We start from the raw sequence: 144,179 nt of genomic DNA on the forward strand, positions 1-144,179 counted from the left end.
GAAATGATCAAAAACATGGGAGAATATCGAGATCACCAGGTCTCTCCAGGGGTTCAACCAGGGGCCAGGAAGAATACAGGTAAGCAGCAGCAACAATCCTATCTCCTGCCTACAATCCATCCAGGATTCATCATTTTTATATAAATGGCCCAATATCTTTGCCATTTAATTTAACAAAAAGATTACAAACTAGCTGAACAAGGATCTGCCTTTTAACCAGCCAGTATCCAGAGAACTGCCATAGAAGCAACCAAATTGCCCAGTCCTAACTCAACCATGAAGCCTCAAAAAGTTCTAGTCTGTTAAGTCCTACCTTGCCCATGGATGGTGACAGATTGCCTCAGTGGCTATCACAGCCCACATCCTGCCTCCGTAGGGAGCCTTCTCTGTCACAGTGCAGCTCCCACATCAAGGCTGGGGAGTTTTGGAGAAGCGTGACTCTCCAGCCACAGCTGACCAGTGTAATTTCTACTTTGCTAGAACCCATCTCACCCAAACTGATCCTTTTCACACCCCAAAAAATCCCTTGTTGACCGGCCAAGCCCTAAAAAACCCCTAGCAAAGCGGGGCATGCTATTGAATGAGAAAATCACTGGAGCCAACCAACGGAGCCCTGGGGAGCTGACTGGATGACCACAGGGCAGCCCAATAAAAATCACCGGCCATTGCCTGGAATCGCTCTCTGCGGGACAGCCTGACACACCACAGCACATTTCCTGTCATACCCAGCCCATCTTCCAGCAACAGCCCATCAATGCCAAGAAGTAAAAATATCCATCTGCCATGGAGTGGTTCTCCTCTCCAGAAGGGCAACACACACGGGAATGCTGGTCACAATATCCCAGTGTTCAGATGTGGAAACTGAAGCAGCAAAGAGAAGTGTGGGGTGCTAGTCAGCTACACCTGGTGTGGACTGTGGGGTCGGGGCTCGCCAGGCCTCTCCTCTTTCAGCTGTGAATTCAGTAATCCCCCAAACCCTTTAATTTGAATTGTGACAGCTTCTCAATCCACTCTTGATTTTTTAATAGTATCGCTGCTGGTTTGGAAACGCTAAGCAGTATAGGCACTTCCCCACGTAGAGTAATGATTAAAATCAGCAGTGCTTTAGGCTCTCTTGATACTTGCTGCAGATTTATTCCTTAAACAAGAGACTGATTTATTTCAACAATTATCTTCAGACGGACTAAATTATGTGCTTTCAGGGCTCTTATTCACCACAAAATTAAGAACACTGGGTGCCAGCCATGGAAGCCCCATGATCCTTTGAGACTCGGCACTGACAGAGACTCATCCTGACCCAGGAGAAAGAACTGTCTCTTTCCCATGGCCACAAAATGCCATCCCTGACCTTCTGCTTGGCTCCACCATTTGCACAAATCCTTTGGCTTCCCCCTGCTTGACCTCCGGCAAGTTGCAGTGGACATATAAGGCACATGGCTCCCCAGGACATCACTGGGCATGCTCTGGGCCGATGTCAGGACGGAAGAGTTAGGCTCTGAAAGAACTGACTGATTGCAAGCCAGATGCCCCACAGCAATCACATTTCCTAAGAGGATCTGTATTAAAATGTTCTATAAGACCAAAGATTTTTCAAGAAAAAATCTCTCTTTCAGTGAGAGCAGGAAGACTTGATCAGGAACACTGAAAGTTTTTTTTTTATTTTATTTTAAGTATAAAATCTAAAAAAGTGATTCCCGCATCTTAGGAGGGAGGACCTTAGCTTCAGCTGGCAATCCAGGAGCACATTTACTATCATGTAAGGCTACTTTTAGGCTTTGATGAATCAGGCTTTAAGTACAGAGGTTGGCAAGCTGTCGGTGAATTCTTGCTGATAAAAAATCTCTTCACCTCCAGGAGCCTCAAATCCAAACTAAAATAAAGAGGCTGTTGCATCAAGCAAAGTTTTGGAAGAGTGACTCATGCCTTTCCCCCATCACCAAAAACCAGATCTCTGTTTCATACAGAAGAACCCTCAAATGTTGATTCTCCTTTTCCCTTCCCACTCCATTATTTCTATTTCCCTTGATTTCAGCTTTTGCTGCCTTTATGGTTTTACAGCTTTGACGCAGTAAACAAAAGCCGGTTGTTCTGTGTGTACTGGACTTGTTCCTGTTCTTTTCACCACAGACCAAGATCACTTGAAATGAACCATTCACACTGCCTAATGCTCAGTGTCAGCAGCAAGATACTCTGAAATCTGGAGTGTGCAAGCCTTCCTAAAACACACACTCCAGAATTAAAGATACCCCGATGTACAAGAAGCATTCAAATTGTAATGTGATCATCCTGTAGAAGACCACAGGCCCTGAACCAACAGATTTTCGGTACCGCCGTGCTATGAGTCACTATCAATATACCTCCAGCAGCAATAGGAATGCTTATGCGCAGGCTGAAAAGTCAAGTTCAGTGCTGCAGCTCTCCTGTAATTTAAATACCTTTATTTTCACTCAGCTCTAATTATTAAGTAGTAGCAGTATCGTATGCCAACTGGTTCTGCCAAGCCATGCCTTTCTTAGCAAGAGAATTCATTGTACTTCTACATTGATAGTACAAAATCTAAAAAATGAGAGCCTTGGGATGAGATAAGTGTTGTAAAATCTCATCCAGACATTTGTTTATAATATATGGGCATTTAGTACAATTTTTATTACTGTCCTATTACAATAGTGTCACTATATGGAGCAGAAACAAGAGGGGTCCAGGGATGGCTAAGTGAAATGCTTAGAAGCTTAAAGAAGTATCTGGAAAAAATAGGTTGAAAACACCAGGATTATCTATGGTAAATGTAAATGAGTTGAGAGTTACATAACAGATCAAACATACAGAAAGTGAGTCATGTCCTTTTCAGCCTCTCTCATAACAAAAGACAAAAGTCCTGCCAATGAAGTAGACAGATAACAGTTGAAACTGATTTACGAAAAGCCTCAATATGAACAACTGATCTGTGGAACTCTCTGCCAGAAGAATAACAGGGAAACAAAAACTGCTGCATTTAAAAATGAAGCAGTGTTTTTGACTGAGAATATTGTAAGTTATTTTTGACAAGATGTAACTAAATGGCCCCGTGACTTTGATCCAAACTACTAAACAAAGGCTCAGGATATTTTGTTTCCTTTAGGCAAACAATAATTGCTTTCTAAGTTCTTTGCTCCTTGTAGTGACCAGTACTGACAAATGGTATCACACTGGCTATCTTATCGAGTCTGACAGTGTTTGTGCTTCTCTATTGCTTTCCTTCTTATGTAACTGACTTCTCTATAATACAGTGATATTAATAGCATTTTCCTTTTTTAAAAACAGCCCCTTTCCAGCTCAGAGTTGTTAGAAATCTCTTACATGCAAGACCTTCATTGTGAAAGAGCTACTTATATGAATATTATTCTGATTATAGCTTTTGGTTGACAAAAAGCCAATGACTATTTTGAGTGAGAATACGATTCCTTTGCTAACATACGTAACAGCTATTGTGAAGAAACTACACTGTACTAGAAGGAATTGATGTATTAATAGTTATGCAAAAGCAGCTGTTTCTAATGTTTAAGAACCTTTTTTGCAGGCTTTTGATCTTCTGGAAGTTTGGGGGCATTTTTTTTATTTATTTAAAAAAAAAATTACAGACTAATCAGTTTTAACAGTGGTCAAAGTTATCAAGTATTTAATCATGTTTTAGAAAGCTGTGCCTTAATGAAAAATGTGTAAAATAAAAATCCCACAGGTCCTTTTAGGTCCGTTTTCAAACTATGTTTATCGACACTGGTGGAGTCATCAGAATGAAAGACTGGCCTTGTAGTCAGTCCATGGGGGACATGGCAAGGTATTTCAGCAAAAGAACCACAAACAATTGATGTCTTCAGTTTCATGTTAAAGGATATATTTCATTTCCTGACTGGGTTGTTTTTTTGAAAGATTTGAGCTAAGTGCTTCTTCCTAAGCTGGCTTTCTTATGCATTTTAAGTCACTGTATTCATCTATGCCCTTGTTCCATCCCAACTACTTAAACTCAGTAATATGGACTAGAGATTATCTCTTGGTTAATATAGTTAATCTCTGATACCAATTACCAACCCCATAATCATCTAGCACAACCCCCACACTGGAAATTGTCTGACAGGAGTTAGTTTTTCACTCTTCATCTCTGCACAAGGCCTTCACCAAGCAATTTGTTGTCCTTAAAAAAAAATCCACCTGTGTGACTTGCCATATATCTCAGGTTAGCAAAATATGTGGGACAGTATAAGAACTGCTGGACTCAATGAGGGATGTTCTAGTGGCTTTGAAATGCTCTGTATCAAATTGCTCAGACAACCAGTTTGATTTAGGGCTGGTCTACTCTGTGTCTTCCATCAAGGTCTCTTCAGCCTGGAGTGGCTGAAGTAACCTATCCATGTGGTGAAGTTACAGAAGAGTCACCTCCCCTTCCAAAGTGCAGGAGTCCAATATAAACAGAAAGAGATGCATTTTCCACACAAATTTTGAGACAGACACAGCCCTTCCTTCCCCAGGGTAAGCTGTGTGCAGCATATCACTTCACTGGAGTATTGCCCCCTGTCAGGTTCAGCTGCCCCAAAAGCTCATGCAAGGTTTTCAGCTGAGCCAGGTAGTCAAAAATTGCCTTCTTTCTGTCCAGGACCTGCCTCCACTAAGTGACAATGTCTCTTATTTCTGTGTCCCTCCTAGTATTGTTCCCCTAAGCCCTGGCGGTATCTTTCTTGGCCCTAGCCAACTGCTCTTTCTGCACACTCACCTTATTATTATTTCGCTTACTGCTCTGCAATGTGAAGGCTCAGGCGTGCCTTGTCTCTAGGAAGCTTTCATTTCCTGCGGCCCTAATCCACTCTGCATCTTCCCACATCATCCTTCCACGATTCCCATCTCTCCTGATTGCCCTAATACGTAACATGAGTCCAAGTACAGTGCTCTTGGAAGCTCTACCCCACACTAGGCTGCTCTTAACTCTCCCTTTCAGTACAATGCAATAAAAATACACACTAATAATATTACACACTAATATGGATAGCGGGGTTTCTTTGCAAACTAGGGCAATCACTACTAGCAAATAGCAATTTGTATGGGGTATTTTTGAGCACTTTCACACTAACAGTCTCTTCCCATTCTGTTTCTTCCATCAATAAATTTTTCATCTTCCCTTCTGGTGACTAGGATCACGCTAGTGAATCTGAGTTAGCCACTGGCTGCAGAGTGGTGACTGAAAATCTAATGGTGCCTCACAGAAATTAATATGAAAGAGTATTTTGAGAAGACTGGGATATTCAGTCCCATTTTAAAGAATTATGTTGCCCAGTGCTAAAGTAGGAGTCATTTTGAAAAGATTCTTTCTCCTTAGAGCTGAAGATATTCTGCTGCTCACGTATCTACCAAGAAGAAAGGAGATCACAAATGTAATTTTCTTCTTTACTTCCAGTACTTCTGTACTACCTAGTTTGAGTCCCACCGCTTTGCATTTTGTCAGCACAAGTCATTGCTCCCCTTGTAGATAGGCTGAAAAAAAAGTAAAGCTAAGCCATGCACAAACTTCCGTACAGCACCAAATCTTCCCAATCGCTTGCCAGCAGTGACTGCAGTGCACTCACCCTGCCTCCACAACCCCATAAGCACTCTTTCTAAAGAGGCAACATCATGCTTAGAATCACAGTATAGTGAACTGTCAAGTCTTATTTCCCTTCTTAATGGGTTAGCAAACGGGCTGACATTTTTTTACAAGCATCTAACTTGTTAATTGATAGTGTTTACTCTTGGCTATTATTTTTAAGAGAGCCTGCTCTGGCCACAGTACAAACATCCCTTTTGCTGCAGGCTGCCCCTTTGTCTAATGATCTGATACACAGAGCCTATTGACTGGTCCACTGCTCATAAAGAGATGAGCTTCCCCGGACACAGGGCTCAAACTTTCACTAGTCTCCAGTCAGGCTAAAAATGGTCATGTTAAAAATGTTTAAAGAACTGACAAACAATTCCAGTGTCCCGCAGCAATCAAACATTGCAGGAGGAAATCTTCTGGCACAAAAAAGCCTGTATTGGTACAGTGGGAAAACATTTCTTTCAGCCTACCCCTTAGCTTTCCCAGTGAGAGTCTTCAGAAGAGTAGCATTGACTTAAATTAACTAAGAACATGGTTGCAAGTTTCCCTCTTCCCTTTAAAACTTTAACAAAATTGTACAGCGATGCCATCAATGCCATTCGTCTTCTTTTTTTTTTTTTTTTTTTTTTTTTTTCAGTGGGCTAGTTAGCTTCCTATTAACACTCTGGATGCAAAAAAAAAAAAAAAAAAAAAAAAGAGTTTTTCTACATAAGGGAAATCTGAAAAGGTTTTGCTCGCTGCTCGGAGGTGCCAGCCAAAGAAGTACTGTTGGCCCTCAGTTTCTGCCTGCTGTTAACAGCATATAGCTTCCTGCAGGAAAAGAAACGAAAGAGCAGTTTGTGGAACTGAGCACTTCGTTCCTCTGCAAATGAAGCCAAATCCCCAAGTGGTATAAAGGGATAAGGCACCGTTGAAATAAATGTGTTGAACAGGTCACACTTCCTTGATGACAGTGAACCATGCTGCTTTCTACTAACCCAAGGGTCAGGTAACATTACTGTTCAATTGTATGGCATTTCTACAGTAAACTGCCCTTTGCTCAATGAGCAGGCATCTCTTTGTGCACAGCCAAGGGGAAGATGGGAAGGTGCTCAAGTGAGCCCAATGTATATATCCTATGACCTGTACAGGATGGGTGCAGTGGGGCCTGCCCTTCCTGATGGGAGGCTGCTGTGGAAAGCAGAGAGAGAAGGGGCTGCTCTGCAGTTCGGAAAAAAAAAAAAAAAAAAAAAAAAAAAAACTTTCCAACTCCTTTCCAAGTATGCAAGATAGAGTCAATCTCATTTGTGTCCTGTCCTCACCTACACAGTGCCTCAGGGAACCTGCTGCTCTCCCCCATCATTAGGCAATGTGAACCTGGGTGTTTTCAAGAGGTGTGTGGCTGCAGAAGTGAGAGAAAGGGGTGAGAGGTAAGAGGCATGTTCAATTTTCTATAAAGAAATGTAGTTCATACAGAAGGGTTCCCTTCTCACTTTTTGGCTTAGCTGAAATAAATCACCTACTGCACAAGAGTAGTTTCTTACCAAATGTGAGGTGGGTGGCACACATACAGCTTCTTCAGCTGAAGAGGCACGTGCAATGAGCCAGCAGGACATAAGAGACGGGGATAGGTCTGCAGGACCCACAGAAAAGAACATGGCTATCCCAGGAATCCCAACTTTGTCATGGCTGTTGGACAAAGGACCCTTCCCCTTTTGCAAGGTACTTCCTTTTGTATCAAGAATTCTGTGAATCAAAACCCTGAGAAGTTCAGGATTTATACGTCCATCGCTTCATAAAGCTGCATCCAAGAAAAGGACAAGTCATCAAGCTAAAGAGCAACTTCACTGCAACAATTACCAAGTCTCTATCAGTTCAGTTTTTACAAGCATAAATTATTGCAGCAATGTGTTTATTTAAACATAAGTGAAATGAGTTTAAAGTATTTAGCAATAATTTTATGTTTTCTATTTAAAAGAGTTCTCTGGTAGATTTTTACTCCCATATATAACACATTAAACAAATACATTCCAATTTAACCAGCTAATACTTATGTAAATTGGGTATCATTTGTTTAAGTATGAAAGTTAAACTACCTAAATATTGAAAGTTTAGTTATGGAAGATGACTTGATGATGTGTTTTAACAGCATCAAGGACAAGCAGTAACACAAACAGATGTTTTGCCACAGACTTATGGAGGTGCGGGCTCAGGGAAGGTAGCAGAAGAAAGAAAGTAAGAGATAAGATAGAGTGGCGAAAGGCAAACGCTGGTATCAGTGAGATCTCAGTGCTGAGAATGCCCCTTATATGTCACTTTGCAAATACAATAGGCATGCAAAAACAGGCTGAAAAAAATCCTCTGAGGAAAAAACCTATAGCCTTATATGCTCCTCTCAAGTATCTTCTTTAGCAATCTTGGATTTGGTTTCAGTGTAATATGAATAGACCTATCTGCTTACAAAAGCTCCCCTCTTCCCACCAGCCTTGTTTGTTATTTTATGTGTTTCTGCATCATTTGCAGGGTTTGCTTTGATCTACATTCCTCCTGGATGTGCGGTTTCCTTTTCGGCTACCGAAAGGAAAACTGTTTGGTTTGAGAATTTGCTTATTTTGAAGCTCCGCTGGCCCAAAATACCTATTTTTAATGCAAACGAGCACAGCTCAGTGCTTTCAGCTCTTCAGCACTGGTTGCCTTCCTTTCAGGAAAAACCTCTTTGAAACAATAAGTGACCTCTTCATACTCTAATAAAGTGCCAAATTGTAACCCTAGCTGGCATAAATGTGAGCGTGCTGTTTGCTACAGCTAAGTTTGAGTGTTTACACTCAGGCATAACTCGATCCATAATTTGCTTTTATTTTAGCACCATCCTGAAACAGTCACTATTTTGTTCCACACCTGACACCCAACAGCATACACCATACTGCTCCAAAACGGCCATGGAACAGGTCACCATGAATTCTCTCAGTATTTCTCTATTGCAGACCTAATCTGTTTTCTGCTGGCGGCACAACTCCTGCTGCCTCTATGGGTTGGCTGGGCTTTGGTGCATTTTTAGGGTGACTGTAAATCCTCCTGCACATAATATGTGAAGTTGAATGTAAAGCCTGAGCCATTTTAATCCTTCCTCCTTCCCTAATAAGCATCACAATGCCTACACACTAGGAGTAGTCCATAGACAAAACACAGTTCATAAATAACAGGTAAACAATCTTCAAATGAGAAGAGAAGACAGGACACAGCCTTGGAATGACTCTTTGACTGGGAAACAGGATATATTCTTCAAGGACCTTGCAGGAATACAGTCCCAGAGGACAATCAAAGATTAGATCTTCTCTTCTATGGGGTTAGGCCACAGGAGTCAACTTGGGAAGTGATTCAGATAAACAAAGTGCTAGCAAGAGGAAGGACACTGGTAGATTTTGCCTCTGTACTTAGGCCTTCATGTTGAGCTCCACATTGAGGCTAAGTTTCAAAGGGTAACAGAGCATTAAGTGGCATCACCAGTACTGGAGAGTGGGAACAACCCCTGTGATTCTGGAGACTAATTAACTATTGTGAGAGTATTCTTCATGAAGTGTCCTGGAATTAGAGTGTCCTGATCCGTTAGGTGTCAGTAGTCACAAACGTGATAGGGTCCCTCAGCAAGCACACGACTCCTCCTAGCAGACCAAGTGCAGAAGCTGGCAGATCTGTTTTCATCACCTGCAGCCCAGGGTATCACATGCAGGCAAAGGCAGAAATGCATTCCATGAATAATTTTTGTTGTAAGAAAAAAAAAGACAATAAAGGAAATTTGTATTCAAGGGCATGCAAGCACACAGATACTGCCACATGTATTGCTTCCTAAGTAGTGGCAGAAACAGGGTTCTCGCTTTGCAAGGAAATCTGTCCTCACAAAAACACAGCTACGTCCACCTCACAAGAGTAACTGCAAAGAGAAGAATTATCAAGGAGAAGCAACTGGAATGTCTAAGAATAGCTCCCCTTTTTTCATACAGATATATCTGAGGGGGAGAAAAAAGAAAGAAAAAGTATGGAGCAATGTATAAGCCTACCCTGGTAAGGTTACATGTATTATGAAAAAGCTTTGCTGGAACGGGAGGCAAATAATGTAGAAGACCTGCTCAGTACCTGATATCTAAAATTAAAGCAATGCTTCTTGCTAAAGGTACGTGGACAAGGCTACTGCCGATTCTAATGTCAAACTGCTTTTCTGGGCTCATTCTTTTGAAGCACATTTCTCTGTATCTTAAAACACAAGACTTTAATACTGAGGACACATTAGAGAACATAGTGATGACAGTCTATCGTTCTGTGAAGCCGTATTCGTCATCTCACAAAGTAAGAATCTTAAATCTTAAACTATAACAGAGGAGAATTGGTACGTGAGGCACCCAAATAATGATGCCAGTGGGTGATCAAAAGAAACACCTGGTTCCTTTTTGCCAGATTTAACTTTTCTAGAACCACACCTAAATTGTAAATCTCTAACAAATAAGCTAAAAGGGGGCAATACCACACATCCCAGCTGGCAATGCATTACAAAAGCAGCACAATGGCCACCCCAAAGCAGACCCCCAAGAGCAGTATCTGCCCCGCTGCCTGCGCACAGAGCCTCAGCTGCAGCGCCTGCCATCTTCTGCATTGTCAGTCCCAAAGCTTGCATCATTAAGACCTGAAACTGATCCACTTCAGCGATTAGGCTGATCCAAGGACACGGACAGAAGAGCAGGGATTTAATGGGCAGGCGGGCAGGAAAAGTCTTTTAACACTTTAGAAAACGTTGACTTGGTGGAAGGAATTGGCTAGCTCAAGGGATTAGTAATGAGATACTGAGCCCCTTAGCTCTAGGTCACCACACTGAATCTGGTCCAGGTCAGTAGAAATCAAAAGCTGTTACTGTTCGGTGGCCTTCAGGAAGTCAGTTGGTGGTCCTGCCCCAGCTACGACTGGCAAAATATCTGCTATCATTACAGATGACAGTTGGCAGCAGTTACAGGAGAGGTTTAGGACTGGCACAATACAGTAAAAGAGTAAGCAGAGAAAAGATGTCCCAGCGAACACACTGGCTGGATTTTGGAAAACTGAGAAAACCACCTCCCCGAGCATCCACAGCTTCACAGTTTGACTTGGGGCACAAAATTAAGGATCTTGTTCAAGAAAAGTTTGTTTCCTTGCTGCTATGCTTTTCACAAGGCGTTTGTGGCCTAAATATCTCTGAAGGGCATTACAACCACTGAATTTCAGATCCAATCTTTTAAATGGGAATAACGAGCTCACTGGGTTGCTGTGGGACATCCACACAAAAGGGGTGATCAGACACAAGAGCTAACCAAGAAACCAAGCTGGGTGAACAAGCAGTTCTAAGCTAAAATCAGCTCCTCTAGCTCAAGGGCAAGGCACTTGCTGAGCACACATATGGCTGCCATTCACAAAAGTCTATATTTTATGTTCTTAAAATGTACAAATTCCCCTAATAGAAAAAGGTATCCCTCCAAATAAAACCCACACATTTCCACTGTTGCCCAGCAGAGCAGCATCAAAGGAGCCAGCAGCCCCCAGCTTTTATCCCACCTAGGATGAAATTGTAATGTCTGTGTTGCACAGGAGGTCAAATAGATTATCATAATAGTCCTTCTGGCCTTAAAAGCTATGAAATTGGAGTGAATCGCAAGATATCGGTCACTATTGAAGGCAGGAGAGAGGCGGCAGAGCTCAGTGATGGGGTGTGATATGGCAGAGTAAATCCGATGTTCTTAGGCCGTGTGAAGCTGGGAAACTGACATTCTGCCTTCTTTGTTGCCCCTTTGGGACATGGAGAGAGATGCAGGTTATTATAATAATAAGCCCAGTCCCCTCACTCTCAATGCGGCCTGAGAATATTGCCCCTTCCAGGAGCAAGTGCATGAAGGATTGAGGAACACTAGTTATTTTCAAACTGGATTAAGTCTTTCAAAAGCTAATAGGTTTCCAATGAGCTGTGGTGCTGCTGCTGCAGCTGCTCTAATTTGAGAATAAAAGAATGCAGGCTTTGTGCCTAGGGACCTGTTATTGATCTGAGCAAGGAGGATGGGAAGGGAGGGGGCAGAGGAGGGTTATCCTCCTTTCAGCTAGGGTGGGGGCATTCTTTTCAAAGTCACATTATCTGCTAGTAACAACAAAGCCTAACCCCATGACATGCTGCTCTATACAGGATTGCACTTGTTGAGAACTAAAAGCATTAGAGAAAAAAAAAAAACCTCCTTTGGCTACCTTGCGCAGCTAACTTCATTGAGAGCCCACGAGACTCAACAGATGGGTCTCGGGACACCCTCATTAGGAATCACGCCCGTCCCTTTGCATCTGGTGCCCTGCTCTGCTCTCATTAGCATCGCAGGCTCACAGATTCCTTAGCACGTGCTTCCAATAAATATCGGAAAGAAAGGAGGTGAGGGAAGCCACCGCTTCGAGCAGCAAGGAGAGGGGTTGCCCGCCAGGCTGGGAAATCCTTCTACGTGCACACACGGGCACACTCGCACCCCCCTGCAGCCCCCAGGAGGGGGGACAATAAAAGGCAGCCAACCACAAATGTGCACTTAGAGGGACAGGTGGGGAGTTGCTTCTATACAAATTGTGGCAGAGCCCCATTCGTTCCCCTCTGCCACAGTAAATAAAAATCATCATTATATATATTTAAAACTAAATAAAATCAGGCCAACACACAGATTGTGGATCTGCAAGAGTCCAAGGCCCTTTTGAGACATGAAGTGGATGCACACCGTGTTATGCCATTACCTTCCAAGAAATTAATTGGCTTTAAGGGTCCTATTCAACAGCCAGGCTCTTTTCCTTTCAGGCCTTCGCCAAGCCCATCTTCCTGTCACAGTGCTGCAAACCAGCAATGTCCTTCATCCTGCTTGGAGTGGTCCTTGATTTGGGGACAAGATGAAGGTGAAGGGAAGTCATCTCCCATGTGTGGTGTGTGTTATGCAAGTCCTGTGTAAAGGATGGAGACAAGGAAAGTTTGCCCTTCGTGGCCTCTTTGCCCAGGGCCTCGTCTTTGTACACCCAAGCATGCTATCCACCCTCTGGGGCCTGTGCTGTGTGTAAAAATATTTAGCTGATTGAAAAAGGTTCCTTCTGCCAGGCGGCAGGCAGAGTCAAGGGACTAGCTAAATGCATGCCACAGTGCCACCCTAGCTCTATGTACCCCTAACTCCCTGCAGGGATGTTTCCCCTATAGATTAGCAGGGTCACTCCTGCCCACCTGACTTCGAGATTTAACTCACTGACCATTCCAGCACACCCATAACTTCAGGTTTGCTGTTCCTTGACAGAGGCACATTTAGAATTTGGGCTGAATCCAGATTTTAGCAATCCTGACTCCCTTAAAAGCTTCTTCATGCCAAATGAAGCAACTCCATTTACGTCCCCCATGCGGGACTAAGTAAACCCGAGGCCCAGAATATCAGATCAGCCATGGAATAATGGAGGGCTAGTGCAGGAAATCCTATCCTGTTCACCCAATTTAAATTTGCTAATTGTGTCCCCTTCTTCTCAGTTGTTTCCTGAGCTGAAATGACACCCCTGCCTTCTTCAGTCTCGCACCCTTTAGGATCATTTGTGATTGAGAACATGTTGAAGACATGCTATGCATTTAACATAGGAAACAATGTATACAAAAAGGAAACTTCCGATATCTTGATGCTTTCATAACAAGAAAATGAAACTCGATCTGAGTGCTTACGCAATGCAATTGGCTAAAAGAGCACCCTTGCAGAAAGCTGTGAGGAAAACCCTACCAGAAACTTGGAGCTCTCTTCAAAGCATCGGCTGTTTCTTGGAGACGGGGCTCGGCCTCAGTTTCAGCACAGTCATTTCTACGACTGACGGGAATAGCTGAGGTTCCAGCTTATCAAATGGAAGTGTCATCTCGTCTGTGACAGACACGCCAGCACTGCTCAGTGTCACAGTCTTTGCACCTACTGTAAGCTACTCTAGGTTGATAAGCTGTACCCCTACCCAGACCTAAAACTGTAGCCACAGCTCTCCCCCGTTTTTAGAAAGTGGGGCTTCCAGACTGAATGACTGGTGTGGAGGAATCCCACCGCTGGGGAGGATAAGAGAATGACAAAGAAATTGGGATCACAGGCTAACATGGAGGCATCTGATCCTAAAGGGTTAACAAGTAAACAAGGAGAAAGCAGGTTTTATATGTGTATAAATAAAGGAAACTGAAGGAGGAACGGTACTCTTCTCTGGAACAGAGTAAGATCTCAATTTTATGCTGTGACAGAAAGCAATAATGTTATGGATTCACTTAATTACAGCTGGATAAAACTTTAAAGCTCTACAAGAGACGTATTTTTTGGCTCTGCCACTTTTAACTCTTTTAACGACTTTACTGGTTCTCGCTACAGTCATTTCTGAGCTCCTCACAGTCTTTATTTTTTCTTATTCTCTGAGTGTCCTCCAAATTGGATTCAGAGCCTCGTTTTAGTTTCAGGAAGCTAAGGTACTGAAGAACTAAGGAGGAAATTTCGACGTCCCAAAAGTCTCATGCACAATGTACAAAACGGGGCTTTGGAAATGCAATTCTCTTAAGCCAACATACCCCGGGGAACCAAGAAAGTGAGCGCCTGCAGCAGCAAGCTGGATTTGGGTCTCTGGTCACTAGAGCCTCTTCTTCTCCAAGATCTTTGGTCTCATTTGAAAAGCTTGCCTAGAGATGTGGCTTCAAGAATTTGCCTGACCCTGAAGATGTGAAGCTTTGCGGTAGTAGGCATGTGCTGCTCAGTGTTGGCAAACTGTAGCTGTTCTCCCAACCTCTGCCACTTGCTCAACTTTCCCAACACAGGTAGTTTTCTCTCCCGATCCATTTGTGAAACAGTCTTAACACGGGGTGTGGCCTCCCCACTAAACGCTTTCTAATTAGTTTCTAAACATTAAATGATTATGGAAGTGCAATTCCCATTCCACTCAGGTGATGAAAACCTTTACAGGAGTTCAGTCTCACTTTGTAATTAGAGAAATTAGCTTTCTAAGTTTAGATCACTCAACTGTGCAAATGGGTTCATCTGGTGGAATGTGTTGCTCTGAAATGTGTGTCAGCCAAGCAGCAGAGCACAGCCCCTATCTCTGCCTCCACGACACTCGCCCAAGTGAGGAGGTCAGTTCCCGTACAGCAAGAGGAAAATCAAGTGTTATGGGTGTATTATAGGAAAGGCCTTATCTAAAAGCTCACTCATCCGTGATTAACTCCAGAGATATGGCTTTCTCCTTGCAAAAGGGATGCTTAACTCCTAGATAAAGGATTAGCCAAGAGTATGGCATTGTCCCTCTTGCACTCGGTCTTCCCAGAATTATATCTCAAACTGTGAGGAACGATTTTTGACAGAGGCTAATATAGAGAAGCAAAAAGTAGTTTAAGAAAGTACTGTGCATAAAAAACTCTGAGGAGAAACAGAGGGCTCCTCCAGCCTCCTCATCTACTGTGAAATGAGGTCGTCAAGCTTTATGAATTCTTTATGACTACAGATTCCACGTTTCAATGGATCCTTTTGTGGTAACCATTTCTCCTGGCTTATTGGTGCAGGAGCAGACCCTCACAATTATGCAACCGTCTTGATCTGCATTACGATAGTAAACAGTTTAGTTGCTGAATTGAAAATGAGATGGATTCAGGTCCCTGAACGGAGCATTTCCAGGGGCGTCATTCCAAGCTTACCTTCGGGTATCACAAATCTAAGGAAATCCTGTGGGATTGTTCACAGCCATGATTCAATGACTCACAGAGCTTTAAAAGGAAATTACAACTTTCCTAACACAAAGCACTGACTTCGGGACACCTGACCCTCGTAGGCCAGGCACTCCCTCTAAAGGCTGTGATCCTCATCCCGTTGAAGTCCAGGGCATTCTCCCAGTGGCTTCAGTGAAGCAGGATCTAACCCTGCGTTAGGAAACTGATCCAGGCCTGAGGCAAAGCACTGTCTGTAACGCTGGACCTTGGCACACGGGATGTTTATAACAGCTTCTAATGTGGATGTAATGTAATTATGTCAGAATCGGAAGATTAGCAGGAAGTAACTTTACGCAATGCAAAACGCTGAGTGCCAGACGTTGAAAAGTTCTTCACCGGCCTCAAAGGAAGGCATGTCGGCTCCGCACCCCGTGCGACATGGGCACGTGTAAGCAGAGTTACAAAAGGAATTTTAAATGCATCACTCTCGGGCTACTCCAAGCACCCACAATTCAGGGCCCTCCTGCACTCACAGCAATTTGTCAATCACTGTGCACACAGTGAGATGGGCATCTTAAAAAAGATCCTCATGTAGCATAGCGCTGCATGCTTGATTGGTTATCAGTGCAGTTTTTCAGTCGCTGAAGATCTGGCTGGGAGAGCTCAGTGGGAAAAAAAAAAAATAATAAAAAATAAAAAGCAGGAGATAGGACTTCAAGGGTGAAATTCTGCCCTTAATAAGTTAAGGGGATTTTGCTGCTGACTTCCACGAGGTCACAGTTGCTTCTGGGGCTGCAAGGGAGAGCATTTGCAATACACTTCTACCCATGACTCACTCTCTGCCTCGGTTTACCTATCAGTAATACTTTGCATCTCAAGACACTGGGAGGCTTAATTCATTAGTGCTTGCAAAGCATTTTAGGTTGTCGGACAAGTAATTCTGTTTAAGGACAGCTACAGTGCTGAGTCACAGGCACTGTGGGAACCAGCACTTTAGATTTCCTAAGCGCGGGAGTCAAACAGGTGGAGTAACCTTTTGCAGAAAGGCCAACTCCAGACCTGCCCTAGAGGTACGCAGCCTCCTGGCAGGCAGCAGGGTATTTAAGGGCCCAGAGGAGCACATGTGTGGCACTCGTGAATGAGCAACATTTAAATCGGCTGTGGAAGGCAACCAGCACCAGAGGAGAGATGCTGGTTCTCATCTCGCCCAAGTGCAGCCACTTTGTGGGGAAAAAAACAACGAAGGCTTACCAAGCCTGAGAAAAGGGAGTGACGCTGAGGAGGGAGCGGATGACACCCTTAGAGCTTCTGGGCTGAGGGGCGTTCAGCCGCGTGTCTCCCAGGCGTGACAGAGCCGCTGGCACCTCAGCTCGAAGTCGTGGATGGGCAGGGACCTGCAGGAGCGTGGCCGAGGCACCAGCGTGGTCCTGCTCTCGGGGTGCCGGCGGCCCGCAGGGACAGAGCTCACCTCCGCCAGGAGCGGGCATGCCCTGCGCCTTATGCCATAGGAAACGAAAACAAAGGAGATAAAATTCGGTCAGAAACCTCGTTTTCCTCTATGCCACCGACTCCGGCGTATTAAAAAAAACAGCCGCTCACACATCCACCGCCTTAGCTCGGGGTGGGATCAGAGCCGGGGAGGTGAGAATAGCCGCCGGGGCCAGCCCAGGCGTCCCGCGGCCAGGTTCCCCCCTCAGGGGGCCCCCAACGGTCCCCCAACGGTCCCCTAACGGTCCCCTAACGACCCCCAACGGCCGCGCCGCCTCAGGTAGCGCAGCGGGCTGGGGCGAGCACCGCTCCTCCGAGGGCATTTTTTTTTTTTAATTTAATTCGCATTTATTTAATTTATTATTATTATTATTTATTATTATTATTACTTTATTATTTATTAACCCCTACCTGCGGGGGAATATTTTATTATTTATTATCCCCCCCATCCCATCCCATCCCATCCCATCCCATCCCCACACACACACCCCCCTCCCGTCCCCTCACATCCCCGTCCAGCTTCTCCGCCTCCCGGTACCTGCCTCTGCCTCTGCCTCCCCCCTCTCCCTCCTCCTCCTCCTCCTCCTCATGCATATGGATGGGAGCATGCGCGGCCGGGCGGGCTCCCCGCCTGCCGCCGTGGGCTAGATGAAGGCGAGCGGCGGCGGGGCTGCCAGACGGGCGGCCGGCTCGGGCGGTGCGTGTGTGCTGCGAGTGAGGGGGGGGCTGAGAGGAGCGGAGCGGAGCTGAGCTGAGAAAAGGGGGGGGGGGGAAGCGAGCGTGGCCGCGGGGCCAGGAGGGGGGGGCGGCGGGGGGCTCGCTGCCACCACCACCGCCACCACCACCACCTGAAGGCGAGGAGAGGGGCGACAATAAAAAGAGGGACAGCAGAAGGAAAAAAAAAAAAAAGAGGGAGAGGCGAGGGAATAAGGAGAATAAAAGGAGGCCGGGCTGCCCCGCATTGAAGAGCGGGGCGCTATTGAAAGCGCGTGAAAAGCGGCGTTGTTCGGCGCGGGTGCGCGCCGCGGCCGGCGCGGTATATTAGAGCGGGGCGGCGGCGGCGGCGGGCAGCAGCGGCGGCGCCTCCTCCTCCTCCTCCTCTTCTACCACCACCACCACCTCCTGCTGCTTCTTCTTCTTCACCACCACCACCACCTCCTCCTCCTTCCTCCCGGAGCGAGAGCGGCGGCCTGCAGGCGGGCAGCGCGGCGGCGGCATGCGGGCGGCGGGCTGCCTCGGCTCCCTGGGCGTGCTGCTGGCCCTGCTGGCGCTGCGGGCACAGGTAGGTGCTGCGGCGGGGGGCTCGCCGCTTGCCTCGGGTTTTTGTGGGTTTTTTTAGGGGGAAAGCCTCCCAGCCCCGAGCCTCCGGGAGCGGAGGTGCTTGCTGCGAAGTTTGCTGCGGGGGCTGCCAGGCTCGGGTCCCCGGGAGGGGAAGCTGCACTTGGTGCATCGCTTCGGCTGCGAGTTCTCCTCCTGCCTTTGCTTTTTCTGCAATTTTTTTATTTTTTTTTTTTGTCTTTTCAAATCAGTGCTAATGGCAATGCTGTGGGTGACTAATGGGCAAGGGCTGAATTTCAGCTGGGCAGCCCTGGGGGTGGAAATTAGCTTTTTTTTTTTTTTTTTTTTTAACTTGTCCCAGCTGCACCCCACAGAAAGCAGGGGGTTGCGTTTGCAGGGTGCCTTCACTGCCTCGCCTTGTGCCCTCCTCTGCATGCACTGGTTTGCTGTAGTTTTATTTCCAAAGGATTTAAAGGCTTTCCATAGCACATTTTTTTTCTAGAGTTGTTACTTCATTTTTTTTTTTTTTTTCCAGTTTTAACAGTGTTATTTAGTTAGAATGATTTATGAGCCTTTCCCATGGATGTCTGCTAGGGAGAAGCTTGAGGCAATTGCATTTTTTTCCTTTTTTCTGATGTTATGTGTGTGCTGCTCAAAAGTAAGCTGATTTTAGAATGACTTTTTCCTGTCTGCAGAGTTGTTGTAGTTTGCGTTTGGGGTGAAAGTGAGGTAACCATGTTCTTGTTTCTCGTTTTTTCTTTTTGTTTGTTTGTTTTGTTTTTTTTTTGTTTTCTCCTCCGCTTCTTTCTTGGGATTAACAGGTGACTTCAGCATCGGGACAGTTTGAGTTGGAGATCTTATCCATGCAAAATGTGAACGGTGAACTGCAGAATGGAAACTGCTGCGATGGCACCCGAAACCCAGGAGACAGAAAATGCACCAGAGACGAGTGTGACACCTATTTTAAAGTTTGCCTGAAGGAGTATCAATCGCGGGTCACGGCTGGCGGCCCTTGCAGCTTCGGATCCAAATCCACTCCTGTCATCGGAGGAAATACCTTCAATTTAAAGTACAGCCGGAATAATGAGAAGAACCGGATTGTTATCCCTTTCAGCTTCGCCTGGCCGGTGAGTATGTGGCCTGCCCGGGCTCTGCCTCTGTTGGATGGTGCTGTTGGAGATGGTCATAGCAAGCTGAGCCCTGATTTCGCATACAGAGGAGAGGGACCAGCATCGGGGAGGGAGCAGGCATCTTGGCAAGGGAGTCGGGAATCCACAGCACAGAAATGAGTAAAATGTGGTGGTGTTTTTGTTTTTGTTCCCTGGGGCTCACAATGCACAGCCTGTTAAATTTGAAAGTCAGATGTGCAGCGAGGGGGATCTAAATGGGTCAGGGAAGCAAACCCAGTATCCCTGCACTTTACAGCATGAATAAATCTCTTGAGAATTAGAAGGTCAGAAGTTCATTTTTTTTTCAAACCAGTGAAGTCTTGGGCTTAAGCCAAAAGAGCAGTGGGTTAGGGGCTGTGGAGGGATCCCGTGTGAAAAGTGTGTGTCATAGCTGGCCTCCTTCCCTGGAGCGTGTTTGGGAAGGCTTCCTGCTTCCCCCAGGGGGAAATCTCACTGCACTGCTTGGTGTTGATGGGAGCTGCTGTTGCTGCTCTTGGTGAGCTGGTTGCCAGCTTCCCTGGGAAGCTTGCTGTGTTTTAAGGTACGTACAGATGCTAGCAGCTAAAGACAGAAAACCCTAGCCTTTGCTTTTGGTCCGTTTCATCCTCTCTGACCCACAGCACACCTTTTCTGGCTACTTGGCTCTGTGGCCTGTGGATTCTGGCTTCCCTCCTAGCTGTTTGCAAAACTTGGTGGCTCGAGGAGGTGGGACCTCTTGCCAGGCACTTTCCCCAGTGGTGTTAGTTTCAGCAAATGCTGGTCAGCCTTGTGGGGAGATAGAGGACAGGTGACCCCTTCATTAGCTGAAGCTGCCTCGTTGTTGGTCACATAAGGAGCACTGGCTTGGACTTCAGTGCATGTTGTTTCTTCTGGAGAGCTCAAAGGGGGTGTGTGAAACTTTGATGTGGTCAGCCTGGCAGAGGAGTCCTGTGCTTGCTGCACAGATCCCAAGGATCGTTTTTCCAAAACAGCTGTTGTTTGGGATGGTGATCCACTCATGCAGGCTTCAGGGCCGTAGGGTCTGGGGGCTTGTGAGGCTGCCCCAGCCTTGGATGCCAGGAGGTGTGTTGCCTTGTGCCCAGCAGCGCGGCCTCCAGGCAAGCAAAAAGGGAGGATGACTGACATGGGGGGCTCTTACGCAGCCGTGACAGTCTGTGTTTTGGGCTGGCTCTCTGGGATGCTATGGTGTAAGAGCTAGCTCTCTGGGATGCTGTGGTATAAAAACCTTCCAGATTTATGCTTTTGAAACTTTTATTTCAAGATCACCTAGGAAACAAAACTGTTTCCCACCACCTCCCCTTCTCCAGAGGTGCTGAGCACACACTTTCCCAGTGACTGCCTTGGGGTATGTTGATGCTCAGCAGTTTTGAAAATCCAGTCATCCTAACCTGGATGCCTAAGGTCATTTGTGCGAGGGGAGGAGGGCTCTTGCACGCATACAGGGGAGGGGTGAACCTCGTTTCCTATCCTCCCTCGCTGCTGGTGAGGTAGACTTTCGGCACCCTCTAAAACTTGGCCCTTCCTAGTCAGATAAGGACTGGTTGCTCTGAGGGCGTGGGCTCTTTTTTTTTCTTTTTTTGGGGGGGGGGGGGAAGCCCGCCCCAAAAGCATTCCTCCTCCAGTTGCAGCGTAGACACCCACTTTGTTAGTCCTACGGCCAAGTGCTGTAGGCAGCCATGTGTTCTTGAGGCGTCCTGTGCTGCCTCCTACCTGCCTCCTCTGTCAGTGGTGACTTCTGGAGTAGTGACGGCCGGAGAGGCAGAAGGGTGAAATGAAGTCTGCGTTTTTAAGGAGATAATATTACGCGGTACAATAGCGGAATTAACAGAAGTATTCTCTGTTGGAAGTACAAGTCCTTTCTTTCTTCTTTTTTTCTTCCCCTAAAATGAATGAGATAAAACTTGTTATCAAATATGCCAACAAAAGGATAAAGGGTTTTGTAAAAATCTGAGGTATTTGAAGCTCTGCCAATGGCTGTAATGCTTGTGCTGCAGGTTTTGACTTTTTTTTTTTTTTTCTGAAAAGTCAGGCTCATCAAGGACTTTTTTTTTTTTTTAAAGTAGCCCCCTCCCCTGCTCCCAATCATTCAAATGCCTGGAAACTGAAGCTATGTGTATATAAAAATTACGTAAAAACTGAACACACCCCTACAAACACCCCCTTTCAGGGGTAGGATCACAGGGAAGGGAAATCTCCTGGGTAGAAGGAGGGCCTGGGGGTGCAGGGACCTTGGCAGAAGTTTCTTAAGCTTGTCTGCATTTTAGTGAAAGAAATGCTTCTATTGTCCTGCTGAATCTAATTGAGCACTGGAATCCTAGAGCAGCAGCAGAACTCCAGTGCAGCCCCTGAAATGTGTAAAACTTGACAACTGCTGACACTCTGGTTCCTACAACTGGAGTTTTTTGGAATAAACTCTTGCATTCCCATGCAGAAGGGACTTTTTGAGACTGCGATAATTGTTTTCAATTATCAAGCCTGCCTCCCAGCTTTAACTTCGTAGGACACGGCTTTCGGCTGGCCATTGTGACTTTCAAAAAGCAGCGGAACAAAAGAATATCTAATGTGGCAAAGCTCTTATTTGTACTAAAACTGTGTCCACAAATCATTTTAGGAGTTTTGAAAGCTCTAAAGATAACCTAGTAAACTTAATTAGTTAAATCTGATACTGAAATTTCAGCACTTAAAACAATTTCTTTAGATGGGTTAATGCTGTTGACTTTAGTAAAAGCTCGAGACCAGCTTTGCATTTACAAATGTCTAATCATGAAGGTTTTCTTTGAATACACCCAAATGAAAATTAATAGTAATAGGAGCTAGACCAAAATGTTAATCATATTGCACTTGAAAACGTGTACTCGTCTCTGAATGTGCATGATTTGTGTTCCTCCATCCGAGGGAGGCTTTTCTTGGATGTTCCAGCTTGAGTCAGCAACATTAAGGAGCCTTGTTGCTTTAAAAATCAAACAAAACCAAGGCAAAAACAACAACAACAAAACCACCCCCAAAATGTCACCTCTTCCCATGTCAAGCTGCCCCTCATGCTTTTCATCAGAAATAGTTATATCGCATTAGAGGTCTTTATTTGTCGCACAAGAAAGGAATAAAAGAAAATGGTGTGGTTTAAACGGGTTGTTAGGTTTGGCTTGTAATGCTGACTTGAAGCAGCAAAGCCTTATTAATAACTCATGCAGTTTGCTGTTGTCAGTTTTGATATGTGCCCCTGTGAGTAATGGGTGTGGAGATGGTGGGCCGTAAATTCATTTAAGTGATTGGAGGCTTGACGAAGTTGCTAGGAAACAGGGCAGCAGACCAGCATAAAAGAACTAAAGTGCATCCAGGAAGCTACCCCTGCACTAGCTGGCAAGTCTAGAGTAAATTGCAATAATAATAAGATTTTGAAAAAGTACACCTAATGCATTCATACTTTCATTTTGAGACTTTAGTGACTTTCGTGACAGGCAAGCTTGGCTTATGAAGCCATACAGAAAAGTATGGAACAAAAGAATTTCCATGTTCCACTTGTCAAAGTCAGTCTCAACAAGTTTTGTTTCATGGTAGACACATGCTACTCCCTGACATAAATCAAATCTCTTGGCTTTCTAAAAGAATCAAACGACATTCAAAGTGTGGTGTGCCCTGTACCTTGAGGGAGCACTGCATAAATTAACTAAGCAAAGCTTAGCAATAAACTTCGCTTTTATGTAAAGAGAGATCTTTTGCAGATTTGATGAGGCTGTGAGTAAGAAGCAGGTCGAAGTTGGCAATTCCTTTGGTATGCATGGCTCCAGTTTCAAACGTCTTGTTTATCCTGAAATTATGATCCTTGTAATTATTTAATATTGGGGCCAATTGCACCAACCCACCAGCAAACTACTGAGGTGGAAAAAAAACCTCCAGCATCTAAATAGCTTCAGTGTAAAATATGATGAAAAAGTGTTTTGAACATCTTATTTCCATCTTTAAAACAGTAAAATATTCAGCCTTTCTCTCCTTTAATGATAAATCTTGCTGCTGGTTCCTGAAGGTGTAAAAGACGTCCTCTGAGTAGGCGTTGCTTTTTCTGGCTGGAATGGAAGAGTTTTAATGTTGTCTGTTTCAAGACTCGTGAACTTTTTCCCCCTGTCTTGACACAATAGACTTCCAAAATACTGATCTGTAGCTGATTAAACTAGCAGCATTTTGAATGTGATAGAAAAAATATCACTTAATTGAACTGTGTATTTTTTTTTTAAACCAGTAGGTCACAATCATAAAACTAAAGCTTTATTATTATTTGTTCCCCCCCCTCCAGTTAACTTCTGAAAATTTGTAGTAACACATGCTAGGTATTGTTCCAGTCCTTCTTAAAGAATGCCTGATAAAATCATCTTGGAGCATGGGCAGATGAGAACAAATTTTTATAATAAAATGCATATTAATCGAGTAATACCCACACCCTGTCATTTATTGTTGACTAATAATTTAAGAATAAATCTTCAGTGCTTAAAGTGCCATGTTTTGCCTAGGATTACTATCCAAAATGGAGCTGAGAGTATTAAATGACATCTGGAGCATAATTACTATCCATGAGGCTGTTTTTTCCCAGGACTGAAGAGAAGCGATGCATCCATTCAGAGGTTTTGGACTTCTTACATGTTCTTAAGAGTTATTTATGTTCCAGTCAGTTCAGAACTTCATCTTCCTGGTAAATCCATTTGACTATATTACCATAATATGTCTAAAAATAAATCCTCATCCTGCCTGCTTCCAGAATTTTTGTTCTTGTTATAATAAAGGCCTGCTCCAATTTAGCTTCAGTGGCAGCTGGATTGGGCCTCGTGTTGAAGCTTATTCCTAAACTTTCTCAGCCTACATACATCCAGCACTGTCAGCTTGTTTATGCAGCTGGAAGTCTGCATGTCTAAAACGAATTGCATAAAATTGATGCTTTATGCTTAAAATTCTAGTTAGGGAAACTTACTGCTTCGCTGTGGAATGAAGGCTGGAACAGAAGTAAGCTAGTTCTGAAGCTGGTCGAGTTGGGCCTTAGCTAACTGTGAGATGATGTGCAGCTTGTGAGGCTTGTGCTCTTGTACATGACACTTATTCCAGTTTCAGGTCCTAAGTCTGATGCTCTGCAATGCAAAAGCACACGCTACAGTTCTTAAAAGCATTAAAACTAAAGACAGGAGTGACTTTGAGAAATCAGGCTAAACTTAGCATTTCTGAAGATGGATAGAAATTTTATATGTTAATGGACACAGTGCTACTAATAATTTTAACTGGTAAACCATGTCTGTCCTATATAGGGAAAGATGTGAAAATTAGAAGTTGCTGCATTTGTTTCTTGTTTCTCTGGAGCTCTTGGTTCTGTGGTTGTTCTTCTACAGCATAAATTACACTCGTTATTGTTGTATTCAGAAGAAACTGTAAAATGTGGATAGAAGTGGTTAAAGTGGTTTGTAAATAGTCAAACATCCAGAGTCCTTTACCAGCTCAACCCAGTTCTTCTGCACTTAGGTAAATAAGTAGAAAGACTTCTTGTTCAGGCTTGCTCTATGTGAACCTGACTGTTTTGCTTGGCTGGCTACTAGGTATTCTCTCTATTAACCTTGCCACCCTTTTGTAACTGGTGCATTTAATTATCAGTGGGATGCTTTAAACAGGTAGGGGGACTGATAAGAGCAAGTAATCTGCTTGTTTGGGAAGGTTGAAAGCTACCATTGACATCTTGGCCTACCTGCTTGTCTTTGACAAGTGGGGCTCCGTGAGAAAATAACTCTGTAACTAGATAAGGTGCTGATAAAAGGCTGTTGTCCTGTGATGTGCCCCGGTAGCTGCGATCACTTAAAATCTTTTTTAAATTAATGATTTTTTTAAAGAAAGGGAGTGGGGGGACCCCAAGTCACCCCCCTCTCTCCGAGTACATTGTTTCATTAATGCATGCTAGTTTTATGATCGGAATACATTGTAGCCTGGCCACCCAGACAGGGGCATTGACTGCTAATATTAACCAAGAACAATAGTGTGGCCATACTGACTGCAGCGAGGATTACAGAACATAATGGGCCCTATCCAAAAATAATGCTAATACAGGACAAGCAACAGGAAGCAGCAGTAGACTCAGCATTGCTCGGCTCCCAGACAAACCATGGACTTACTTCACACAATGGCAACTTCAGCACATTATGTATTCACAGGACACTCATTATTCCAGCAGGTTGGCCAGATCAGAGATCAGGCTGGTTTATTGGATGCTTAAGCGTATGCATAGTTTGGATAGCGGTACTTTTGCGTCTGTTGTTCGGCAGGAGGGCGGCGGTTGTGTGTTGCAGAGAAGCTCTTGTCTTCACTTACTGAATGCCAGGGAAAGTCATTCCTGAAGGTGCTCCTGTGTTCCTTTCTGTGGCCGTGAAGCATTTACCAGCACTGACAGCGATGCGGGAGCTGCCCAAAGGGACGGCACAGTGTGCTGCGTGTTCATGTGGGCATGTCCCAGTGGGACTCCTGGCTGGGCTGCCTGTCGGAGGTTCGGTCTAGCTCTTGGCCAGGGACTCTGAGGCATGAATTGCTGCGACTCCAGCTTTGTTTATGTGCACAGGGCTAGGACAGTAACAGCTGTATGGGGTGTTGCCTTAGTCTTATGTAGGCTGGCCCACAGAAGAGCGTCCTGATTATGCTGTGTTCAAGAAAGGGTCAAGAGGGTTCGGTTGTTTCCCGTTTCCCAAACATGTCATCTCTGCATGAGGAGCCACTTGTGCTCAGCTCCTCCGAGGGACCATTATGTTGTCAGGGTTTGCTGGTTGACCACGGCACAGTGCCATGGCACATCTGCACAGGGGTGTTAGGACTTGCTGTGTGGAAGGAGGGGCGCCCAAGTGCCAGCCCTGCTGACTTGTTGGAAGTGGCTTTGTGACGAGTTGTACATCTGCTCAGAGATGCCTTCCTCCCTGGCCCTTGGGCACTTTGAGATACTCCTTAGTTTCTCCCTTCCCTTCTTGTCCTCTTATAGCTGAAGGGCGCAGGGCTTGCAGCAGCTCCTGGTGGTTTGCTGTGCCCCCTGTGACAGCCTCCTGGCCTTCTTCCCACAGGCGCAGGCAGCGTGTGAGGACTGCTCCGAGCTGGGTCTGCACGGCTGCGTGGCTGGCAGAGCGCGAGGAGAGCACTGCTGAGCTTAACCTGCTCGCCTTGTTTGGCGGAGGAGGAGCAGGCGCAGCATCCAGAATGCAGACTTCCCACCGTATTTGTCTAGTCATGGTTTCACATGCTCAGCAAAGCTCTTGCATGGTTTAACCACAAGGATAGGAGGGAAAGAAGTTTGACTAGTTGCAGCCTCTTTCAGAAAGGAGGCTGTCCTTTCGCTAATAAGCCTGATGTTTCATTCTTGCTCTGTCCCACTGAATCGCAGAGTGCCTTTAGAAGCCAAAGTACAAAAACATCTCTTTTGGGTGGATGTCTGGATGAAGGGAGGGAAGAAGGTAATAACGCAGGGAGCTTTAAACACCTGCTTACACGGAGCTGCTAATGTTCCATTTAAATAACCAGAAAAGAGATTGCGTTGCCCTTTCAGACCCTTAAAAGGGAATTTCTCTGATGGATTTTAGTCCTCAAAGCTTTCTTTGAGTTGTGTTATCAATGGACCAAGACTAAATCATGGTGGTTTGACACTGAGGAAAACAACTCTAGCACATGGGTGCCTTCTTTATTTTTTTATTTTTATCCTTTTGGATTGTGAATGCAAACGTTTACATCCTCTCGTAGCTCAACTCCTAGGAGTTTTGCTTACATTTGACCACGCTGTCTTCCAGTCCTCTGGACAGATCAGGCTGTGGATGTTCTGCAGACTGTGCCAGCTTGCCATTCCTTTCAAGCTGCCTTTCCTCTCAAGCCAGAATCCCTGCCTTCTGGTCAAGCTCAGGTTTACAGTGGCTAATTGGGTGTGACTCCGGAAAGTTCACTGCTGCCTTTTTGCCTAGGACATTGCTTTGATGGAGTAAGGTGCATGATGTGGAATTCTTGTGTCTGGATATATATTTATTCAAAGATGGGCAGAGGTCATCTGTGGGCATGGGAAAACTTAAACCTCCTCGCTGTAAGTAGTCATTCCTGAGATATCTTAATTGTTGATCTATAGAGTGGGGATGATATGCACTTTTTAAAAATCTCGACGATGCAGTCTTTGCACAGAAGTGCCTTTTATTTCACGGGGGGGGCAGGGATTGGCTAGAGGTATGTGGTGGCTGCACGGCTTGCTGCTCTCGTGGGGCCATGGGTTTCCGTGCCTTTTGTTTAGGAGTGTCCCACATTGAACACAAAGTCTTGTCCTTTCTCTGCCCCGTGCTGAGAGGGATAGAGCCAAGAGATTAAACTGCCATTCTTTGTATCTTCCCTTTTCAGGATGGGGATTCCTCATTTTAAATATTCAGATGAGGTGAGAGGGGGCACATAGAAACGAGAGAATTGCTCGGGTGGGTCTCTCCCCCTGGTGTTTTCTTTCCATCCAGCTAAGCAGAAGCATCTTCTCCCTTTACACAAACTGCTGTTGGAAAGTGGTCACACAAGTATCTAGCAACAGTAGCACTTAAAGCCAGGATTCAGCCTTTCCTTTCCTTAAGGGCTAGGTGTGTTGGTAAACAGTCCTGAGAACCAACCGGGAACTGTTGCTATGAGTTTAGACAAAATATCTTCCAAAACAATTATGCAAGGCCGAAAGGAAAACATCCTTAACTTTATTGGAAGTAGTGCAAGTTGCCATAATTCATTCTCTATATCATAATATTTTTTTCAAGCTTGCAGTAACATGTTGCGCTTCTCAGTGTTTGTAATTAAACCACTGAGGAAGCACCCAAGATAGGGTAATGGATGTCTTAATATGGCTCAGGAGTTAGAGTTGGGTTTTGTTTGTTTGCTTTTTGCCTCTGACTTGTGTAAGGACTACTTAAATCAGCTTTAAACAGCATTAAATGATCACATTGTGCTTTTTCTGTTTTAGGAGTCTCTTCTGAGTTGAGATACTTGTTATAGACGAGTCACAAGTAATGTCACTTTTATGAAATATTAACCAAAAACGGTGTGGCCATGGAGCCTTCCTGTAAAGGTTTGGGTGCATGTTGCAGCTTGCCCAGCTTTGCTTACTTTTTGAAGCATTTTCCCACAGTTATCAGTGAACGAAATGGAATCCTAGTCTGCTTTGAATATGAAACATATTTAGGCTATATTCCAAGCTGGTGTCCATCACAAACTAGGTTTTCATTCAGAGGCTGCATGCTGTGTCCAGTCGTGAGAAAGCAGTCTGCCTCAGCGCTTTTTTTTTTTCTTCCCTCCCCTTTCTCCCCCTCCCCAAGGAATTTGAGCTCTGCTTTACGCTTGCACCTTGTAGCAGCAGCTTACTCTCACAACTGTATTTTGGTTTCTGCTACAGAAAGGTGTTAAGCACTGCAGACTGCTACTGAGCACAGATACAATTAAGAAATAAACCTTACCGTGCACAGCTTCTATGGCAAAGGATCAAAGTCCTTCGTGGAGAGAGTTTATAGATGGTCTATTTTTGTTCTCACCAGAAAGATGTTACTTTTATTACCTCATTTGTAGTTCTTATTATATTTATCAAGTCATTGGGGGGGGGGGGTTTCTTATTTTTCTTTCATATTTTTCCTCAGTTTTTTTTTCTCTTGAGGGCTTTTTGGAGATTCTTTGTTTTGTGTCTTGAATCACTCTAAGTTTGGATATGGCTGGCTAAATAGCAATTTTTGGAAGATACAGCCTCGATACTATTATCTCGGGGCAGAGAGGGGGAGGGGGATATGTTTAATGGCTCTTGTTCTCAAGTTGGGATTGAAGATAAAGGTGGCTTAGATGTAATAGCTGGCATCCTTCCAACCCGTGGAGTCACTCTGGTTAGTTTATGCTGATGATTATTATTACTGGAGTGCTGGAGAGCTCATTGGCAGGTTAGGCTGTCTGTAAATGTGACACGGGGTGGATAGCCTGGCTTCCCTTTCCCTGCTCTTCCAAATAGTCTGATTTTAGCCTTTGTTTTACAATGCTGCTCTCTTCCCCCACCCCCTTTCCACATCCATCAGTTCTTCCCTCAGTTACCTGATACTTGTGGGAGCTGCGATGGCCCTCATGCAGACAAAGCTTTCAAAGGGGGTGCTGAAAAGCAAAGTCCCTAGAGATTGCGCTGTCAAGGCAGAGCACAGTAATCTTAGCAACACTTCTTGCTTTCAGGGTGGCTGGGGGCAGGGAAATCAAGACTACTTTTCTCTAACTAAAATTCTTTTGAAGCAGCTCTTGAGAGCAGGGTTTTTGTTTGGGGGTTTTGGATGCTGCTATGCCGGTTCAGTGTTTTCTCTCTTCCACGTGCAGTTCTTCAACACATGCTCAATTGTGGCTACAGCATGGTGTCAAAGGCTGGGCTTCCTGGCTAAGTACATAAGACGCATTAATGATGACAAAGATGAGCTATCCAAGGTGAAAGGTCTTCTAAGTCAGACTGGATAAGGTAGCTTATGGGGTTTCAAGAAGATCACGTTTGTCTCAAGTATAACCTATTACCTATTTATGTTTTCAAGTATTCTGTTTTAGGGCACAGTCCAGGATTTTTTTTGGAATTAAAGTTGGATTACTTTTTCTTTATGTTGTATGTGGCTTTGAAACTGACTCTTATTTTTCTTTTGCAGAGATCCTACACGTTGCTTGTTGAGGCTTGGGATTACAATGATAACTCAACTAGTAAGTACCTGTTCCTCTGCTTTACTTTGCTCAGAGCCCTTGGTTTCCTGACTATTGAAAGGCCTTTAGTAGGCTACCCAGCCTACTGTGAATAGGGCACAAGGGGAGTGAAAAGCTCTCCTGCAGTCTGAATTATTCAGAACAACTACTCAGGGTTCTGCAGTAGCCTGTCCCCTTCTCATTGCCTCTCGAGGTTGAGTAACTTGCTCACTTAAGCACCAACAGTTTGATGCCTGAAAATAGATGCTGTTAATTCTCCCTTCCTCCCGAGGGAGAATAAAAGCCCAGGAGTTTTTTTTTGTGGGGTTTTGTCGTTTTACTTTTTTAAGGAGTGATATTTAGAAGCATAAATGTTGTTGACTAGGGACCTCTTTATAAACTGTGTACTTGTCAAAACTGAATGTTCTATGTTTTAAAAAAAAAAATAATCTTTGTAGAACTTGATACAGATATTGATCTAATGAGTGTAGAAGAGGAAGGGAAACAGAAACGATAATCATTTCTTCCTTGGGGGTTGCATGTCTAGGGATTTATATTCAGGGACTGAAAAAATATTTACCAGACACCACCTGGTAGAGCTGGCTGGAAATCAAGGGTGGGAATCTTTTGCCTGGAATGTCTTTAGTTGGTTTCGGAAACTTTGTGCTGAGCTTTTACTGTTGGCTAAGGGAAGCTGTGTTGAGTCTCTTGGCATAATGAACTGTTCTGTATATTGCCTGCTGCTGCTGAAGTAGGTGGGCAAAGTAGCTCTGTTCTCAGTGTAAGGCTTTAATAGCGTGTGGTAAAAGCCACAGGAGAAAGTATGAATAAGAACTCGTAAACTTGTGACGTTACAAGCCTTTTCCTTCAAGAAGGAAGCAACAGCACTGTGGCCCATCTAACCCAAACAGCTTGTAGACCGCTTTGGATTGAAACAGACTTCACAGAAGAAGGCCCTTGTAGAAATGTGCATGGTGCTGTGGCTTTCTGTTTACATTTTAAGTGGCAGAGAGCAGACTGTTCAGGAATGGCTTCTCTTGTCCAGGAACCTTTCTGCAGATCTGCTTTGAAGATTTTAATAATATATGTGTGTGCATATATACATGGGATGTCCTATTTAGTCATTCGTTCAAGAAGAGAAGTCCTTTGCAGATGATTAATATGATCTGGCAGTGGCATCTGTGGTTTGCCTTACAACCTGCCATGTTCAACGCTTTTGCAGCACCTGTGCTTTCAAGCCCAACCCCAGCACAGTAATGGAGATGTCTGGGAAACTTCTTGGTCTTGATTAAATGCATTTTATGGAGGAGCAGAAAATAGATTGCTTCAGCAGCAGAATTGTATTAAAAATGGAAGATGCCTGAATTCAAAATGAAGATTTTGTTTACAGTAGGATCTGAGGATTTTTTTTCAGACTGGGTCTCTGCCACTACTTTTACTATTATTAGAGCTCATCTTTTTTCATGAAACAACAGCATTTCCAAAGCAACACAATGAACCCTTTCTTTGCTTTCATGTTCTGGAAGTACAATTGTCTTCAGACAAAATTGCCTCATTTCTCAGCAGTGCATTTGACCAAGTGCAGACATGTTCTTATGTACGTTCCTGATTTGCATTCCTGCACTAGCTTTGTTGTCGCACATCCATCTGTAGGTCAGGCACTTCAGTCACTGTAATGCACAAAGCCTTTTCTTTGTAGTGCATCACTCCTGCTATGGGAAAGCTGACTGTAAGTAAAGAATGTCTTGAAGAACTAGTTAAGGAAATAGAACTACACAATTGTCATCATATAAAGTGATGAGTATTTTTTTTGATGCCCAGGATTTTCTTTCAACCTAATTACTGTTGAATTGTAAGAATTCCATGTGGTAGCTCTTTAAAAAGCGAGTTTAGTAGGCTTTGTGTATTTTGCAATAGTTCTAGCATCCTCCAGATTGTTAGGAGATCCTAGAGTGGCTGCTTCCTTCCCCCCCTACATTCCACTCCTCCTACGTTCCCTTTACCACATACTCTCTTGTCTCACTTCCAAGAGTGGCTTGCAGTTAAATTCTGGCCCTGTTGAAGTTGATGAGAATCATGCTTTGTTGGAGCCAATACTCAACGTAAATGGTTTTCTTACTCTGGTTCTTGTCTAGATTCCATCTTGCTACTGTTGTTTCATACATAAAGCTAATGGGGCTGACACTGCATCTCAAACGATGTCAAAGAGCTATTGTAAATTACTGGTATCAGTTGCATGTGAATTCCAGTCGGGCATAAGAGACTTCAGCACAATGTAAACCAAGCCATAGCTGGAAGTTGTCTGAAACAAAGACTTTCAAAAATAACTGTAGTGTTCTTGGCCACCCAAACTGCTCTTCTGAGTCTGGATTTTTTTTTGTGGTGTTTTTTGTTCTGTTTTGGGTTGGCGTGTTTTGTTGCTGATTGGTGTCTTGTTTTTTTTTGCTTCCTGATGCTGAGTAGTTACAATTTCCAGAAACTAGACCGCTGAAAGGGAAAGGTGGGCAGTTGAAATAGCTGTTCATTGTATAAAAAGACAGATTAATAGCTTTGAAGTTTAGCCACAGTTAAGGCAAACAACCCTCTGACAGCGAAGTGCAGAGTGGAAGCTAAAGATGTACAGAAGGCCTCTCTCTTCCACTTCATCAATTTCTAATTGGTTAATGTTTCCGCTAACCTTTCTATCAAAGCCTGGGATTCTGAGTCGGGTGATGTCAAGGGAATTATGAAGATCACTTTCTCTCAAGCCTGGCTGAGTTCTTGTTTTATTTACTTAACCAGCCTGCTGCTTTGGGATTGCTCATATAAAACTTAAAACGCTGTTGGTGCAGGCTAAGAATGGAAGAGTTGTTGCAATGCCTTCCCTGAAGTCTGGGTCAGCACACTTGTGTAAGTGCGCACTGACAGGTGGGAATAAGGAAGGGTGGAGAAATTGTTATGCAAGAAGGAACATGCCAATACTTCATTGTGAAAACTGTGGGTGATGGCTAATGGAAAGGGATCTGAAGTCTGTCAGACCTTGACTTGAAATGTATGGTAGTAGCTTTATAGCATGTATCAAACGCAAGGCATTTTAGCTGTGATTCAAAGTGAAACTACAGCTGGCTTTCCTCTGGGCCCTCAGCAAAATGAAGTTCAGTGGACTAATAAGGATGTTTCCATTTGTGTTCAGCCAGTGATTAAGGGCTCAACAGAACTGGTGGCTGGAGTGAGATGTAATAGACATACAACAAGGACATGCTTCCTAATGAGCTGACAGATAGGGGAAGAATGATAGAGCAGAGGCAAGATCTCTTTTCCAAGGTGATTGTTTTTCTGGTGCCAAGGACTGAAATAGTTGTCAATGTTACGTTCCCCCCAGAGAACAGGAAAAGACTGGAAAAACAAGCATGTGTGTGGTGGGGGGGGGGGTGTTGCAAAACTAAGTGGAGTGTCATTCCCCTTCTGCCACTTAGAGGAGAAAATGAGAGAGCTGATTTACTCACAAGAAACAGGATGTCTTTATGCACAGACCTGGTATTTGGGGAAATGCATTCACTTTCCAACTATGCTGTAGATCGGGGTGTAATCTTGGCAAGTGCAGCAAAGCCATCTCCAGCACGCATGAGTGGAACTCTAATCGCTTGACTAGCCCCATTCAAGGCGGATAGATATGCATCTGCTTAAGTACCTCTTAGAATTAGTTAGTAATCTTGTTGATGAGATCTAAGAGCCTTACACCTGCACAGTGCAGGGCATGATATTGCTCTGGATATACCAGTATGGAAAAGTCCTTAGGCATCTACATTACCTGTGAATGGGATTTAAATTAATAAAAGCCTGCATGTGTTTGAAAGTCTTAGACGTAGATGTTGGGTTGGGGGCTTAGTGCCAATGAATAATAAAGACTGATTTAAATGGAAAATATTATAAAACCAGAAATACCTGAAAGTGCATAAGAAGTTGTTGCCCTTAATTTCACACTGTAAACACTTGATGAACGCTGCAGGCTTGAGCCAAGAATACTCATAAAAAATCAGTAAATGCTTACTGTGTGCATACACATATTGATGCTCTTCTGTGGTTGTGCAGCTAATGCTTTGACTTAACTACCCTCGAAACTGTAGGCAAGCAGGCAGGATTGATAATAGGTATCTGAGGCTTGCAAAGCGTGTTTGGATATTCTCTTTGAAAGCAACAAATCAAAGGTCCTTAGCAATACGTTTAGAAGTATTCTACATGAAACACTGCCTGTGTGTTGTGTTCAGCTTTATGTAGCAACTTCATTAGTCTTCAACTCTGCCTTCCATAAAATCTCCAATCTTTCTTTTGTAATTGTCAGAAGAACAGCTGAACGTCAGTATGCTTTAATTCTTCACACTTGAATGTGCTTGTACTTCATACGCTGCTTTGTAACACGTCGTTGGCAAAGTGCCCTTCTACCTAAATTTTTTCTGTCACTGGATTGTGCTCCTGTATACAGAACAGTGTAGCCTGGTACTTATTTTTGTTTTTGTACGATGTCTGCAAGGATATTTTGGCTGTTTTATGATAAACTTTCACTTGGCAGTCAAGTGCTTGCTAGCAGCAGGTCGTAAGGCAGTGTCAGATCATTTAAGTCACAAGACCTGGACTATGAAGTGAAATACCACAGATATATACAATGTTCCGAGCTAATGTGAAATATTATTATTTCAAGCCATAATTTAGACAGTTGTATGGCTCTGAAAGCCAAAAACCTTTTGCTGGAACTAAATGTCAAGTACAAAGTCTAAACTTTGAAATGCTCTATAGAAAGAAGGGGAATGTATAGCAAATATATGCACTAATTTGAGTTCCCTGCCTGGAGCTCTGGCGATCTTGGCTTTTTAGTGTCAGCTAACATCTGAAAGGAGAACTTCCAAGGTATTTCTCAGCTGAAGCCCAGTGAGATCGCTGATGTCAACAATGCCAAAGTTGCTCGTTTTCAAACTAGTGTTTACATCGGAGTCCCAGAAGGCTGCAAACTTTTTGTAGTGCTTGTGTTCAGCTTGTAGACATTGCTTTATTAGGCTATTGTAATATGATTTTCTTGTAAATATTCCAGTTAAGAACAAAAGCAGTACCAGCAATGGAGAAGTAGGGGAAAGCAAGTTATGTGCTACCCTACTGGAGCTAGAAGTAAAAGCAGCTGAATCTTCTCTAATCACTAACTGTAGGATTCTTAATGGGTTTCCTCACACTGAGAAGGGGTTAAGTGATTGGCAGGGACCTAACAGTCCCTTTGGACTTCAAGCTTTGTTTGCTTTGATAGGTATGTGCATTTCAGTTAATGGTCTGCAGCTCCAGGGCAGTCTTATTGCGCTTTCTAAAAGAGAAAATTAATAAAATCAACTGGCCACCTCAAAGAGTCTTGTATGTGAAGGTAGAGACAGACCTGTGATGTGGGAGGTGACAATACCTAAACGTAGGTGTAACTCTGCTGTCTCTTCCAACATCTAGATCCTGATCGCATAATCGAGAAGGCATCTCACTCTGGCATGATCAATCCAAGCCGCCAGTGGCAGACACTGAAGCATAACGCAGGAGTTGCCCACTTTGAGTATCAAATCCGTGTGACTTGCACAGAACATTACTATGGTTTTGGCTGCAACAAGTTTTGTCGACCAAGAGATGACTTCTTCACTCACCATACCTGTGACCAGAACGGCAACAAAACCTGCTTGGAAGGCTGGATGGGACCAGAATGCAACAAAGGTTTGTGATGGGTGCCCTAACCCTAGATTATCAGCAGTCGTGGATAGGACTTGAATGCTTCATATTCAGGCTGAGATTTGGTGATCAGTTTGCCCTGATAACAGGGCTGAGCACTGATGGGACAGTGAGTAACTTATTGCACACAGAACTAGGGGCAGGAGAAGACTAGTTTCTGCCTTGTTTTAAAATCTTGGAGAGATCTGAGTAGTACTGGGTACTTAACAGATGTGTTTCTCTGAGTATCCACATCTTTGCCCTTGGGAAGAAAACCCAGCCCATTAACTTCAATGGGAGTTCTGCTGCTGACTTCAATGGCAGGATTTCCCCTTTGGTGCAGAACTTCAAGACAAGCAGGAAGGAGAGACTTGTTTTAGAGCTGACCTGGCAAGTGCAAAGCTTTGGTGTTTGAAAAGTCCCAGGCTGTTTGTTCTACCTGAGCTGATGTTTAACATGTTTATTAGGGAATGGCAACTTCCGAAGTAATTTCAGAATGAGAAAGCATAACTCTGAATAGGAACAGACTATCAGCATGTCTTGCTGACTGAGTTTACCTGCAATTTGAATAGACGCTCGTCTTAATATCCTGTCTGTTCAGAGAGAGGTCTCAAAAGTAAACCCAGAGTTGTTAAAAGTTGCTCCGAATTAGATGGAAAGATGGGGAGAGTGCGCCAGTTGACCTGCAGAGAAAGGAAACTTGTAAGCTGAGAGTGATTTGCAGCTCTCTAAGGTGAAATGCTTTCTTTTACATAGCACTGCTCAGAGTTGTTTCTATGTATGGTTCCTCTGTAAAGCTAGCTGAGAGATTTTGTATCACAGGGAGTCACCTACCTTAGCTTTCTTTTCTAGTAGACTTGTTATGAGGGACTTGTTAAAACCTTGGATTTAGTAGGATTACAATGCTGGTTAGAGATTAAAACCTTCCCACGAGTGTGAAGATGCAAGAAGCAGGCAGCATGCTGATACTTTTTTTGTGTGTCTTTTTTAACAGCTATTTGTCGTCAGGGATGTAGCCCCAAGCATGGTTCTTGCACAATTCCAGGAGAGTGCAGGTAAATGCTCCCCTCTCCCTCCTTGTCCCCTCAAGTAATTAAATGAGCGATGCTAAACACAATAGGATTGTGGAGGGAGGGTATTTTTGGAGTCATGTTTTTTACCAAGGCAAATTATTTATGCTGACTAGCTCAGAATAAGGGGGGGGGGAGTAGGCTTTTAATGCACTGATAATTTTAAGAAGCTTTTGGTTTGTGAACTGGTGGCATTTTGGGGGGGAGTGGGGAGGGATAAATCATGTGAATGCTGCCTAATGAGCACTAACTAATTGCTTCTGCATAAATAGCACAAATGTTTTGTGGGTTGTTTTTTCTCTTTTTTTTCCCAATATCCCGACTAATAAGCTCTTTTCAACAACAAGCTTGAAGTACAGTGTGGCTTTTCTCTCTTCTTCTCCCTTTCACTCCTGTTTCCCCCCTTCCTCCCTCCCACCCCTGGTTTCTTCCATCAGTAGGCAAAAGTCAAGTATTCTTTAGAATAGGATTAGTTAAATCTCTCGGTTCCTTTACCATTGTGAGCCAGGCTCCGAGTGCTGAGAGGTTAATAGCTGGGATGAAATCTTGTCAGTAGGCTCTGATGAATGCAGAATTTTGCTGTTGTGCTTTGAAGTCCGTTCTGTCCTGGCAAGGAGACAATGAATGAGCAGAGTTTATCCATAACCCAGCAAGTAAATATTTGGAACACTTCAAAATACACAGTATATATTTATGGCTCAGGGAGGTTTTCTCCCTTACTAATACAGGGTTAATGAATATTAAATATGGATATTCTTGATCAACAAATGGGTTGCAAGTTGTTTCATGTAACCCATTATCATGTCTGTTCGTATGTGATAGGGAACTGAGCACTTTCGAAGGATATCCATCCTGTGTAGGAAGGGTTAAAAGTGAAGCTTGGGTATTCATGGGTAAAAAAAAAAAAAAGTCTGAAGGAACAGAAAGTCGCTTTTTCTTCCTAACAAACATACTGGTGCATTCCCCATTGCTGGAGACCTCTGCATGAAGTGAGCTGCTTTTCTTTCTAGTTAAGCTGTAGTTCAAACATGAATTAAATCTGAATTGTTTGACAGACGATGTTATATAAAAGGTCAGCCTTAATAATCACAGTGCTTCGTTCTTTGTCTCTGTAATCTGTTTTAAAACAAGACAAAATTTTGTCCAAGAACATGCTTGAAAGAAGGTAGGAAGTAACTTCTCATCTTCCCCAAGTAATGTGACAAAATGAAAGTTAAGCCACAGGATGGGCTGTTGTGGGTTAAGTGTCTTAAATGTTTAGCAGTACTGATATATGGTGGTTAACCCCCAAAACACTGTATCTATACCTTTTAAAAAAAAAAAAAAAGCCTTGCAAGTAGTAAGTATTGGGGGGCCAGATGGTAAGAGGAGTATATCAGTCAAGGCTACCAGTGATTTGTGCTTCTGTCATCAGAATAAACATGCCTTGTAGGGGTTGCTGTCTCCTAGTCAGAACAACAGGCTTTGTTTCCAAATTTCTTTCTTTCCTTTCTCTTTCTAAGTCTCTTACCTCCCACTCACTGCCCAGACATGCACTAGTGCTCTTATTTACTTAAGGTGCAACTTTCCCACACTTGATTTGCATAGTCTTGAAACAATGCTGTCCTTCTGGTGCTTTCAGATAACTTCTGCTTGCCAAGTTAGACCAATATCTTTAAAGTGAACACAGAAACAAGATTTTATTCTCTTTTAAGTTTTGATGAGTCATATAGCCTGCATGTTATAAATGCAACAGAGTTTAAAAATAACATCCCAGCAGAAACTGCTCTGGGTTCTGGTACAATAGACAACTAGCAAACATTCTTAAAATATCCTTTTCCCTTTTGGTGCAAGTCACTTTCTTTAATACAGGCCTGCCAACAAAACCAAATTTGCTCATGAATCATGATACAAAGAAAGTTAAATTTAAATTTCTCATGAGAAACTACTTCATACATATTATTAAACAAGAATTATTACCGTGGATCTTGTTCTGGAATTGATACCTAGCTTCATAATAAGTGCCCGTAGACTTTATCCAATTTTTTCTTATACTTAGATGCTGATCTGGGAGAAGAAAGTCGTATTTCTGGCTCTGAAGCTTATGGTGTTTTTTTTCCCTGTATCTGTTTTTTTTTTTTTTTTTTTTAAATGTTTTTCTTTACACTTCCTTTAAAGAAAGCAATAAAAAAAAAAAAACTTTGTCAGAAAGGAGTAAAAATCTAGATTTTGATGCTTGTTTTTGCAGGTGAGGTCAATTAGTTTTGCTTGTGTGCAAGCTCACAGGCAAATTGCTTTCAGTGCAATACAAATTAAAAGGGCATGTTCTTAATTTTTTATCCTTGTACAGGAAATATAGTAAGAATGCACAGAAGGATTTTCCAGGAGCTACTTGAAAGAAAGTCAGATCAGGCAAAACAACCTCTTTCATGTTCTTTGCACACAAAGAAACATAAGCTAGGACTAGCTTTTTCTATACATAAGCTATTAAGAGTTTCCCATTGACCTTGAATAGGTTGCAGTTGAAATAGCTATTTAAAAAAAAAAAAAAAAGATTCATTAGGATGTAGTTTGTCACCTGAGATTTTTAGAAAGGAAGTCAAACTTGCCACTAGCTGTCTGTGATCACCCATTGGATAGATTCCTCTTGCTTTTTCCCATGAGAAGAAATTGCCTGTAAAAGAATGGTGGGGGGTATTATAAATAGAAAGCTTAGCTGACTTCTGTACAGTAGAGCTTTATTTTCATAATTTAGTGACAGCTTATTGCATAATTGCTGCAGATCAATTACTCCCAGGCCTGCTAATGCAATACAGTACCTCAGCAGACCTTTGCTTTTAATTCCCAGTTTGTTTTTCTTCTATTATAGATCAACTTTAATTTGAAGGCTCCTTTGTCTACTTTGCTAGCGAGAGCTAAGTAAAAGCCCAAATGAAGTTTCTTTTAGGGGAGCTTTACTATAAAGGAGCATATTCCTTTTAAGTGTAGAATTCAGGTAGCACGTTGATAGTGGCAATAAATGCTTGATAGTAAATTCTTCTCCAGGTATGAAATTAAAGTCTCTTAGAATTTGATGTGTTCTAGTTATTACCTGAAAAGAGGTTACTATAAATCAAGTTCTGAAATGCACTGACATATGATCTTCTTTGAACGCATGCAGAGTGCTGGTGTGTGCGTTTTCTTTAATCTCTCTCTGAGTGTTCCAGGCTGTTTTCTGGGTATGACTTCTGGTTCAGAGTAAGGTTAGGCTCTAATAGAGCAGAGAACTCCTAATGCTCTGCTGCTGCCTTGCCAAGGGCTCAGAGTTGGTGGTTATGGCTTAGCCGATCATCCCGCAAACCCAGCATGGCTGAAATGCCTGGAACCTTGTATTTATGAGGATCTCTGGAAAACTATTGTTTCCATGGACTGCTCCCCCCTCTCTCCTCCCCCCCAAATTTATAATGCACCCTGTCAAAGCCCAGAGATTGATTTGTAGTGCACACCCACCCTCTCTGCCACATTTGTATGAGGCTCCAAAAGAGTATTATTGTGCTGAATGGCCTCATGCTGATTCTCTCAGAACAGTTATTCTTTTGTCAGGAGGCCAGCTACAGAGACCTTGGCAAAACTACTAAAATGTTTGTTTACAAGAAACCATCAAACAAACCTTGAATAGCTTCTCCCCAACCTCCCCAGCCTTTCTCCAAGCTTTGGAGTTCAACAGTCCTATCTATGCAGAGCAATTCTAAGGGGTTTGTTGTATGATTTTTTTTTTTTCCCGGTTGTTTTCCTCTTCTGAATGTATTTATTTTTTTTCCTATGTTAAACGAAGGTGTCAGTATGGATGGCAAGGCCAGTACTGTGATAAGTGCATTCCACACCCAGGATGTGTCCATGGCACTTGCATTGAACCATGGCAATGCCTCTGTGAAACCAACTGGGGTGGTCAACTCTGTGACAAAGGTATGCTAATCTCATGGATAGCCAAGTGTAACACTTCAGTTTCAACACTGGCAGACTTAATGTGGAGAGAGCACATGCAGGAGCAAGGGAGGAAGCCTCCTGAAACGTGGTGGGAGGTTTTTGTCCTTTGGCTACTTAGCTGTGTGTCCTCTGCTGTTCTGGTGGTGTTAGCATATGTGCTTTGCTCTGTCATGTCCTGCTTGTGTGTGCAGACATGTTCTGTAAGGCTGCGGAGCAATAGAGCAAAGCACACAATTGCTAATGTTTCTGTTGGTTTTCAGCCATGGCTTTTTTAATGTTCCTCACCTTTTTGCAGATCTGAACTACTGTGGAACCCACCCACCCTGTTTGAATGGTGGTACCTGCAGCAACACTGGCCCCGATAAATACCAATGTTCCTGCCCTGAGGGTTACTCGGGACAGAACTGTGAAATTGGTAAGTGTTTGATGCAGCCCTTGAACTGCCACTGATAGTTCGGTCTTCCCAGCTTTTAATGGCTATGCTTGGATGTATTTTAGGAGTTTAGGGGTAAAGTCTACTTCTAATGGTAACTATGATGTCTGGGCTTGCTAAAAAGATCCAGACTTGCTTGTTCATGCTTCATCATGAACAGTCTGTATCTCTGCACATCAGCCTTCTGCTCACCAGGGAGATCATTACAAGTTCCCTAGTTTGGCTCTGATTCAGACAGGTGCAAGTCAGGGGGTTGGTGAGTTAGCACAGAGGATGACTTCCTGCTAATTGTAGTTTTTTGATTCACTGCTCACTCAGGAGGGCAGTACATCAAGGGTGGTGATGGTATATCCAGAGCAGAGGCATGTAGTGGGAGCAAGGTTGGCTTCAGGTGCTATAGTCTCTCCCATGACATACTTTATCCTGCCACAGCGGAGCATGCCTGCCTCTCTGATCCTTGCCACAACGGAGGAAGCTGCTTGGAAACGTCTACAGGATTTGAGTGTGTGTGCGCGCCTGGCTGGGCTGGACCTACTTGCACTGATAGTAAGACCTTTGAAAATTAATTTAAAAATGTGCTAGCTTGTCTGTTGAGATCTGTCTCTCTAATTCCCAGTAAACATACAGGGCAGCCTACTGAACCGTTCCTAGCTTTAGCATCAGTTCTTAGCAGCCATTTCATATCATGGTAGACCCTCTTCTGCATGTACTGAGGTTTTTGTTAAATGTGGGGGGAAAGAATGGTCAATGGCTTCAGGAGAGAAGCAGAACATAAAATTTGGGTAGTGTTCTGGCAAGTTGTTAAAATACTATTTTTGAGAGACTGCTTTGTATCAAAATCTGACGTCCACTTCCAAAAGGCCAGGGGTGTTAAGTTTCTTCCATTGTACTTTGAACTCCCCTGTCATACTATTACTTTTATTTCTTTTTTTTTTTTTTTTTTTAAAGGAGTTTTTTGCCAAAATTGGAGTAGACCTAGAAATTCTGTGCAGAAGTCCTGTTGTCTGTCTTGTCCTCAGGACAAATCCTAGTAGCAGCAACCATTTATCATTTACTGACATTTGCCTGTTTGGTAACAGAGCTAAGCTTCTCCTTGTTCTGCATTACAGATATTGATGATTGTTCTCCAAACCCCTGTGGTCATGGAGGAACTTGTCAAGATCTAGTTGATGGATTTAAGTGTATTTGCCCACCTCAGTGGACTGGCAAAACATGCCAACTAGGTAAGAACTCCTTTTTTCTTCATCCTGTGTTGCTCCAGGTGCTGGCGGGAGTGGTGGGGAAATGCAGGAAGGTTCATTGTCCAGCAGGCAAGGGTACTCATGCACTTTATTTCAGGCGTGTTTATAGTTCCGAAGCCTAAGAAATGTAGAAAAACTAAACTTCAATGTTTGCAGGACCAGGGCCTAGAACAGTCTCAAAGCACAGAGTGGCTTCTTCCTGTTAAAGTTCTTTTTGGTGCATGCTGAAAGAAATAGTTAACTAAGCCTAACAGAAATACTTGAAATCATAAATGTATTGAAGTGGGGAGGGTGTATGCGTGTGCCTTCCAGTCCCACCCCCACATGTACTTCTTTCTTCAGCCTGTGAGAAAGTTGCTGTATCTCTTCAGCCATGTCAACTCCTCCAGGCCAAGGAGTTCACAGCTGGGTTCCAAAATGTGGATGATCTCACGAAGAATGAGCTGTCCGCATTCTTTACACAACACGCTAATCCCAATGACCAGGCTGCAGCACTCCTCCTTCAAAATGCTGGACTGAGATGTGTGTGTGTGGGGGGGGGAAGTTGCTCTTAATGAGTGGCTGGGTAATTATCAAATAATTAGCGTAGCCTGTATGTTCTAATTGCAGAGAAATTGAAAGAGACTTCAGAGGCTGATGTGTGATTGACTTTTGTTCGTTCAAGTCACGCTAATCCGAGCTGTATATTGCAAGTTCTTTTTAGATCTGAATGAACTGCTGATTATTGCTGTGAAAACAGACTGTAGACTTTTTTCTTCTCCTCCTACGCTACAAGCCCTGCATTTGGCCATTCACATTGTTTTTCAGATGCGAATGAATGTGAGGGCAAACCCTGTGTCAATGCCAACTCCTGCAGGAACCTGATTGGCAGCTACTATTGTGACTGCATTACTGGCTGGTCTGGCCACAACTGTGATATAAGTAAGTGTCTATATCCTCGGGTTTCTTACAGGTTAATTGTGTGTATACGTATATACCCCACTGAGTTCTAAGCTCACATTTAAACATCAGGCAGAGTCCCAGCAGTTGATGTTTTTAGAAAGGGAGTAGTTGGTGTGGAATGAAAATACACAATTTTATCAAACTCATTAGTCCATAACATAGCTATATTCCGATAAAGCAAGTAAAACAATGATGTGAAGTTTCACTACTTCTAGTAAAAGAATTGGGAAAGGTTCCCACCCATTATAATAACCTTATCTCAAGGAAGGCATGCAGGAAACTTGACAAAAGGTTTATCTAGCTGCAGTTTTAAAGAAACTTGAACTCTATCTACTGTAAATAATTTTTTTGCTTTCTAACTACGCTAATTTTATTGCAGATATTAATGATTGTCGTGGACAATGTCAGAATGGAGGATCCTGTCGGGTAAGCCATTCTTGTTTTATTTTGGCTTGCTGGAGACTTGCAGCAGTAACAAAAATATTTGAGTCTCAACACAAGCAGTGTGGAAAATAGCAATTAGCTGGTATAAATTGTAATTTCTTTGCTTTAAGGGGAGAGGTTATGGCACGTTGGGGCATGTAGGGCTATGTGTAGAATAGCAAAGGCAGAAAATATAACTGCAATAAAGTACTCATTTTCACTCCCAGTGTCACCAGTGAATGGGCTTCTTGTACAAACTATCTGTTGTAAATATAGATATTCTGCTTTAAGAAGTAGATTATCATGTCCTACTCAGAATTCTGACAGTAAGCCATTACTGGCTGGTGTACGTGTATAGATGTATATTTTTTTCTGCAACCCACTCCCCCTAAATATTCCTGCTTTGTTTTAATTTGAGCTAGTTTCTTATGTTGGCATTAGACATTGTAGGAGCATGTTTTTGGACATTTTTTTTTCTCCTCTCTAATGAGAATATGTAAGGAAAGAGGAAAAAAACCTTAACTTTAAACTTTCTTGTTTCTTCCCAGGACTTGGTTAATGGTTATCGGTGCATCTGTTCACCTGGCTATGCAGGAGATCACTGTGAGAAAGACATCAATGAATGTGCGAGTAACCCTTGCATGAATGGGGGTCACTGCCAGGATGAAATCAATGGATTCCAGTGTCTGTGTCCTGCTGGTTTCTCAGGAAACCTCTGTCAGGTAAGAAGCATGGGTGAAAAGCAGGCCCTCAGCCAGTGGTGTTTCTACCAGCACTTTGGATCTGTAGACTGAATACCTTGCATCCAGTGAACCATAATATAAGTTGTGCTTGATATCATTGTCAGTCTGCCAAGAAAGTGACTGATTAGTATATATTGGGGGGTGGGGGAGAAACCAACAGAAAATTCTCATGGGCTGCTGAAGATTCTTTTTCTGTTGAACAGACTGCAAGTGTTTGCATGTCGGGTTTTGTTGCATGCTAACTATTAACTTTCAGGGGCTGTTTAATATCAAGACTGCTGTCTGTTGAAATAGTTGCAAGTCTAACTAAACTCTGTGCGTTATGAACAAGTCATTGAGGCAGTAGATAAAAAGGTCAGATTCCACAATGTCTGCTTGTCGTAGTGAGGGAAAGCTATGATAAAACTTCTGTCTCACTCAGCCTTTCCCCTTTCTTACCCCCCTTTTTTTTTTTTTTTTCCATTTTTATTTCCCTTTCCTATTTCTGCACTGCTTACAGCTGGACATAGATTATTGTGAGCCAAATCCTTGCCAGAACGGCGCCCAGTGCTTCAATCTTGCTATGGACTATTTCTGTAACTGCCCTGAAGACTATGAAGGCAAAAACTGCTCCCACCTGAAAGATCACTGCCGCACAACTCCTTGTGAAGGTTTGTGTTACCTTGCAGGTGAATGGGAATGACAGACAACAGTTTCTGCCTGTCCCCTGGCCAAAGCTGTAGCGCAGCTGCAGTAGGGGAATGAGTGGAGCAGATTTTGTATAGAGAGTCTGAATTTTGCCCTGTGTTTTATGCCTCTATTTGTGTGAAAAGATGAGTACTATTTGTAAATAGCAGCTCTTTAAAATATATGTAAAGCATAGGCTTTAAATAGGCCACTTTACTGTATATATTCTTGGCTGTGGAAGTGGTCCAGCTAACTTTGGATAAGACGCTGATTATTTTATGAACAAATACTTGGTGTTGTGTTTTTACCGTAAAGCTGTAGGCATATGCCTGTCTTTTAAACTTCCATCACTGGAAATAAAGATGTTGCTATTAATTTAAGCAATCGGATAGAATGGGCAATCCTCGCTCAGGTCTCTGTTTTTTCTACAGTAATTGACAGCTGTACAGTGGCAGTAGCTTCTAACAGCACACCGGAAGGAGTTCGTTATATTTCTTCAAATGTCTGTGGTCCTCATGGAAAATGCAAGAGCCAAGCAGGTGGAAAATTTACATGTGAATGCAACAAAGGATTCACTGGCACCTACTGTCATGAGAGTAAGAGCTAAAAAGACGTTTTATTTTCCTGTACTGTTCTTGGAAAACTATTCCATCCTTTCCTCCCAGATTGCTTAAAGGTTTTCTTCTTCTAACACACTGAACCTTGGAACTGTGTTAAGTTTTCATATCCTGGTTGGGCGAGGCAGATCGGAATTTGCTAGGCCTTGGGGAAAGTTCACGCTAATGAACCTTCTGGCCTTGAATTGTATATTTTTAAAAACCTTATGTATACAAGGTCTGAGGTATCTAATAGTGGGGTTTAACAAGGATCTTAAGGACTCCTGCTTTCTTACTTTTACTTTTTAATAGCAAATTGCTGAGTGGTGGGCTCACTGTTTCATCCCTGAATTGTTTTTGATTTTTTTTTCTTATTAACTTTTATCTTGCTTACCCCTCCTCTCAAAAGGAGAAGTGGGAGTAGCAGCAAATAATCTTCAATGAGAAGATAATTTCCAGTAGCTATACTCCCAGTTTGATGTGTGTTGTTTCTTTCTCTTTTCTCGTTTCCTCCAAACTGTTGCAGATATTAATGACTGTGAGAGCAACCCCTGTAAAAATGGTGGCACTTGTATTGATGGCATCAACTCCTACAAATGTATTTGTAGTGATGGATGGGAAGGAACGTATTGTGAAACAAGTAAGTTAACCATTCTTTGCAATAAGAACTCTTAGAGATGTATCAGCAAAGAATGGCCCATACTGTCTTTTAGACAATAGCAAACAATGAACTTTCCTACAAAGGCTGCAGAGGACAGTGTCATCTTTTTCCCACTGAGTCACATGTTTTTGAATGAGAACTAAACCCAAACTACCACAACACCCTCAGAGCAGAACCTGGCTCTCCTACCATTCAATTTTTTTGCTGTACCCTTAACTTCCTGTAAGAAACCCTTAGTGTAGAATATACTGTTCTAGGAAGGGCATATCTATATGTCACGTTTGTGTTTCCTAGTCTTGAGGATGGAAGGGGAGTAAGCACTCAACTCCTATCCTCTGACTGATAGGATAGTTTACATAATAGACCTTTTCACTTCTTGTTTACTAAAACAAAATGAAAAAAAAAATGGAGGAACAAGGTGAAATGTTCCTCGTGTCTATGACAGTGCTTAAAGCTTTAATATACTGACCTAAGTGTTTAATCCACGACTGAAACTCAAGCCAAAGTTAGGGATAGAACAGGCACCTTTCAGGCATTAAGTGTTTGTCAATTCTGTAAACACTGCTTAGCTTGTTTTTTTCTCCTTAATATATCTAGATATTAATGACTGCAGTAAAAACCCTTGCCACAATGGAGGAACTTGCCGAGACTTGGTCAATGATTTCTTCTGTGAATGTAAAAATGGGTGGAAAGGAAAAACGTGCCACTCCCGTAAGTTCAGCACTTCCACAACATAACAGGCGTGCTCAGTTACAATGCAGCAAGTTTAAGCATTGTATTAAGAAAGCACAGGTATTAAGGATAGTTTGGGTTTTTCGTAGGTGACAGCCAGTGCGATGAAGCAACGTGCAATAATGGAGGAACATGTTATGATGAGGGGGACACTTTCAAGTGCATGTGTCCTGCAGGATGGGAAGGAGCCACTTGTAATATAGGTAAATAGCCTGCATAATCACCAGGAAGCAGATGCAGCACTGAATCTGTGACCTCAGTTTTTCCTCTTGGCTCAGATTTGAGGGCTTTCTAACAACTTAATGGCAAATCTCACTTCTGTTACAGCGAGGAACAGCAGCTGCCTGCCAAACCCCTGCCATAATGGAGGTACCTGTGTAGTCAGTGGAGATTCTTTCACTTGTGTCTGCAAGGAGGGCTGGGAAGGACCCACATGTACTCAGAGTAAGTCATCTCTGCTTGAACTTTTCCAGAGTGTTGCATGATGAGAACATTAGCTCATCCTGTCGCTCTTGGAGCCGAGATTGAAAACAGAAGGGCAAGCTTGTTTGATGTAGGCTTTAGCATCACCTGAATCTTTGTTTTTAATGACTTTATGTGATAGAGCCTTGACCTGGGCATGAGAAAGTTGCAAATGAGTTAAGTGGAGACAGATGTTGTCTTGTTTTCTCCCTGCATTCTTTTTCTACCAGCAGCTCAGTCTGCTTCCACTTTTTTTTCCACTGTTAGATTCTTTTACAACGATCTCTTCCTGTGTACATGTGTTCCACAATGTAGTTAACAAATTTTGTGGTGGAAGCCTGGAATCAATTTAGTGGAGAATTTCAGCATATTTTTGTTAAAGTTGAGCTACATGTAACTTGGGCATTAGGGGAAGTTCAGTCATTCTTTACCGACAGTAGAGCTGTATTAGCCAAAGTCTGCATGTTTAACGTTGTTTATCTTCACTTTGCAGACACAAATGACTGCAGTCCTCATCCTTGGTAAGTTTAATATGTTTGTCTTTCACCTTTTGCTTTTTTTTGTTGTCTGAAAGTTCTAGATTCTATTTGCTTGTAGTGTTTTTTTAATGCACATAATTACTCTTCTTTATAGTTACAATAGTGGCACTTGTGTGGATGGAGACAACTGGTACCGCTGTGAGTGCGCCCCAGGCTTTGCAGGTCCCGACTGCAGGATCAGTAAGTCTTTCAGTGACTCTCTACGTTGATTTTTCTGTTGCTTAAATCTTGTTGCAAGACAATCAACTTAACTGAGTTAAGTGGTAGATCAGATTTATGATAGATGTCCTATGTCTTCCATACTTACATCCAGATCAGTAGAGGACGTAGGGAAGGGCAGGAATTACACTGAAAATGAAAGAAACGTTGAATTCCATTCAGTTGAAGCCTTCTGGTGGGCAAAATGCCCTTCAAGATGGTCGTCCCAGTTAGAATATGTTTGTGTTTGACATGAAAGTGTGCTAGCCAAAAACCTTGTCAATTAATAATCTACCTACAAGCCCTGAGGTGATGTATGTACTTCCCTGTAATTTAATAATAATTACAGGTAGGAGGACACTAATACTATTCTTTTTTTAAGTAACAGCCATGGAAATAGAAGTTCAGTAGTAGCAATACAACTGGTAGGGGTTTATCACTGCTGTCAGTTGAAGAATTGCGTAGGTGGACAAAACTGGATTCTGCCAAAGGAGAGAATCCATCTTTGTGTGAGAAGGAATGTGTCCTCGCCCTTAAAGCTTAAATAGCTGTAGGGGTCAGGTTTTGATTTTTGTTAGTGCCATGCAGCAAAAACTTCAAAGAACTTGCTGCAAGATGTTGCTGCTAAGAATCTGTCCCTGGGTAGACACTAGAAAGTAAACATAAGAGGGATTTGCCTACTGGAGCTTTAAGTTTTTTTCTGTTGAAATAAAAGTATATTATAGAGTAACTCCTTTTTTTCCCCTTTTTCTTCCCATTATAGATATCAATGAATGCCAGTCTTCACCCTGTGCCTTTGGGGCTACTTGCATAGATGAAATTAACGGTTACCGTTGCATTTGCCCACCAGGTCGCAGTGGTCCAGGATGCCAAGAAGGTATTTCAGATGTCATAGCTGGTTATATTGCTTGTAGCAAGACGTGTATAATTAATTGCATGTGAACGGTTTTGTGGTTGTATGGGGGGTGGGAGGAGTGCTAGGTTATTGTTGGTTAAAAGCAAATATCATGTTCATTGATGAAGCAAGCTTATCACTGGGCTTAAAGGAACTTATATAGAGGGTTTTTTCCACTTTTTTTTTTTTCCTCAAGCTTTTTAATTCTATTAAATATGTCTTCAGTTACAGGAAGGCCTTGCATTACCACTGTCCGAGTAATGCCAGATGGGGCTAAGTGGGATGATGACTGTAATACCTGTCAGTGCTTGAATGGAAAAGTCACCTGTTCTAAGGTACAACTATGCTGTGTTTTGGGTTATACGGTCTTAATTCTGTAACCAATGGTTACTTATATCAGTATGTATTCCCTTCTAGGTTTGGTGTGGTCCTCGACCTTGTGTAATACATGCCAAAGGTCATAACGAATGCCCATCTGGACACGCTTGTGTTCCTGTTAAAGAAGACCACTGTTTCACTCATCCTTGTGCTGCGGTGGGTGAATGCTGGCCTTCTAATCAACAACCTGTGAAGACTAAATGCAATCCTGATTCTTACTACCAGGACAACTGTGCCAACATCACCTTTACCTTTAATAAGGAAATGATGGCACCAGTAAGTAGCCAAACATAACTCTGTATGCTGTGGCCCACAAATGCTTGTTTCCCTAGCGTGGAACAACTTACTTGACTGCTAAAAATACAGTAAAAGCTGATGCTCCTTCATTAAAAAAGAAAACATAAGTTATAGAAGGCTTAATAAAAATTTCTACCCTAAACGTTTTTGTGTCCAGAGAAGAATAAAAGCTGGTTTGGAGGGAATTTTACACCCTCACCCCCTTCCCTTGAACTGTTACTTTAGGGCAAACTCTCTTCAGCTTTGATGTAAGCCAGTATATCTTATTTTTTTAATATGTATAATAAAATGCATACATCATTGTATATATTTAGGTATAGATGTAAATGATTTTGTAGGCGTTCATGTGCATGTATACTTTAAAAAAAAAAACAACAAAAAACAAAAAAAAAACACAACACTTTGTCTCCTCCAGGGCCTTACCACAGAACACATTTGCAGTGAATTGAGGAATCTGAATATTCTGAAGAATGTTTCTGTTGAATATTCTATCTATATTACCTGTGAGCCTTCACACTTGGCAAACAACGAAATACATGTTGCTATTGTAAGTATTCCTGGAATATGTTTAAATGCCTTAGTAGTTAATTGCTTGTATATAAGTATAACATGTGGATTTCATAAAAGTTGTAATTCCTGGCTTTGTCAGTATTTCTGAATTCCTGGCTTTGTCAGTACTTCTGTTCAGTTTCTATCCCAGTTCTCTTTTAAGAACAGGGAAGAAATCCTGATTACATGTGCATACCCGAAAGCTACCCTCTGTTAGCAACTGTAATGGGGGACTAAAACACTTCCCAATATGCTCTCTTGAGCACTGCTTTTTGTTTTGTTTGTTTTAAGGATGAGGACAGAAATTTTGCAATATGAGTTTCTGCCTGTGGCTGAGATTTTTGTTTTGTTTCTGTTTTTGGTAGTTGTTTCAAGTGTGAAAAGTACTGAGAGGCTTAACTGATTGTGAAAGTTTATAAATAGCAGATTACCCACACATCTGATTTGGCATTTGGTGTTAATTGTATGACTTCTTATTTAGGCTGCTGAAGATATAGGTGAAGATGAAAACCCAATCAAAGAAATCACAGATAAGATTATTGACCTTGTCAGTAAGCGCGATGGAAACAACACGCTAATTGCTGCAGTCGCAGAAGTCAGGGTACAACGGCGACCAGTTAAAAACAAAACAGGTAAGCTTCCCCCATCTCCAAGAACTCATGCTCTTCATGACTAGAATAGCCTTTCAAAGCAGGTGAAGCTTTTCTTACTTTTGAGATCTGTAGGAACTCTGAGTTTCTCTGCCTGCTGGCCCTGTTAAGTGGGAACAACAGGGAGTATTTGCACCAGGATCTTACTACTTTAAATAACATTAAAAAAAAAAAAAGTGTTCTGTGAATGCTCTAGAACAGTGGCTTAACCCCTTAATAAAAGGCCTACAGCCCTCTCCATGGAGAAACAAGAAGAAAGGAACTGAAGTCTAGCTGGTTCTGAAAGTTCCCACGTATTGACCCGGTGATGACACTGTCCAGATGGATGCTTTTGACCTTGACATTTAATTCATCACAACTAGTTCCCCTGTAGCACCAGGCAGGCAAAGGTATCTTATGGCCAGCCACAAATGGAGAAATGACTTCAGTGGGAGCATAGCCCCCAGGCCAGGAGAGCCAGGGCAGGACAGTGCAGCAGTGCCTGCAATGACTGGTTCTGCGGCGAGGGGAGGACTTTTTCCATTGAGGGCTGTCAGTCACTACTCAGAATACTAAACTCCCTTTAAACACCCTGTATTCTAAAAAAGCTGAGATTATCCTTACATTACTGTCTGGACCCCAATGTATAAATAAGGCTTAAGAACTGAGATTTCTCTTCTTTGTGAAAAGCCTTGACTGGAACACGTTGTTTGCAGCAGGGTTAACTGGTCTCATATCTCTTCCAGATTTCTTGGTGCCATTACTGAGCTCAGTCTTAACAGTAGCCTGGATCTGTTGCCTGGTAACTGTTTTTTATTGGTGTATTCGAAAACGCAGAAAGCAGAGCAGCCATACTCACACAGCATCTGATGACAACACTACCAACAACGTAAGGGAGCAGCTGAACCAGATAAAAAACCCCATCGAGAAACACGGAGCAAATACTGTCCCAATTAAAGACTATGAAAACAAAAACTCTAAAATCGCCAAAATAAGGACGCACAATTCAGAAGTGGAGGAAGATGACATGGACAAACACCAGCAGAAGGCCCGATTTGCCAAGCAGCCAGCATACACTTTGGTAGACAGAGATGAAAAGCCACCCAACAGCACACCTACAAAACACCCAAACTGGACAAATAAACAAGACAACAGAGACTTGGAAAGTGCACAAAGTTTAAATAGAATGGAGTACATTGTATAGCAGACAGTTGGGTGCTGCCATGCAGGGCCTTTAAATATCATTATAAAGGCACTCAAGAGCTTGTAGTTCTTAAACTGTTGTGTAATATTTGAGTCTAAGGCTATTATTTACTTAGAATCCCTGTGTTAATTTAAGTTTTGACAAGCTGGCTTACACTGGCAATGATAGTTGCTGTGGTTGGCTGGAATACCAAGTGCTGCATTTCACATCTATGCAAAACTAGTCAAAAGTGCCCTAATGTAAATTCAGCTGTAGCTGATACATCATGGAAATGTTTCATAAGGTATTACATAGCCTTATTACTCTTCTTTAGTGTTAATTTTTTTTTTCTGCCAGATGTCCCAATTTATACAGTTTCTTTAGAATAATACATTTTATTTATATTTATTGAATCTGAGTTTTTTGTATATTGGTTTTATGGTGACGTACAACTAGTTCTGTATTTGAAAGTGCCTTTGCAGCTCGGAACCACAGCAACTATCAAAAATAAGTTTATTATTTATTTTTTTATTGTATTTTTGTTGGGGGTGGGGTGGGGGGAACTTGTCAGCAGTTGCTGGTAAATGAAGAATTTAAAGAGGAAAATGTGTCAAAAATAGAAGTTTGTATAGATATGTAAATAATTCTTTTTTTATTAATCACTGTGTATATTTGATTTATTAACTTAATAATCAAGAGCCTTAAAATATCATTCCTTTTTATTTATATGTATGTGTTTAGAGTTGAAGGTTTTTGATAGCATTGTAAGCTCGTGGCTTCTTTATTTTGAATTTATTTTCTTGTTACATGTTGCCTATATGCCAAAACTAAGGTGTTCTAAAATAGTTTATTTTTAATAGGATGGGCTTTCATGCCTTGATGCTGGTTTTTGTACAATGTCAAACGTTTGAAACACCTTCCATAGTATCACTTTAAGACTATTTGTAATTACTGACTGAGGCAGTTTAGATAATTAGACTAGAAAAAAATTTTTTGCTGCTTTAGACTTGAAAACGAGTGACAGGCAGATAATCTGCTAAGAAGCAGTTTAAGGGAACAAAACTGAGCTATTACTTTATGTAGATGAAATGTGAGTGGTTGCATGTAATTAAAATATCAAATTAGCGTGTGAAGTTGGAAACACAGCAATCTTATTTTGTAAATTCTGATTATTTTTTTCACCATGAATATGTAATACTGAACCACTTGTAGATTTGACTTTTTTTGTAATCTACTGCATTTAGGGAGTATTCTAATAAGCTAGTTGTTGAATACTTGAACAGTAGAATGTCCAGTAAGATCACTGTGTAGGTTTGCCATAGATTACACTGCCCGCCTTAACAAGTGAGGAAATCAAAGTGCTATTACAATGTTTAAGATCAAAAAGGCTTATAAACATAGTAATCTCAGTGGTTAACCACTGAGATCATGAAGATACCTTGTATTGTGATATTAGTGTTATATGAAAATGCATCTTTGATGTGTTGTTCCTGGCAATAAATCTTGAAAAGTAATATTTATTAAATTTTTTGTATGAAAACATAAATCAGCGTGGAGATTATTGAGCTTTGGAGGCACTCCCAACTAGTCAGTTGGGCAAAAACAGTGGCAAGTGTTGGTCCGCACTTCTAAGACTTGCCACTGGTTTTGGTGAAGTCAGGTTTCTTGCTAGATGACTGTGTTTCTGGCTGGCCTAAAATCAAATTGAAGGAGTTTGAAAGCAACCTGTCCCTTGTTCTCAATGTCTTTTGCCTAACGTACATCCATGTACTTTTGAGACAGTGATGATGCGACTGGAATTGTGCAACTATTTATTTGGCATGGGCCAATGAGCTACCACCAGATAGTAACCAAATCTAAGTAGCTAGGCAAGGTACAAACTGCTGACCTGGATGGGAAAGGATCCATAGATTATGATGATTCCTAGTGGGCAAAAAGTGCTTTGTGAAGCATAAACTAAACTCTTAAAATATTCTGAAATGGCTTAATGTTTAACTAATGCAGTCCCTCCCAGTTTAGAGGGACTGGGTGTGGAAGTATGGGCCAGCTGTATGATAGCCTGCTCTTTATTTTAGCGTGCTTTCCTGATGAAGCTGCAACTTTGCTTTGTTAAAGCTGAAGGAAAAAATTAACAGTATGTAACAAGCTTAGCTGGAAAATAATATAAAACAGAGTTGGGTTCCTCCTTGTATTTAAACCACTCTACTGCAAGCCGCAGGCCTTTTCTTCCGCATTTGTTTGTAGTAAATAGATACTATAAGATTGCTGTAATATGAACACTTGAAAATAATCTGAGTGCAAGACATATTGTTCTGTACTGTTCTTACAGCCATCTTAAAGAAAATGGTTAAAAATCTCTTTAGTGTTATTTTTTATTTCAAGCCCACTTTAAAATGAGATTTCTAACTTGTTGCCACACTACCTTGAAAGGGGTACCGCTCTTATTCTTCACAATTGCATGCCACATAACTTTAGCGGAGAATCATTAGTTTACTGCTTGCTGAACAGGAAGTCAACAAGATTAGCTTCATCTGACCACTTCAATAATACCTAATCAAACAAATCCCACAAGTATTTTTGCTCTTTGTTCCCAGACTTCTACAATCTGTAATAAAACAAACAAGTTGTGTCTAAAAAAGCCACTTACAGATAATGGAGTCTTCCAGCCAGCTTTGAAGCACGAAGTGAGGCTATTAACTGAACAGATTTCTGTGCTAGAGTGCTGAATTAGCCATCTTCCTGTACAAGCCCACTGTTCACAAAGATGGTGCTTTCAATGATGCAGAAACCAACTACTGCTTCTGAATAACTGAAACATTTACACCTGAAGTTGTAGTAATAAACCCTTCTCTTAGGCAAAAGAAGAAAACAACAACTAGGAATTCTGCTAGTCTCAGGGAATATGTTTGTGCCAAGTTACTTGAAAACATGCAGAGTCAAATCCTAATTAGACTTAATCAGCTAATACAGTGAAAAAGCTGTTCAGATCTCCAAAGACTCTGTACAGAGCAAAAGCCGGGTTCATCAAATTCCAAAATCTTTTTAAAATTGTGAACACAGTATTAATTAATTTATTTCCAGCCCTTCCAGGGCAACGAGCCACCATGCTGACCATGCAAAAGTTTTGTTACTGCCCTGTTTATCCATACACAACCTATTTTTCCTATATCACTAATGTCATCGCTATACCATAGCTATAAAACTAGAGCAGTACAAGTTGTACAGGGAGAGGGAAGAGTGAGGGAATTCTATTAGACTTGTATAAAGAAAAATATTTTAAAATTATATCCTCGCATCTCAGTGCTAGCTTCAAAATTTATACTGGCGAATTTACAACAAAATGAGTCTTCCAAAACCCAGAACCACCACCAAATTGGGGGGTTGGGATATGGAGTGTTTTCCATTGTGATGAAAATAAATAGAAACATGGAAGTTTAAGGCTTTCCCATTAGAATATCAAGGCAGGGGTATTTTTGTACAAACCGTACTTAGCCAGTTCACAGTTTACTACTCCGGGAAGATACATTCTGTTTAGTCAGGAGAAGTTTCATGCTGTTTATTTGTGTTTATTCTTTGGATCCTTATTCATCTAAGAACAAAAACTGTGTGCTTCCTGAGCTGCCATTTAAATATAAGAACTTTAAAAATAAATTATTCCTCCTTGCACCCTCAGCTTTGCTACAGCTAGAGCTAATTGAACCTGTCAAATCTGGGTTTGGTTCAACATGAGCTGAATGCAGCCACATCAAAGTCGCTGCACCTCCGCACGGAAAGGGCCCATCTTACACAGAGGTGACTAGCGAAAAGGTGCTGACCACGCATGCTACGTCAGCCTCAACTCCAACATATTCATGTCACTGGGGGAAAGATAGCCTTGGGAACAGCTATTTCTGCATTGTTAATACAAGCAAATGACAGTGCGACAGCTCTTGTACATTTAAAGCCTAGCAAGTGAAGCCTGGCTCAGGGCCTAGATATGAGACTAGCAATCCTCAAACTGTTTCATGAGGAAACTATTTCTCTCTCCACAGTAACACCACTTGTTCTTGCACTGAGACACCTGCACGACAAGAGTTAATATCGTTAACCAGCTCTCTGCGAAGCTAGAAAATGTACACAGTGGTGCTCTCCGTTGCTCCTTGAAGACTGCATGATTCAGCGTCTCATCGGCTATCCCCCATGTGGCTGCTCCAGCCATCCTGCTTAAGGCAGCCTTGCCTCCCCCTCTGTTCAGAGGCCGTGGAACGCTACCCCTGCCGTTTGCAGAGTCCCTCCGGAACAAGTCACAAGGCAGAGACAATTCTTCTATTAGTGTTTGCAAAGAAGATGAGAAGTTGTGACAAGGGAAGTACCAAATCCAGCCTTTTCCTCCCCAGAAGTTGGAAGTGATTGCGTAAGCTCCCACTCCCCTTCTAAAAGCAGCAAGATACTAACGGTTGGTTGCTTGATATTTAAGAATTTTTCAACTTCCTCTTTAACAGTATTGGCACTAGTGGTCATCACAATTACTGTTTACCAGTGCTGACAGAGTTTGTTTTTATAGATCAGCTCTTGTTCCCAAAGCAGGGGAGGAAAAACAAACAAAAAAACAGTGCAATAGCTGTGCAAGGATTAACTCCAACTTTTGGGGGTGGAGGAGGAAAGAGGTGAAGGTTCTGAGAGGTCTGTTGGCCACCAAGGTTCAGCAGATGGCTTACCTAGCAGTGGGGCGGCAGTGGAGTGCTGTGGTATCAGACAGGGTGTCAGACCGGAGTTCCAGCCCAGATCTCCCAGTGAGCGCCTTCTCTGTGATGTGCAAATTGTCTCAACCAGTTTCTCTACAGGGTGGAGAAATAAACCTCTATTCCTTTTCATTCTAGCACTATGAGATCATATTAATATTAAAACGGGGCATGCCCATCTCTAGAATTATAGCTCTAGATACTTTTCTTTAAAGATCTGATGCATAATGAAAAAGACAATTATTCTGGCGGCAAGTACAGCAGTTATGGAGCTAGATTACCAATTCCTACTACTGAGGTAGCAACTAAAGTGGCTGTCTCAGCTATACTGCAGGACCTAACTGACAAAACGGGAACAAATCAGTGAAATTCTCATTCACAAACAGTGCACTGTCAGCTCTCACAGGAGCCAATTCCCAGCTCTAGAATAATTGTAATGTACAGTAAAGGAGGCAGGATGGTGGAGATTAATTCCCTGGACAATTTCTGGGTTATAGCTCGAATGCCCTGGGACACTACATCATTTTAACAACTGTTTTACAGTTTCTTAGCATAAGCCACTACCAAACAAACAAACAAAAAGTCCCAGTCTAAAAACGTCGCCTTATTGCCACTGTGGAAGGGTTAAGGTCATGTGCTACCAGGATCCATTATAAGTATCTGGAATAAAAGAGTCAACAAGGAGGGAGAACAGTTCAAAGACAGTTGAACAAGTTGATGAAAGAATTTGCAGCACGAGTTCCTTACCCTATGTGCTTTACCTTGAAGAAATTGCTTACTCTCAGTGCTGCCCCAACTGTCAAAATAAGCATATTCATATCCCTCCCAGGTTCAGCTGCAGAAAGCTTTGATAGCGCTTTGATAAAAGGCTCGGTGTGCTCCTCTTCCCTATCCCCATCTTCTCATTCACAGAGATTTTTGGATGCTAGTTAATGTTTATTAGAGAAGAAAAAAGCAGAAAGCAAAGTGAGGAGTGCCTTTTATTAAAGCTAATTTCTGAGGCCAACCCACACTTCCCACTGCTGGCTCAAAGACTCTTGATACTATTAACTCTATTTGCTCAAGCTTGCTTTGGAGTGTTTTAATACAATAGGAAATGTTTTATGAGGTACTGATATAAGCAAGGAGATAACTATTTATAACATGAACAACCTGGGATATTCTAATTACATTTTACATCATTCTTATTTCAACTAGTTTTCAATGCAAACAAACAAACAATATCCTCTTTTTCCTTAAAAAAAAAAATAAAAAATTTTCCATTCAAAAACCAATGAAATAATGATACAAAAAAGTCAATTAAAACTCAAAGAATGTGACACGCATGTGGAATTGTGAGAGGGAAGGAAGTTCACACTGACAAAATAAAAGCCTCAGGGAGAATAACTAACACTCACTTGGACAGAAGTTTCTGTAGCAATGAAAAGTTTGGGTTCTTAAAATTTTCCTTTTTTTTGTTAGAAACAGGTGTTGTTGGCCTTATCCAAGTCAAGTGTAACATCAAAATGTAGCTATGCAGTGGTAACAACACGCTAGCATATGCTGTAGACCTTAGCATGGAGAACTACTATTTTACAGTATCAGACCTAGCACAAAGTTTATTATTACTCAGAATAACTCTAGTGATAGTTACCATTTTCCTACAGATCAGCACTGGTCAAGGGAGATTTTACAACAACTGCTTCCTTTTAATAAATAAATAAAAGGCTGGTGTAGCTTTTGATGTGTGTTTAAACACAGAAGTTCACTAAACAAATAATTTAACTACCTCAATGTAACAAATAATACAAATGATAGTCTGCACACATTAGAAAGTGTTTGGCTAGGAAAGGACTGTTTCACTATCAGCAACTAGCACAGACCAAACTAACCAGATAAGTCAAAAAAAAAAAAAAAGCTGTCTGTTTTGGAGAATACAGTTATCTCTTTTCAAAGACAAATAGATAAATTTGTATCTTTCAGTGTGAACCTTGCATTGTGAGCTTTAGCCAGTCAATTCCTCAGATCTACACATACTGCAGAGGAGTTCAAGGAAGTTCCAAAAATGAGAAAGCATACAACACACAACAACCTCCCCCCCCAAAAAAAATACTAAAAAAAAATGTTTCTGCACTTCGATGAAGTTTCAGAACAGAATAGAGCCTTACATATTTAAAACTTTTAATAGAAGGGTATGCTAATGCAGCTCTGAAGCAAATTTGTAATAGCAAGCCTGGGCCAAGACTTGCAAACTGCTAATTTTACATTGCTCGGGCTCACTTTCCAGCTTTTTTTTTTTTTCTTTTTCCTTTTTGTTCCTAAGCCCGACTTGGAAATCAGGTCTGCAGTTCCAGAGGATGCCAGACCACACACCTGTCAGTGATCTGGATGCAGGTGGATTGTAGATAAAGGAAAAAAAATAAATAAATAAAAAACAAGACTGAGGAGAAGAACCTTGGGGTTAAAACAGAAAGATAACAGAGGCATACGGTGAACACAGGTCAGTTATCAGAGTCACATAAAATACCCATAAGACTTACAAACGGGAAACTTTTATAGCAGTGCTGCCATATGGAGAAAAAGAAAGAACAATTTTGACCAGCAACACCATCCATAGTCTATAGAAACAACGATTTTTCCCTAAATAACTGCATTTCTGAAAGGATTCAAGAGACAACTTTTCAAAGTAATTAAGCTCAAAATACACATATAGAAAGCAGTGGGTCTTTCAAAAGAGCCTAGGATCCTAACAAGCCAGTAATTACAATTGATACAACCATGTACTTTTGAAAAGTCCATTTGTATAATCCGTAGGCTCTAACCCTCTAAACATTCCAGCCCTACATTTCTTATTGTTACAATATCATTGTTTGAAAAGGAAAATGGTTTCGTGCTATCAGTAAGGCTATGTAAAACAGCATTGTAAATACCATAACAAAATATCCCAAATGCAAAATCAAATGCTCTCAGCTACATAAAAGATAATGATTTTGTCTACCCAAGCTCCCCATAAACATATGATGACATCCATTTGTAAGGCTGCATATGTTGCTCACTTACAATTGAAACTAATTTGTAATTATAAGGCTGACCTAATAATAATAGCAATGGTATCCCATAATACAAGCTATATGTGGTAGAGCTCTCTTTTCTAATACTGGAATTAAATTCTTTTGGAGAGCAGAAGGGCAAGAGGAATAGAAGCTTCAAAATCCAAAACTGTTAGGAGTACTAATCTGGGGCATACTTGCTCGAGTCTGTCAGCAATTGTCACAGGAACAATCAGTGTGTTTGCCAGTTTGGAAAAGCAAGCATAGAGTCTTTCTGCTAAGCAGAATAAAATGAAAAGAAGTAACAAGTAATTTCGTGAGCTCAACATGTGTGTGTTCTCACATAATCATCTAAACCTCTCCTGTAGGTTTCTGTTACAACCAAGAACGTCATGGAAAAGTCAAAAGGATCCAGGTGAAAAGCAAGGTAAAAATAATGGAAATATATATGAATAACTAGAATATACGCTTGCATTATTTTTTTTATTAGGTTATGCACTGTAAGGACTTCAAGAAACTGTCCAGAAAACATACACTTTAATATAAAGTATCAAATGACTGTTTTACTTATTTTTATTTTTCTGAAAATTTATTAAATTTCCTTACACCTCTTTTAAGTCCTTTAAAAATGTGCTTTTTACTCCCTTACTAGCAAAGTATCTTGAGCCCATAGAAAAGACAAGAGTAAACATACCTCAAGCTATTCTTCTTCCAAACCCAGATTTGTTTGGAGCCTTCACTGCGCTTGTCACTAGGAAGACCTTTTTGCAGAGCCTGAAGATGGGTAAGCATTAGCAACCTTACTGCAAAGTACTATGAGAAACATCATGCAAACAGGCTGAAAGACAAAAGAGAAAATGTCTTCTAGCAGGCATGCAGAATCTTTTTCATTTACAGCAAAAGCAGGTCTTTTTTTTTTTTTTTTTACAGCAGAAAAGATGCTGTTCAATTGACAGTGTTTTGCTGTCAACTGCCAAGTTGCTAACTCTCTAACGTGTACTACGCACCAACTCCAACGCTTATGGATGTGAATCTTCCTATTAATCTAAATAAAGCTACTCACACCATTAAGTGTATGTTTGTAAGATTTCTGCAAAATTTGCTTCACATAAAACATCTGTGCTCAAATTGATTTTGAGAGAATGATCAAAAGGAAATTGCTTGTAATTTTATTTTAGCCATTTAAAAATATAAACATGAAAGAAGAAGTTACAGTTCCTTAGCACATTAGCATACAACTTACAAAAGCATTATTAAAAAGCACTGTACAATTAAAAATTATCTGTATCTTAAAATAAAAAATAACTCAGATCACTAAAACCTGAAAAGCCCAGACTGTTGTCCTTGCACACACGCAAGGCTTGATTGTGAAACCTGAGTGCATAAAGAAGTGCATGCATGTTTATGTATGAACTTTCCCCAACAGCAATATTTGCAAATCCAGGTGACTACACACATAAAAATAAATAATTTTTCCAAATAGTGAATGCACGATCACTCGTATCCACAGCTCACTTTAGAAACACGCATTACTGTCAAAACTGCCCAAACACAAACTATAGTTATTTGGAAAGCCCACTGAAAAGTGGCCCTTAAATTATCAGCAGTATTAAAATCTGGTTAAAGATTTATTTGAAATAACCTCAATTTGCCTTACTGTTGTAAAGATCACATGAATAAACCACAAACTTCCTAACGCAGAAAAAGGATTGATTTTTACTAAAATAAACCATGTGTTTAGAAACATCAAAAAAAAAAATGGATAACTGCAGCTGTTAACAGATTACAAAAGTGATTGTAACTTTTTCTGTCATCAGCTGTCAGGACTTTTTAATAGTACCAAAACACGCAGAGATCTGAAATTCTGCTTAGTAAATATTTTATAGGAGATTCTTCCTTTTGTAAATATTACATCTGATTTGTACAGTATTTATGGGTCTAATGTCAAAAGACATAACAGAATTATCTTAATTACAGTACCAAACAGCTATGATGTTTAGTTAACTATTTTTTCTTTAAAAGTTTATCTAATTTGGACTTTTTAGAGATTATTTTTCATTATTTTGAATTGCTTCCTACTTTTTATATACGCTTTCCAAACACAAATCTGGCTGTCCATCCATACCATCGAGGTAATATCTCAGGTTTTATGACTTCTTAAGCCTTCGTAGTTTTAACTTCCTGAGACCATCTTCACCCTCTTTTTTCCTTTTTTGGGTAGGCTTCTCCACAGGCACAGGCTGCAGTTCTAAACAAGATGACGAAGGCATGGCAGGTAATTCTTTGGTGGTTGTGTCTGGCTCATTTTGGTTTGTCTGCACTACGTTGTGCCCCACAGGAGGAGGCTGGGAGAGGTTTTTTCCCAAAGTAAGTGACTCTTCATCAGACACAGTCTTTGTTAAGTCTTGTTTAAAAAACACCCTGGAATTAAGTGGGGTCTTCTCCTCCAAGAACAGACCTGAACAACCATCATTGCACTTAGTCATTTCGGTATTGCTAGGAATTAAAGTAGCCTCTTCAGAGGATGCTTTTTTGAAATGGTCTAACTTTTCTTCTGAACCACAACTCCCTTGTTGAGCCTGTGTTTTGGTCACTTTTTGATTTTGTTTTGGATCTAGCAGTGCTGACTCATAGCTACAAGGAGGGTTCTTGCTTAGAAGTCTTGACTTCAACCGCTCCACAGAGTGAGGTTTTCGCTGGCTGCTAGTATCCTCTGGCTGTCTCTGATTAACATTATTTTCCATCTCTAAAATAGGAAGCTCCAAGTTGCTCTCAGCTGTATTTATGCAATCCTTTAGTTGTCCTGTACTCCTACATTTCACTTCAGATTGAGGACTGGTGGAAGTTTGACAGTCATTCTTTCTGTTCTCTGTCTGTGAGTCCACTGAGCCAAGATCCACTTTCCTGGAGTCTTTGCTGGTTTGGGGTTTGCTCATGCTACTTTTCCTTTTCTTTGTCCTTTTCACACTGTAATATAAAGGGATTTTGTTTTTAATAAAAAGGAATCTCTACTGCCTCAATTTGCCCTTCTTACAAACTCTGAAAGACCACTAGGGCAACCCTCTTTCTGAACATGGAAAAAATCCCTCTATATCATCTTGACAAGCAGCAATGTTTGTCTAGTGTGGATAATATCAAGTGTTATCCATCTGATTTTCCACTGCACTAGGGGAACCCTACTTATTAATGACTAAGCCATGAAGGAGTTCACATTCTATTCCAAGAGGCAGAACTGGATTCATTACAAATGTTAAAGGTCAACTCTGCAGAAGTATATTGAATTCCTTCCCAAGCTGGCTAGATAAAATAGTATTTCATAAGTGCCCAAATGATTTCAAACCATTCCCATATATTCATATGCGTAATGTATACCTAAAGAATAGAGGGGGGCAAGGGGGAGAGGCAGTGTGTGCGTCTGTGTATTTCTAATCTCTAGTTTAGAAACGTTCCTCTGGATTTTTTCCCAGGACATTTCAAAGCATTACTTTAAAGTTAACCACTACTCATCTAATATCAAGCCTGCTCATCTGGGAAGGACTTAGGTAATGCACACAGATGATATTCTGAAAGGAATTATACACGAAAAGTGAATCACAAGGGACACGATGGAGTGTCAATATATAAACACTCCTCAGCAGTGTTACCTCCAAATCTACACTTCACATAGGCTGTGCGATGAACTTTATGCACAAGTACTGAAGCTGCCTATGTAAGATTTCAAGTCTAAAGATATTGCTATAGATCCTCCGATGCTGGGGCTGCTTTCTGCTGGTCCACTGACACCAAGCAGTTCCCCACTCTACATATTTAACTTTATGGAAAAGGAACTCTTACAAAATAGGTAGAGCTGGCATAACTCCGAATCCAATCTCCCTTCTAAAGACATCCAGATGAAACAACACAGGTTAAAATAAAAGTTGACAGGGGTCACAGCAATTCCTTGATTCCACAGTTGATGTACTGAACATTTGGAACTACTGGCAGTTTGTGCAAGTACCAATGGCATCCTGGTACAGCAGAGGACCAGCAAAATATTCAGCTGACCCACACACCCTCCCCATCCACTACACCACATGTACATGGCACTCTTCAGCTGTGTCCAAAGATCCAGACTAATATTGTGGTATGCTGCAGACTCTCAAAACGAACAAAAAATATATTTGCAAGTGTTTTTCACCAGATTCAAACATCACTTATTTATTTTGGCTCAGAGCTGCTTTCAAGAAAAAAACACCCTGTTTTGGTTCTGCTGCATGCTATGTGAGATATCTATGTGGGTTGTAATAGCTTTTTTCATGCTGTACAAAATAACAAAGATCATTTTATGTGCTTATTCAGACTAGAGGAGTAGTCTCTTAACAATCTCAAATAATATTTTACAGAGGAGTTCATACTATTTGACATTTTATTCCATAGGCTAGACTCTATTCACCCAAATTTTATCAGATTATAAACGTAACAGCTTCGAAACAATAGCGACATACATTTCTTTCAAGATGTCTTGCTTTATCTGCTCGTTCAGACTAATCTTAAGCTTTCCGTTCTCAGCAGATGCAGTAAAATATTCAGATGTCCCACTGGAAACTTCTTCTTTCTGCTCCAAAAGAAAACACAGGTTTAAAACATGACACATCAAGCTATGATTATTCAACATTAAGCTCCATTTCTAATACGAATACGTACAGATGTTCTTTATTATTTTGATCCAAGCAGTCTAAAAGAAATGGCTAAGTACAGAATTATTTTTAATCTTTTAATATTTGGGAGTCTAGTCAGTTCACTCCCTTTTCAGACTCCCAGCGAACATACTTCATATGCTAAAATATACCGCAAACAAACAAGACTGCAATGTAAAGGATGTAGCTTTCCAAACCATCTGAGGAAACTGTTGGCAAATATTTGACATCTTTGTGGCTCAAACTGTGACAAATGCCAGGAATCTCTGTTGCAGACAGGAGCATGTTTGTCAGTTTTTTTTCTGAAGAGACTGACTGGCGCAGTGGTCTATACACTTATTCTCAGAAGAATTCCCATAATTTTCCATACTTACAGAAAATATACAGAGTATTACTTACTCATTTAAGAAGGCAAGGGTTAAAACTTTTAATACTAACATTCAAACGCTCACAGCTTGTAGTGGTTGGCTACTACAGGACAACAGGGGAATTCTTTCTGGTCTCAGCTAACAGCAGTACCATAGTTTTATATAATATGAGATTGAGGCGAGAGGGAGGGAAGGAAAATGCTCTCTCTTCAAGCTGTGAGCATTTCCTTTCACAATGAAACAATCTCAATGAGGGAAGGGCCATTTGCTGACTTCACTATTAACAACCACATGCTTCAAGAAAGTATCATCTCTGAGGCTAGGGAGAGGAGGAAAAAAAAGTGGCAAAGTCAAGAAGAGAAGAGGCTTTGTGTATCTCCTTTTCTTTGATAACATTTCTTCATCAGGCTGAATAATGCAACTTCTGACTGGGGCTCATCAAACGTAGGGACTGCTTATTTATGCCGTCCCAATCCGCACTGTGAACCTAGTGCAGTGGAGCCAGGCAGTATGAAAGAACCGAAGCACAGAGGGACAGCAGAGGCACGAGGCCAAAGCATGTACATGACTGCTGCCTGGAACACCGCTCAGAAACCTGTCACTTACACGGGATTAAGCCCTGCCCATTTTATTTTAAGTTTTACAGACAAGGAGGGTAAATCCCACCTCTACTCCAGAAGAATAAGTCAGTGCAATCAGCTTTCTGTTTTGTAAGCAGAAAGAGGGTAATCAGGCAAAGAAAAAGGGCCATTTTGACTGTTTAAAAAACTACAGCTGTTTTGAGCCTTCATTTCAGAGGCAAATTGTGCAAATCTTCTTGTGTGTAGTAACAGACACATGAAGTTCTGTGCTCTGATGCTGCAACACGTGTGCTTACAGTAGGCACAAAACACATGGGACATACATGCAATGTGATTTCAACCTCAAAAATCAAACCTAACTAGTTTAATCTGAAGGATAAATTGCTGCTTCTATTCTTGCTAGAGACATGGATGCCCCTTGACTTAAAACATCTTTGTATTTTGTAAGCTATTAAAAAAGGGAATATCAAGATACTAATGAGCTTTGTTAATTTTGGAAGGCATAGACTCTAAAGTCTGTAGCAACTATTCTGATTTCCAGTAACATTTGCTGCTCAGACTGAAGATTCTTGCACAATAATTCTGTACCGCAGCAGTCGGAGAGCACTCTTACTTAGCCAAAGAAGTACACGCAGAAACATTTGAACTTCCCTCGTTGTGATTTATGGTAACTGGGGAAGCTAATTACATTACATCTGCTTCAGCCCTCGGCTGAAGACCTCAGGGAGGCAGACTGCAATAGGATCACCAGTCCACAGAGATGATTCTTCTAGATGTGGTAAACAATGGGTGGAAAGCAGCACTTTGTACAAAATCCCCTGTGCCGACGCAGAAAGGAGGGTTGTGGACAGTTCCTATCCACACATCCTTACTACTGCAGGTAGGCAGTAACTCAGTTCTAACTTGGATCACCCTGTGAGCAGGGAATGGTCATTGCCTGGAATGTGCAGTCATTGCAGTGTGTGATGAGCAGACCCCAGAGAGGAGCAAAGACAACAAAGCCATTTCGCTTCTGAGCTGAGTCAGAGTGGAAGTTAGTGGGCCAGAGGTGAAGGGCGAACACATTCCCTTACTACACTATCGTCAAGCTTTTGTTTTGTTTTCCAATAATTTATCGCAGAATGTAGTGACAGAAAAGGGTTAAGGCATTAAAAAATAAAAAATCAAAATGATTTATATGTGAAACACTTCTGAACATGCCCTCTAAGTACAGTAGATTTTCCCCTTGGAACCACACCCTGTAAGAGCTGTATTTTGAGAGCTGAACAATTAACATAAGGCATATGAGTCAGTCTTTGAAAGACTCTGTGGGAACCAGAGAGCCTTTTGCTATTAGGAGTGATGTAAACTCCCTAAGGCTGGAGTAAGTCCACAATAGAAGGCAAAGAGAGTCATAAATAACAACAATGGGCACTCCATATACTACTAAGACACTCAGCCATTACTGGTGATACTTCCTTTATTTTCTTTATTAGACTTAATAATTTTAGTTAATTAAAAAAAATAAAAAAACATGCCTGTTTTGGGAATACGATTTATTTCCTATGGGAACTCCAGAACTTGTTAAAGAAAGAAAAAAAAAAAAGCTAATCTGCTCTCATCCTGTCTAGTAATCCCAAATTCCTTTTAGGCAGTGAAATAATTAAAGAAAAATATTCCAGGCATAAAAAGGAGGACAGCAGAAGCAGACATCATATAAACAATGACACCATGACAGAGAAAAACGTCAAAGCACCGCCAGACTTGTGACTTGACTCTGAAAGAGCTGCAGGGAGTGGGATTGCTGCGAACAAATTAAAACCACATTTCTTGGCAAATTGTTAAAGACAGACATATTTACATTTGTATAGAGACTGGGTGGGCACAAAAGATTAAAATGCTTCTTTAGCCCTTGAACTGCCAAGTTCTATTAGAAATCTGTGCTCTTAAAATCCTAGGGTAAGCTCGCTCCTTTTTGTCACTAAAACTCAGCAAAGAAGGGCCTGCAGAAATGAAGCTTACAAAGACTTCCTACCCTACCTGTTCATAATATTGACCTCACAGAACCTCCTCTGAAGACCCTTATCCAAAGGGATGCCTGGAAAAAAATAATTCTCTGCTAAGACCTGCACAGAAACATGACTGCTAGGCACAGAATATACTCACTTTAAAGCTTGTCAAATTGAAAATCCGTTCTTTTACTACCTATGCTCTAACTCAAAATCAAAATGAAACTCTCAGAAACATCAAAAAGTGGGGTGACTACCAACTGCAGCTCTCACCAGGACAACCCAGTCTTGCAATAGAGCAGCAAACACCTGCAAAGTAACTATCTATGGATGCGCACTTGTCAAGAATCCTCATAACTCACTATCCTGAAGAATAAAAGCTTTGGCCTTTTCACAAGTCAGCCTGGCAATACTGCTCATACAAACATTTTTTCAGTCGAGGGTTTAGGATGTTGGGCTGAAAGAAAAATTTTCAGATTGAACAATGCCGCCCCCTTCCCTCCTCTGGTTGGGGTTCATATTTTCCAGTTATTTCCTATTACACTAACGGTGGCACATGCTTGTGTACCAATCAAGTAACACTATGGGCTAATTACATTTCATGTCTGGTTAAAAGAAACAAACCACATTGTTCCCGAGCTGCACTTATCAATGTGGCTCAACTTGCTCATCAAACAAACTTAATAGAAAACATCAATGGGTCCAATAAATCATATTTAGTATCAAAGCGCCATATAGCCGTCCCCACTGAGGCCCCATACAGCACACGCAGTGAGACAGCACCTAATGTCAGGCTGAATATAACAGTGCTAATGAAGCAAGGATATAAAGTATTATCCCAGTCACACATAATTGAATAAAATTAGAATCAGTAAAAGAAATGAAACAAATGCTTATTCTTGGGAGCTTTATGTGAGCTTGCATTTGCATGATATTTCTTAATGTCACTTGAGCAGCATCATGAGCTCAATCATATAGGCTAATCTTTAGGTTGCTAATGGGTATAACAGATGACCATCAGATCAGAGAGGTCATACAGGACTCCCTGCACGCTGGTAAATAGAAAGGGGCGACTTAAGCAGGTGGGGAGGCTTGTCAGTGAAGAATGAACAGGTACTATAATCTGATAGAAAACAGACGAGGGCAGGACTTTGGGTCTAGTCTTGTGCCCTATCCTGTCTGAAGAAAAATCTTCCAATTACATCTCATTTCATGACTCCATGACAAATTTTTCAGTGTTTCCAACATAGCAGCTGATCTGTCCTACAGATGCTACTTATGAACGCCTACCCCACTGTAAAACATTCCCAGTCATTTCCCAAGTACAGACAGGAATAGCATTCTCAACCTGAAATACTGTTCCTTGACTGGACTTGCAGAATATTGCTCTACATTTTAAAACGGGCTGTCCTGTTCTGTGTGTCAGAAAGGTGCACGAAAAAACAGCAAGGACGACTTTCCACACTGTACAAGGGTGTACCCATTCACCATCTGAAGCAGGTACTTTTAAGGAATGCTGATGGTTTTGAAATACATTCTTTTGAAAAAGTTGAAACTAAAGAAAATGGCATCTCTCCAGTGTGTAACCTGCTAATAGCATAGCACAGAAAGCAAAATCTAATACCCTGATCAGCCGTCTGCATTACCTACTACCAACATACATTTTGATTCCAGTCTGCAGGTTCTCAACTACAAAGCTTTTGCTCATCAAGAGTCCCTATGGTCTGCACTGTTTAGTCCAAGATTTGGCCCAGTGTCCAAAGGACAAGGTCTGAACCCAAGTTTCTCACTTGATACATCACTCCTAGCAATTCCCCACACTCCAAAGGCATGGTTTAGAGCAAGTGTCTCCTATGAGGAAAATAAATTCCTTCTTGCTGTTCAAGTAGTCTTTTTTTTTTCTTTTTTTTTTTTTTTTTTTGGGGGGGGGAGGGGTGGGAGGGGATGGGTAATGATATTTTGGGTATAGCAGAAATCCCAAACTGTTCTGAATTTGGGAAATTCCAAGTTATCTAGGTTTACATTTGAACATTTGCTGAATAATGGAAAATAATAGAAAAATTCCTGCAATAAAAATAAATAAAAATAAGCTGCAAATGGCATAAAAAAACTGTGATACTATATTAAAAAAAAAAATCAAAGTTACAGGGGCAGCTGTTTAAAACTTGACATGTGTAGTACAGGTAGAAAGAACATTCATAAAGCTTTTTCTAAAGGCACGGAAGGTGCTCCCGAAACAAATGATTTATTTACATACTCAGAAGCACGTGATACACTCTGTGTGTATTTGCTTGAAGGCAAAAAGTGTTAAAATTAATGTTAAGTAATTGAGCTATTAATCATTCTGATTTTATACACTGATGGTAGAAGACTCAGATTCTATCTTCTGAGAGAATGTCCACTGATAAGAAGGAGGAAAAGACAATAGCTTTTCAAAGAAAATAACCTCTTGTAAGGACACTAAAAAAACTTTTTTTTTTTTTTTTTTTTTAAGAAAAACAATGTTTTAAAAACATGCATCTTAAGCCAACCTTTGTAGTCAATTTTAAGGTTTCTGCCTCTATTCATTATGATAACGAACACATACAAAACATGTATATGTTATATATAACACATACTTTAAAGACTTTTTTAATAAAATAAGACAACAGCAATTTTATATGGAGCTCAAACCCATCCCTCAACATACGAAACTATTAGAGAAGGAATCTACTGGTAATCATCACATGAGTATTTGGAAAAGTAAGACTCTTTACAAAAAAAAATCTACACAGAATACACCTTTTTTTTTTTTTTTTTTTTTTTCCCCAAACAACTGTTCTCTTTATACAATTAAAATAGCATTTAAGAACTGTACGATACCTTGGAAAGAATCACATATTCTTGATCTTGTTGGCTATATACAAGCAAAATATGTAACATAGACAGAACCACACAGCCTAGGGAAGAATTACTGTTCAACAACGTAGCTGATGTTTTAGCTTGGTTTCCAGAACAAAACACTCAGTCCCCAGAAGCCCCCAAGATTTCTGAGCTCACACTGTGGTCTGGTCCTTCCAGATAATTTCTAAACCTACAGATCAATCTCATGCAAATACGACAGACTCACCAAGGCCTCAAAGCCAGTCAGCTGTTACATGTTTAAAGAAAAGTGAAAACGAGGGAACAACTTTCCAATTTTTAATGTTTTAAACCCTTATAAATGTCTCCACAGAGGGAAGTTCAGTTGTTGCAGGAGACCAGAGCAGGGACTGGGGTCACTCAGGCGGATGGGGCATAGGAAATATGCCAGGAAATCAGTGGTATGATAGTGAAAGCTGATGACTGGCAGAAGACAAAAGATGACTGAGAATAAATACCAAAGAAAGCTGCTTTGTTAAGTTCCTGCAATGACAGAACAACCTGTTAAGATTTCTGTTAGGGATTAATGATGCAATATGAGGAAATAAAAACAAAATGCATTCTGTACCAAGACATTCATTTCCAAACTCAGTCAGGTTATAGCCACTCTTACAACAAAATAGAAACTTGTACACAATGAGATATGTGCAAAAACGCACATCAGAAATACCTGCATGAGGCTTGGGTGTGAATGACCCAACTGATCTGTACAATTCCACGCAGCTTACCATCATATGCTTCAGCTTACATTTCAGCCAAGCTATAAAATTCCTATTAGCTCTAACAGCTTTATGTCAGAAGTTGAGGAACAAATTGCTCTTTAAAACAACAAAAACAATTAGACATATACTTTGCACAACATGAATATACGGAATTATTATCTAAAGCTGAAGTCAGTTAGATTTTATTCAGTATTAGTTATTAAATCCTCATAGATGCACAGTGACTAAATAAAACCTTTAGCTCGCTGTAGCTTTAAACATTATCAATGCCAGCTTTCCACACTGCACCTTTGTTGGAGGTGCCCATCCTCTCAAAGTTTGCCAGGAGCAAAGAACATAATTCAATGAAAAGTCTAGAATCTGAGCTCAAATCCGCATTAACCACCAGGATAAATTGGGACAGCAAGAGCACGAGGGGAGAGCAAAATGAGGGAGGTGAAAGGATGATGACAGATGATAATATCTTAAATAACCACAAGGCTTTGACAAATGAGCTCTTGTGAGCACTGTTAAGTAGTTACATTTAAATCAACTGGATTACTCTTATAAGAAGCAACTACTAAAATCAGTAAAAGATTACTCAATTTGTCCCTCCTTTTTGAAGATTGCTTCATATGGAAATCATTTTATGTGCTTAATCGTTCATGCTCAAGCTATAGGACCCTCTGTCCTACTACTACCCTTCATCTGTATTTTGCACTGAGGTACATGATGTTCTAATGAAGAGGTATTCAACTTGCTTACTGGCATTAAGACAATTCAAGTGTTATTTTTTATTTAATTTCTTATATACATTCAAATTCTGCCTCCATTTCAGATAAATAATGCTATTGAACAAAGATTTTTAAGCCAGTTCCATGTAGCAGTATCTTGGCCTTTTTCCAGAGATCTTAGTTTATTCAACTCAGCAGCATGCATGAACACTGTAATTGCTCTTTTCAGTAAAGTACTTTGCATTTATCGACAGATGATTTTCATTTACAGTCCCAATGCCCTTTACTCATCTCTGTGAGCGTTTTCTGAAATTCTCCGAAGTCTTCTTGACTAATTGAAATAACCGTGTCGAATTTCATTTCATCATTTGTCCGCTTCTCTGGAATATTAAACAGCTGACAGCTATTATATTTTCGCCATGCAAAAAAATAAATCAGTCAGTTTGTAAGCTATACGAAGAAACCAAGACAAGCTCAGACAAATCTCACTGAGGCAACCTCCAGCACTGCCACCCTCAGGTATCCTCCCTCCCCTTTCGCAGGAGTTTCCTGCCCCCACAGCAGGGCTGGCAGAAGGGAGCGCACACATGCACGCCCAGCTGCTCCTGCTCCCAGTTCACAGCGTTAGCTTAAAACCCAGCAAAGTTTGGTTTGCATGAATCCCTAGGACTGATACGTGGCAAGATGAGGTGCAAGCACACGGACCTTTTGGCAAACTCTGTTATAGGAGTGTTAATCTCCAAGGAGAAAAGGCAGACAGCTGGGAAAAAGGGAATATTTTCAAACTGCCGTAGCTTTCTTCTTTATGATTGAGTAAAAAATGTTAGTATCATTACTTTGTGACGTAAATTCTCTGAAAGAGCAGTCTTACGATACAAGATAATTTAAAGCTACACTGACATTGAAAGGGAAGTTTCATCCCTGCCCAACACATGGTCCAACAGCAGCGTTTATGCAGCCACACGGTGAGAGCCTGGCCACCAAAGCTATCCAGCTGAAAGCTAACCATGCAAAAAACAAACAACCACCAAAAAAAAAAAAAAAAAAAAAAAAAAGAAACAAAACTTGTTTTCAGAGGAATCAGTGAACTACTCCAGCTCTCCACACATGCCAATACTGACAGATGCTAAGGACAAGAATGCAGGGCTCAGAGAAAGGAAGAGAAAGCAGGAGGGACTGCAAGTTTCAGCATCAGCTCAAGCTGAATATGAAGGATGAGAATAAAAAGAAGACAAAATCTGGAAGTGTCAAAAGCAGAAAATCAGAGAAAAGCAAATCTTTAGCTGTTCCACTATGTGGTATGCGGATATTGTTTGTTAGTTTGCATTTTCCCTTCTCTGCCATTTAAAAGAAGCAAATGCCCTTCATACAACTACCAAACTACAGTGTAATGATATTTTCCTCTATATACATTTCCTCTAATAACTAAATAAAAGTTATGTTACATGAAAACAAATGAAAACTTGATTTTATGAAATTTAAAACAGGCTAATGAAACTGAAGAACACAGCAAATATTACAACAAAGGTTAATATTACATGCGTTTTGGATGTTACTTGCAAACAAAGGTAGCTATCAGCAGCTACCTAAAGGGGTGATCTTGCTCTCTTCTTTGTCTCACTTTTTGTGTTGTCATCAGCAACTCTGTGGTTATAGGATGAATTGGTTCAGTAAACGGGTGTGATGGAAAACTGATCCTCCAATTAAAAGAAAAAACAAACAAACAAACAAACAAAAAAAAAAACAACACAGAGACTTCGCAAATATGTCATATTCTGCTAGATCAACTCAAAGAACTAATTCATCTTCTGCAAAGGATCATTTGGTTGGTCCACTGTAACCAGAAAGGAAATGGATACGTAGCTGGAACTGGAGAGAATATGGACTGACTTGTTGGTCGTAACCCATTGCTACAGCAGTTTAACTCTGGTATTATAGATACACACGCAGTTTCATGCCAAGATTAGCACTTTATACACTGCAATTTGCACGACTGTATTTCACAGCATTTCCTTCTTCCCCTACTCAATCTGATATCACTTAAAAGTATTAAGATAGATTCCACATAAAATCATCTTACTAAATTGCAAATTGCTCCTGCCTGAAAAAATGGGTTTCCTTTTCATTCTATGTTCCAACAGTCACACTGTTGCAGCAGTGCATGCTCTAATACTAAGTTTCATGTTAATTACAGCTAAGAGTACATGTTTTCATGAAAGGACCAAAAGCCTCTTCCCAGCATAATCAAAATTCACGCGAATTATGTCGCCTGCACTCTCGTAATACTAGTTTCAATAAAAGAAAATTCTGTAACGTGCACAAAGTATGTCACAATGACAGTTCATAAAATCAGACATGCATGAAGATGATGAAATGGGTTGTTTTTATTTAAAAAGCACAGGGCATACCTCTAGCATTTTTCTTCTTCTACTGTACCTATTTTTTGTTTTATTTTGTTTTGTTTTTAAGAGGAACATTCTGTTTGGAAAACAGTTTTAATTTTTCTATAATTTTCTCTGCAACTTAACAAGGCTCAGTGGAAACTTTAAGATCTTTTTAGTCAAACCAGGATCCCCTACTACCCACTTTCTCTGATTTCATATGAATAATAATTTCAAATTTCCGTCATTAGCTTAACCTCCTTCATGCTTTCCCTATAACTGCTTCCTCTCATAGATTCCAGTATAAAGCTGATGTGGTTATCAATGAATACACCATTGTTAGCACATTTTTAAATGCTCACAAGCCTCCATAAGCCTTCCACCCATTTCCACTGTTTCTTCAGATAACCTATTTCCAATTTTCCATTTTAGCTCTCTACATAATAATCATGAAAATGTCGTCATTTTTACAGAAACGACTAATCTCTCTAGAGCTCTTTTACTTCCTTGGGTTTCCTCTTTTGCCATGTTCCCAAAGCTGTCTTCTTTTTCAAGATAAAACTATTCAAGATTACAAACATAGTTTTGCAAAACAGGAAACAATGGCTTTACGTTTATACTTAGCATTAATCAGCCCAGCTATTCTTCCATCTTTTCCTTAAGACTTCCAATTTGCTTATGTATATTCAATAACTTGCTCTGTTTCTTTAAACAAGATTTCCCCTCTTCCGAAACGATAACTACTGCCTGCAGTCTGTTTCTTAGATATGGCCACAGGAACACCCATTTCTAAACAGATTTTAGAAAATAGAAAATTAAATATCAATAGATTTTCTTTATTTTATTTCAACTGTACTCCTTAGAAGTGCTCTCAAATCTTCAATTAAATTAAACTGCTTTAGCTAATTTGACAGAGACTGCCTAAGCCACCTTTTTCTTGGTCTTACAGGATGCATCGCAGAAGGCTTCAAATTGCTTTTCTCAGCAATTGATGCTAAGGTTTGTGCTTGCGAATATCTCAAAACCAATCTAATTATGAACTTTCCCAAGATGTAGGATATAAGATTTTTTTTTTTTTTAATCTGGCTACAACTCCTGGCACTCTTGATTTAATCACTCTCTATTCCAGGAGAAACAAAATAGCTTAAAAGACAGTGAAAAGATGAAGGACAAAGTGCTGAAGATAGATGAAAAAAGAGTTGCAATAAGTGAAAGAAATACATATCAGGCTGACTTAAAATTGGTTCAAAGTAATTGGAAAGGAAGGCATCGAGCCTGACTTGTCTTGACAGAGCTCAGGAAAGAATGTTTGACCCAAACCATAAAACGTCATAAAAGTAGTTGTAAAACAAAAATGAAAATTGTTAAGCCTTGACTAAGTCAATCGCAATGACAATAAGCAACACTGAAATGTGACAAAGTCTCCATTAACACAGAGTCAACCGCTTTTATAAAACACAGATAGACCCTCAAACCAAGGGTGTAAGCTGATTAAACATTTAAAAGAACTAGAATACAACATTATGAAATGATTCAAACCCAAACAACAGACAGAGGAAAACAAAACATATGCCTCATTTTTAGCCCATGACAGAATACACTGGAGTCTATCAACAGAAAGGTCTTCTGGGTGGTCTTTTGCAGTCTACTTTGGAGTTCAAGCACACTCAGGGCTAAATTGCATAGGGAAAAGCACACACAGTGCAGATCCTTAGTCTTTGCTTCTGGAGTGACAAAAACCTAAAATTATCCCTCAGTGGCAACCAAACACCCTCCCAGTTTGGCAAAGCACTGAACTGTAGTCTAGGACAAACCTGGTATTAACATGCTGTAGAAGTATTGGGTCAACAAAACAGTCTGCAGTGGGTCCTTTAAGTTAGTATGACAAGAGTCAGGATGGTTCTCAGAAACATTTACTGGGAGTGTGTTCCCTTTTTGTTAGTTCTTCAAATCAGCGATAATGGCTTAGGGATAGCTTTATCTTACTCTCTCCTACCAATACGCCGCACTGACCGTGCCAGCCAGTTCTGTGTGCACCTCTTGCATCTGTAAATACAGCAAACTCCCAAGGCTTTATTATTGTTTAGGGTATGATCCCACAGAGATTTTTGTTTGTTCTTTACTGGTTGTTATTTTTAAACACAAAAATGCTTGAAATCCCTTTTTAAACAACTAGGAGTTTCCATAGATCAGATGGATTTTTCAAATAGTCAAGCTGAAGTCCATATTGTTTTATTTTTCATTTACCTTCTTACTACACAGAGTCATGTGAAATAAACTAAGAAAAAAAAGCTTTAATCTGTTATTTTATGGAAAGAAAAACAAAACAAAATACACATACTAAAGGAGAGAACTTGATATCTCATAAGAGCTACTTAAACAAGAAAGAAATAATTATTTCTCACTCAAAACACTAAGACAGGATTTTCTACTTAAAGCATCTAAATAGTTTTTCAAGATGATCCTGAAAAGTAATAACTTTCCAAAACAGCAAAATCCTTCTAAAGTTATATTTTTTTCCATGAAAGAGAAAAACATTTCCTTGTTCCTTCATCTTTTAATGATATTTACCAGTTTAAGAATCAAGATAATATGCATTTAGTATAACAAATACAAATCTGCTTGATATGAAAAAAATACTAAGTACAAGGTTTAGATTTTTATTTTATTATTTTTTTTTTTTAAGATGTCAAGTATATTTTAACATATCTAACAGCAACTAATAAAACATACATAGAACTCAGCATATAATGCTGACTTATTGTGAGCACAGAAGAGACTGCCTGCCATATAGCAGGCCACCTGGGTCAATGTGAACACTCCCGAGACAATCAGCAGTTAACTGCAGCATAAAATTCATAAGCTTTTGACCCTGATAAAGCCTTCAAGATGAAATATTTAAGCAGAATAGTTTATGGTATTTAACTATGCACCAGTGCCTTTTTCTCCATAAATGCTTGGGGATTTTTTTTTTCCCCAACAGGGCTAGCACTGATCCATATGAGTTGTTTTGCAGAACAAGTGCTAGGAAAACATACAAGAAAGCCACTGACACTAGAAACTGACCCATTATAATCTTGGAAAGTAAAGTATTACAAGGACAAAATACAAAGGAAAAAAGAGATCCGTAAAACAAGGTGCCTTATGCAACTCAGAAAATGCTGAGCTTCCAGAAATCCCCATTCTCGTCTGCTTCAGACAGTTACTTCAGAATGTCTTTTTGAATACTCTGGACCAATTGTTAATAGGAGATTTTGGTTCCAAGATAACATTCACAAATACGCAAATAATTACAACTACATATAAACATTCATCTTACCACTGTAAAACAAACCAGAAAAATTACAGAACAGTTTTGTACATACCAATGCACCCTCTTCACATGTCCAAGCATTTGGATTAAATTCAAGTTTACTGACACAAACTACAAATTTGTCTGGAAACACACGTAGCTCTATGCAAAAAAGAATTAAAAAGAAGATTGTAAAAATTAAACTCGTATTCTGACATGCATGCATTTTATTTTTGTAAAGAAAAGATAGTGTAAATGGCGCACTAACTCACTTCATGCCCTCCACTGCTTGCTTATTTCTTTTCAAGATCACATTACTGATTTTTTTTTTTGCTTTTTTAATTCTTACAAATAAAATAAAATCAATAAGTCAGTTTAATTCCCAAGAGAACAGTCACTGCTGCAAATTAGTCCAACCACACCTCTGAACAACTATACTAGACAGAACCAAGAGAAAAAAACACTTCACAATGATTTATTTTGTGCTATTCTGGTGATTAGTCTTTTCATAGCAAAAGCTACAAACTGTGTTTGTAGTACAGCACAACATATTCAATCAGCACTTGATACAAAAACTCAGCGTAAGACCAAGTGTTTCCAACACTGACTACAGTGATTTTGAAGTCACTAAATAAATTAGTTAACTGTTACTGAATTACGTATTTTACTCAAGATCACATGGTTTGTTGTGAACACACCCAAGTTGCTAGTAACAGAGGATTGAAAATGGAAGGGTTCTCAGATTAAAACAGACCAAGCATAGCTTTATTCAACCCCGGGAAACGATACGCAAAGAGGAAAGCTGGATACTTTATTTGACATATCTGGTAATTTCCAGATTAACGCCTTCATATTTTCACCTGAACTTTTTCTCCCTTTCTTTCTTAAGACAATTACTAGATTTTAAAGTTTGCTGTACTTCCAAAACAAATCACAACACCCTATTTTCTGGGACAGGAAGACACAGCATGCAGAAAGATACCCAGGAGGTTGACCTCAGAGATTTTTGTAAAGTATCTCCACATAATAAATGGAGTATACTCAGGATGTACATAATTCACCAGTGTGGGTCATTCATGTGGTCAACTGCCTCTCTAGAAGGCAGTGCTCCTTCACCACCAGCACGTGTCCAATAGTATCCAACTAACCATTCCAAGTGCTTGCCAGCATTGGCTTTGCTAGAGTAATTACTATGAAAGATGGGGGTGTTAAAACTGATTATCTTGTACTTGCCTTTGGTTGAAGAAGTGTACACAGAGACCTCAGATGCATGTTTGTTGGCAAAACTACTTGTTAAGCTACTGTAACTGGATAAAGAGTATGATGAGCCTTTCAGAAATACCGGCTCTATAGGCAAAACTGTTTCCAAGGAAATATTCATCATGTGCCTTATGATCAGACTGCTGTTTCTCTGCTTGTATCCTCAAGATGCGAGAAGCCACCCCCAAAGTTCTCGTATGATGGCTTTCAAACTGACACAGACCACTTCCAAATGAAATGCAAAAGAAAAGCTGGACAACTATTGCAAGGACTGAATTTGCTGTGCATGGTTCCAATAATCATCACTTTGTAAAGCTGACTTTGGATACTGAGACACCATTTACAGTATGCAAGATTCTTTTTCTGTTAGGCCAAATGTCCATTTTTTGTCTGTGAAACTACAGATGTATCTTACCAAAATGAGACATTGGTATCAAATTATTTTGTGAGGCTATTCTTTTGGTAGTTATTGGCAGTGAAACCCAGTAAAATGAAGCTCCTCTCTTGCTAGAAACTTTGTGTAGAAAAAAATTTTGACTGTGGAATCAAAGCCTTTCTTTTTAGCAGCACTAGTACAGCAAGTTCATTCCAGTTAGCAACTTTTATTGTCATACTTTATGACAATCTCACATGCTGGTTAACAAAATGAAAGTATCTTTAGGTACAATGATATTTGATTGACACTTTAAAAAGGCCCGAATTTAATATACAGAAAACAACGCCGTGCTGAGACACTAGTGCACAATCTATTGTTCCAGGAGACAGGGGGAACAAGTTTGATGAAACATTTAAAATAACACTGCAACGGATTAAAAACAGTTGGTATTTGAAGAGATTTAAACACTGACGAATCCAATGAATTCCTATAAAAATAGGAAATACCTTAAAATACCATTCAAGTAGTCAATATTTTTAAAGGAACCTGAAGAATTTTTTTTATTTTATTTTTTTTAATATGAAAAGCTCAACACAAAGGGCAGTGATCATTACAGCTCCTCTTTATTGCTGTTGGCAGGACAGGATTGATATCATTTCCTTACAGAGCATCTTGGCTTGAGAAGACTTGAAAAAAGATCTGGTCCAATGACATCACCTAAGTTAAGGTTTTATAGCACTGAGCCGAATGAAAGCTTTTTCTTGCATACACTTGTACTACACAGTTGATGTCACAAGACACTCAAGCAATAATGAAGTGATTCATACTGCAACCTCTGGTTGATTCACCCTGCAGAGACTCAGTAAAATGCTGAGTCTCATCAACTTACAGAATTTGGTGTGGCTTAGCTGATTACCCTGGGGGCAAGGTATACAAAAATTTAAAATTAAGTTAAAAGAAAATCCATCATATGGTAGGAAACTCTTCTCATTTTTCAGCAAACATCCCCTTGAGAAAAAAAAAGTCAAGCTCCCAAACAGATCTTGATTAAGCAGACCAAAATTTAACAACTATTAGTTTGCCTCCTTTTTTTTGCCCTCCATTTTGAACAGAATTTTAAGTAATATTATTAGAAAATGATTTCTTACCACGATAATGTTTCCCTACAGCACAACGGAGATTAACCCATCTCTTCATAAAATAGGCAGTAATGTGAAAACTGTTGGCTGCAACATAAAACAAAGAGATAATAATAATAAGTGTAAAGGTATATCAGATATTTTGGTCTCAAAGTGTTGCACATCTAAAAAGATAAGATTGGTTGAGAGAAAGAAGCTGCAGCTCAGGAAAACATATCTTTAAAGAAATATTTTAAAAAGAAACTACTCATATTGAAATCTCAAGAAATTCATACCTGGAACAGGAGGAAAAAAAATCTAAACAACCTACTAAACTTCAAGTTCTGGTACACAACCACAGAAACATAGTTAAGTCAATTAACTGATCACAGTTGCTATACACTTAATAAGCTACTGCCTCAGTCATTAGTCCACAAGGCTAGACTCCTAGTTACTGCTAGGTTTTCATTCATATTCTACACAAAAACTACGGGCAACCTTTTATTTAACTGCATTTAACTACTTTCTGGAGAAAGACGACATGCTCAAAGCTGATACAAAAAATGCCGGCTATAAAAATCCACAAGAGGCCTAATTATCTCCACTTGCATTGAATTAAGTGAGAAATGCATACATTTAGCCTCCTCAATATCCACAAGCACACAAAGCTAGCCTGGCTGCCCCAGCGATACCTGTAATGGACACAGAGGTTTCTTCAGTTTCCATTCCTGAGAATGACAGAAATCCTTGTGCACCAGGAGCATAAGAAAAGGACAGAAAGGATTATATTACAGCAAAGAGACTCCAAGACTAGAGCTAAGGAAATCAGCTTTTACTTTTGTTCTACTTTAATTCCCAAATGACCCTGGGTAAATCAGGACTTGATTCATAAAGGTATTTAGCAACTTAACTCCCACTGAAATTGAAAGAAGTGAGAACCTGTGACTCCTCCTCCTCTGTCTCCTCTGTAGTCTCTCCTTACACCTCAGTAAAATGAATTTGCAAAAGGCAATTACTGACATTTCCCCTGACTCTGGTGGTTCTGCAATACTTATAATAGTGCTCTTTCCAAGACAGTCAGCTACCCTAGATGCAATTACCACGTGAGTTCAAAAATCAAGTGCTACTGCTGTTCTCTCCAAACATTTAACAGGATGTAAGAGAAGCCCATGCGCTCCTTTCCCAATCCCAGGAGCAAGTGCTAAAGCACATCGTATTCCTAAATACAAAATAAAATATGCATGTCCTCTCCTGCACGGTCTGTAGCTCTCCTACTTGTACTCCAGATCTCCCGAAGCTCACCATGCAGTGCTGCTCAGCATCAGTCCTCGTTGAGAACTATAGGTATTGATCATAATCCCTTTGAAATTTATCAGCCATCTTTTTTTCCTTCCCCTCAGGAAGATACTGAAGGTATCTGAAAATTTGACTTCCCTTTAAAGATCAAGTCAAGATTCGACAAGTTAAACTATCCTTTGAAAACGATGAGTGCTAAAGAAAAAATTGGATGTAATCCACCACCTTTATTAACTGTATATTTATGAACACAATTAAAGAAAATTACTTTTAGCAATTTCCAGTTTGGCATCCATAATTCTTTAACACTGGTAGGATTAGCCAAATCAAAGAATTTGCTCTTCACATAAATAAGTTATCAGTGTGGTGATAGCATTTCCACTGTGATCTCTATCATGCCAAAAAAAGTAACATTCCCAGAAGTACAACTCTCCAAACAAATTTCCAAAACCAGGAATGGAAGTCTTTCCACCTCTGTGTACCTGAACAAAATCCTTTTCTTGAGAAAGAATAGAAATGAAAAAAGCATGAATTTTTTGCTTTTACTCAGAGAAGAGCACAATACTTCATTTATGAAATTCTTTTGAGAATCAGGTGACACATACATCTGTGTATTTGTCTTGCTATCCTGGTATTCTGAGAAGTTATGCACTTAATCATATTTGATTGACTAATGGCCTAACAAAGTTTAAAATTTTTCTTCAAGGCCCTTGATTGAGCCAGTTACTGTTCCCTGGAGCAGAACACCTACCTCCAATCTATCAAAATATATGCATAAGAGATGCAGAGAGCTTCACACTGTTTTTGCAGTGTCAGCTCAGGTCTGACAGTATTGTAGAGCCCTCATGGGGAGCTGGCACCCAAGCTAATATGCTCTGCCTGGATGGACTAACACTAAAGAAGAATTTTTGTTTCCATGACTATCTGCTGCTTGACTTTGCTGAAAAAGCCAAAAGAGGTGATTTGCTGGTACTTATTGCTAATAGTAGAAAAAAAAGTTTAAGATGCATTGCATTCAAAATACCTATATTTTGAAACTATCCTTCAGCTACACTTATCAAATGTTTGGAAACCTCTTGTATGCGACATCTAATCCAACCCATAAAGTCAGCTCGAGTTCATAAACTTCCCAGTATTAAAATTGTCAGGATTATTGCAGAACTATAAAAACCGTGATATCGTCTTTCTGCTTCCTGCAAGAGAAATCTATTATCCAATTAAGCACTCTGCTTCAAGGAAGAAGCAGCTAAAACATAAGCCCCACAAGGGCACCTTATCTCACAACCTCATGCACCTTGCAGGTGTGTATTTTTTTTTATTTTTTTTTTAAATAAACTTTCTACAGTTACTCAGCATGAGTCTCAATCTGCTCTCAGCTTCAGACTTGTTCACCATCAACTCTGTTTATATACTAGCATATGCTGATGTTGATTTAGGGCAAGCCGTGAATTATGCTCCAGGAAAGAAAGCCAGCGTATACTGTGCGAGCACCAAAAGCTGCTCGTCACGCTGTCTGTAAGGAGGGACCAAGTGAGATGCACCAAATAATCCAGCATTAACTCATTTTAAGTGCACTGTAGAAGGTTTACCCTCAAGCTACAAAAGACTTTTGCAGCCAGTAAGAGAGAAATTTCACAGATCTTGGGATCAGCAAATCTACTCAGCCTAGCCTTCAGGTTCCTCTTCATCATACAATGCAGACATAGGTCCATTTCATAGATTACCAACAGAGAAGTAGAAATATAAATTTTGTTACTGGTCCGTAGTTTTTTTTTCTTCTAAACTGTGCACCTAAAACATCAGATCCCAGTTCCAAAAAACAAACAAACAAACATGCTAAACCAAACTACAACTCCAGAGCCCCCAGATGTGACTGAATAAAAGTAATTGTAGAACAGCCACAGCTCACTCTCAGCTGTAACATGCACCAGTGAGTGCTGCCTTTTAGGGGAATGGTAATTTGCCCTGCCTGTTATTATTCAGAGTCCCAAGACACTGAGAGGAAGTATCAGACACCGACTCTGTGCTGTAAAACTATCCAGCACCGCTTGTTTGCCGAAGGAGTTAGAGCCAAGCTGCCTTGAGCTTCCAGCGGGCTGCCAAGAGGCGGCTGTGGTACAGCGTCCAGCAGCGGGAAGCCCTCTCCCACGGCTATTCGAGCCTGCTCATCTGGAGCCTGGGAAAATGCCTCTGAGCTGCTGAGTTATCTGGAGCAGCCTGGCAGGTGTTCACCTCCCAGCGGAATCGGGCACCTGCACGGCTCCGCAACCAACTTGGGGCAAGCCTTTGCCAAAGCCACAGCTCAGGCCTGAGGAGCGTGATTGCCCCCCAAAAGCTTCCATATCCGAGAGGCACCAATTTCTCATTGCACGGGAGTTTTACACCAGCTTTAAATACAAATAACAATAAATAAACAATTTTTTCTCCTAGCCTAGGCATTTCATGTTTCTAACAGGTTATCCTCGTCTAGGACTGCCTCTGTTCATAGAGTAAGATCACAGATCCTTGCAACAAATGTTAAAAAAAGATGAATTTCTTTGGTTACAACTTGAAAATAAATAGGTGCATTAGGCTTTCTGAAATACTGTATTGTACATTAAAAAAAAATCTACATTTTGCCTATGCTAGATTAATTATTCCATGCAAATTAAGCTATTCGAGTAATAATGTTTACAGTATATAGAGCTTTTCATCTTCAAAGTGATCTACAGACATATTATTACACCGCTTTTTAGCGGTCATATTTCTCCTTTTAAAATTATTCACCACCAAATCCAAATTCCTGATCGTTTGTAAACTTCGAAAAAACCACTTTTATTCTAAACCTAGTGTTGATTCTGCATGTTTTCTCTCCCAGAAGAAATTCAGTTCTTCACACCATCTGCTCCAGGTCATTATTTCTAATTTAGATGAGATTCAAAACCAAATGCTGCATGTAAATTTAAGCCTAAGTCTGGGGTAAGCTAGGGGCAGCAGAATGGCAGGGAACACAAGAAGAAGACACCAAGACTTTCTGAGTCTTTTCTGGTGTTCTGAATGGGTATGGGATTTCCAGGGCACTACCTCAGATCACACACACAAAAAGTATCAGCTTCATATGTAACAGCAAGCATAACTGATCTTCATCTGATGCAAATTTTTATACAGCAGATAACCAATGGGTCCAGACCAACTTACACAGCTGAGGATGTCAGCCAGTCTTTCCATACATTCTCCCTTCAGTTTAAAAAATTTTCAATTATTTTTTAAATTTCCATTATTTCAAGTGATAATTACAAGAAGTACACAGGAAAACATGTAATAATAATAATAATATAAAAAAAAAAAAAACATCAAAAAGCCCTTTTTCCCATTTTTAATAATTAAGAAAAAATACATTTTGGCCTTTAGATTTATATACAATAAATGTGGCCTAAAAGAAAAGCCTGGGTACAGCACTGACTATATACACACGTATGTGTGCACACGTGCATGTCAGGAAGAGCGAGGGTAAGCTAAGAGACATTAATGCAGCACTGCAGGCACTATTCTCCATGCACAAAAACAAAGCACTCCTCTCTTATGGTTCTACCAATTGCTCCCTTGTGTTGCAAATATGCAGGGTCTGACCTTGATAACTCATATATCTGCAAATAAATTCAATGGCTTAGTTTTCTTCTGTATTTTCCAGGGTGCCTTACAGCCAGTTTTAACCAAGTACAGGCAAAAACTGAAAAACTTTTTTTTTTTTTTTCCTCCTTATTTTCCCTTTCACGATTTTGTCAGTATTAGCACTATTCTTCTAGTCACTAAATCTTCCGAAAACAGGCTACTTGTTGACACACACAGGTAGAAGATCCATCTCATCGAGGATCTGGGAGCAAGATTTGGCTCCTATCAGGAAATAGGGCCCCTGCTAGATGAAGTAAAGAAAGCTTCAAATTAATCCCATCATGACAGGCAGAGATATGCCTAGCAGAATCCTTTTTGCTATTGGACCACAGATATTTGGACATGGCACAGTATCTAAAAGCTTCAGCCCACGAGCCATTAGCAGCCAAACTGGACTGATGAAACCCAAGAGCAGGGTTGTAAGGTTCTCCTCTAGCGGGGAAAGGGAGGAATTCACTCTAACTTTGGAGCTCTACTGAGCAAACTGGATCCAGTATAAGGTATTTTTTGGCCTGCTTGTCATGGGTATTTTGGAGAGAACTGAAAAGAAAACAAGTGTCAGACCATCCGGCTGCAAGGTGAGAAATGCATCTGATGGAGACCCTCAGAACATGCCAGCTCTGAAGGAAAAACATGCCTTCCCCTCACTAAAATTTGAGGTGGAAAGGCAGACTGATCCAATCCTGGAGAGCAGCTTTCTCACAAGCCATTCATAATGTAACAGCAATAATACCAAGCACCACCTGCTAATGCATTCGAGCAGATAAAGTAGAGCCATGTATTTGAAGGTCAGCGTACCATTACCACAGACAATTGTTTTCTAATAGGAGACAAGATGTGATTTCACCCTTTAGTTGATCTCAAACTTAATGACCGTATTATTTATTGCACATGACAGACTTCAACACATGAACCGAAAGCTGCTTATGAATCCTCAATGTTCTGAGCGTATAAACAGTATTCTGGGGGAATCCACGTGCCTGGAGCTCTTTAACCACTGGAACAAGCCTGACAACTGAGGAGGAGTAAGACATCTGTCAGTGCCAGCCAAAAGGCAAAGAGAATTGAAAAGCAAGCCCCCCGGTAAATGCTGTGACAAGTCAGCAGAGGAGAATTTCAAGTCTTTTCAAAGCAGCTGTATTGTCGTGAAGGAGAAGCTTAGTCAAAAACTGTCTGATGTCACATTTGCACATACCGCACATGCAGCACTATGCTGAGCATCTCCCCTAGACTAGCCAGACACAGCTGTGTCCGAATCAAGCAGTGCCACGTACTTATATCACTGAATTCCTAGCAGTGATAAAAGTAAGCCTGCCTGTAGAAGGTAGCTTCTAGCTAAAATGAAACAGCCTCAGTGATGGTGACAAGTCTGACTTACGGGGTGCAAGGGAATGCACAGGGTGGCCTTTGAAAGCATGAATCACTTTTTAAAAATATGTCCTTTCAGCCTGACTCTGTCCTTGAAGATATCCGTGAGCTTCAAGAAAATTTTTGATGCTGTGAAATACCTGAAAGGAGGATTTTGTTTTCTGAATGCCAGGAATCTCTACAAAACAAAATCATGTCTAGCAAAAAAAGAAGAAAACAAAAACAACTGTATGAGCCTTTCAGAATTTAACAAACATGACTGGTTCCCCTTATTGTTCATTAGAACAACATTATTGTAGGCGCCAATGCTATGATGTTAAAAGACTCAAAGGCAAGCAAACCTTTCACAAGTCTCCAGGCTTTCCCCTTTCCTCCCCCGGTAATAGGAAATAACTTCTGCAAAACCTTCTTCCCCAAGAGGAAAAGGTTTTAACCCTATAGCTCCCACAGCTGACAAAGACTTTCATCTTCTACCAATAACAAGGTCTTTAGGCAAGGGTCACTAAAAATGTCAGGAACAAGTTTGGAACATGTGGAGAAATGTACGTTGTATCACACTGCTACAAAACCTATGGGTCTGGTGAAAAAAAGCCAGTCTGCCTCTGGAGGCATGGTGGGAGGGCATGAGGGAAAGAAAAGCCAGTAGCAGGTATCTTCTGCAGAACTTTAAAAAGATGGCACAAATTGTGGAAAGGTGGTTTCTGCAAAACTGATCCTGATACACAGCAGGAAACAACATTATCTTTTTTTTATTATTATTTCTCTAAAAACTCCTATTAGGACATCCCAGTGGATCTAAGAGGTAGATGTTAGTGGTCATGACCCCTCTCTTCTTCTGCCCTATCATCTCCAGGACACTCCAAAAGCAAGTAAGTTGGGAGAAATGCCTGTGAACTTGAACCAGCATACATTTCACAGAGTTGTCTGAACAAAGCACGTTGTGCCAGGGGTTCACAGGTTTTTCTCTGTTCACACAGCTGATTCTTTAGGTTTTTAACATCTCAGAAAAGAAGGAAATTCTGGAGCATGGCAAATAGGTGGAAAGCCAATACAATGAAGCCTTCTGTATTTTATTTTTTTTTAATGCTAGCAAGTGGACCATAATTAAGCCAGCTGCTGAAAGGCTCTACTTCAAAATAATCCTCAAAATTCACTCCAATGCAAAGAGGATACCACCAAAAGGACTAAGCCTGACCAAAGATTGTGATCATCTGATCAGTGCCACTCAGCTCTGGCAGTGAAGCAGGTGCCAGTTGTGGTGCAAGAAGCTGGCACCTGACCTCAAAAGGCTTTGTAGCCAGCTGCTCAATTAAGCTTACTCAAGAGGACAGCATTATTAGTGACCACCTGAATTGTGCAGCTCAATCTCTTCTAGTCACTGGCAGCAGCTCACCAGATACTAAGTGTCCAAAGGTGCATAGGGCATCCTCTTTCTCAGTATTCAACAGCAAATGCAAAATGGCCAAAGAACATGAGCCTATCAGGTGCCATGGAAATACAACAAAAAAGAACAGACAAACATTGCCCATACCCTATGACACATACACACACACAAGAAAACCAAATATTTTAATTAAAGAGTATCAGAAAGACGATTATAAACAAATACAGGACTGTTGCCTTCTGTTTTGTCTCTAAAGCAAGCTTTGTCACTTAAACAACTTTGTTTTCCACAGATACATATACAGAATATTGCAATGTAGAATGGTTATCCAGGGAGAAACATTCTTTACTGCGCATTAGAATATCTCAAACCCTCTTACCACATCCAAAATGCATATTCAAGATTGCACTCTTTTTTTTTTTTTCCCCTTCTCAATTAAGAATCGTTACTAATTGCTGCACTACTGAATTTTAATTTACTTCCATATGTGTTTTTAATAAATTAAGGCCCAGGTCCTGCAAAGCTGGGTCAGTGTAGTTTTGTTTACGTTATGTCACTTGTGCCTTTGTAGTCCATGGAAATAATTCAGTGTGTACAATAAACAATTTATCTAGCACCTTGACTGATGAGGGCTAAAAACCTATAGAATCAAATACACACCACTGCTCTTACTGAATTATTTACATAAGAAGAGTATGCATGACTTTTTTTCCAGGAATTGGACTTCTATCTCTACCTGGATGGGTTTCTGAGAAGCCTTCTAAAAATTTTCCAAATACAAATAAACCCACAAGAATGTTTGCAATTTAAGAAGCTGTATTTTCTCTTTGTCATATGATAACGAACTTTAAGAACAAAAAGACATAAAGGAGAGTATTGTTGTGTAATATGGTAATAAGGAAAGTTGAAGAGAAGCTCATGTTCATATTTAACCATCAAATTACACCCACAATTACTTCCAGCTATAACGAAACTACAAAGGACAAAGTTCAACACGTATCTATAATGATTTTCTTTTCTTAAGATGCAGTGTCCATTTCTGTTTTTGTTGGACTGCTGGTTATTGTTTGGGGACTCAGACTTGCAGGGAGTGCAAGGGTTAAAGATGTGTAAAACAGATTTTCTCACAGTTTAAAGAGAGCAAAACAACACATTTAGGAAACCAGACAGCGAAAAGGTCAAAACGTTACACTTCCAGGTCAAACTTCTGGTTGCAATTAAGTAAATTCCTCCAAACATTTCTAAGGAAATCATATTTCTTTTAGGTTTTAATTCAAATTCTACTCTTTCTTGCTTACCTAGCAAGCAAAATAGTATTGCTCTCTTTAGAAAGAATCAATAGAAAGTACCTACTTTTTCTTTTTTTTTTCCCCTTCTCTTTTTTTTTTTTTTTTTTAATTAAAGGAACCTGATGTCATCTCAATATAAAAATTAAGTAGTTATTTTTTCCATCTCATTTCACATACAGTTGAACTAATTTTAAAAAGGCAGAAGAAACTATCACACCTAGGTCATTTTTAAAAGAGTCTTTCTTCTGCCCTTAGAAATATTTCCCTTTTCATCCACTTTCATTATTTACAATTTCATAATTGTATTTTATTGTTTTTAAAATAAAGAATCAAGCTATTCTTCCTTCCCATGCAGTTAGTTATGAGAGAGAAACCTTCAAACCTAAGATGCTGTAAGCGGTCCTGATGTTGCAAACACATGCTTGCTAAAACAGCTCTGCAAATCTCAGCAATTCCACTTATGTCTACAAAATTGAATCTATGCCCCAATAGCACAGATTTTCACTATTTAACAGACATCCAAAACGTGGTCACCGCCATCTATGCACAGAAAACTAGCACAACAGGAAGGTAAAGACACGCAGCATATACGTTTTTGAAAATGCATAATAGGTAGGCCTGGTATACATCTAAACAACAGAACCCACCACGCACAGGTGTGCTCTTACATATCCAAATGTGTGTGTGTGGGGGGGGGTGGAAATCCTACAAACGTACTCATACTACAATAAAACTTAGCCAAACAAAAATCTGACCAGGTTCAGATATTTGCAACCACTTTACTTCAGGAGAATGAACTTGTTATTGCCACACTGCCCTCGCTAGAAGATGATGACATTTGAACTTCATCTGTGCAATGTTCCAGGCAGCACAGGCTCCTAGCAATCCTACAGATAGATTTTAAAGATCAGACAGCAAATGAAAATCAGATTTCTTGTACTGACCAAATAATGTATTCTCCAATATTTTTAAACATTCCGAAACATGGCATCTGAGCATCAATTAAATGCAGACCACAGGATCTATGAAATGCTGCTAGGAGAAATCCAATTTGCCATGTTCATAAAGGATAGAAAATAAAGTCAAATTTATTCCTCAGAAAATTCTACATTGAGCATTTTAAAGTCTATTCCTACCATGCCTAGTGTTTAAACACGTCTAAAGAAGCTGAACGCTGACATCCTATCCTCTGAATTTCTGCTTCCAGGTGACGATAGAAGCTTTAAAACCTATACAAAGCAAAGAATAAAATACTTTGAAAAGGAACAGATGTTGCAAAGAAGAATCAAGCAGCAAAGAAATGGCAAGTGCTTAGGGACCAATTTTCAAAATCCCCCCATGCGGATTCCAAAAACACTGGATGCTAAGTTATCTTTGAAAGGTAACTATGTAATTCCCTGGCTTAGTTGAGAATCACTTTGATACTCTCAAGTGAGTAGCAACCAAGTAAAGCAGAAATTTTAAGTAAGGTTCAGCTTGCCTAACTTGCAACACCTACAGACTAGCATTTGGCACTCCATTTTTAACTGATAGAAACAAGCTCTTCTGGAACGTGATTCACATCACCTGACAATCTACTTTAAATATATGTATCAGATGAATTGTGCTCAACAAGAGCCCACCTACTTCCATTAGTTGTGAAGAGAGTTTAAACCACTAGACCAGATGTAGGTGTTTACAGCATAGATGTACAAAGTTAGACACAATTAATCCTATGCTGCATGTTTTGGATAGGCAAATTGACTACTAGCTTCTAGCCAGTGCTGATAAACTAAAGGGGAGACATAATTCCACTTTGCAAATACACAATTAATGGGTACTGACTCTATGTCTAGCTATACAACTAAAACTCCAAAAAATGAAATTTAGGTGTGTATAAATATATACATGTGTTTGTATAAACGGAGGTTGTAAGAGCAAAATTACAATGCAGATCTAGCTGGATGCTACAGAAAGACCTGTATGTTTGATATGGATAGAAAGATAGTAGCTGTCATGTTTGCGCATGCAACCACAGATTTTGTGCACATGCACAGAGAGCAGTCATTTTTGTAATATGAATAAAAAAAGTATGGAAACACAAGAAAAAGAATCAAGATGCAAGTAAAAGAAAAACCATGAATTAAGCAGGTATAAATTAAAGGTCTGAGGTAAAAGCTGTTTTCAAAACTAAAGCCAAATTTTCACAAAAATACACTAACTTAAACAACTCTCCTATTGTTTTAAGAAAATGATATATTTGTTTTCAATATTAAGCATATAAAACACTTTATTACAGGATATCTTTAAAATAAATAAAATGCTATTTTATTTCCTATCTGTGACCATAACTTCACAAGAGAGATGCTCCCAGGGAATAAGTAAAATAAGCAGAAAGAATTCAACCTGTCTAGTGCTGCACTTGCAAGTGTCCCATGTAAGACAGTGATAGCAATTGCAAAAGCAATTGCTAAAGTCTGCAAATATCAGTTCAGTATCAGGAAAAAGACAAATGTAGATCCTTCAGTCTAGAAAGCCAGAACTTCCTCTGACAGTCTTTGAAGCACACCAACCCCCTCCAATGTACTAATAAGTTTTCTGTTTACAGTGCAGGCTTTTTCCAGAGATGTTTGATAAGAAAGGCCATACTGGATAAGATCACAAGTCCATATAGCTTAACGCCTTGCATTTAAACATCACGAGAAGTGCATGCAATGGGAAACCAAACACAAGAGCAAACTGCACGTAATATTTCCCCCAATACTCTCCTGGCCTCCAAGTACTCTCAGCTCAAACCTTTACTGAGCCAAAGGAAATTTCTGTGAACTCCGTACCCTTCCTGGATTCCTCTCTCATGTTCTTGCCAAAGCCCATGGGCTCAACACAAGCTTTTATCATCCCCATTATCCTTTGGTGAAGAGTTTCACAGTTCTGCTAGCTACTTTGACTTCAACTAACTTCATTTTATGCCCATTTTTTCCCAAACTGGAAGAGGAGGAGTACAAGTGATTCTGTAGGCCTGTTTTGTCCTCCCTAGTTATTATCTTTCTGGGCTGGATGGAGTCCTAGCACACCAACCTGTTCTTTCCATGTTCCCTGTACTGAATTTCTTATCTGGAATCATCTCCATTTCCTTTCTCAGAGCTCTTCTCAAATCTTTTGCATTGAAAACTAAGATAAGAGAAAAATCGGTAAAGAGAAAACACCTAAACAGGACATCAGTATATTTTTGTGTTCTCGCTTCATATCCTCTCTTCCCTGCGACAACAGAAAATTCAGATATATAATTTTGTCTTCTAGAAGAAGACATATTCCAGTGAAAAAACAGATGCCTTTACTCCCCCATTAGCTGGCTGGAAAAAAAAAAAGAAAAAGAAAAAAACAAAAAACACTAAAGCAAACACAGGAAATATTAAGTACAAAATACTAATCAAAACATTTTGCATAAGTTATTGCATAAGTTGCTGCATACTTCAGGGAGCTATGAGCCTCTGTTGTCGCGGAGGGATGAATGGAAGTTTAAAGTTCACAAAGATCTGCAGGACTGGGCCACAAATCATAAATTACTCCATTGTAAAGAAGCTGCAGTATAATTCTTTTGAGAGAGAGAAATCAAAATGTGCAACTGCAAACATCAAAGTTCATTCAAAAGATTTCTGTCCTCCACAGTCCCTGTGGTAGCTTTTCTGACAAAGCTTATTCTCCCTGCAGTTACGCCCATCAAGTTTTTGTGGAGTTGCTCTTTAAGGAAGACAGACGAAAAAAAGTCTTGTTAAAAACAAATGAAAGATTATTTCACAACAGAAGAATAAGAGTTAACAGCTAGGAGGGTGGGAATACTTTAAATCACTTGTGATGCTAGAAGACTGTAACAGGGAACATACCCTATGAACATCTTCTACATTTCATATTGTATAGTGACAGTGAACACTTGTAAGGAAAATGTGAGGTCAGAACAGTTTGGAACCATCATGATTTATTGTATATTTTTGTTAGTTTACAGGAGCCAAAGAAACAGTTTCATGAGCAATAGGACAAATGAAATCCATTTTCTTATGAAATGGAGCCTTATCCATTTTTTAAATATTTAATAAGCTGTGAACTTTGACTCTGGATCTTTGTAAGGCTGAACTATTCATAATAGCACTTTCACTTCTTCCAGTTTGTCATTTCAGTAAGCTTATCGGACGTTAACGGCTGATAAATGTAACGTCTAAGATTACCAGTTTGTAAAGTTCAATCACATTTAGGAGAAGTAATTGGAGGAAAAAGATGGACAGGCGAACAGACAGACAGAAAACACGATCACAATTAGCCCAATTTTCTTATAAAAACACAATAATACAAAAAAATGCAGATAAAATCAATCTGTGATCTCTCTGTGCCATGTGACAGCATGCTGTCTAATTATTTTCACTGCAGAATAGACTACAATAAAAAGATCTGAAATCAGAGCAAAAATGTTCCACAATCAAGCCAAGAAAAACAAGAAGGATGCTAGAGAAGGAATGAGAAAAGATCTGAAAATGACTTGTAGGGTAAACAGTGAGCCTTCTCCCTGAATAGGGGGAAGGAGGAGGTCTGTACAAGGTATCTCCTTCCTTCCTCCCATTTCTAAGGTAGAGATTTCTACCAGCCATATTTGCTTTACACATCTTCCTCTATATTTACTCTGTGCACATGTAAACTTTGCCTTCTTCCTTAATTTTCACAGTCCTGCCTTTGTCATGCTCCTATATTTACCATCTCTACTTGGATCTCTTTTTGAGCAGCAATTATTTAATTCTTATTGCTCTTACTCAGAAAGAACTACTTTCTGTGGAACATGAAAAACCAGGCTTTGCTTTTAGGCTGCTTAGGACTACAGCCTTTCTGTATCTAAGTAAGCATCATGACACACTAAGATGCTTGGCACCATCACTAGAAACAACCATGCATTACTGAGCAGCGCAATTGCTGTGAACTGAAAATGTACAGCATACATACACACACATAAACAACTGTTCTAATTTTAAAGCTTATACAATTGTAAAGTGAAGTAGATGCTTTTTTTCAAAATTCACTAATACAGGGTGTATTGATATTATTATTATTGGTTGACTTATGTTCATCGAAAATAGTGCAAGCAAACCACGTGGTCAATGCACGATTTTGTCCATGCAGATTGGATGCAGGCAAAGTTAAATCTTCATAAACCTACCTCATCTAAAGTTTCTCTTAAAAAATAAAACAAATCAAAATCAAACACGTTTGGACATCAATTAAACACAGGAAACTGAGAGTTTATACCAAAGCCTATGTCCAAAGACTAAATTAAAGCTTACTTTGGCAAATTGTTCATACTGGCCATTTGGGAGGGGTGGGGAAATTGTTCAGACAGAAGAAAGAATAGGAAGAACTTGCTTGTCTTGGCTACTTTCTCTCATTTTTCCATTCTTTCTTTCTTTCTTCTCCTATGTGTAACACCCACAGATTTCCTAATGGGATGGTATGCGACCCACCACATACTGCTGTGTGGGTGTAACTTAAATGAAAAAGAAATGTAAATTAACAAGTAACACGCACGGATATTTACATTCTGTGCCACCAAACTGAAAGGTGGTATTAAATAATTTTAACATTAAACATAATAAAATATTAATATTTAAAAGAAATTGTGGTAGCTGAAAAAAATCTCTTCAAAATATTAACGGTAGCCAATTTAACAGTCTGCTCTACAGATCTAGAAAGCAGAACCAGATCTGCTACTTCAAGTAAGGTAGCTTTGTTTCTATTTCTGAGGAAAATCATCATATAACATGCTTTGATAGTAAGCTTTCAGGCTTAATATTGGTCTAATAATTCTGGTTCTAATAACTTCTGAATACATCCTGCAACGTGGAGAACAAACTACTTAAAATTGATCTGAAACAATGCAAGTTCAAACAAGAGTGGGGTGCTCAGCTGTGATACTTGAAGCAGTAAATAACCAACTAATACACATCTTAGTGCTTGCCACACATCCCCTCTTCCTTGCCACAGCAGTGAATCTCTACACCCAGGCTTGCATGACTTGGAACAAAAGAAAACCATTCAGTTTGAAGAACTCAAACACTTTTTAAAACCTCCAAATACAACAGTAACTGCAAGCTTCAACATTTATTTCACCACCAGCAGCTACAGAACACGTATGTAGTTAGCCACATATTGAGCTTGAACATTTCTTTGTATACTACAAAACACTGTCAAGATGAACACTGGCCAGCTATCTTGCACTTCCTCTGTTTGGGAAAAAAGCAAAAATATATCTTTATACCCCACCAACTGAAACTGTGAACCTAGAGAGGAAGGTAACAGACCAGAGTTTCTGAAGCCACGTTTGAGTGATGATAACTGACAGAGTTAAACATGGCTCACCTAAAAGGGTCAGACCCTCAGAGGTAGGTCCCTGTTGCTCTGGTGAACACCCACCTACTATTCTGTTATTTCCTTCTCAGGTAAGAATAGACTTGAATGTAACGTGAATAAACTTGATTCTTGGACGTGAACAAAGCACACCTTTCTTACAAATTACAGCCCTGAGCAAAGCAGGCTGAGGGAAGAGGAAAGAGATTTGGAAATTAAGTTCAACATGAATGTTCGTTATCACAGACTGTTTTCTTTCTTTATTTTTCCTTTTTTTTTTTTTTTTTTTTTTTTTTTTTTTTTTTTTAGCGTTAATTAATGATGGCAAGATTAACTGCAGAAAACTCAGGGAACAGTAACTCTGCCTCATCCAAAGTAAATATTCTTTAATCTAAAACTGTCACAGATATTACTGATGACCTTAAGCTCTTCATTTTCAGGAAATAAGGGAAAGAATCAGGCAGAAGATCAGTTCACAACTGTGGGGCAGCATACAAGTATTTTGACTGAAAAGTTCGTGCTATACAAGAAAATACAGAACCTTAAAATCTCAAGAACTCCCTCAAATTAGTGCATATGTCTGCATATATAAAAACAATCAGCCTGTCTGGCAGTTTTATCTTACAAAATCATTGGTTTTGAAAACATACTTTTTACTGAGACAGGAAACTTAAAAAATAAACAATGAAAAATCACTCAGTAAAAGAAAATACAGAAAAACCTCAAAAAATCTTCTCAGAACTTCCGATCTCACCCTTTGTAATGGCCTGCTTTCACTACAAGAAAATTCTATTTGTTCATTCGGAACTAGAAACACACAGGGACTCTTTACTGTCACAAGTTTATAATACGCTCCAGACTGGTAATAAACAAAAGTCATTATTTCCTAAGAAGTGTTTAAAAAAAGATTGATTTTGAGGTGTAACACTAGATAAGCCTATCATCTGTAAAACCCACCACAATGACAAAAACAGCTAGCAAAATAACATTAAACAAACACTGGCAAGGCATTAGGTCCTCACATAAGAACACAAGTTAGAGTAATTGCTATTTTTAGATGTGAAATGTATGTACTGAAATTGCATATTTTAGTCTCACCACCCTTACACACACACAAATCCAACAACATTCTTGCAGTTGGGTGAATGTTCTTACAACTGTTTTTTTTTTGTTGTTTGTTTGTTTGTTTTTTTCCTGCACAGTAATCATTCCCTCCAAAGCATTCCAAGGTCACAGAAATCTGCAGGAACACAGATGAATTGACAAATGCCATTTATCACATCATAGCAACTTTTTATGAACTAATATGTTGCAAGAGGAAAGAGAAGGAAAAATATTATTTCTAAAATAAGAAGTGTTCAAGTAAATGCCCAACTTCACAAAACAGATTTCCATTAGTTTTACAAGACCCAGGATTATACCGTTTATTCTGCTTAATGACAGCCCTTCATACTAATAGCACAAGTGGTATGTTTTTTTTAATGATGTATAGAAAAATTAAAACTTGCTGAGTTTTTTCAATAACATAGTTGAAGTTATTTTACACCCCCCAAAAAAGATATTTTCGCTTTACTATATTTCCTGATGGCAAGTTTTTCATGAAAAAAAATAATGAACAACAGTTTCCCCCATATTTTACCTTATTTTACTATAAAATATATCACTGATTATACCTGTAATAAACAAAGGAGCAGATGATGCATGTTCCATTGATTTCCACTGACCACGTTGTTTAGGCGCTTCCAAGTAGTGCTTGACCCTCGAAGCAACAACCTCTTCCAGGAGCATGCAGACCTCCTGAAAGAGTAACCATTTGCCTAGTCACATCTAAGCTTCCACAAATGCCCACAGACACATAACAGAAATCAGTATGAAATCACTCAAACACAAAACCTAAAAACATTATCTGCAGTCAGATACTGAGGTATTAAATAGAGTTGAGAAGCAGATAATTAAGGAAATGCATCGGAATGAAAGAAAAAAAATAATCAAACAATCTTGCTATATATTCTGAATAATAAGAGAGGAAATACATTTTTATTCAGATAAGAGCACATGATACAATGTCAATTATTTATAGAAAGCTGTTAATGTTCTTACTAGGCAGATGAAATACATTATGATGGTAAAATAATATTCATTTTTGAACAGCAAATTAAATTCACTTGCACGTGAAGTAGGAAAAAATACATAAGTGTATGATAACATTAGAAATCTAAGAAAAATATTAGTAAAGATACTGCCACCAATTGTTAGCATAGACTGTGAGAATCCTTATAAACCACAACAGATATTTCAGTTCAATTCAGTGCAAATTTGGAAGGAAAGACCTAGAGCTAACTTGGTCACAGTAATATAATTTCTCCAATACATTTTGATTTTTCTCTTCCTAACCACAATCATTCATATCTTTCATGCTTCCTTCAGCAAAGGAAAACAAAAAAACATACACAACTCAGAAAGAAGAAATCTTTCACCCAAGTTATTCTTCACCCAGAAAAAACATAGAAAAACAAAAAAAAAACACACCTTGAAATAAAAGCAAAAAATTACTCTCTCAAATACTAGGAAAAAAAAAAAAAAAAAAGATTTAGACATCCACACAGTTGAGCCTTTTTCTTCAGTGTTCTCATTTTTATTTGTGTGCAACTACGTGCTCAAAGAAATTGTACTTTGTGGCATACAAAGATATTTTACCTTTATATAGTGTTTGGAAAACAGACAAAATTACATTAGTACCATCTAAAATAAAATACTTTGGCTTGAAATTTATTTTTGATTAATCTAGAAAGTATGCAGAGCAACAGCATTTTTAACATACTGCTCTAAATGAAAGCAACATTCATATATTGGTCAACCACAAACAGTATTTTCTCCTTACAGTTTGAAATACTTTTTCCTTTCTGCTTGAAAAATACAATTATAAAATACAGTATCTACTTATTCTTCTGTTTAACTCATTAAAGCGATCTCATTACACATTCCTTAAGCAGGACTACGCATTCAGGTCAGAATGAAAAAGTCTAGAAAGCAGCGGAAACAGTTTGCATTTGGTTCCTTCTGCAACAAAAAGATGAGCATGCACTTCCTTAATTTACATGAAAAACATTTATTTTAGTTATGCTTCTGGAAATATTACTTAAATGGCTCTCCACAAGGAACTACACTGACTTATATTTTAAAAAGTATAAACAGGAGCAGTTTTCAAGACAATCCTCTCTTGGTTATTTTCCACCGCTAAAAAGAACTCGTGACTTAGACCTTCTGCATGCATATGGAGAGATCATAGCAATGGTGTGAAGGGAAATCTGTCTAAAAAAAAGAAACATTTCTTGAAGTACAAAGCTAAAACTTTGACTGATGTTCCACAGGAAAAGAAGGAGGACATAAAGGGCAGGGAAATTAGAAAGGGCAGGAGAACAGAAAGACAGAAAAGCTCTGCAAACACCTCAGATTATCGATCTGCACCCAGCAGTGTTTGCACTTGGCAGTCCCAGAGTGACTCCACAAACACCATGCGTGACAGCAGCGTGCAGGCTGTGGTCTGTGGAACGCCCAGCCAGACAGCGTGCACCGCGTCTTCTTACACCACCCTCGCACATACAGGCCCTCCCGCAGCTCCCGGGCTGCTCTACTCAAGTCCTGCTCCAGCAGGAGCTGGCATGAGAGGCCAGCACCGCTTCCTCCCTCCAGCCCGAATCACAGGGCTGGCAGAGGCATGCCCAGCCCTTTTCTGCAGCACCCACGTTACATCCTTCCACCCAGCCCCGTATCCCGTAAAGAGCAGCCATCAAGTCGTGTTTGTGTTACAGGGGGCCTAAGAGGCACAGTTTGCCTCATTTTCCCCACAGTTCATCAGACAGGCGGACAAACCAGGCTGTACTACCATTAGTGGGCTTTGTTGTTTCCAAAGTCTGGAAATTAAAAAATAAAAATAAATGTTGACATGAAAATTTGAAAGCTCTCAAAAAAAAAAAAAAAAAAAAAAAAAAGCCTATATAGACATAATCTGACCTTTTCCTTCCCAGTCTAACAAACACTCAGTATAAGACTTTCAGTGAGCAAACTGTGAAGCTATTGGAATCACACATCTTGGTTGCTGAAAATATGCAACCTTCATACTTTGCTCAAAATATGCAGTCGCAGAAATGTAATGAATGCTGCCCTGTCATGCCTCTTTATTAAATCAATCATGACCTAATTTCCTGAAATTCATATCTTTTGTTTTGGCAATCATACAGAATACGTTTTGAAAACACATAAAAGTCATAACCAAGATAGTAAAACTGGTTATAAATAGAAGCAGTAATGAGTATTAATGTAGTCAAAAGAAAGAAATATAAAAGATTTCCCCTATTTTCTTCTTTTTCTGGTTATTAAAGCACAAATCAGACAGACCACATACCATTAAGTATTCTGCTTTCACTCCCTCGGGATACTAATTTATTGTTTCTTTTATTTTTATTTGAACACATTACTTTAAGACATACAGGGATGTTCTGTAGTGACAAGTTAATTATGCCATTATTAGGAAAGCTATCTGCTGAAAATTACCGTAACAGAGACTTGCGGGAAAGTCCACAGGCATTTGAAACATGTCTTGCATTCATTTTCAATTGGGAACTTCTCAAGTTCCCACACAGCCTGAAATAGGGGAAAACTCTAGCCAGGAACTCATCACAAGATTCTAACAGAAATCACAGAGTCTGATGAAAGCTACACTCCTAATTTTGCTGGTCACTGATGCTCTGATTTTCCAAGATTTCAGCTGCTTTCGGGATTTTTAAACGATACATTTAAAAATAAAGATTGGCAATCTCTTTTAAGAAGACACAGTGGTTCTACAGCACTTTATCATGCATATTCATTGTATTTTCTTGCACTTGCTCTCTAAATAAAAAAAAACTTCTCAAAATGAGGCAAAGCAATTAACAGATATTTCACTAACAAGCCCTGCAGAAACGATACCTGTCAAAATCCATTTTTCATCACTCCGGATAGTTTACAAAAGAGAAATATACCATGAGAGGTATGTTTTTAAAAATGAAGTTATTTAAGACAGAAAAATCAAAACCATATGCGCACACACACACAGAGTTTAAAAATTAAAAGGTAAATAGAAAGTGGTCATTAGTGACCCAAAAAGCACACTTAGGGGTCCCACAGCAACCGTTCACAGTTAGGTATAACTAGCAATATTCTCAACATAACACTGAAAAAGTCTGAACAGTTCTATGTGATCCAAGTTTTTCCCTGCAACCACATGCCTTTGAAGTAGAATTGATATTTATTGTACCTCTTTCTCGTGATCTGAAAACCAGCTGGTGTCTTTACTGGAGCCTTGAGGCAAAATATGAACATCCACCAAAACAGCAAAGTTCCCACACTGGAGGAGAAAAAAAAAAAAAAAAAAAAAAAAAGGTTCAACTGTAGCTGCTAGGAAGCAAATATCAAGCAGAGAAGGAAGTAAACAATCAGGTAAGCATATGCATCTGATTCAGCAATACAGTAGGCATCATATAAAAGCTCGTGGAAGGTTATAAAGTACAGAATTAAAGATTTACCATCATTGTCTGTGGATTTAATGAGAAATAAGGGTGCCAGACACATCATGGGTAGTTAACTAAAACATTTAAACAATAAGAGCAAGCACAAGCACACTGAACTTTCTTCAACCTATAGGCCACTTCAAAATCTGAGTTCAGGCAAAATTTACCACATGAAAAATAAACAATTTCCTCACCACATCCCCATCATTATATTTTCTGATAATTTAGTACTATATTAGCTATCCTAAAATTAGTAATTCTTTAAAACCTCACCCTCTTTAGAAGTCTTTTCCTCTTTCCAAATTACCTAATAAAAGGAACAGCATGTTTGAAGAATATTCATTGGTACCTGTCATTTAGCCAATACTTTGAATGGTTAAATGATAACAAGACTAACTTGTTAATTACTGTGATATGAAGTTGCTAGGATGATGCAGGCTATATCCCAAGACATGTTAATTATTTCTAAAATTCTTTAATAGGCCTTAATTGAGGACAGTAACATACAAGACTTAATTATTTCCGGTTGTCAGTGTATCGGGTGCAAACACATCTCCTTAGACCTACTGCACCCTCCCAAAAGAATCATGCCTCATTTCACATGCAGAAGTACAGTACGTTATAAGCCAAAGCATTCCCTTTCTTCTACTGTACTACAGCACCAAATCTCATTCGTCCTTGAAGTAAACAACTTGCAAGGTAAGAGCCAACATCACCATTCTCTTTTGGCTGCTTGTGCCACTGTCGTGCTGCAACAAACTGTCTTTGAGAAGACCGGACATATGTGGTCATGGCAATTGCACATCTGGAATGTCTCATGGAATACAAACAGCATCCAGATACCAGACAAGTCTCAAATGTGTATGTACAATCCAGAGTGAGACTGGTCTCATTTCAAAGGGAGGTCGCGGCATTCATTCCTGTCCTAAGTCTCTGTATTTGCTCTACACTGCCAAACATCTGCATAGCCCGTGCTAGAACTCCAAGTGCTAACACAACTATTTCTAGAAATAATGTGGTACTTATTCTTACAGGACAGTTGAACATGACCTACAATCCGAAAGGCACATGTACATCTTGGGCTTGTGGTATAGCAAAAGAACAGCCTTTGGGAGTCTCCTTACCTGTGTGGTTAGCACAGACAAAAAGCAACAGGATTGAAGCGTGATCCTTACTAATAATGACAGCACAGCCAGTAAATTAGATATTTCTGAGATTACAAAACACTTAGGTAACTAAGTTCACTTAATTATCTATGAACAGAATAATGTAAATAATTATTCAAATATTTTTAAAAATATAATGCTTGATCAATATTGTGTCTAACTAGAATGCGAGAGTTTAGCAAATGAGGCTGGCATTTTGAAATCAGTTCTAAGTTACTTATAGGTATCAGGCACTGAAAGACCAGAATGCTTTGATCTGTTTTATCAAAAGGCTTCTCTTTTCTCCAGAGACCCAAGAATTACCAGATGGCTGCAATAGCAGACCTCTCCTGGCTTTAAATTGATGGCAAAATCTCTCTCAAAAATCTCTGGTGAATCATTAGTCAGCTCCAGCAAACTTTTGAGTTGACTACTAAACATCAAAGTTAACAGCTACTGCATATTATAGGAAGAGAAGGGCAGTACGTTATTGATGGTTTGGCACTTACTACAACAAACAAGTACTTGATACATCAAGAAAAATTCAGTTATCTAATGCTAGATGTTAACTTACATGATTTGGTATTGACTGCAGAAACGTTATTTACCCAATAGATACAGATGCTGATGTATGTAGATGTATACGCATACACATGCCAGCAAAGACATGTTTTCAGTGAGAATGTTTGTCATTTTTCCTTTGAATCGCAACATTTGTTTCATTTGCCAATCTTGAAACTACTTGAAAACAGAAAATAATCATATTTCAAACAATATGCTGAAACAGTTCCAAGTTATCTTAAAACATTAGAAACTGACCAAACATTTGTAATACTTCAAAGAAAACCAAATATGCAAGAGTAGTGTGTGAATTTTGGAATAGATGAGTTTTCTTAATGGAAGACTTCTATCCCTTGGAGTTTTGGAGTACTCTTCTTGTGGACACCATATCTGGAAGTATGTCAACATCAAAAACCCAACTGTTTCCCAACTCAGGTAGAGGAGCTTTAGACACAAGGAATCATAAGTGCCCCAGCCAAAAAGGAGTAAGGGGAGTAAGAGTATAAGCACAGATCTTGCCGGGTCTTGTTAACTGCTATTTCTCCTAAGCCCTGAACATGATACAAAGCTCCTATGCAGACGCCTTTGCACACTGACTTTATACAAAGCATTTTGTACCCTACACCTTTGTTTATACTCAACACTTCTCCACATGATACAGCTTTACAGATGATATTTACACTAAGCAGCTCAATACAGTTTTGGCTGCTCCAGCACAAAGGAAGAGTTCCCTGTACAGACTAAATTTCAATACAAAATAACTGGAGAATTGAGGAAATGGGAAGAAAGATGTACAGTGTTTACGTTAATCGATCTGGTGTTCTTATAAAGCTTTCTAAATAATTTTTAGTTTTACTCTGAAGACATAATTCCCTGAAAATACTAGCTTTTATTTTGGAGAAAATGCAGCATTTCCAGTCATTGTGGCTGCAAGAAGCAACTCACTACCCTTATGTCATGTAAACTCAAAGGCAAACTAATAATTTAAAAAAAAAATGTTTTTATTTCATTTTATTTTCAACGTATCTCAAAATTTGTACTGGAAATGATTTTGAGATGCAGTTCTCAAAACTGAGGCCTGAACACCTGATTTTTTTGAGAAACACTTATGTCAAGAATCACTAGAATAACATTTTACTGTAAAATTAAAGACAGAAACAGATGTGTCAATTTGATATCCTCTATAATTCTGGAATTCAAGACTCTTCATTTTCACAAGCTGATTTTGCTGATGTTAATGTACTCACCATAACAGTCTAATATCATCCATTGTTATTAAACATAGGGTTTTAAATTGTCTCAGAACGTTGTCAGTGTACTGATGTACAGCAATGGCATTTAATTTAGAACATATTTTCTGGAATCAAACTGTTTATACAAATACATCAAACACTTCATAGATTCTGCAAATGGAAAAGATAACCAGGCACGTAATGTAAACTGAATGAATACCAATGCAAAGTGGAAACTCTGTCAAGGAAAGCCATCTTCTCATAACCTGTTAAAACCATGGCCTGGGATAATCAGATATTAGATGGATTACAAGTAGATAAACCCAAGCAGATACTCATTGCCACGCTCATCTTCACAGTAAGACTGCTCCCTACATGAGGGCTCTTATTTCTTGAAATTGGATTGCTTTTAATAACCTAAAAACAGTCATTATAAACAAAATATTTGGGATGCATGCTGATTTTATGCTCAGCTACATCATTCCAAATGTACTCTATCGTATTAGTCCAGACAGGAACGGAGAGCCAGCCTCCCAAGACACATTAGCATTTCCCATTTCTGTAATTATTTTACAGATGCGGGCCAGAGGTCAGGATTAATTGATGCCTGGTTAAAAAGCAAACATACAGTCTTTGGCTAGCCTTTGGGAGAGAGAGGGAGGGAGCCTGGCTGCAACTGTCACACATGCTTCCCCTTTCCAGGACAGCTGCAAACATAGGTGACACCATCAGCCTAAGGCTAGCAGTTAGCCTGTGCTTTGTGCCTCTGCTTCACATCAGAGTGGTTTTTGTAGTCCCAGAAGCTCAAGGAATTTGTTACATTAATTGGTCTAGAGCAAGACAGTATCATTCCCTATAAGCCTTGCTTTGTTTATAATCAATTTTAATTAAAAGCGATTTTGAAGCGCGTTTCTCAGTTCCACTTGTAGAGAAGCATGCCCTACGCAGTAAAACTTCCAATTCTCCAGGCTAAGAATACAGGGAGTCTTCCTCATCTTTTTAACTTCCCAGAAAGTTGAGGTATCTGGATACAGAGATAATTTTATTTCATATTCAGATTATGTCAATAGTTTAAAAAATAATTAGACTAGACCCTGATGACCACCAAAACACATCACAAGGCTGGAAATGGCTACCAAGGACATCACAGACAGAGCATATCAACAGTCTCTAGGTGGCAAAAGCATGGCTAAGAGATACTGTGAAAATAAATGGTAAGAAGCTTGAGATTATACTCTTCTCTTATAATAACCAGAAAAATATTCTTAATGTATTCCATTCTTTCCAAATTCTTTCTAGAATCAAATGTTCCAAGTTCAATTATATCAGTTCTAAAATCTACTGTGTTAAGTATAATTAAGTATTGCACTGGTCTCTGCCAAATATATCACAGCAATATATGGATGCTATTTTCACCTTTTCCATTTTTTCTTAGAAGAAAAAGTTGTTCTCCTCCTTTACTTTTCTGACTCCAAAGGAAGTGACAAGTTTTACTTTTGTTTACACATCACCAAAAATGATTTTCAGTATTTTGACACTTTTTCTCTTCTGGAACAAGAGCAGCAGACAAAAATCATTTAAGTAAGTGAGAGTACAGCACAGGCGTGTTTTTGTATTTGTCATTATAAATGAAAGATGAATTAATTTTGTATAAGTGTATCAATGGGGTACTATGATTCAAACCAATATAAAGAGTTTCCCAAAGCATAGGATATACTTTCCAAGCAAATGCCTCAACCTGCACAAACACATGGCTTAGGACAGCTGTGTATGCCATCACTGCTGCTTACACCTGTATGGGAACAGAGGAGATCTGGGGACACCTGACATCAGAAATTGCAAGGCCATTCTTTGGAATGATTGAGATTTAATAAATGAAACCATTAAGTAAATATTCATCTGCTTTTGATCTTTTTTCTAAATAATGATCTATTGGTTCTGGAAATTTTGCAAAGCTTGTGAGGTTGTTTTTTGGTTGTTTTTAGGAAATACTTCATGCTTCTGAGAAGAGTTCTAACCCAAAATGTGCTCAAAGCCGCTCTATTCGCTATATTCTAGGGGGATCCACAGCTGCTTGTACTACTTGCAGAACTGGATTACAGGATCCTGAATCACAAAAAGGGGAAGAGATGGAAGATCTGCACAACTAAAAGAGCAACTAGAAACCTGTGCCCACAGAGTGTGCTCTGCTGTGAATCAGAAAACTTTATGGCACTTGGGCTGTGTGCTAACTGCAGTCTCCTGACTGTCCGGCAAACAACCAGACTGCTCTTTGGAAATCTCAAATGGGACCCTATTTACGAGAGTTTTAAAAAGTTTTGACAAAGATTGATTAAAGATGGATTCTGGTGACCAGCTAACACATACATCTCCTTCATCCCTTGCTTTCAAAATCTGTGGGATCACTCTGCACCAAAAAGCGAAAAAATCAACAGCAATGACTGTGCATTTCAGTGCATTCTTCTAACTTGAAGATCTATCCTCAAAGATTCAATCTGCTGGTGTTTTAGTGAAGGAAAAACAAGCACCTGAAAATTCAATCAATGAGCTATAATAGGAGTACTGAGACCACGTGTAGGGGTTCCCATGCCACCATGGAGGTGTAAGCAGAGAACAAGCCTTTAAATCACGCTTTTGGGAGCAGTGGCCTGCTAGAAAAGCATAAAGAAATCTAAGTAGTTTCAAATCCGATGGAGCTGTGTATTATAATAGAGTTGTATATTATAATGGTGATTCTCAAATTAAGGACTAACATGCTGTTGTTAAAGCACATAATTACGAGAGATCAACCCAAATCAGAAGAGTAAATCAGCACAACTCCTTCAAGAACACCCTAAGTATTTGCCATGGTAAAACAACAGCATTTGCATATATATATATATATATATTAAAGCAATGCAAAAACATTTCAGTGCAAACAGAGCCCTTCAGTTCATTATCCGAAGTCAGGCTAAGCAGTCATTACTTAATCTAAACATCTGAACTGGTCTTGGAGAACTGCTCTATCAGGTACAATGTTGAAAAAGAGGCCTAAATTGCATGAGAGAATTAAGGTTAATTTAGGTTGTCAATCTATGCTGGTCTGGTCCCAATTCTGTAGGAGGTTTTGTAGCCCACATATTGAAAGGAGTCATGTAGCTGGAGCTCAAACAATTGCAAAAAGTGAGTTTTTCCTCAGGGCAAAGTCTCCAAGTAACAGCGCAATCTCAACATTGTTTTGAAAGAATATATACCATGTCCCTGCCTGTGGCAGAACTGATCCAGAAAAACAGAAATAGCAGCATCGTACTTGTTCAAGATAATAGAAAGATAATTTTAGATTCCAACAAGCTGCTTTCACCCTTTTGTCGTGAAATAGCATTATAAATAGTCCGGCATCTTTAGAATCATAGCTAGCATGCCACGACGAAGTACTCGTCTCTGCAGCAACCTGCATTTCTGACACCGCTTTACTGGGAGGGGGGCATGGGACCCCTTGGTAACTGGATAGCTGAACAAGTTCACAGTTAATCTACGTGAAATTATTTTTTATCTGTAAATATTAAGGACATTGTTTAGGGCTTGGACAAATCAATAGGGTGACACAGGATAGCACATTACTGTGTATCAGTTGATCTTTGGTAAGCGGGTGCAGATAAGGTGAGAGCTACCTTACCAGCTCTCACCCTAAGGTATTATTGATGATACAACTTTGGTGTTATGAAAGCAACTAACGATGAGAATGGCTGTGTCACTGCAGTACCGAACAGAGTTTGGCACATCCTTTGTGGTTCTACAAAGTCAATGCCGGGATTTAGGTTCTTACTCAGGAAAAGATAAAGGATCTAGCAAGTACCCTATACGAAGAGCTCTGCATAGCTGAATTCATTCATTTCGTATTGATGATCAGATAAAACAGTAGAAGGTATCATCATATTAAGCATTGACGTAACACAACGACCATTGTTTCCTCTGATTTCAGCACTGTAGATCATAGATACATGTAGTTCATTACCAACTTCTACCACACTTCAACATAGTAACTAAATTGAATTTCAAATTAGCTATTTCTAACCAACACAGGTCTAGTGATTGGTTAAAATAACTAGAATGATTGGAGTTTCACAACATATTAAAGGGTTTGCTTATTAGAGGCCTGCTAAGAAACAGGAGGGTGACTAACCTAGAAATTGTGAACGGTAAAGTGACCGTATAATTTTCTAGAGAAATTACAGCCAGCAATTAAAAATACCTAAGTGCCTGTTTCAGACATTTAACTTGTTAAATATTTTTCACAGCTTTTCTAAATATACACTTTACGTGCTGTATTTTAATAACAAGCCAAGCTTTGAAGTATAACAAAAGATTTTCACATATGTATTGGCAAGCTACTGATGCATTTGTTAAGTATATGCCATGCAGGATGGCTAAGGAGCTTAGTAATTTGCCGCTGATTTCATGTTTCTGCATATTCTAGTCATGACAAGAAAATTAAGTACAATAAAAATTAAAGTAAAAAGACACCATCTCAAATATCTTTTGATGTAAACTGTGCGAGATCAATCCAGACACTGGGTACCATGTAAAACACTACTTACATAATTCTTGTAAAGTGAACAGGAGATGAAAGAGCAAAAGTCCAGTGTTTGTTTGGGAAGGTAGCACACACGTTACTAAGATGAAGGGAGCAGCAGCTCCCAAGCACATGATGCATCCCGTAAGATATTTCTCGAGCACATTGTACAACAGCTGCAGGGATGGGCTGACTTCCTTCTCATAAAAACAGAACAGGGAAGCGAGGGCAGGACCCAAGCAGGAAATCATTCCACGTTCCCTAACTTTGCAACTATTTCACAAAGCCTCTGATTCCTTTTTATACTAAGAGACAAGGTCTCACCTGCACTAAAATTTACTTCCTTCCCTCCCTCTTATGAAGATGTTACCTACCGCAGCAGGCAACTACTTGAGGGGGAAGCAGGAGGCAACAGAAAACCAAACATCTGCAGTCCATGTTTCAATATAAAATATTTGCAGATGTTAAATCCTGATGCCAAAATAACTTACCAGATTAAAGATACATTGATTACACATGCTCAGGCTTTAAGACAAATACATAAAGCCAAAGTATTTTTTATTTGCAAAAAGGACTAGCAAGCCAAATTAAAAGGATTTCTTCATGTTGTTAAATTTGCTTAAGTAGTTGAAATGTTACATTTTCCAAGTGCATAAAAAACTTTTTTTTTTTTTTTTTTTTAACTGCATTTTAAAATAATTTGTCTTTCAAATAAAACTAAGCCAGGAAAGTTTCAGAACTGCATGAAAGCTTTTCCAGAAATAACATAACAAATAAGAAGTGATTCACTTCTGAAAATGGCACATTACAAAAGACACCTCCTTCGGACAAAACCCTTAAATCAAGTGGTAGCATATTTAGTCACCATGAAATATAGGAAAGGTCAACAAAATAATCAACACTATCTGCAAACATACAGTAAACAAGGAACACTACCTCTTACCCTGAAAAAGCAGAATCAAATGGATGGAGGATACACAGTATCTCCAAATGGAAACAGATCAGCAAAAACTGCAAGAAATTACCAGCTACGAAGCAAAGGAATATGTATTTTTCTTTCCTGAGTGTTCCAGTAAAAAAGGCTTTCATCTGCCACTGAATAGACCATATAATAAATAGACTTTACGCATAAATAAAAACAAAAATGACGAAAAAAGAAAAGTAGCAGTGCCTGGTTTATAAAAACATCTAAAACGTTACCATAATTGAACACTGACGAGTTACTGATGAGTAAGAATGAGTGGTGGAAGGTCCCCAGATTCCTGGCAGACAACCTGTCACCAGACAGGCTGCTCATTTCCCAATTCGTCCCCTCCTTGCCCATGCTTCTTCCACCTTGCTTCTGCCCTAAGTTACTATTTTGGGACAGAATGGGCACAGCTAACACCCCTAACAAAACTGCTTCTGATACAACACCTGTTTTAAAGGGTTAAGTTAAATCAGAACCTTTTGATAGAAACAAATAGGGAATGTCTATTCACACATCGATCCTAGCACACCCAAGTGTCAACCTCGGGTAGGAGAGCAGAGCAATGAAAAGCAGGTGGCAGGTGACTATGTCTTAGCTTAAATCAGATGCAGCTGACAAAGTACACCTGTGCTCTGCCATTAGGCCTTCAGGAGGGGCTCAGTAACATCACTTGAAGGCAGGTGTGCACTGCATTAGTGATACACATATATTCATGGGTATTTACATGCACCTAACAGGCACATCAAGAATTTGAAACAACAACAACAAAGACTCCTGAAAATTATCTTTCTACAACTCAGTTTCTCCGGCTGGGGCTGGCAGGAGTGCCTACCACTTTCTGAAAAGTCTGTAAAAACTCGTTAATCTACTTGAGTCTCCTCCACCAGGGGAAAGATTATCTAAACTCTGTGTGAATGTTTTTAATAAGAAAACAAACATTGAATAAACACAGAAATACAGAAACTCAGTACTTTCCAGGAGTATAGCATAATCTATAACTGTTTTTGTCAGTTTCTGTAATTCTTTTTTACACTAAACGCATTGATAGGTATTTCATTCACATGTGGTCAATTAGGTAATGAACACACAAGAGAAAACTCTGATTTTAATACAATGTACAGAGAATCTGGGTAACACATTGCTCATTTTCACCTATTATGAAGTATAATAGAAACAACATGCTCCCAGGATTTCAGACAAGTCTTTTTTTTTTTTTTTTTTTTTTTTTTTGGGGGGGGGGGAGGGGGGGAAGACTGATCTAGTCTCAAAACTTCTCTATTTTGTTGAGCTTAAAAAATATGTAGCTTCAAAAAAGAAAAAGGACATAACTTAGTAATATTAAAAATGCTATCAGTACCTAGGATATCAACCAGTATCTGGAAATGCATTTTTTTTAAAGGATATTTAGAAATGCATTTTTAAAAAGTTGAAGTTTTAAATTTCAAAGCATTTTTTTTTCCAAATGTCCCATGGATTATGTTACTAATTGGAAATATGTGGGAAATATTTCCCACAATTCTGTTTATAAAAGTCAAGTTCCAGTGTTAATTAGCAGCAATCCTAACACAGAAGGAAAACATTAAAATCACTTAAAATGATAAATAGTGTTGATTTTATGTAACAAAACGTAGATTTTAAATATATAAAAAGTTATACTGGGTCAATCCAGAGGTCCACAGTGAACTATATCCTGTGTTTGACAGTGGCTAGCATATGTCTACAGATATAAAAGAAATAAGCAAATAATAACACTTTCCTCAGTAGATGTATTAGATGCTCAGTAACATGAGGTTGCAGGGTTCTTCAGCCTGTATTTGTATTTAGAAGTCCTCAGTGATTGTTTTCTCCCAGAATTTATCAAACTAGTTAGCAAAACTCAATTTTTTGCATCCACAACATTCTTGGGCACATAGTCCCACAAACCAATCTCACGTGCATGAGGAACCATATCTCCTAGCTCATTTCAAAATTACCATGGTTTCATTTAACGCCCTCAGTTGTTAAATTAGAACACAACGCCATGCATGGTGCCATCATAACTTAACAGACCACTATTATTCTCACCTCCAGCTGCCTCTCTTCCAGGCTGAAGTGTAATAAATTGTTCCTTATATTGAAGAAGTTCCACACCTCTTAGGAATTCTTAGTTTCACTAAGGAGAGCTATAAACATACACAGTGTATAAGTAGACATGCCCTCAGTTTGCACCACAGCTCGGTGATGGTATAACTTACATTTCCTTCATTCTGTTCCTAATAATTCCAAAAACATACTTTGTGTTTTAAAACACTGCAGTGAATTAAGCTGATGATTTCAGAAATAAGCTTGAAGAAGTCACTCCCGTGTGGTGATAAGTTGTTCAGGACCCAGCATCCACGTGCAAAATTGTTCTCCCTCACCCCAAGACCTCACCTTTACTTATTCATCTGTCATTTTATAGTACAGCCACTAAATACTGAGATTTTTTTTCAAACACTTCATTGCAAATCTTTGCTATTCAGCTCCCTTTTCAGATGATCTACAAACAGCATCTGCCCCAGAGTTCCCTGTTCGGCTCCTTCTCCCTTTATCTGCTAGCCAGGTAATCTATTTAAGGACCTTCTTTTTTAGCTCACTTATAGCAACTTCAGTGAAGCACCTTGCCAACCATATTCAGGGAAAATAAGTGGGTTACAGCAACCAGATTTCCCTGTTCATTACGTTCACTGGATCCTGTAAAAAAGCCAGTAGGCTGTGATGCATGACTTTGCTCTACGAACTGTGTTTCGATTTTTTTTCCCCAATGTACTACACAAAAATACATATTCATTAATTCTACCTTAATGGGGCTTATGCTAATCTGTGTACTATAAGGGTTAGTCATTGATCTAAGAGATTTACTAGTCCTATCATATGAGGCATTGCCTAAAACATGGAACTGAGGAAGTTCAGAAAGAATGAGATCTGCTAAACTACATTAAAACCCATGGATTCTTTTACAGCTGAATTTTCAAAGTAAATGTCTCTGCTTCAAAAATTTCAGCTTTTAATGACATCTTAGTAAATAGCAAAACTCTACAAATGTCTTAGTACTCTCTCCTGCTGTGTACATAGCGCTGGCTGAGCACGATTTCCCTCTCTCTTTCTCCTCTCTCATACTGATTCTGCTTCACTCAGCTCCCAGATTCCCCCTACAGTTAAACCGAACAACTGGAAAAAAAAAAATCTCCTGTCTCTAAGACAATATTCTCACATAAATTGGTCCCTTTTTTTTTTATTTTAATCACGTTCTAGCTAAAGATACTTATTTCTACATATAACAGATTATTTTGCGTTTTGCTCTATTATTAAGCACATTATAAAGAAGTGCCATAGGTCTTCTAACGCTTCACAGTATTTCCCATTACTTTAAATTCTTCATTTAAGACTTTCTCCATGCCTACCAAGGTCACAACACCTCCCTCCTTAATGCATCTTCTAAATGGGTGGAGGCTATAGAAAAACTTACAGAAGAAGGCAGCTCAGTAAATTAAGCTATGCTAATAAAGAGCACCTAAGATGTCAACTGAGCTAAATCTTGGTTAACTGCCATGGCTATGTCAATCCAGCAACTTATTAAAACTGTAAAATAAAACTGACTGACTTATATCCTCAGTGCAACTAATTGTCCATAACGTGCACCTATCTGCTTAGCTCTGTAAGGGTAAAAGAAACATGATTTACAAGCAACAATCATTGCTACCTGCTGCATTGCAATTTAATGCCCACAAACAGTAAAAACAAGATAGCTACCACTGCCAGCTGCTTCATATCCTGCAAGAGGCATTGTTTTCATCAGTTCCAATTTTCCCCCTCTGAAAAACATTCTCAAAACTTAAAGATCTTAAAAATCAAGAGCAACATAGCATTCTGCTTTAATAAGAACAGTGCATGTTTCTTTAAACAATGATCAGTTGCCAGAGAAGTGAAAACCAGGGCCAGCCTACATTACATGCCAAGAAAGACAACTGTTTCTTAACTTGCAAGTCCTTTTAATTTATTACCATATCAAGGATGTATAACTCAGATTTGTAATCAACAACAACAAAAAATATTTTTGTGCCATCAGTGTAAGAAAAGACTTTTTTTTCCCCTGCTCACTGAAGCACAGTTCTGGTCTATATCATTCTCAGTTCCCAAGCTTCTTTCCGCCTCTCCTTATCTCTGTCTTCATTTTCCCACTGTCAAAGCCTGTTTTTCCAGGAAGGAAAGTTATGGTAAAGATGAGGAATATTGTTCAGCACCTCTTTGCCCTTTGGCACTGCTATCAAACGCTGGGATTTTATCTACCACATTAGCAGAGATCTTACAAAAAACACATTCCTTTTTGTATAATGTACACGGTGGTCACTCAAACAATAACCAATAACAGATGTCTGAAGTGAGGAGAATGGACTATTTAGCTAGAACTTTATAAATTCTAATGATACTTTCCCAGATTTGAAACCTTGACACTTAATTTATAACTATCAGCATGGCCATATACTTTTCTTTGTCGGTTTACTTCTAGTTCCAACCTTGGTAAGTATACTTTGTACATCAAGTTTTAAGTTTCACTATGACCTTGCAGATAAACTCACCCTCGACTTACATTCATTTAATAGCGTAAAGATAGTGGCCAGAAATGAAAATACCTTTGCAAAGAATCCGATACCCAAGCAAGGAATTCTGATGGGGGCTATGAACTTAAACGCTTACATGAAATTACTGGTCACATTCAGTACGCTGCTTTGACCATTTGGGAAAGTTTTTCTTTCAGAGGAAGCACAAAAGTATATAAGAAATGTAACCTGTCAGATTTTTTTTCCACTTAAGCTTTAACATTGCAAGACTTTTTTTTTTTATTATTATTATTTTGCAGGGATTTTTAAAAAGCACTTGCACTCAGTATGCATGGGAAATGAAGGATATTTCAAGCAGCTATTCTTTACAGCTTAGTATTACAAGAAAGCTTTGGAGGTTTTAGAATAAAATCTGCCAAGAATCTACATACATTAACCATATCTGCCAATAGTGCTTTTACTCCTACATAAAGAGCAGGACCACAGATCAATATGGCATAAACAGAAGCTGTGATTTTTGTTTAGTTGTTTTTTTAAAGACTACAGTTTTTACAGCAGTGTGTTATATTTAATCAACTTGTTTTCACAATTACTTTTAACAGAGTTTCCTATATGTAATTTTTTTTTAATGACTGTCATGCAAAATTGATCTCAGCTACAGAAGCAAATCATACCAACAATAGTACCAGCAATGAAAATGAATAGACTTTAAAAACAAAACAAGACAGCATCAAATTCTGCCGTCATAACATTTATGCATAGGTGTAAAAAAGGCTTACAGAAACTTAGAGATGACTTGCTGTACTCGAGAACAAAATCCATCCTTTAGGATCTTAAACTTGTTGATCTGTAAAAACAAGTAGATCCTTTACAGGTTTCACATTTCTGAATAAGATGAACAAAAGTCTCAAAAAAAAAAAAAAAAAAAAGCAGCTCCAACATTTGAAAGGTTTGCAATCAGCTTCAATGGAATAAATCCATTTGCGTTTTCCTCAAGACATTCAGCCATGAATTTCAGGGTCATTTTGGGGGGAACACACTTCCCCTTTGGAAGAAAAGCAGTGCAACAGTAGCTTCCTTTGTAAAGGTTTTGCCCTCTGTGGGCAGAGATAAAGAGATCCATGAAACATTCTTCCAACAGATAGATCATGTTACAGGTCTGAAAGTTTCTTTTCTTCCTTAACAATATTCACCTGCACCCATCTTATTAGAAACCCATAAAGTTCAAAAAGACAGGTTGGCAAGATGGAAAGTCCTTTTAATATACTGCAAAATATTTCTGATAGAGCTTAGGTGATGCCTCAGCAGTCAGAAATATACTGAAATACATGAAGATTGATGCAATTAATATAATAACACCTTCAGTGTTAAAAGAGCTATAGCCATTGCACAATTCCAAGAGTGAAAAATCACAGGAGGAAAAGGCAATGATGAACCTTTGCACTTGGTCCGGATATCACCTATGGAAAATAACAGTGGGTAATACCATGACAACTAAGGGTCTTCGACAATATCTGCAAAGCTAGACTGTTACGGCTGAGTTTTCAGTTACTATACGTCTGCATCTATTTAATAAGCCAACAAAGGAAAGAGGACACTTTTGCAAAGTAAAAAAAAAACACTATATATATACATATATATATACATACACACACACACACACGTTTGTGTGTTTTTCCTTATATTTCAACAGAAAAAAAAAAAACAAACACATTTAAAGGAAGTTACTATTTAGAAAGCAATAGCTTTTTTTTTTTTTTTTTTTTAATTAAAAAGGGGATAGTGTGCTAGCCTGTCTTTGTTAAAAGGAATGAAAAAACAGATGACAGCTCAGGATAGATTACAGTTCCTGGATGTCAGGATCATGGAGAACAACAGAGACAGGAACAAATGAACATACTGTCCATTTTATCTGTGTCACATTAGTAAGAAGAAGAAAAAAATACCACTTCAACGTGTCTGAAATATACCCATGTATGTATATATATTTTTGCTTGAATTTATTAACAAATTCAGAGTTTTAAGAAAAACACAGAAGGACAAATATTTGTCGAAGACACAGCAAAAAAAAAATGTGTGTTACTAATCAACTAATAAGGCCTACTATGTTGCTAAGGGACATAGTTAATTTAAGAGGACATATTCCCTTACTTGTCAGACACAAAGACTGGATTTATGCGATCTACTGCAAAGTAATTAACATCAAAGAGAACACTAGAGACCAGGGTGTGGAAACATTTACATTCATTAATATTAACGATTACCACATGATAAAAGTGCTATATGCTCCAAATCTTGCAGGCTTTAAAGTTTTTCAATACAGCCTTCAATCTTCCTTCATTATGCTGAAGATGTTTGGAAGTAATAGATCTAAAAAAATAATAGGTAACAGTCATCCTGAGCTTAGCAAAAGTTACATCTTCTTGAACCCATACACTAATGATGAATGGCTGAATATGTATGACTAGCAAAAAAAAAATAGTCATTGGTAGTATTTGGTAAATAGCTTCTCATAAAACAATTTCATAAAAAATGCTTCAGAAAAATTAAATGAAAAACGATAACCTTCAAATATCCCTGCAATTTCATCAGCTGAGCATCTTTTGAAACATTTGGACAAACACACAAGTATTTAAAAGACATCAAGGGAGGTGTACACACTTTTAGATAAAATATTAGGCCTGATATAAATGTAGATGAGATTTTTTTTTAAATCTATTCTTACAGACTTCCTGTGTTATAAGAGGCTTTGACTTTTTTTTTTTTTTTTTTGCGGGGCTGAGGGGTGGGGATTTATTTCATCCTCCATTAACTGATTAAGAATAGCAATAGCTAGGAGATGACATTCGAGAACAGGCCTGACCTTTCTAATAAAGTCTTGGAAAATGGACTCCTAGGACAATTTACCTATATTCTAGTTAAGTACACCTTTAAAGACTTACTCCTCTAAGAACACCACTGTGAAGTGAACTTTACCTTTTGCAGCTCAAACTGCCTTCCACAGATATTATTCATCTCTTTGTAAGAAAAATGCTTACAGCGAGTCAGTGATATATTTAAAACACAATCACAATATGCTACAGAGAAACAACCAAAAAGACCAATAACTGCAGGTAAATGAGTTACATTTAACAGTTTCTCTCTACAACCTTGGTAAGGACAGGCAGAAAACTGATTAAGTAAAACCTACCATATGGTGACATGTTGACTCCCACAGGGAAATTAGCAGAATGGAAGCACCACAGAAGTCTCTGCCAACTGAACCAATACAATTAACCTACCTTAAAACATTATCCTTACTTTAGATTAGTACTGGAGAAGGATAAAACATATTTTGACTGACTCCAGGGACCTCAAGTTTTCCTTCTATAGTGCAAAGTAGAGCACATACTACACGTATAAAGCAGATGACTTCCACCATCATCTCCCAAAAGTGACGCTTTCTAACATCTAGACTTTCCTAATCTCATCCCTATTCCCAGTTGGCAAATGCAATCTTGTGCCCCCCTTCACCCCCCACCCCCAAAAAATCCCGTCACTCAAGACTTTGCATCAGTTTGGATCTCCCTTATTACTCCTAATCCTTAGCTCATGATCAAACTACTATACTCATTCCTGTTTTACTCCCCCTCCTCCATACTTTGGAAAAAGAAAGGGCGATCAGGAGATCTGTTACTCTGCCATTACACCTTTTATTATCCAGCTTTCAGTTTGACTCTACCTACACATCTCTGCTCCACTGATCACGTACATAATTCTCCTGCTTGTTCCTGCTCCCTTAAATAAGCCACCCCGCCATGTAGAATCACAAAACCATGTAGGTTGGAAAAGACCTTCAAGACTGTCAAGTCCAACCATCAACATGACCTAGCAAGTCTCACCACTAAGCCACATCCCTTAGTGCCCTAGAGTTTCTCCTCTTCGCTTTCAAATCAGATTCCATCTTTATTCAGGATTGTCTGCAGTCATACAGGGGGCAATACTGAGATTCAGGGTCCTCTACTGAGATTTTATTCTCAGAGGGATTTCTGAACTAGGTATTGAAGGCTTTTCTACCAACAAATGTAAACTGATTTTTTTCCAGATGCGTATAACTTGGAGAGCATGTTTTTCAAAGTAGTGGCGAAGGGTTCATCACAAAACTCAACCTACAATTTGTCACTTCCTACAGCTTGTGATTTGGTATCATAAAAAATACAATAATACATAGCTGGTAGGTTTTTTTTTTTTCTTCCCCAAACCATTTTCAGGGAGCAATAAGTAAAAAATTAACTTTTAGAAAAATACATAGGTATTAGTATACATAACATATATAAACTAAATGCATTATGTGCATCTGTTGATGAGGCCAAGCATGTTATCAGTTCAACTTGGGTGGAAAAAAACAGTTAAGAGCAGTTTTTCAAAGCCCTTTACTATGCCATAACATACAGCTAGAAGATCTACTGAGTCTGGAGAAAAAGTTTGTGTTCCCATTGCTGTACTAAACAGATACTTTGCACAACATTTGCAAATCTAGTTGGATGCTTAAACACAAGAAAATATGCTATGTCTAGAAATTATATTTATACGTATATATAACATCTTTTACAGATATCCTTAACCTTATCAGGTTCATACTATAAAGAAATGAAGAACAGTCTATTAGTTCTTGTAGTCTTCATGATTTTTTTGTGATTAAGATGATATGGGCATTGATATGAAATGTGTGACCACTACACTTGCAGTTCATAATGGTAAGAATGCTGAAAACTTACATCAAATACAAAAATAAATAAAAGAAAAAATCCTAGCTAGGGTAAAGTCATGCTGGGTCTTCAGATAACTGTGACGTGAAAGAGATCTACATTCCTGCCTCCTCTCTCTGACAATTTCATATAAAATGGTAGTTACAGAATCTTGTTCAATACATTGTGCCTTTGCCTACCAACATACATAAGAAAAATATTTATGAAATTTATGGCTCAAACATCTCTCTAAAGAGCCCACAGCCAGCTGAAAAATAAAACCAAGAAAACCTTTGTTTTTCTAAAACCAGAACGATGATGCAAAATAATTCTTTGATCTATTATCTATTTGAAAGTACTAAGCTAAATGCAGACAGTAATTGCTGACAAGTCCCAGTAGTAAACAAACCAGTTTCACATTTTACATATTATCAAGAGGCTACAGAATTAATGGTTACAGCCAAAGAAATGTTGACACAGTTGCAGTTTGAGCCTTAACATGCTGATCATGTTAAAATGGTGCACAAGAAATATTTTTCCACTTTGTAAAAAGCCAGACTGTTTACATGCGTAAGTGGCTAGAGACTTTGCTGTCTGTGTGTGGTCTTAACATTTCAGTATCATAACCATGAATATAAAGAGAAGCAGCATGAAATAACCTATTATAGTTACAATGAATGCCAGACTGCCAATATTAGAAGTGTTGAGATTAAAGTGTCTCAAAATGAGCGTTAAAACATACACATATCCACATGTTTACCCCCCCTTTAAAAAAAAAATATTAAATTTAAACAAAGGTTTTTCAAAAGTAAACAGAATACTTATATATCACAAAAGGAAGCTAATTTTTCTTCCCTTTACATTGTTTAGAAAGGGAAAGAATTGTGGAAAAGAAATCAGGAAATTAAAAATAACAAATACAGTCATTAAAAAACAACACATTCTGAAACTATGGTAACTTTGCTTGTATCCTCTTACCATATAGGATATATTTTTTCATTACAGGTTTAAATATTATATCACAGCTACATTACAAGAAAGTCTTAAGTATCTAATTTGCTGTTGCCTTACTTGGAAACCACTAAAAAGTCTTCTGCAACAACTGGTATTTTTATTATTATTATTATTATTCTCTTTAAATAAAACAGAGATTTTCTGCTCTCAGTTTACTAAGGAGAGCACTGTGAGTCCAGCCGGGTATAGAAGATGCAAGCTATGTGCAACACATAGGGACCAACTAATAGGTTTACCAGTCACACACTTATATAAACATTTAAAAAATAGCATAGGTCATGTGTATGAAACTGTCCCATCTTCCAATCCTAAACGTTGCAATGAAGCATAAGATACCCACAATTTTGAAAAGCAGGTACACAACATGAATAATATATTTTCTTCAATCATTCAATACAGGGATTATCAATAGTTTCCACACTAGTTGAAGTTTTCTCCTGCCACGATCAACAATAAAGAGCAGAGATCATAATCTTTCCAGCATGTATTTATGAACCCCACTGCACAGCTGAAATTTCTAAAAACTCATTGGAGAAAAAAACATAAAAAAGACAGAGTGAACATACAAGGTTACATCAAGAATGTGGGTATAAAAAGGTTAGAAAGATAAGTAACCAGAAACCTGTTTCAATCTGCCTTTATTTTTATTAAATGTTCATTTGTGTATATAGAAAAGTAAAGAGGGAAGGAAAATTTGTCTATTAAGGTTTCCATTTGTTTATACCCCATTGATATTTTTAATGTGTACTAAAAAAGATATTTTCTTCAAAATAGTTTATTCTCTAAAATTATTGGGTTAAAAATTGATGAGAAAAAAAATCATAAATATAACGATGAACAGAATTAACACCGTGGGAACATTCTAATTCGATAAAATTTAGTTTTGGACACTCATGTCTCAAAGAGGTTGTGCTTGTGCTCCGGAAGCATTTATGAAACACCTTACCCTAGGACTTTAACAGCATAGCTCCTAAATGCAAGAAATTAAGTTAGCAGGAAAAAAAAATATTAAAAACAAATAAATAAATAAAAAACCACCACACCTACGAAGACTAATTCACTCGGCAAGGAGCGAATGATCCTTGAAAGGGTTCTCTCCGAGGTGCCCGCAGGAGGCCTCCCCTCCCCAGGTGCCCTCTTCCCAGCCCCTGCCGCGGTGCCTCCGCCCGCCCGGGCCCGCCGCAGGCGCTGTCCGCGGCCGCGTGGTGCTGAAGCGCTGCGCCCCCGGCGGCGGCTGCTCGCCTGCCTCTGGACCCCGTCGCTGCATGGCCCCGGCTTGCCATGGGTGTTTTCTTCCCGCCGGCAATGAGGCATCAAAAGCCTGCAAATTTTCTCTCCCCTGTTTCATCTTGCTGTTACCCGTCGTTGTTTGAATACAGAAGTATTTCTTACACACTCAGAATGACCAAAGGAAAGAGGGAAAAAATAAAAAAATAAAGCAATGCCTTAAAGGCACTGGAAAAGCATGAATGAAAACAGTTTACACACTTTTTCCCTCACTATAAACTTTGTCTTGCATCAAAGAAGGAATGCAAGAATTGTATCTCACCATGACTGGGCTCTTCAACAATTCCATGAGCTAAATAAAGCTTTATGATATGCATTTCTTCATCATGGAATAATTTGTAAATATTCAGCTTCTGCTCTAGTCCAGAAACATTAATGGATTGGCTCAAGACAGCTGCAAGCAACAAAGACAGACCTAAGTGGGAATTTATTCTGTATAAAATCAGACTGCAGATGCTTCCTGTGGAAATCACAGAGGGAAACTCCAGCATACCCAAGTACTCGGTGACAGATTCTCTTTCCATTTAGCTAGCAGCATAACTGTCACAATCCCATTACTTGTTTATATGCAATCTGTTCCTTTTAATACTAATGATACCTTATTGCATTTTCATGCTTATAACCTGCAGATTATCTACAATTCAAGAAGTTAAACATACCCCCTGCTCTTCAAAAACAGCTAAGCAAGTGAAAGCTTATCTCAAAGTTGCTCTCCCCACCAGGTACTGACCTTCTGCATGCTGTTCCGCAGCCCTGACCCTTTTCATTTTACTTTCTAGCAGAACCAGGGGAAGACTTAAAATAGTCTCTCTACAGCAATGTTGCGAACATGAAAGTAAAACCACAGCAGATCTTCACTGCTGAGAATGATCTCTCAGAAAAGAATTTTCAGAGGGTCTTTTCACATCATGGAAAAAGTCCTCATCTCAAGTAAATGGGAGCCTTCATTGTACAGTCCACAATGGAATTGCCATAAAACAAATAATCCCAACAAAAACAGGGGAAAAAAACTTGCTGGTTTTCACCACATTAGTAAGATAATGAAGAGCATTATGTTTAAATGACACTATATTTTAAACAAAACTGGCCTAATATTTGAGCAGTTTAACATTTAAACTTGCAGCATATTGACTTTTTTGTCCAAACTATTACTGAAAAGGAAACAAATAGAAACACCTTGAGGATCACTGAACTACTTTACCGGTTGTCAGATTAGAGAAACAAGCATGCCACTGCTGTTCAAGATCTTACCCCTAGAATGGTATTGGAATCTAAAGAAAAAATAAGTATTTCAAAAATAAAGTACCTGTATGACAACAGTCAGCAGCAGTAAAGATTTTGATTTGGGCATTGCTATAAAATGGATGTTCATACAGCTTACCCCCTTACATAGCATTACATTGCCAATTCTAAAACTATCTTTAGCATTGATTTCAAAACACTAGTATCTACATAGCAGAAGGCTGGTGTGAAGGGACAGACAGAGAACAGAAAGACTAAGAAGGAGGACAAAAGTTTAAATTATCCCAGGAGCCTCTATACTGTCTGAGCAGTAGGCACAACTCTTTACTACTGTTCAGGCACAGTTCCAGGAAGCTCCATACAACAGAGCCCACAGCTAGTGATGATGCTGAAGTTCTCAGTTTCTCAGCTCTTAATAATAAAAAGCTAAAGTTCATGTTGCAATTTTATATGTTATCTCTCCTTGCACAGTAAAACCAACAGAATATAGCCCCAATCCATCCCATTAGCAAACTGTCTGAATCCATATTCTCAACTGAGAAAGTTTTCTGCAGTTTTGTAGTTAAGACTTATCCCTGGCTACAAATGGAGACACGATTTTCTGTTGCTATGACAACCTGACGAATACATAGACTTACAATGCTATTTGGGTATAGCCAAAGTGTCTCTGTTGTTATGTTCTAGACTCCTTCCATATGTACCTCATTTACAGTATCACAGCTCTAAAACAAGATCTATTGCCTGAGGAAATTTAGTGACAAGGGAAACAAAGGAAAACATTTGGGGGTGGGGGGTGGTTTCCAACCTATTGCCAAATGATGCACTCTTGTGAGCTGCCTCCACTACAATAATGAGAAATTGTTACTTCTTTTTCTTTTAGAAATTTTATTTAACCAAATACTAAAAAACCCACACACATTATTCCAATGTGCAGATAATATATTTACAGTAATGCATCAACCTTCCCAGTTTATTCTGTTTTGTCCTGGCCTGAAAATGGTCAGGACACCCAATCTGGAAGTCACACTTCACAAATGCCTTGCTGCCTTCCTGAGCTTCCTAACAATGCCCACAGTCCAAGAGCTTGCCAGAGTATAGTCCAGTTGCTAAGCTACAAAACCATTTTGGAGACTAGCCCAAAAACAAGTTTTGTGTTTTGTTTTGTTTTTTGTTTTTTAATGATAACTGTCAAATTATAATTTTCATTTAATATCCAAAACAACTTGGATAAACGTGTAACAGCTAGAACTGGGCTCAGCACAAACTGTGTTGAATAAGGCAGAACCAGACTACCAGAACTACTTAGTTCCTGCTAACGTTCAAAAGCTTTTGGAGTAAAAGAAAAATTGAACTTTACATCAGCAACAGTCCATTAGAGAAAAATTCCTTTTCATCCTCAGTACTACCATCTCTCTGGATATCTATTAATGTATTTATTGATTATAAGTATGAAGAAATATTTTAACCACCAATCACAGCTGTTGAGTCTATTTCATATTACAGTACAATTGTTACTAGACACTTACTGGAGGCAAAAACTTTTTAATTGTGGGCTTCATATTCAACTTTAGACTTATCAGACTTACTCCTACCATCTAAATTGTTTGTAAAATCTGAGATACAAATTGCAACCGCATGACAATTTAATACCCAGCAAAGTAAGAGCCAGAGACTTATGGCCAGTGCTGAACCTCTTTATAAGCTTCCTTTCCATTACTGGAGATTACCATATTATTGCAAGGCAATGCACTATGGTAGTGCTACTTATATTACTCACCTGCTTATTTTATTTCTACTATAGGAATGTAAAAATAAAGAAGGGAAAGTTATACACTGCATGACCCTACTAACTGTCAAATCCTCAGATCTTGGCATTGAACAGAACATCCTTAATGGCCCAAGACTTAGCCCTTTCCCAACTCTTTAGCTCAGCAAACATTTTATGTTCAGAGCTATATGCTTCTATCAATCTTAATCTTTATGATACAAAGCAGGATAAACCACAATCACGTATATTTGGTTAATTATGAGTGCTATTAAATCACTGGTATATTCAATGAACAAAGATGATTCTCTGAGTTTAAACTAGGAGAATATTGGCTTGAACTTGAAAGGCGGGACTTAACTGCATCTTATATAAACTATTGTTTCATCAGCTGAGTGATGTCAGATATGCCAGACACCTCACTACTTCCTGGAAACTAAGCAGGGCCTTCCAAAGAAGACCTTGCACTTGGGTTTGAGTTTAGCTTAGTTTTGTTACTGCACAGGTTTTCAGAGCAAAGTGATGATAGAGTTCTGAACACACTTCCACAGACACCCTCAAACTCCAGCCAGAGGCAACATTAAAATGCCAAGAAAATGTTCTGTGGTCACATCAAAATGTTCTGTCTGTTTCTTTTGTGGAAATCAGTGATGTTATGTCAATCTTCCCCTCCTCTGATCTCTTCCTCACTCCCCCTCATACTAACAACTACCTATACTTCAAAGAATATTTGATACAGCATTTGAACAGTGATTCCCCACCTGAATGCTCTTTCAGACATACATGGCAAGTTACATAGTAAAAGGAAAAAAAATCTAGGTAAAAGCTGAAGGTTGTAGACTCAGGATTTCAAGCAAGAGGATCTGTCTGTAAAAAGTACAGATAGCTGAAATAGCAGAGGCCTCAAAGAAAGATGAGGCAAAGACAAGAAAGTACAAAACAAGACAGACAGCACTTGGTCTTAAGGTTTCATAAAAGAACCATACTTCCCTAGCAAAGTGTACACAGCAACAGGAAAAGATGATCTTAAAGTACTCAAGTCACTGCAGTTAAGTTTTTGGTTTCAAATTATCTGCACGTGACCTGAACTACAAACTGTTCTCTTCCCACTTCCGCAAGGGAAAATTTCTCAACTACAGACACTTTCGTAGTAAGCAGAGTTTGTGTTCACGTAGGCCCTGTTAAAAATATTGTGTTCTAGGAAGCGAGGAAACAAAACAGATTAGTGTGATATGCAACGGTACAGCAGACGGAGTAAGCTTCCAAAAGCTACCTTCATTAAACATTTATTTCCATGACTAAATGCACCTATACAACTATTGGGATTTTTACTTATTATATAAAGGCATTTACTCTTTCTCTTGATTTGCCCAAGCAAAATCACACAAATGCAAAAGTTGACAGATTCTATCCTACTAAAAAAAAACTAGGGATAAAAATATACAAGGGCTCTAATACAGACAAACTGCAGAACTTCTGCAGTAAGAGTTCTTGTCTGTTGATTAAGATACCACTTCACACCATATTATACAGTTTTTCAAATGTATTTCTGTCATTATTAACTGTTGTTATTAAATCTGCAAATGTTTGCTCTTCATTACCATTTTATCTGTGGTAATAAAAATGGAGGAGAGAGTTTTCAGGGACTAAAAAGAAAAAGCCATGATTCTCCCCTATGTGACTTCTTAACAGCACTTGTATGACTGATATTACAACATATTAGAAAGTTATATTGTTTCTAGTATTTTCCTTAATATCTGAACTGAATATTCAGTTCTGATCTGATAATTATTTTCAAATTAGATGGATACCAGATTTTAGCACCAAACAAATAGATCATGTCCATCACCTAAGTTTGAAATGAGACAACAGAAGAAAAAAAAAAAAGAACAGAAATGGAGATGTAACTACAATACCATAGGATCCTACATGTCAACTTTTAAATCATGAATTTTACTTAGTATCTGTTTAAAAACAAACATTTTTGTATTGGTCCCATACACAAACTGACCATTATCCATTTTAGCACAAGTTTTAATCACATAAATTTGAAATCACTTGATACTTTGATTTCCTTAAGTATGGTAGCTCATAGCGCTTCAAATTAAAAATGTTTCCAGTCAAAAGAAGAAAACTAGTTTAAGATAAAAGTCACTAGTGGAACTCCTAATCATTTACAAATGAATTAACCATGCCATGCTACCCCACATTCAATTACTTGTCGAGCACTATTAAATTCCAGCAATCAAGTCTTACCTTTGTCTACTTTGTAACAGAATCATAAACTTTCATTTCATGTTTTTCACTTTTTTTTTTTTTGCTTTATCTTTTCACAATGCTTGAGTAATCACAAACTGTCAAGACAGTTTGTTAGGTTGGCTTTTTACTCTTTTCCTAATGAAAATAATACTGATTTAGATTTTATTTTTTGTCTGTATCACTTTTCACTATTTTTCCAGCCTGCTTCTTTTGACATTAACATTACAGACAAACAGACTGAGCTTAAAAAAAGATGGATAAATTAAACTGAAGATCATTGATAAGTTAAAGTAGTTATGTCCTTAGTTAAGATACAGTGTGCTGCCAGTATTCTCCTAAAGGCTCTGATCTAAAGCCCACAGACTTTGAGGCTTGGGTCAGATCCACCATAATACGAACTTGATTTAGCAGTGGTAAATGAAATCTAAGATGTATAATTTGATTAGAAAACACTCCAAGTAACACTGCTGATAATGTTGGTGATTTCTTCACAGCTCATACGGATTTTAGTTCCTTAAATTATTTAAAAAAATGTCTGGAATTTATAGTTTTTGCCAACCACATTGTCACAGCTTAAATGAGCAGCTGTCAACTGTTAGAAAATAACCGCATCATCATCCCTTTTAGAAGAACTAGTGTGGGAAGTGAAACACTTACATGGGATCTAAAGTTTCTGGAGTCATGGTAATGAATCTGTTTTCATCAGGTGACCGTGAGTCATCATTTTATCAGCAGTTTAAAGGGTTTTCACAATAGTCAAGCATCATCAGTGCTCATGCTTAGCAATGACTGCAGCAGAATACTGAAATAGGGTGCCACATCCTGTGGTACCATTATTTAAGGAAAAGTTTGGCTACTGAGTCAAGAAAAATACTGCAAAGTCATAGTTCAATGGTAACTGTTGCAGTATGTAAAATGTTCAGAAACTAAGCTTTTAGCTGGGAATTGAAACCAAGCAATAATTTTGCTTTTAAAAATAAGTTCCTTTTAAGGAAGTACCGAACTACACAGATGAAACATAAGGAAATAATTCAAATGTGTTGTCAGCCTCTCTTCTTCATTTTATTTCATAGTCCAGTCAGAACACTCAAAACCCAAATACCCACATAACATCCACACATCAGAGTCTATTGACATTACCCAGGAGGGAGGCCATGTGAAACCATGCAGAATCTTTCAATTTCAATTTTATGATTCTAACACCAACAGCAAAAACTGCATCACTACAATCAAACTGTTTGGACATGACATTACTCACTACTGCATAAAGGTATTGTGTGAAACAGAGATCCCCTTACCTTCCAGCCTAACCCCATCTGAACTCACTGGAAGAAATTGAAGAATTTCACCTGCAGCACAAGCAGAAACCTCTCCCAGGACCTAAAGACAATCACCAGCCCCATGCAGTAACTCCTGCTAAGTCCTGAAGTTTTGCTGGACTGAGAGACATTAAGTTTGGTTCTAAGTTCCCCATTCCTTCTTCCTTCATTGCTGGACTAAGGGGTCATGCTGGCAGTACCACCAAGCAGACAAGCAGAACAGTAGAAGTGAAAAATATGTTGGTGGTGGTCAGAAATAAGGCCTAAGTCAATTGTCATGGAGATAACATCTTCAAATTTACTATGCCTAAAAGAAAAAAAAAAAAAAAAAAAAATCAGATCACCTGGTATGATGTATGTTTAGAATGATACTACCATCACAGTAGCATAGCATTCACAATTATCCAAATCCTCATTTTCTGGCACAACTAGTACTTTTATACTAATCAGATTTCCAATGCCAAAAGAGTAATAGAAGCTGAACCATCCTTTTACTCCTCATTCAAAATGATCCCTGTGAAAGCAGCGTTTCCCCTACTGATGTTTATTCCTCTGGCTTCCCATTCCTTTCCCTTTCTGCTAACACTTCAATGTCTCAGTTCTCCGTCCGCTCATCACTTCCTTAAGCTTGAAAATTAATCCTTTGAGGTCAGTCAGGAAACTTCCATTGACTCCAGGAGGCTTAGAATTAGAATATGCACTCAATTTTCCTCCCCCTTCTACCTCCCAACTTTCTCTTTTCTTTCTTCTGGAACTTATTTACTCATCACCGTGGTCATTCCATATCTAGCCCCATAAAACTGGGACTGAAATGCACAGTAAGAAAGAAAACAAAATAGATGTTTCTCCATCCTTTATTGTTGCTTAATAATTCCCAATTTAATTCGCATTTACCCACAGGTTCCTTGGGATCTTCTTTAAGACAAGTGTCATATTTTAGGCATGCATGTAGAAATTAACACAAACATCACAGAAGTGTACTTAATTCCACCTACTTGTATTTATAATTGTTCTAAGCAATATCACTTTAGGAGAACTACATCCCTAGAAAACCACCACTAAATGGTTAACTTAGCTATTCCTGAAATTGTAAAGATCCATAAAGGAAGCATAAGAATGCACAATACACATCAAATGCAAAATTCAACAACGTTTAATCGATTGTGAGACCTCTGCTACCATACTTCTAAGATTCAAAATACTTTTGCAAATTCTATTTATTCTTAGAAAATTGAATCTTAGCATATTTTTACTAAAACATTTGCAAGTATTCCAACTACAACAATTTCACACACATTTCTAAGCTTTGCAACATGGAAAAGGACAGAGATACCGCATGTGTTACTTATTTCAACTGAGTGCTCTCAAAAAAGCACAACTTGAACTAGAAAACATTGTTACACTTTTCAAAACTATTTATGTAAAAAAATCCCTAGTACCAGTCTAGTAACTTTGAACAGTCACAACAGATGAAAAAAGTATTTAAACACAAGCAGTATTCTTGATTCTTATTCTCCACTTGAAAGCACTGCTTTCATGTATCTATGAACTTAATATGGCAGTAAAACACTTTTACTATTATCCATTATTCATTAGAGGGAAACAGACTATAGAATTAGAGAATTAGATAAAAAAAAAAAAAAAAAAATCATCTGTTCCCCCCCCCCCCCAATAATTTTCAAGAGGAAGCAAATATGCCCCTCCTTCTCACAGGGGGCATTTTTACCTTCCAGATATTTGATTTGATCAATATTTACAGAAATATCAATCAGCTAATTCAACGGACACACTACACAGAAATATGAGCCTTATTCTGCTTAACCACTTCAATGTCATCTAAGAATCAGAATGAAAGACATACGTGATACAGAAATCTTTGTCAACACACCGTCATTGTATAATATTTCAGCTGGTAGCAAAAAAATTAAAGCATACTGGAAAGAGCAGAGATACAGTAAGAAGCTTTAGCATTAGACATCTATTAACAGATTTAAACATGCATGGAAAAAAAAAAAAAATAAAAAAATGAAGTCATAATGGCCCCTCTGAATTAAATAATTCATTTTCTTATTCCAGACCAAACAAAACAGTACCATGAGCAGTTCTGTGCTAAAGACCCTAAAAACAGAATGTATCTTTCCATTTCTCTTTGCCTACCCCTTACAGCCTACAATCAACATAATTTGTACGTGCGCTTTCTTTCATGGGGCACTTTAAGATATTCCACAGACAAATGTTATGATGTGTTTTCTTACAAAGCAACATAGAAATGATTTCATTATATTATGGATAATTAAGTAACAGATATATAAAGAAGCAAAACAAAGGGGAAGATTGACTACATTCCAGTCACGCTTTTATTTTCCTATCCAGTCCCATTCGATACCTCTAGCTTTACTCTCAAGAAAGAAAGAAAAATGCTCGCTTCTTCAAAGGAGCTCACAATACAAAGAAAAAAAAAATATTTAAGTAGGAAGGACCGAGTGGGGTTTCATACACACTCCCAGCATACAATAATTTCAACTGATAACAAGGAACACTACGGAAAAATCAATTGCAGAATGTGCTGGATGACCAGAGGGAACACAAACTATAATTATATTAAATCTAAGATATATGCTAGCAAAGGCCTGCAACTCTGAGATAGAACAGAGGCTCTTAATTTCTGAAAGTAGGAAATGCCAAAGTAAAATAAGCTTCCTTTTGCATTGAGCTATTGAAGTGTAGTAACAACTTGAAAAGTCTTCAGTGTTTGGCAAATGAACAAACTGCAGAAAACAGTAAATGAAATTTTTCTATTACAGCTATAAAATTTTCTGTATTTAGATTTGCAGTTTCACATGGATAAACTCAATTTACATAATTTCAGAAGAGTAATTCTCTCTAGTTTGTCCAAAGTTTTAAACAAGGCCCTAGTGATATTATTTTTCAAGTCTGTATAGAGTTCATGATTTTGCTTTAAGCCTCACCAATTAAAGTCAAGATTTATTTCTCAGAACAGCAGTAAAATACTTTAGCAACATAAAAAGCTTAATTTAATTCATATGTCTGATTTTACATAGTTAGGAGTATTTTACCGTATAGTGCTTTATGAAGTATCAATATTACTTAAAATTGAAAATGGCTGATGAAATTAACCTGTATAAAATATTATCTATTGCACATCACAGCACTATGGCATCCAGCCATTTGGCAAGAAAAGAATGTGTGTTTAGGACTGTTTTTGTATTAAGGTTTAAAGCAATTTTACAGCATCAATTATTTTATTCCATTCGCTTTTAATTGCCCATAAAAGCAGGCTTAGGAACACCTTTCAAAAATAAGCCAAACCCTCCCTCTACTGGAAACATCTGACCATTACACTGGAGGTACTGAGATCCTGATTTAACTTGTACTTTAAGAAGCAAAGCCATTAAAATCATGACAGGTGTTTTCCTCCTAAATTATGTTTGAATTAGCCAAGACTCAAAAGACAAATTAGCTGCACATTTCAGTCTCTTACCAAAAAGACTAATGTACGCATACTTATAAAACGTAAAAATCTAAAATAGAGAACAGAGAAGACACGGCATACATGAAACAGACTTTCAGATTCCATAAAATATCCCCATCGATTTCAAACACGAGGAACCTAAAAATAAAAACATAACTACGTTCCATACTCTCCCTGTGGAGAGGAGTGGTAACATGTTCTGCCCTTCATTGGAAGTATCTTCTGCACAGGGACCTTTCTTGAAAAAATAAAATCATGTGAAAATTGGGCTATCTTTAAAAATGGATTTATTCTTTTAAAAAGGATATATTGTACAACCAATGAATAGAAAGAAGCAAAAATTCACACACAAGATCCCTGGTCTAAAATACAATGATATGCATCTCTCTGCCCAAAATGAATTCCCATTAGCTTTTTACATATTTGCCTTGAATAAAATGTATCAAATATGCAATGTAAAGTCAATATGAGTTAATTTTCAACATTCTGTGCATGCAAAAATTAATCTTCATTTCTTAAAGGTTAGTGGGAATAAAATTAAGTTCTATCTCAAAAGCTGTACCTATCATATTGCTTACCTACAAATTCAAGCTCAATGTGAAATGAATCCATCTGCTCAGGTGGTAATATTAAAGTACTTAGTGATTACCAGGGTACATACTGAGTAACAGTGAAGTGCCTATGCTGAATCAGCAAACTGTAATAACGCAGGTCAGTAACCAATCATCTTAGGCCTTTTTATCTAGCAAAGATACTTCAACTCATACCACTTGCATTACTATTAATCATATCAAGAGATAGCAGCTGAGAAAAACAATAGTTTTACCCCCAGCTCCTTTTGTTCTCCTGTCAATACACCAGCAGCATATGAAGTCAGCATATCAAATAAAATGAGCTCAAAATCAAAGATACTCCTCCTAACTCCTACCCTAATTGAGAAGAACTGAACAGTATGTCAATAAAGGAGAACACAGAAAAAAAAAAAAAAAGACATGATAATATCAATTTAAGGTTTACAAACACATTAAAACATTAAAAAGATTTAAGTCAGTGTCCCACTAAATAAGGTAACTTCTCCACAGAAAAGAACACAGACTGTACTCCATAGCAAATATATATATAATTTTAAAATTGGTCTGCTTGTTAAACAGGTTAGTTACCCACAAAAAAAAAAAAAAAAAAAAAAAAAAAAGATTCAACAGCTTCCACAGCCAGATCAGCCAGGAAGATTTTTGTAGCTGTACTCAAAAAAAAAAAAAAAAAAAAGTCTCTTCTGTTAAGAAAACTGCTCTAACCATTCAGAAATGCACTACCCCAGATGTACATGTGCAAACAGAAGAAAGATGGTCCAAAAGAGAAGGCTTCACAATTTTTACTAAGCAATTAGTTTAGCTATTAATAAACTGATACAGTTATAGCACTTTGTAATTCTTTTAGCATAGTTATTACAGAATGTTTTGAGAAGTGTCCTACTTCAGATGTATAACTAAATTTGATTGTTTGCAAATAAAACCATAACAGCATTTTGCCAGATATAAAATAACTAATCCCTGAGAATGGGAAGAGAGGCAAGAAAAGATGAAAACGAAGAGTCAAATGTGATAAAAAAACATTTAAGAAAAATACAGCCCTTAAACCACGAATTTCTAGATTATCTGGGAATTATACAAATAATATTGCAAGCCTACAGTACAAGAAGAATCAATGCTAAATTTTATGTCTGGTAGCAAATACTGTTTTATCAAGAATTCACGCAGTTTCCAGCTACACAACTAATCACTTTTAGTTACATGACTCTAATATTCAGCTGACCTCAGACACACTGTGCCAGCAATCCAAGAAGTTTGCTTCCAAAGGTAGAAACATTGATACAAAATATGCTACCACGACCATAGGCCTGAAGGAGGCACCTCTTCATCATCATCTTTTTAAAACACCATACAAACATTCTAAGCAGTATCACAAAGTATCTTTTCCTTTTCTTGTTAAGTGAAAGCTATAACATCCCACTTACCTTAATGACAAATTTGTTGGATGCCATGACTGTTATGACTGTTCAATGTAAACTGGTCCTATAAAAATAACAATTAAAAATGATCAGCACTAGGAAAAACTCATATCTCTATACCAGAAAAGAGGGGATATTATTCAACAGGGAATGTTTTTAAATCTATTACTCTTTTTCCCCATTATTGCTGCTCTTCATACTATATTCTCTGCTTTAAGAAACCCAAGGAAAACTCTTCTTTACAGGAGAATTACTTCGCTGCTTGTCTCAGTTTCTTTAAAGAACTTTATTACCATTTGGACACTAAGCAACAAACATCTGAAATACAAAATTAGAACTATTTTTCAGACCAGTACCAAGGTAGAGACAAAATGACGTTAATTATCCTAAACAACCTTTCAGACAGCAGCACAGTAAACTCGGAATGTTCCTTTACTACTGTCTCAACCTCTGGCCCCCTGGTCTAACTTCTCTTCCAGAAAAATGCCTTCACATAAAATCCATTTGCATAGCTCAAAGAAAGAATAAGAGAGAGAAGAAACACACACACACAGTTGAAAAAAAGACTTGTTTTCAAGGGGGAAAAATAGCAAATCCCAAACCTTAATACATGAAATAATACCAGCACTTGTCAGAGTCTAAGAGAAGTTCATCCCCTCCTATCTTGTGGATACTCCACTCCAGTGTAGCTAGGGAGCCCATGACAGGCTGCATACGTCAATGCTCCTATAGGAATAACATCTCTCTCAAGAGCACGATGACATATTTAACAGGAGTTCAGCAAGGCCAAACTGCAGAAAGCAAATTTCAGAATTGAGACACCTATTTGCTATGTGAAGTTCTGGTACTCAGGGGTTTCAGAGTTTAAACCAGTGGAAGAACAGAGCACATTTTTATTTTATTTTATTTCGTTTGTTTGTTTGGGGTTTTGTTTTTGGATTAAAGAAGTTATAGCTTGTGGTTTACTATGCGTGTCTGTACATTCATTTAAAATTTTAAACTTTTCATTACATGCATAAAGCAATGTGACCTGAGCATTATTCTGGCTGCACAAATGTAAAGTGAATTTCAGGCATCCTCTTGCTTATCCCAAACAGGATTTTTTGAAAGTATTTAGCTGCACAGATCTTGACCCTGACTAGGGCCATTGCAAATAACTTAGGAAGTGTTAATTCATGTTGGAAGTTAAACCCACTCTCCTCCCTTGGGTACAAAAGGAAAGCTCTAGTTAATCACTAAGACTTTTTTTTCCTTAGAAGAACACTAACTCACTGAAATGACTACAGCCTTCAAGTAGACTTGCAAGTCACAGCTCTTGTCACCTGTCAAATTCATTTCAGTTTTTTAACTGCCTTTTTCCTAGCTGACAACATTACGGTCACTACACTGAAAATACTGGAGAAGTTCACCACTCCCACATAAACAGGAGCTAAACATTCACTTGTCAGAAGGCAGCAAATTATGTGAAATCGGTGAAAGCCTTTCCAGCTAGCCCCACAATGCTGGAATTCAGAACAGACATGGGATAAGCCCAATGGTACCAAATTAATAGCTACAAACACCAGAGAATAAAAAATTAAGATATATTCTTTTTCACACAGGATAGGACCAAAGGTATCAGACAAGGGAGAGATGGGGATTGGACAGAAAACCAAGTGAACGAGATTATATCTGTATTGGCAGAACGTAAGAACCAGTAAGACAGCTCAAGCTTCAAAATCAAGAAAAAAAAAAAAAAGCGTCTGTATCTGGCACCTGCAATAAACAAACTGCAACAGAAATTACACTGAGAACGGAGCTGACTTTTACATTCTAAAGTTTCCTAAAGGAGTAGTCTCTTAACATGCTAGAGGAATCTGATCTTTTTTTAAGAGATAGTACAGAAAAAGAGCAAGAATGCATGAATATGTACCCACTTCCCACTGTCTAGTTCCAGTTACTGTAAAACATTGCGACAGAGCTGTCAAAACTTCAGGACACAAGTCAGGTTGGTGATATCTTTCTCTGTCAGGCACTACACTTACATATTTAAAAATGCAGACACTATCCTTATTTAGCTTTAAAAAAGGCAAAACAATATAAAGACCAACTTAAGAACAACATAGCATAGCACAGATCATTTTGATCTTAAGATCCAACCACAGTAATTTTGAAATAGATAATCACTTCTCTGCAGTGCTTTCATTCCAAATATCCAAATGCTGAGACCTGACATCTCAGAACAATTACATGCAGCTAAAGCTGCAAGGTTCAATTCCACATACTGACTCAATGAAAACTTCCAGTTACTTCAATAATTTGTTTATACATCATGTCAATATCCAAGCAGTAAGAAACAGAAATAGTAAATGCATCATAAACAGTGAGAAATAACCCAGTTACAGTAACAACCGGTTTAAGAATGAGTTTGAACTGAGAGTCATTCCACAAGTAACTACTGAAAATAAACTTCAATATGGCTAATAAGACATTTTTACTATGTTCTGAAAAAGCTCAAAGTTAGAGGAATTGTATCTACTGCAACTCATCAGCTCCACAGTAATACTAAATAGCAAGTAATAAAGAGCACGGTGAATTTTCAAATAATGCTCACACAGACAGAACCTGGAATACCACGCCATGAAACACAAGACTATCATCCTCCCTTGCACAAAACAGCCCTAAAATCTTTACTACCTTATCAAGTAAATTCTATCAATATTACCGAGAGCAAGTTTCAGAAACAGCATAGAGAACAGTGCTCTTGATCACTTACAATATCATATTTTTCAATTCAGTCAGGTAGTAAGATGTTACTTCACTCTGGAAGTAAATGTAACAGAACTATTGTAAGAATCTTAGTAGGAGATAAAATCTAATAATTCTTGAAACAGCAGCTGCTAGAACTAGGACAGATTGAAGCTACAAGGAAATGGCATCCTCCAGAGCAAAAAACATAGGTGTTTCTCGATGTCTTCTAATGGTATACAACATTATACTCTTGGTGTTCAAGAACTCCAAGGAAGTTCTAGGAAGTTCCAAGGAAGGACTACCCCCCACACAGAAAAATGAAAAGCAGGTAATAAGATACATCACAGCCCTTTCCAAACAGCACAAAACCTGGACATTTATGGCTTATCAGCTTCTCTGTGAAAAAATAAAATAATAATAATAAAAAAAATCTGGTGTCCAAATTTGAAGCAGCATCTCTGACTTTTTTTTTTTAATTTTAGTGGCAGGTGTGTATCTATAGCGTTGTTAACAATCCCTCCACCTTGTTCCCCCAACCAAAAAGAAAAGAAATAGAAAAACTGTAGGCAAAAAATACCAAAACCAGAAAAGTGATAATTGATATAGATAGTTTCTTATCCAAACCTCAAGAATCACAATCTTAAATTAGGAAATTTAGAACTACAATTTGCTGTGGAGCACGCCATCAACAAAGAACTCCTACAACTGCAAAGATAATATTAGCAAACCTAACATTGACATGGAATTAACTATGCCTTGGGTTATGGCAACCCAAAGGCTAATAATGATAGAACACAAGGTACATTCCCTAATCTACCTAGGTGGTACATCATTTCTGAGCTGCATGTGGCACAAATTTCACAATGGTGCTGTAGGTTTGTGAACTCAAGAACTATATCTTGACTGGTGTTTTATCATTAATCTTTACAGTAGCAATGATATGAAGAAGAGTTGAAACAAAATATGCCAGAGTATCATCTCCTCCCCAAATGTTCATGTCTTGCTTGAAAACAAATTAGAGATAAGTGCTTATCACCTAAATTATTCTGGCATCAGCCCCCTCTTTTACGTAAGAATTTGCCACCCATCAACAATGCTACTGTGACAAGGACCATTACAAGAAAGAAACCATTTCCAAAACTAATTTACAAAGCAATAGAAGAAACAAAACCAAAATACTAATATTCAGAAATCAGAGGAAAAAAAAAAGAGTCAGCTCTACAAGAAAAGATGCCAATGCTCCTCAAAATACATTATTATTTTCCATGTTGCAAAACACGAGATCGAGATCTACTGCTATTTGGCAACAAAATCTGTTTAGTGGAATATCAGATTTTTCACAAACTAGTCCAAGCCTGAAAATGAAACTATCCATAAGGAAACACGAAGACAACCATAAGACAAAAAAGCTACTCTCAGAAGTTATAGTCTTAAAAACAAAGCCAACAAGTTTTCATATACTGTTGGTAGTATTTTAATACCTAAATTTTTAATGGATGGCCTGAAAAGTTAAAAAAAAAAAAAACAAAAACAAACAAAGCCCTAGAATTAAACATATAGGTTCCTGGTAGCAAGAGTGAGGCATATTTCAAAAATGATGTAGCAGAATATCTTTCTTTCTGAAATTTGAGGTTAAGTGGAATGGTAGACACCCAGGAAAACTGAGGAAACAGGGCTTCCCAGAAAGCAAGCTAAAGTATTTTCAGTCAGCTGATGAACGGCATCTTACCTTAGCAAAGAAGGGACTGCCAATGCTGAAGCAATCTGGAATTCAGTAGAGATAAGGAACTGAAAATTCCTGCCACACATGCCCATTTGAAAATACAGCAGCTTCTAACACAACAGCTGCAAACTGTTCACACTGACCATCTTTGGGTGCCTTTACCACGTGTGGGGAGAAGCAGGTACCTGAAAAAGACAAAAACACTAATTGAGGACCTCTCTAAGAGTAGTCAATAATAACTGTTTTTTATGAAAGAATCAAAATTAACCTTCATGATATATATATATATATATATATATTATATATATATAATATATATATATTCTGAACTCTCCAGAGCTTGGATATCAGACAGTGAGCGCTGTCCAGTGCATACTCAAGGCTCTTTTAGTCTGTTTCTGAGCTCTGATCCTACACCTCAGGTCACTGAGTGGTGACGCTAAGCAATACACATATTTAGTAAAGCATTTCTACACATGGAGGAACACGGCAGCATCTTTAGGTTTTGTTGTCTCAGGAATTTCAGGCCCACCACAGCCTTTTTTCCACTTAAGCATTGGAAAATGCTCTTCCATAAAGTTTATTTTAGCTCATTGTTACCTAAACATTTTCCTTCACAAATAGCCAGTGCACTTTCAGAGTGCAACAATACATTGCAATAGTGTTACACTTTCACTAAACAAGTGTTGTGATTTAAGGGAAATGAAAGAAACGTGAGAGTGTCCAATTACAGGCAGGTGCTGGTTGTTACCTTTTTGCATAGCTGAGCGAAGTACCAGCTACTCGATTTTATTTATTTATTTTTGATGAAGTGTTACACTCCTTTCTGTGTAGAGATTAAAACTTAAATTTGTCTCGATTTAAAAACGATTTTCAAAAACCTGCCTTTTGGCTGCAATTATAAGCTCCACAGTTCTGCACAAGCAAAATAATCATAATAAAAAGACAAGCGTGATAGAAGATAGTGACATGACAGAGCGAAAGCGACAGCAGGCGTGCAGGGCAAGCAGAGCAGCGTGAGCACAGGAGAGCGCAGAAGAAGACACCAGCCGCGGTGTTTGGAGAAGCAGCCAGGAAACTGAGGCAAGGAAGATGTCGTGGACGTGTTTTGGTGAGGACACCAGCGTCTACCTGCGCGAGGGCTCAGCCAGGTGAGCGCAGCAGTGATGCAGAGCGGCTGCAGCCGGAGCGGGGCAAAGCTGAGGTGTTTTTTTTTAAAAGCCGGGGCGATGCTTCACGGGGCGGCGCCTGAGGGACGCGCGGGGGCCGCCGGCGGCCGCTCCTCCTCAAACCACCGCCCAGCACCTTGATTTTCGGAGAAAAACTAAGAAAAAGGGGTAACCGGCAGAACAACGGTGCCGAGCCGTGCGGGCGCCCCGCCGTCAGCCCCTAACGGTTCTAACGGCTCCTCTGCCCCCAAGCAAGATGGCCGCTGCCCGCGAGCTTCTTCTCCCCTATCCAAAATGGCCGCCGGGTGTAGCCACCGCCCGCCCAGCGTTGCCCGAACGCAAAATGGCGCCCGGGGGGGGGGGACAGCGGCCGGATGGGGCTCGGGGGAAGGCTAGTCACGTGGTGAGGGGCTGGCCAATGGCAGGCGAGGAGGAGGACGCCGTTGCCGGCCGGTGGGGGCACGGACGCGCGGCCCCGGGAGCCTGAGGTGCTGGGAGGGGGCTGAGGGGAGTGGGGGCGGGCTGCGCTCCGCTCTTATTTTTATTAACTTGGGGGGATAGCGCGTTTTAAAACTGCTTTGAGGTTAGCTTCCTCTTCAAATATTCGCTGTTTGGAGCGGTAGCGTGTGTAATTAGGTCAATGTAACAAAGTGACAAAGCTTTGTTAAGCTTTAGCGTGCTGAAACTGGAAGCAGAAATACCAGTTAACGTTTCAAGATGTCTGAATGAGGTGGTTTTTAAAGCTTTTTTCTTTTTTTTTTTTTTTTTTTTTTTTTTTCCTGAAGGTCACAAAATAAGGCTTTCTTGTGTCGTTTTGTTTTAGTCGTGTGCTGCGCTGTAATTAAAGTTATGAGCATTTAGGCGTATCTGTTCTGTGCTGTTAGAAGAGACAGGGTTTGTGGAATATCTTTAAAATAAACTGTCTTTACCCAGGTAGATGCCACTTTACAATGGGCCTTAAAACCTTCTGGAAGAGCTACAAAGTCCTGATTGTTATGGGAACTGGCCTTGGGCTGGTGCACTGGGGGTGGTTTCACATCAAGTCCAGCCCCATCTTCCAAGTGAAGACAGAGGACTTTGTGCCAGAACCTGCGATTGTGGCATATGTGATGCAGAAAGATAACAAAAATAAAGAAAAATAGCTGTAGTGCTATCTGTTGTAGGTAAGTTTCCTAGTTAGTTGTCTGTGTTAAGGCAGGAGATGAGTCAAATGAGTTTTCTAACAGATGCGGTCTTCCAGAGTTTTTTTTTTTTTTATTCTTTTGCAGCTGAGTTAACCTGGTAGTTACATGCACCCCAGAATTGCATCATGTGTCTTCGCAAACTGCTGTTAAATCCTGTGTAATAAGATGAATTGAGTTATGCTTCTACAGGACTTAAATTTGTTTGAGAAACCAGCCCCATCACATTTCAAGGCAATAGTCAAATTCCTGTGACTGACGTGATCTATAACAGCATCTTTTCAGGTTCAAAGCTGCTCAGAAATAATTGTGACTTTACATAGAGTAATATATCATGTTGTTAATAGCAATGCTGATTATAATACAAAAGAATGGTTAAGTATGAGAGAAGTCTAAATACTTTAGAGATTATGTATAGATGTAAACAAATACATATTTAATTTCTGAAGTGTTTAAGAGCTAAAAAAAAAAGTACGCAAGATGTCTTTCAGAGGCTTCTTAAAACTTGGCTCAACATTAAGAGCTTTTGTTTCTGAAGTAGTTGCTTGGGAAGCAATGCTGAGTATTTCAGTTCTTTTGTTCTTGTGTAAAAACAGTTTAACATCGCTACGATGCTAATACAATACCATGTGATACGCTATGATACTTTCATACACTCCAGTACAGTTTATAGTAGCCTGCTATTTATTGACCTATAAGTAAAACAGTATAAATCTGGAGGTCAGAATTGAAGATAATAACAAAAATGTAGTTTGTGTACTGCATGCTCGCATGTAATAATGTGTATTCTCAAATAGCATTATAGATTGGTATTTGTCCTTACGTGATGTTGCGTGGAAAAAAGTAGAAGTTCAAGCTATGTGATATTGTCAGAAGATTATGCTAATGCCTTTCTGTTTTTTGTTGTAGATATAAATAGCTTTGAAGATTTTTTCACCTGTGAGTGTTGCCAGAAGAAGAGATGAGGAAAGCTAGCTGGAGTAGAAAGAATCTTCTACTTGTGGCAGGACTGGCATTTATAGGTGTCCATTTTGGAACCATGCTTGTAAACTTTGTTGCAAAAAAATCTGTTCGATCACATTCGGAAACTAAAAAAGATGATCGTTTTGAATGAAATAGCTTATTGTTGTCATTATATATACATTTCACAATTTGAGCCTCGTTTTAAGAGATGGATCCCGAGCAGATAATCAAATGTACTTATCATACTGTTTCACATTGGAAATAGTAATCCTTGGCTACAAAGAATAAAATGTAGTAGTTTGAATTTAATGTACTGTGAATTAAATTTTGAGTTTAAAGTGCTGTGAATTCTAGATCCAAGTAAAAACAAAAATGTTAATTTGAAAATGTCTCGTCTTGAAGCTAAAAAGCCTTCATTATTTATTAGTGATCCTTTAACTAAAGATACAGTTAGCCAGTCACTGTCTTTGTTAAATAGGATATTAAAATCTTGCTATGGTCCTGCTGGTAGACTTAAGCAACTCCACAACGGTGTAGGAGGCTATGTATGTATAACTTCACAATCTTCAGCCATACTTGGCCGTCTTGCTGTCAGCCATCCTGTATTAAAGGTTTTAACAGCCTCCGTACAGAACCATGTAGCCCGCTTCAGTGACTGTGGCTTATTTACTGCTATTCTTTGCTGTAGCTTGATTGAAAACTTTAAAAGCCTACCTGTTCCATCTTGCACTGTAATTAAAATAAGCAAAGATCTTTTGAGTTTGTGTAGTGACTACCTCAAATCTGAGGCCTGTGGTTGCCGAGTATCTGTGGATTTTAGCAATCTCAAGACCCTTCTTTGTTTGGTACGCAGCGTATTAACAAGCAAACCCGCTTGCATGCTTAATGCAACAGAAGTTGATCATCTCACCATGCTAATAGTAAAGGCTTTCATGTTTACTATTCCGTGTCATGTTGAAACTAAGGCTGTTTTAGGAAAGTGTGTAACAGTACCTGTGAAAGGTATAAGAGTTCTGGATTCTACAGTTCTTCCTGGACTACTGATAGAAACACCAGAAATTCAATTTGCAAAACTACTTTCTGTCAAAAGAATTTCTTCTGACGCTATCAAGATAGCACTTTTCTGTGTGTCCATGTCAGGAGACCTGTTCAACCCTGAAGAAGGAATGATAACAGTCCATCATGGAATTTCTCTAGAAATGTCAGAGCTGAATCAGTTGCTTAATGTAGGAAAGCAGCTGGTTAATGATGAGGTGGGCCTTGTAGTGTGCCAGAAAGTTATCCACCCATCGTTGAAACAGTATCTGAAAGAGAACCAAGTCATGGTTGTGGACAGAGCTGGGCTATCTGTGATGGAACCCCTGAGTCAAATGACAGGTAACGAACAAGTTTTCTGCCCTAAGTTGCTACCCTCGATGTTAGTCTTGTAATGAAAACCTACCTAGGTGGAAACCTACTGTCATTGCTTAGCAGCAGAGCAAGTGTTTCAAACCAGAAGGTGCTCCTTCCTTGTCTGAAAGCAATTTTAAGTGACTGGCTAGCTGTAATGATGACATTCTACCCAGATGATCACTGGTTGCTCCTTGAGGAGTATCTAATTCTAACAACCATTTGTAGATGTAGATTATTTTCAAACTCCTTTCTAATGAGAGTAATAAGGTTACCTAATACCTTAAAGTAAAACTAAATCTTGCACTGTGAAAATGTGCTGGTTTCTGCTTGCAATTTCCTCTGTGGTCACAAATGTTAGATATTATAGAATGTAATTTAAAAAGCCAAGAGGGGCAAAAAATGTTCATGCTTTATGAAACGCAACAGGCATCTGTTATGAGGATGTTAATACACGCTGTTCTCTACTTTTCTTAATTGGGCAGGTTCCAAGCCTATAGCTTCCATACATTCGTTTTCTCCCAGTTGTTACGGAAGTTTGAAGGATGTGTGCACTAAGAGTTTTGGCTCAAAACATTTTGTCCATCTAATTCCTAATGACACAGTTGTCTGCAGCTTGGTACTCTGTAACAGAAATGAAACGACGTGGGATGAACTGAAGGTGGGCACGTTTTCTTGAAATATTTCTTGAAAAAATCATGCTTTCAGTAGAAAAAAGAAAGAGTAAAGGAAAACCTAAATACAGTGAGTTTAAAAAATACTTGGTTCCCAAATGAAACTTAGTTAGATTTAAGGAAATAGCTCCAAAGAAGTGATTTAGAAATTGTACTGTTTCCAGACTTTCAAAATCTTTGGAGTGCTTGTGTTCCTTTAACACCTCTATTTTAATGCTGGAAGTTCTTCAGAGAGAAATTTTTCACCTGTTCTTAAAGCCAGTGCTAGGTAAATGTTTTCATTCTCATCCTTGGTTAATAGGAGCACAAAGTAAAAGTTGCCCATCAAAAGTCACCAGCAATGCCTGCAAAGCTAGTCAGGCATAGTTCTTCATTGAGTAGTTACTCTAAAAATGGTGTTGATATTGGTTGACTTTGTAAATCAGCTTTGCAAAAAGGAATAAAATACAGCATTTTTTCTGTTCTTCCATATGGAGCGTAGACAACTAAAGACTATTCTTCAGTTTTTAAACATGGTTTTGGAAGTGACGTGGCAAGTTTATATTCACACCATTCAAATTTATGAAGTCTCTCCCAGGAATTACTAAAAACCTTTATTCCAGTAGGTGTTTTTTTTTTTTTTTCTTTTGTTTGTTTTAAGTGTGTGTGGGAAATCTTATTTATTATGGTATGTGTAACAAAAAATTCATATGGTTTTCAGCGTGCATGTGAAACTGCAGAGCATGTGTTACAGTTAACAATTAAGGAACCCTTGGCTTTGTTAGGAGGTGGCTGTACAGAAAGTCATTTGGCTTCATATATAAGATACAAGGTATGTTTAAGATGAGGTTTGTTTTTTTTTTTTTTTAAAGCTGGTTAATATACGTAGGAAGCAAAACTTTTAGTAGAATTATCGTTACAGTTTGCACTTGTCATTTGTAGGTTAATGTTGCACTTCTGTATGACCTCAAAAC

The 144,179-nt window shown here is 39.1% G+C and overlaps 3 protein-coding genes across 6 annotated transcripts in view; 2 read left to right on the forward strand and 1 right to left on the reverse strand.

Annotated features, from left to right (window-relative positions):
• Positions 1 to 17,689: 17,689 nt before the first annotated feature.
• Positions 17,690 to 52,701, forward strand: JAG1 (jagged canonical Notch ligand 1). The gene is made up of 26 exons (XM_084283972.1): positions 17,690 to 18,069; positions 18,887 to 19,192; positions 29,896 to 29,947; positions 35,387 to 35,641; positions 36,630 to 36,690; positions 40,499 to 40,629; positions 40,946 to 41,065; positions 41,516 to 41,629; positions 42,193 to 42,306; positions 43,132 to 43,245; positions 43,646 to 43,692; positions 44,238 to 44,411; positions 44,932 to 45,082; positions 45,530 to 45,694; positions 46,221 to 46,334; positions 46,953 to 47,066; positions 47,177 to 47,290; positions 47,415 to 47,531; positions 48,043 to 48,070; positions 48,183 to 48,268; positions 49,050 to 49,163; positions 49,407 to 49,516; positions 49,599 to 49,835; positions 50,272 to 50,403; positions 50,887 to 51,037; positions 51,781 to 52,701. Exons 1-26 carry the CDS (start codon positions 18,004 to 18,006, stop codon positions 52,236 to 52,238), a joined length of 3,645 nt encoding a protein of 1,214 aa, XP_084140098.1. The 5' UTR covers positions 17,690 to 18,003; the 3' UTR covers positions 52,239 to 52,701.
• A 9,348-nt stretch (positions 52,702 to 62,049) lies between these two features.
• On the reverse strand, positions 62,050 to 102,035 carry SLX4IP (SLX4 interacting protein; the record flags this gene model as incomplete). The annotated part of the gene is given in 8 exon segments (XM_084283390.1): positions 62,050 to 62,115; positions 62,118 to 62,934; positions 64,452 to 64,561; positions 77,663 to 77,751; positions 80,374 to 80,451; positions 97,368 to 97,491; positions 100,991 to 101,080; positions 101,898 to 102,035. Coding segments are annotated over 8 exon segments (1,512 nt in total).
• Positions 102,036 to 139,428: 37,393 nt separating this feature from the next.
• The window catches only part of MKKS (MKKS centrosomal shuttling protein), a 7,468-nt gene continuing 2,717 nt past the window's right edge, over positions 139,429 to 144,179 (forward strand). The window contains exons 1-5 of one of the 4 annotated variants that reach the window (XM_084284966.1): positions 139,429 to 139,507; positions 139,957 to 140,182; positions 141,110 to 142,540; positions 143,038 to 143,213; positions 143,927 to 144,037. In XM_084284966.1, the coding sequence (XP_084141092.1) occupies positions 141,550 to 142,540; positions 143,038 to 143,213; positions 143,927 to 144,037 (1,278 nt within the window). In that variant the 5' untranslated portion in view covers positions 139,429 to 139,507; positions 139,957 to 140,182; positions 141,110 to 141,549. Of the gene's footprint in view, positions 139,508 to 139,952; positions 140,183 to 140,206; positions 140,486 to 141,109; positions 142,541 to 143,037; positions 143,214 to 143,926; positions 144,038 to 144,179 lie in introns of those variants that run through there. The other 3 variants (XM_084284965.1, XM_084284968.1, XM_084284967.1) reach the window with 3 other exon arrangements.

Source organism: Netta rufina (genome assembly GCF_964035555.1).
Source record: "Netta rufina genome assembly, chromosome: 3".
NCBI lineage: Eukaryota > Metazoa > Chordata > Aves > Anseriformes > Anatidae > Netta > Netta rufina.

Excerpts from the sequence above, each read along its gene's own strand:
- JAG1 (XM_084283972.1), top strand. The coding sequence starts at position 18,004 with ATGCGGGCGGCGGGCTGCCTCGGCTCCCTGGGCGTGCTGCTGGCCCTG. Across the intron at positions 19,193-29,895 it reads CTTTCAGCTTCGCCTGGCCG|AGATCCTACACGTTGCTTGT; the intron begins GTGAGTATGTGG and ends TTTCTTTTGCAG. Across the intron at positions 48,071-48,182 it reads GACTGCAGTCCTCATCCTTG|TTACAATAGTGGCACTTGTG; the intron begins GTAAGTTTAATA and ends TCTTCTTTATAG.